General features: G+C 50.0%; 32 protein-coding genes across 32 annotated transcripts in view; 17 read left to right on the top strand and 15 right to left on the bottom strand.

The window, feature by feature from the left end:
• KD926_008758 (putative D-arabinitol dehydrogenase ArbD) overlaps positions 1 to 987 on the top strand; it is a gene marked incomplete at both ends in the record, with an annotated part of 1330 nt that extends 343 nt beyond the window's left edge. The window contains 4 exons of the mRNA XM_053104786.1: positions 1 to 117; positions 176 to 245; positions 314 to 739; positions 807 to 987. The exon at positions 1 to 117 is cut by the window's left edge and continues 343 nt beyond it. Coding sequence (XP_052960313.1) covers positions 1 to 117; positions 176 to 245; positions 314 to 739; positions 807 to 987 — 794 coding nt within the window. The remainder of the gene's footprint in view (positions 118 to 175; positions 246 to 313; positions 740 to 806) is intronic.
• A 1515-nt stretch (positions 988 to 2502) lies between these two features.
• KD926_008757 (uncharacterized protein) lies at positions 2503 to 3532 on the top strand (the record flags this gene model as incomplete). The annotated part of the gene is made up of 3 exons (XM_053104775.1): positions 2503 to 2702; positions 2767 to 3181; positions 3236 to 3532. The coding sequence occupies 3 exons, from the start codon at positions 2503 to 2505 to the stop codon at positions 3530 to 3532; spliced, it is 912 nt and encodes a 303-aa protein (XP_052960312.1).
• A 2616-nt stretch (positions 3533 to 6148) lies between these two features.
• KD926_008756 (GATA-like domain-containing protein) lies at positions 6149 to 7698 on the top strand (the record flags this gene model as incomplete). The annotated part of the gene is made up of 4 exons (XM_053104764.1): positions 6149 to 6275; positions 6330 to 6517; positions 6570 to 6999; positions 7055 to 7698. 4 exons carry the CDS (start codon positions 6149 to 6151, stop codon positions 7696 to 7698), a joined length of 1389 nt encoding a protein of 462 aa, XP_052960311.1.
• Positions 7699 to 8036: 338 nt separating this feature from the next.
• Positions 8037 to 8696, bottom strand: KD926_008755 (uncharacterized protein; the record flags this gene model as incomplete). Its single annotated transcript, XM_053104753.1, has 1 exon — positions 8037 to 8696. The coding sequence occupies one exon, from the start codon at positions 8694 to 8696 to the stop codon at positions 8037 to 8039; it is 660 nt and encodes a 219-aa protein (XP_052960310.1).
• Positions 8697 to 10376: 1680 nt separating this feature from the next.
• On the bottom strand, positions 10377 to 12104 carry KD926_008754 (uncharacterized protein; the record flags this gene model as incomplete). Its single annotated transcript, XM_053104742.1, has 1 exon — positions 10377 to 12104. The coding sequence occupies one exon, from the start codon at positions 12102 to 12104 to the stop codon at positions 10377 to 10379; it is 1728 nt and encodes a 575-aa protein (XP_052960309.1).
• A 2688-nt stretch (positions 12105 to 14792) lies between these two features.
• On the top strand, positions 14793 to 17019 carry KD926_008753 (putative transcriptional regulator (Cti6); the record flags this gene model as incomplete). The annotated part of the gene is made up of 4 exons (XM_053104731.1): positions 14793 to 15379; positions 15641 to 15925; positions 16007 to 16260; positions 16316 to 17019. The coding sequence occupies 4 exons, from the start codon at positions 14793 to 14795 to the stop codon at positions 17017 to 17019; spliced, it is 1830 nt and encodes a 609-aa protein (XP_052960308.1).
• Positions 17020 to 19842: 2823 nt separating this feature from the next.
• Positions 19843 to 22556, bottom strand: hexA (putative Woronin body protein HexA; the record flags this gene model as incomplete). Its single annotated transcript, XM_053104720.1, has 3 exons — positions 19843 to 21085; positions 21510 to 21916; positions 22488 to 22556. The coding sequence occupies 3 exons, from the start codon at positions 22554 to 22556 to the stop codon at positions 19843 to 19845; spliced, it is 1719 nt and encodes a 572-aa protein (XP_052960307.1).
• Positions 22557 to 24458: 1902 nt separating this feature from the next.
• KD926_008751 (uncharacterized protein) lies at positions 24459 to 28411 on the bottom strand (the record flags this gene model as incomplete). The annotated part of the gene is made up of 2 exons (XM_053104708.1): positions 24459 to 28301; positions 28373 to 28411. The coding sequence occupies 2 exons, from the start codon at positions 28409 to 28411 to the stop codon at positions 24459 to 24461; spliced, it is 3882 nt and encodes a 1293-aa protein (XP_052960306.1).
• Positions 28412 to 29209: 798 nt separating this feature from the next.
• Positions 29210 to 30382, top strand: KD926_008750 (alpha/beta fold hydrolase; the record flags this gene model as incomplete). Its single annotated transcript, XM_053104697.1, has 1 exon — positions 29210 to 30382. The coding sequence occupies one exon, from the start codon at positions 29210 to 29212 to the stop codon at positions 30380 to 30382; it is 1173 nt and encodes a 390-aa protein (XP_052960305.1).
• A 356-nt stretch (positions 30383 to 30738) lies between these two features.
• Positions 30739 to 31952, bottom strand: KD926_008749 (copper acquisition factor BIM1-like domain-containing protein; the record flags this gene model as incomplete). Its single annotated transcript, XM_053104686.1, has 4 exons — positions 30739 to 30945; positions 31004 to 31317; positions 31394 to 31728; positions 31792 to 31952. 4 exons carry the CDS (start codon positions 31950 to 31952, stop codon positions 30739 to 30741), a joined length of 1017 nt encoding a protein of 338 aa, XP_052960304.1.
• Positions 31953 to 32733: 781 nt separating this feature from the next.
• KD926_008748 (SRR1 family protein) lies at positions 32734 to 33636 on the top strand (the record flags this gene model as incomplete). Its single annotated transcript, XM_053104675.1, has 3 exons — positions 32734 to 32997; positions 33075 to 33258; positions 33314 to 33636. 3 exons carry the CDS (start codon positions 32734 to 32736, stop codon positions 33634 to 33636), a joined length of 771 nt encoding a protein of 256 aa, XP_052960303.1.
• A 545-nt stretch (positions 33637 to 34181) lies between these two features.
• Positions 34182 to 36297, bottom strand: bgt3 (putative cell wall glucanase; the record flags this gene model as incomplete). Its single annotated transcript, XM_053104664.1, has 2 exons — positions 34182 to 34326; positions 34382 to 36297. The coding sequence occupies 2 exons, from the start codon at positions 36295 to 36297 to the stop codon at positions 34182 to 34184; spliced, it is 2061 nt and encodes a 686-aa protein (XP_052960302.1).
• A 1929-nt stretch (positions 36298 to 38226) lies between these two features.
• Positions 38227 to 40591, bottom strand: KD926_008746 (uncharacterized protein; the record flags this gene model as incomplete). The annotated part of the gene is made up of 3 exons (XM_053104653.1): positions 38227 to 38429; positions 38585 to 39304; positions 39682 to 40591. The coding sequence occupies 3 exons, from the start codon at positions 40589 to 40591 to the stop codon at positions 38227 to 38229; spliced, it is 1833 nt and encodes a 610-aa protein (XP_052960301.1).
• A 15411-nt stretch (positions 40592 to 56002) lies between these two features.
• On the bottom strand, positions 56003 to 58031 carry KD926_008745 (uncharacterized protein; the record flags this gene model as incomplete). Its single annotated transcript, XM_053104642.1, has 2 exons — positions 56003 to 56205; positions 56267 to 58031. 2 exons carry the CDS (start codon positions 58029 to 58031, stop codon positions 56003 to 56005), a joined length of 1968 nt encoding a protein of 655 aa, XP_052960300.1.
• Positions 58032 to 62831: 4800 nt separating this feature from the next.
• Positions 62832 to 64393, bottom strand: KD926_008744 (DHHC family palmitoyltransferase; the record flags this gene model as incomplete). Its single annotated transcript, XM_053104632.1, has 5 exons — positions 62832 to 63393; positions 63453 to 63493; positions 63544 to 63667; positions 63718 to 64219; positions 64285 to 64393. The coding sequence occupies 5 exons, from the start codon at positions 64391 to 64393 to the stop codon at positions 62832 to 62834; spliced, it is 1338 nt and encodes a 445-aa protein (XP_052960299.1).
• A 2755-nt stretch (positions 64394 to 67148) lies between these two features.
• KD926_008743 (uncharacterized protein) lies at positions 67149 to 67595 on the top strand (the record flags this gene model as incomplete). The annotated part of the gene is made up of 1 exon (XM_053104621.1): positions 67149 to 67595. The coding sequence occupies one exon, from the start codon at positions 67149 to 67151 to the stop codon at positions 67593 to 67595; it is 447 nt and encodes a 148-aa protein (XP_052960298.1).
• A 6496-nt stretch (positions 67596 to 74091) lies between these two features.
• On the bottom strand, positions 74092 to 78132 carry KD926_008742 (uncharacterized protein; the record flags this gene model as incomplete). The annotated part of the gene is made up of 5 exons (XM_053104610.1): positions 74092 to 74309; positions 74579 to 74819; positions 74874 to 75586; positions 75667 to 77460; positions 77514 to 78132. The coding sequence occupies 5 exons, from the start codon at positions 78130 to 78132 to the stop codon at positions 74092 to 74094; spliced, it is 3585 nt and encodes a 1194-aa protein (XP_052960297.1).
• Positions 78133 to 78925: 793 nt separating this feature from the next.
• KD926_008741 (type II myosin) lies at positions 78926 to 87920 on the top strand (the record flags this gene model as incomplete). The annotated part of the gene is made up of 6 exons (XM_053104598.1): positions 78926 to 79381; positions 79434 to 79574; positions 79628 to 79812; positions 79860 to 85839; positions 85887 to 86311; positions 86996 to 87920. The coding sequence occupies 6 exons, from the start codon at positions 78926 to 78928 to the stop codon at positions 87918 to 87920; spliced, it is 8112 nt and encodes a 2703-aa protein (XP_052960296.1).
• A 230-nt stretch (positions 87921 to 88150) lies between these two features.
• Positions 88151 to 89228, bottom strand: KD926_008740 (putative GTPase MTG1; the record flags this gene model as incomplete). The annotated part of the gene is made up of 2 exons (XM_053104587.1): positions 88151 to 88900; positions 88962 to 89228. The coding sequence occupies 2 exons, from the start codon at positions 89226 to 89228 to the stop codon at positions 88151 to 88153; spliced, it is 1017 nt and encodes a 338-aa protein (XP_052960295.1).
• A 376-nt stretch (positions 89229 to 89604) lies between these two features.
• On the top strand, positions 89605 to 90294 carry KD926_008739 (uncharacterized protein; the record flags this gene model as incomplete). Its single annotated transcript, XM_053104577.1, has 3 exons — positions 89605 to 89608; positions 89691 to 90075; positions 90186 to 90294. 3 exons carry the CDS (start codon positions 89605 to 89607, stop codon positions 90292 to 90294), a joined length of 498 nt encoding a protein of 165 aa, XP_052960294.1.
• A 397-nt stretch (positions 90295 to 90691) lies between these two features.
• On the top strand, positions 90692 to 92500 carry KD926_008738 (MFS transporter; the record flags this gene model as incomplete). The annotated part of the gene is made up of 1 exon (XM_053104566.1): positions 90692 to 92500. The coding sequence occupies one exon, from the start codon at positions 90692 to 90694 to the stop codon at positions 92498 to 92500; it is 1809 nt and encodes a 602-aa protein (XP_052960293.1).
• A 1279-nt stretch (positions 92501 to 93779) lies between these two features.
• KD926_008737 (uncharacterized protein) lies at positions 93780 to 95863 on the top strand (the record flags this gene model as incomplete). Its single annotated transcript, XM_053104555.1, has 3 exons — positions 93780 to 94264; positions 94343 to 94839; positions 95118 to 95863. 3 exons carry the CDS (start codon positions 93780 to 93782, stop codon positions 95861 to 95863), a joined length of 1728 nt encoding a protein of 575 aa, XP_052960292.1.
• Positions 95864 to 100221: 4358 nt separating this feature from the next.
• KD926_008736 (uncharacterized protein) lies at positions 100222 to 101490 on the top strand (the record flags this gene model as incomplete). Its single annotated transcript, XM_053104544.1, has 1 exon — positions 100222 to 101490. The coding sequence occupies one exon, from the start codon at positions 100222 to 100224 to the stop codon at positions 101488 to 101490; it is 1269 nt and encodes a 422-aa protein (XP_052960291.1).
• Positions 101491 to 102156: 666 nt separating this feature from the next.
• Positions 102157 to 109322, bottom strand: KD926_008735 (glycoside hydrolase family 35 protein; the record flags this gene model as incomplete). Its single annotated transcript, XM_053104533.1, has 9 exons — positions 102157 to 103478; positions 103541 to 104359; positions 104419 to 104878; positions 104928 to 105411; positions 105538 to 105625; positions 106297 to 108088; positions 108135 to 108243; positions 108310 to 108439; positions 108509 to 109322. 9 exons carry the CDS (start codon positions 109320 to 109322, stop codon positions 102157 to 102159), a joined length of 6018 nt encoding a protein of 2005 aa, XP_052960290.1.
• Positions 109323 to 110302: 980 nt separating this feature from the next.
• KD926_008734 (beta-glucosidase) lies at positions 110303 to 112818 on the top strand (the record flags this gene model as incomplete). Its single annotated transcript, XM_053104523.1, has 2 exons — positions 110303 to 110459; positions 110513 to 112818. 2 exons carry the CDS (start codon positions 110303 to 110305, stop codon positions 112816 to 112818), a joined length of 2463 nt encoding a protein of 820 aa, XP_052960289.1.
• A 1692-nt stretch (positions 112819 to 114510) lies between these two features.
• On the bottom strand, positions 114511 to 115599 carry KD926_008733 (RTA1 like protein-domain-containing protein; the record flags this gene model as incomplete). The annotated part of the gene is made up of 2 exons (XM_053104512.1): positions 114511 to 114953; positions 115482 to 115599. 2 exons carry the CDS (start codon positions 115597 to 115599, stop codon positions 114511 to 114513), a joined length of 561 nt encoding a protein of 186 aa, XP_052960288.1.
• Positions 115600 to 118995: 3396 nt separating this feature from the next.
• On the top strand, positions 118996 to 120105 carry KD926_008732 (Zn(II)2Cys6 transcription factor domain-containing protein; the record flags this gene model as incomplete). Its single annotated transcript, XM_053104501.1, has 1 exon — positions 118996 to 120105. One exon carries the CDS (start codon positions 118996 to 118998, stop codon positions 120103 to 120105), a length of 1110 nt encoding a protein of 369 aa, XP_052960287.1.
• A 6942-nt stretch (positions 120106 to 127047) lies between these two features.
• Positions 127048 to 129335, top strand: KD926_008730 (uncharacterized protein; the record flags this gene model as incomplete). The annotated part of the gene is made up of 4 exons (XM_053104479.1): positions 127048 to 127481; positions 127539 to 127632; positions 127684 to 128615; positions 128705 to 129335. The coding sequence occupies 4 exons, from the start codon at positions 127048 to 127050 to the stop codon at positions 129333 to 129335; spliced, it is 2091 nt and encodes a 696-aa protein (XP_052960286.1).
• A 396-nt stretch (positions 129336 to 129731) lies between these two features.
• KD926_008729 (phosphatidylinositol 3-kinase VPS34) lies at positions 129732 to 132392 on the bottom strand (the record flags this gene model as incomplete). The annotated part of the gene is made up of 1 exon (XM_053104468.1): positions 129732 to 132392. The coding sequence occupies one exon, from the start codon at positions 132390 to 132392 to the stop codon at positions 129732 to 129734; it is 2661 nt and encodes an 886-aa protein (XP_052960285.1).
• Positions 132393 to 132933: 541 nt separating this feature from the next.
• On the top strand, positions 132934 to 134405 carry KD926_008728 (non-structural maintenance of chromosomes element 4 family protein; the record flags this gene model as incomplete). The annotated part of the gene is made up of 3 exons (XM_053104457.1): positions 132934 to 133252; positions 133308 to 134159; positions 134221 to 134405. 3 exons carry the CDS (start codon positions 132934 to 132936, stop codon positions 134403 to 134405), a joined length of 1356 nt encoding a protein of 451 aa, XP_052960284.1.
• Positions 134406 to 135008: 603 nt separating this feature from the next.
• Positions 135009 to 135910, top strand: KD926_008727 (uncharacterized protein; the record flags this gene model as incomplete). The annotated part of the gene is made up of 2 exons (XM_053104446.1): positions 135009 to 135141; positions 135195 to 135910. The coding sequence occupies 2 exons, from the start codon at positions 135009 to 135011 to the stop codon at positions 135908 to 135910; spliced, it is 849 nt and encodes a 282-aa protein (XP_052960283.1).
• Positions 135911 to 136194: 284 nt separating this feature from the next.
• On the bottom strand, positions 136195 to 137093 carry KD926_008726 (glutathione S-transferase family protein; the record flags this gene model as incomplete). Its single annotated transcript, XM_053104435.1, has 3 exons — positions 136195 to 136568; positions 136696 to 136901; positions 136957 to 137093. 3 exons carry the CDS (start codon positions 137091 to 137093, stop codon positions 136195 to 136197), a joined length of 717 nt encoding a protein of 238 aa, XP_052960282.1.
• Between the last annotated feature and the right edge of the window lie 912 nt (positions 137094 to 138005).

Here is a 138005-nt window from a genome sequence, read left to right as displayed (position 1 = left end):
AGTTCTCCCTGGAGAACAAGGTCACCCTCGTCACTGGCGGAGCTCGCGGTCTGGGATTGGTCATGTCTCAGGCTCTCGTTGCTTCGGGGTCGGATCTTGCAATTGTGGATTTGAACAGTGTGTATACCCATATGTATAGTTTTGGGGAGCGATTCATACTAATTGTTTCCTATAGAGAAGGAAGCCGAGGAACAGGCACTTAAACTGGTGGAGCAATTCCGCAAGGAAAACCCTGGGTTGGAGCAGTAAATCAATCTCAATTGATTCCGTCACATCACCCGCACGATGCTAACTGCAATCTTTCTTTGCCTAGAATGCCAAACGTGACCGCTCACTACACCGACGTGGCCAACCCCGACTCCGTAAACGCCGCCATCGCTGAGGTCATTTCCAAGCACGGCCGAATCGACAGCCTAGTGACCTCAGCCGGTTTCACCGAGAACTTCGATGCCATTTCCTACCCCCATGACCGAATGCGGAAGCTCTGGGGAGTTAACGTGGATGGCACATACCTGTTTGCGACGGGCGTTGCGAAGCACCTCATGGAACGTAAGGTCCCGGGCAGCATCGTGATGATCGGTAGCATGTCTGGTGCCATTGTCAACGTTCCCCAACCCCAAGCGCCCTACAATGCTGCGAAAGCCGCCGTTCGCCATCTGGCAGCTTCTCTGGCCGTCGAGTGGGCTGGTCATGACATCCGAGTCAACTGTATCAGCCCGGGTTACATGCTGACTGCTTTGTAAGTTTCTCAATTCGTTGCAATTATACTCGAGGAATTTTGCTAACATGGTCGGTTTCTCCTCCAGGACCCGCAAGATTCTAGACGAGAACCCCGAGTTGCGAGATAAGTGGATCTCGCTCATTCCCGCCGGGAAGATGGGCACCCCCGAGGATCTGATGGGTGCCGTTACGTTCCTCCTCAGCGATGCTGCGAAATACATCACCGGTGCGGATCTCCGTGTTGATGGTGGCTACACTCTTACCTAAGTGTATTGTTGTGTTGTGTTATACCCATTCGAACTGGTCACCGTCGGTGATCGGTATCCTACTTTACTTTCCTAATTATATAGTATGATGTACGAGATTACCCCAATAGAAAAGATCTGAATTGTTCTAAAAGTATCCTTGTTTCATGGTTTATTTCTCAAGAGATGTATATTAATTTTCTGTGGAAGGCCGGAGATATACAACGAGTAGCTAGCTCACTCGACAGTCAACGAATTCACATACTACCCCATTTTGATACCACAGCCTTTCATATTTGAAAGACACATTAAGGCAGGACATAAAAGGCCTTCTAAAGAACAGCCAGACTCAGAATCATGTGCAAGGACAAAAAGGCCCCTCATGATTGAAAGACATTCAGCAAAGACATAAGTAGCCTTCAATATGCAAGGTCGTTCTCGAACGGCAAATAAACGTACTCATCTGTCTCGTTGATCCTAAGACAGTGGTTAGATCCCTGCTATATTACCGTAGATGCGACTGCGGAAAGATCTACCTTGTATGTATGGACCTGAGACCAAAAGAGCTCTCTGTGTCTAGTGGTTCATTTGACACTTGTACCTAGCGCATTATCGAGCAAGGTAAAATGCACTCGGTATACATCACGACGGAGCTAGCTTTCGTTGAGGTGCATCAATTCTCAGCAATGGGTACTCGACATTCTGTACCGTCTCGAGGATTTTCTCCCTGTAGAAGAATGCCATGCCGGCGGTCAGTAGAAGCGACTGGATATAGAGGAGCCAGGGGATCTGGGATTAAGAAACCCTCACTTATTGGTCCATTATGAATCACGATGCGTTTCAAGCCGAACAAGAAGAGTCTCTCTTTCTTTCTCTCTTCCCCCCTTCATGGACGAAGAGTAAATTTGACTTCAAGAATGGCAGAGAACGTAGAAAGGACTAGGTCCGGACGGAGAGACAGAAAAGAGTGGTAAAGATCAAGAGCGTCGAGGATAGAGGAGTGAGGGGGAAAACAAGTAAAGAGATTGATTGCCACGGAGGGAAGGAAAATCTATCGTACTTTACAAAATGCCACTGGCCCTTCCACAGTAACAGAAGAGTCATATAGTGAATAATTCGTTTCATCATCCGGTGTCTGCCCGAGTTGCTTTGGCCACACGCCCAGGCTAGTGCCATCAAGTGAAGGTAGGTGAAAACATTTCATCCACTTTCCTCACTCCGTGGCAGGCACTTCTTTTACTTCCTTTCTTCTGCCCCTCACCAACGTTCTTTACCTTTACCTTTCTCTTTTGTCTGACTGCTGGAACGGACCCTCTCCGCATTCTTTATTATTTATCTATATGGAGGAAATGGACATTATCGAGTGGGTGCAGGATGCTGAGGATTCTTTGCTGGGAATCAACACGCATGAAAGAAAACGGAAACGCGAAGAGGATGCTTCATCAGATCAATCAAGCAAAAAGGTACCAGACCACTGCGTGACCAGCCCTTGGGCTCCAAATTTCCAATCAAAACAACAAAAACAGTGACCACCAGCATGGTCCAACTGAGAGACTTGCTAGTCAAGGCTGCCGATATCACAGGAGTCAATTCTACCGTATTTGAAAAATACCGATCGGGAGCTATATCTATCGGGTGGAATATTAAATACCTTCCATTTTCCTCGTTCAAACGTCAGCTACAGGCTTTGAGGGACCGACTGGATTTCTCTCTTGATCTCATGTTTGTACCTATAAGGTAATAAATAATTTCCGCAGTCGCAGCTGCGGGGATATAGAGCAGAGACCTGACCATTTTCTAGGACCAACAAGATGGATAAGGAGCATTGTTTACATTTCGAGGACGGGAAGCCTTTTAATAAGGGCCCTGATGTCACACCGTGGATATTCGCCGATTGCCGTCGCTTGGATGTCTGGTACCGCATCACTCGCTATAGATATGCCCTGAGCCCGTTTGAAGACATTATGATGAATCAAGTGTTCCTTCATGCTATAGCAGAAGTCAGGCCGGAAGCCAATACTCTTGACGATGAGCTCGTTAGATGCCTGAGCCTGATCGGCTCCGTCGTGGCCAATTTCATTGAGCTGGCCAGAATTGCAAAGATTGACTTACAGGCTCATTCAATCCCTGCGTCCATCGCTATGGTCTTTCAAGCTACTGAGTGGCATTTCTTTGTAGTCGACTTGTACTATGATGATCAGGAAGATACTTGCTTTGTTAGTACCCTCGGATCTTTCTCTGAGAGAGAGTCAGAGCTAACGACGACCTAGGCAATCAATGAGATCGAAGAGTTGCGTCTCATCTCAACGACAGCAGACGGATTATATCGACTCAAGAATATTGTCCGCGCTATTGCCGACTTCACTCTCGATACCTGGTGGTCCTGGATTAAAGATTTACTTCTACCTGGATTGGAAGCACTCGCTAGAGAAGCTAGTGATGAGCCGCATTATTCTCTCCAAGGTCCGGTGTACGATGCAGAATCATTTGATAGCGAGTCCGATAACCTGAGTCAGGATGGTTTTTCAATATCTGCGGTGCTTGGAGATGATGGGATTATCATCTGATTAACACGACTTGGATTCGAGCTACACTGGAAGACAAAGGTCTTAATGTAAAGAGAGAGAAAAGTTTATGATTTCGAGTGGCAGCTCGAAGTTTTGCCTTGCAAATATTAGTCCATTATCTGAATACCAAGCCCAATCTGGCTCTATACACCAATTTCCAGTAAAGCCAACTTATTGACTGTGTATGATTGGTAAGCTTTCTACTTCTGGGGCGGCACATCTGTTAAACCACAACGCGGGTATCTAAGGTGAAATCTGGTTTGAATTATGACAAATGAGAGCACACCAGTAACTCTGGTTGCAAAGTACTCAAAGACCAATGTTGGGTTTTGTTTGCGATAGATCTCTTGTTGCATCACCTTCAGCAAGATGTCATTGTTTTTCTTTGATCACTCTAGATCCGTGATGTGGGTCAGTTTAATTGCAAAGTGTGAGTTGGAGTCCCCAGTCCCACAGTAGTCTAATCCGTACCAAATACCAAGAACTACCAATAGTTATGCGAGACGACTGCTGACTGATTGTTGCTCTGTCCACCGACTCCGATAGGTAGTAAGAGCGCCGACCGCTCTACTAAGGTAGAGGGTTCGTAATAATCCCGGCGTCCGAAAGCAATGGCCGAAATAACTTAATTAAGCGCATACATACAGTACTGTAGAAGCATGTTTGTCCCCCCTGAAGTCATGTTTACCGTAACTTATTAATTGTCCACAGCCGACCCTGCCGCCAGGAGCTTCTGTACCGAAGGCAGGAAAAAGCAATGGTTGCTGTGACGTCGAATTTGGTTTGCTCTTTGGTGTTTTATGTACCGAGTCCAATCATATCTGGATTATTTGATTTGATAATTTAACACATTAATTGAAAACCCGTGACTGGATCTCGTTGGACTGAGGTTATTAAGTCATTCGTATATAGTTCTGGGAATATAGGGGATGGGTGAGGCTAAGGAGATTACGCTTCGGTTCGCGCGCCTGCATTGCTTATAGCGTGAGTATTATAGAGCTGCTCCTATATCGACTGATTATAACCCCAGGAAGTAAATAGTCCATATGGAGCGTGCCTATATTCAATCACCTACTGAGACATTGAGTTGATTCATAATTAGAAATATTATCTGCCCATGGGAAATATCTTGATAGAATGTGCCAATATCTGACGGAGTGCCTTTATAGGATCGGTTCATTGGCAGCTTCATTGGGTCCCTGGCCTGGTGTTAACCTAGGCCATTGCAGACTAGAGTTTTGACTCTCCGTGAAGGTTTGCTTCCCCGTGGGGTTGTTCTGTGTCATATGCTTCCGCGTAGTTGGGGGGTGGAAAGCCACTCTATCAGTCGGACGTGACCTGTAGGGGCATCCTCTAGGGTGATAGATTGGTTGTGATGTGTGTACGAAGTATCTCATAAATGAATCCATCGTACGTGAGAAATAATGAATAAAGAATAAATACTAACTACACCGTAGTAACCAACTTAACTAATGAATCCCCTCCCCCCCCCCCAAAGATTGGCTAAGCGAGCTAGACCCGAAGGAGGCAGGGACGGCCGAGTGATGGCATCAGGTGATACGGACGCGTGAGCAAGGGTCCCGCGGTTGGATTCGACCTGGCAAGTTTCCCTCGATTATCATCATCCAGGACCGATTGAAGTATGTATTCACTCAGACTACACCGTACGGAACAATTGTCTACTCGGTCCCACCGTCCCACGACCGGTGCCTGGCCAAGTTTGAAGTGACCGATGACTTGAGGGGATCTCGTCATCGACCAAGAAAGGTTGTGGGCCAATGGACCCGATCCCGACTGGATCGACGCAGTTAGTCTTGATTTAGGTCTGACAAAGACCGTGGGAACGCGCGATGGATTTCTGGAACTGGCACCGCGGCTGTCGACGGCGGTTCTTTGTCCCCCGTTTGTTTCGTATACGAGAGGAGGAAAGGAGAAGCAACAGAAGATTAGGCTGGCATGACTGACGTGGACTTTCCTTTTGATCATCACAATCTCCACGTAAATAAGACGATCTGTCTTTCCCCGGCCTTTTAGTCATTCGGAAAGCTCCGGCAGGTTAGATTAAGGCAGCTGGTGCCTAAAAAAAGGTCGATCGACTGATCCGGAGGTCAAACGGAGAGACGATATTATTTTCAGTCGGCATCTTTCGCTTCGGTCTGCGGCTGAAACACATTTATAAAGCAAGTATATAGTGCCGACATGTCTGCATCGATTTATTGGTGCTAATCTTGCTGGGTGCTTGTTTTCCTTTCCTCTTTCCGTTGACCACTGACAGCCAGCGGCCCTTGCAGCTGTTTACCCCAGACTGGCCTGCTTCATCCCTCACCCAGTCGCTGCAGCCTGCTTCATCCCCAGTCTTCACGCGTCATTCATTGGTCGTATATTGCCTGCCTCCCTGCTTTGCTTGTTAAGTATTCGTTGCCTCGCGAATTCACCGCCAGATATTTGCTGGCCGTGGCTCTCTCCCCGCCCTCCTTTCTCTTCCTCTCTACTTCTTTCTTCACTCTTTTGGTTACCCGTCCTCCTATGTTCTGATCGTCTTGACTGTCCGCTCTCCCGCCCGTCTGATCATGTAGTTGCTGGAACTGTACCCCTCCCCATTTATTATTCCGCGCAATGTCACCTTACTCCTCTACAATGGACGAGCTTCCCAAAGGGTTGGTGTCGACAACGGAACAGGTTCCAGCGACGCTTGGGGATGTGACTGCGGTGGATATCGGCGACATTGTGCAATTGTGGAAGGGTGAGCGCCGGCCGTTATGACTGTGGAGTGCCCAAGCCTGACTCACATCACCAGCCTATAGTGCAAATGCCTCGGTCCACGAGGGTGACATTGGTCACAGACTGGAGAATTTCTTCTGGCGAATCTGGAGCAGCGATGACCTCTGCCGGTCTATGCATGGGTCTAGGCTCGCCAAGCTGTTTCTTCGCATATCAGAGGCCAGTCCATTATCTCTCGCCACTCCGAAGCCGACAACTACCAAGGTCGGGAGAATCATATCGCAACGCCGAAGTGAGTTCCTACTAACAAAACCAGGCACCCAAGGAACGACTTCACACCAATCTGACCCCGACTGAGGATAAATCGCCATCGAGTAATGGGTCCAATCGCACGCCTATGCCCCCACCCATCTTGAAGAAGTCCAGTACATCGCACGGAGAGACGCAGAAAACCACGCGACTGCTCCTCACTGGAATCGGAGGGCAGAGTATCACTCGCAAACCGTCCACCCCTCCCGCTCCGGTCCCTCCCCCCAATAGGAAGGCTTATTTTGTAGCGAGCAAAGGCAAGACTACCAAGCGACGACCGGTGCTTATGCGACGCAAGTCCTCCCAGACATCCTCCGGTACAACTACTCGTGCGCATAGCCCGCAACGGATCCCAACTCCGCTGACCTCCACGTCCCCGGTTCAAATGTCTGAATCAAGCAGTGACAGTACAGGGGAGGAAGAGCCAGCAGTGGAAGGTAAGTGTTCTTTCTTGCCCTTAGCAATAGCCGATTCCTAATCATTTACTATCAGAACCTCCCGATCCTCGCGAGGACACCAAAACAATTACCAAACTGAATGAATTACCCGTATCATTTGTCGCCAATCTGCAGGAAATCCTGACCCCATCACAAGGTACCAAATCGACGCCTCCCAAATGGGGCTTTGTGACCAGCGACGACTTCACCCACTACAATATTAACTTCCTCTCAGCAGAGAACTACGCACCCCAACCCTCGTCCTCGTCGCTCGTCGACAAGGATTTTCGCATGCGCTTCGCGGAGAGACGACGTCAGGAATACGAGGGATTGGCCTCGTCGCTCGGAGAAGCTGCACATGCAGACGCCACTGATGGCGCACCTCCAGCCGCTACTAATGACATCTCGAAAGCCGTGCTCCCCAGCGACCCCATCTGCACACCATTTCCGAAGCCCGGATCCTCGCCTGACGAGTGGGCGTCTTCCGCTGACTCTGGGATTCCTATCATGACACCCATCGGGTCCACGTTTAGTGCAGGGCGCGTGACTACCGACGCGGTCTCGTCACCGCAGACGTCGATGTCTGCATCGAAGGGACGGAGCCAACTCAGCGTATTGATCGAGGGGAGTCGCAATAAACAAGCTGACGCCCAGGTGATGAGCATTCCTGAGACCGAGCTAGATTCGTCAGGAAGATAAGATATGATAGGATAGTCAGGTCACGACCATACAATACTCCTAGATTGAATCAGAATTAGGGTTAGGCCTAGGATACTCATGGCGATCTTGGAATGAAGGATTGTAGTACTCCGTTGACACAAATGCAATCATATTATTAGTAATGACATTAATGCTCTTTCAGTGACATCATCCCTTATTTTCTAAGCATGTAAACGAAACCTGACTCCAATAAGACAATCAAAAAAACAAACCATAAAACATGAGTGCATGCAATGCAATGCAATACCTTCCAACCTCCATCCCATGACCATCCTGCACAGGATACAACCACCCAACCTCACCCACCACCTCATAAACTAAACAACCTCCTTCTCCTCCACCTCCCTATCCTTCCCAACCACATCCTCCTCCGCCGCCCTTCCCCTTCCATTCCTCCACCATCTCAACCAAGCCCATGCGGTGCCTCCAACAGCAAGGACCAAACAAACCAAATCAACCCAAACCGCCCTCCTCATCTTCTTCTTCTCCGTCCCCAAGAACTTTCCCGCAAAGATCCCAAACACCACCAACCACAATATCACCCCGAGCGCCTGCCACGCAAACAGCCCCAGCAAAATACCCGCCTTGCCACCAACGCTCCTCTGCTTCAGAAACGCCACATAAACCAACAGCGTCATCGCGGTGACACAGCCCAGAAACGCCGTGACGACAGCAAACACCCATTCCGGGGACGCAGAGTCTCCGCGTTCGTGCGCATTGTGAATATCAGAACTGTAGAGGGCCAGGACGGCGATGCCGAAGATGAGTTGTACTGCGTGGAGGGCCAGGCCGAGGTAGTATTTCAGGGGTTTTGGGGGAGGCGGGGGCGTAGGTTGGAGGAAGGAGCGCGCGGCCATGGGGATCGAGGATGGGTTGGTTGTGTCGTCGGGGTTGCCGTTAGGGTTGTTCTTTTTGGCGTGTTGTTTTTTGGCTTGCGAGAAGCCGAATTTGAAGATTTTGAGGAGGATAAACCACATTTTTTCGGTTCTTTTTTTGTGTTCTGTTCTTGTGGTTTGGTTTTGTATGGGTTTTCTTGGTAGGTGGGAGGTTGGTATGGTAGTGTGGTGTTGTATAGAGAGTTGGATCGATTGGTAGATATGGCGAGAGGTTTCGAGGTAGGCAGATAGGTAGAACGGTAGGTGGTATATCGTATGTATGTATGTGTAGTGTAGGTATGGATGTATAATCCTCGTCCAAGAAAATAAAGATCTGAGAATCAAGGGACAGTTCGATGCGCCAGCGCAGTCAATTAAAGTAAGGCGATATAAAAAGATCTCAAGTAAGGAAGAACCGGAAGTATAGGGTGATCAAACAAGGAGAACAATAGCCCTGACAGAGGGATTGACAGACCAAACGAGAAGATAAACAAGGATAATAAAGGAAAAGAATAAAGCCAACACAACTCAATGAATGAATGGCTGAATGAATGGATGCTGAATAAAACCAGTCCCCATTGTCTGCAGCACACCTCCCCTTTATATATACGATTTTTGTCTCAATCCCAGACCTGACTTCCTCCCCAGTCTCCCTTCCCTGCCCTCTCTCTCAACTAGGTACATACTAGTTACTCTACACCCCCAGTTCCAGAACTAAATATAACTCACTCGTCCTAGACAGTCCAGTCCTGGCGACAAACCGGCAAACGCCTCTCGTCCATTGATCCCAGTATCGACTGCTGCGTCTGAAACCCGTTGTCGACGATACGCGCGCGCCAAGGGGCCCCAAGCAAACGGCACGTCGGGGTTCAAACTTCAAACTTCATACTTCAGCCAGACAATGGGTAAGCGCCTAGCGGGTCATGCAGAAAATAGATACTAGATACTAAACGATATCCTAGCTCCTATGGACTGTCGATCCGACGGAAGCGCCCGCGGAGTGGGAATGTCTGACCCAGTCGGGCTGTCTGACTGGTTGCTGGATAGGCGCCGGGAGGGACGATGGAAACACCTACCTACCCCTAGGGCAGCTACCTATATTTAACCTCATGCACCAAATAGACATGCGATTGGATACCCTGGTTGTCATGGGCCCAGGGACTAATGAGATTCACATCTACACTGTAGATGGATACGATACCCTTCAGGCAGATGCCAAGTGACAGTCTTCCAATTAAACTATGTAACTGTCCTATTCAAGCCCGAACTGGATCGTTTCATCTTCGAAACTCCTTCCTCTCCTTCCTCTCCTCCTCCCTCTCCTCTCCTCTCTCCTCTCTCCTCTCTCCTCTCTCCCTCATTTCGCGCGCTCCTCCTCGAATTCAGTCCTGCTAAAATTACCTATGCTCATTGGTAGACTCTCCCGCAGAAAGGCCCCAAGAAAAAAAAGACAAACAAATAATGCTCCACAAATACCATGTTCCTGACCTAAAACAAAAAGCCAAGGAAGAAACGTTTCAATGCACATTCATTATGCTGCTGGGCGTGATGCTCGTCAAACCGGAGTGGGGATTCATTGATGCAAAAAATAATCGTCCGAAAAGACAATCAGAAAGGGTAGGATGTAATAAAGAAAAGAAAGGCTAATGAGTAATTCATGCAAAGAAGAACAAAGGCAGAATAAATGAACAATGAGAGGAAGTGGGCACACAAAGAAGCACAGAAATACACGAAGAAAAGCTGACTGCCGTGATGAAGGTCGCTCACGACAAAGCACCGCTGTCAGGGCGGTCGATTGGTCCCTCCGTCGGCTGCGCCTTTGACGCTGGAGGCCATCTTCGGCGGCGGCCCTGGCGGCAACGGCGACTTGAGCGTGGCGGGAGGCGGTGCGGGAGGCGGTTCGGCGACGGTTTCGTCCTCGTAGTCGTGGGCGGGATAATCATCGTCTTCGTGCGCTTCCGGTGGTCCTGTAGATGAATGGTCTACGGCGCTCCGGTCGTACTCCGGCTCATATGCCGCTGGTTGGCTGGGTGCATTCTTGGCAGCGTTCTTCGTCGCTTTCTTGTTCTTGCGTCCTTTCATCTTTGCCTTCTCCAACAGTCGCTTCTTCTCCGCCAAGCGCTTGCGTTCCTTGCGGTCCTTGATCTCGTACTGTCGGATCAGCGCCTCGGGAGGGCGGCCAAATATACTCTCATACTCGCAAAATTCGCAGATCCAGATGTCTTCCAGGCCGGGCGGATGCTGAAGGTTGGTGTACTGCTGCTGAACCTTCCGCTGTCGCGCGGCCAAGGCGTAAATGCTACCCGGGGAACGCTTCTTCTTCCGACCGGCCGGTGGCGGTTCGGCGCCCGCGACTGGTGGTTTCATTTGCGAGGCGGCCGGCGGGCTGGTCTGTGTTCCTTGCGTGGAAAAGGCGCGCGGGTTCGGTGCCGTGGGGGTGACAGAGTTAGGAGACCGGGGAGAGCGATGCTGAACTGGATGGGTGTTCTGCGGCTGCATGGCCATCCCCTTGGACGAGTCCGATTCGCACGTAAAGGTGAACTGGGTTTTGGTGGGCGTGGTGGGCCGCCTTTGTTCGAGCATACTGACGTTGCCCGCGCGAGGAGGCGACGAAAACGCCGCAGCGGCAGCATTGGCGATGGCGGCGGAGATGATTCCCGGCTCAGATTTCGGGGCCGGATCGCCCTCCCCCAAAGCACCTTTATCCAACATACCTGCTGGCCCCGAAGAGGGCAGCAGACCGTCCCGACGACCAGAGACTCGACTTTGATTCATGCCAGCCTGCGCGTGAACGATCGCTTGAGGAGCCCTCGACGGAGCGTTGCGAGGCGGACGCGCCAGACGGCCACGTCCCGGCCCCGAATTTCCATTGGCGACTGCATTGGCGACTGGCGATGCCGGGCTCCCCGTTCCATAAAAGGTACTCACGTGGCTTCCATCCATCTGCGGGGGAGGTGTTTGGACAGAGGTGGCCAGGCCCATGTTGGAGAATTCAGGTGAGAGGGTGGAGTGATGACTACTCCCTAGGCTGCCCGGGGTGGGGATCTTGCGTTTCTTCTTGTTGTTAGTGTTCTCGAAGGCATCGTACCCGTCGGGACCTGCCGAAGGTGTCTTGGTCGGTGGCCCTTCCCCGTTGCTGGGGAGCGGATGGGGTGGTGCAGTCGGCGACAAGGACGACCCGCGGAAGCCGGCACTGCGACGAACCACCACTGGAACATCCTCGTCCCCGCTCTCCAAGTCGACCCCGTTCTCATACAGCAGCTGAGGTTCCCGCTCGAGTGTCGGTGCCGGGCCGTCACTCTGTTGCACGTATATCTTGGATTCATTCACGGCTTCCCTGCTGTCCGCACCGCCTCCATAGAAGAGCTGCGCTGCCGGGGGGGTCGGAGGATAGAGGATTGTATCGGCCGCATCGGAGGACAAGCGCGAGCGCAGGGTACGTTTGGGAAGGGGACGAATCAGCCTGTCCGGATAGACTGGGGACGGGGTATCTGGGGCCGTATTATACATCCCATCTGCGGAGAGGGGGACAATATCAGCACCTGAACCAGCAGATCCTCTTCAACCTCTCTCACTCTCTCTCTTGCGGGAGCTGGCCATCCGATTTCAAGCAGATTGTACACGGTCAGGCCAGATGATGACTTCCCGAGAGGAGCAAACATCCCGGGTGAAGAAGCACATACTCAACGTAGCTGTCATTATGCCAGAATCTAGGCCCTCTCGACCTCCACGACCACAGCCGAACGGCTTCTGCTGTCTCCTTATGATCCAGTCCAATGCCGGGTGGAAGGGAAAGGAAGGTGTGAGCTTCTCGCTTTCCGGCTCTCTTGTTTTGTGTCCTTATGATTTGTTTGATTTCCTTTAATTTTTTTTTTCTGTTCCAGATGCACCACCCTCCAGGTCTGAATAATATCTATGACCACCAATACTTTTTTTTGGATCTTGTTTTGACTTTTTTGCCCGAATTCCTTCTCGTTCTCGAATATGGTCGGGGATGGATTATGGAGAGTGGGAGGGATGGACGAAATATGGAGACGTTCCTAGACCGCACTACCCACCGTCAGTTGTCAGGTTCGAACAGCAACGCTGGCAATTCGGAGCCCACACATTCGGTGCCTAATGTGACGGAGAGATTCTGCCAGTCTTGCACACACCGGCGGCAAGACCCAAATCCAGCGACAGGAAAGTAGAGAGGTCTTACCCGGTGCCCAAAAGAAAGTAGCGGTGGTTGTCCTGCACCAAATGGCTGCAGACTTTTGTTGTTCGGTAAAAAGAATCCCCAGGAACCAAGAAAACGAGAACCGGCCGACCGATCACTCCGACAGTTACTCCATAAAAGGGGGGAAGGAGAACAAAACCACGCAAGAAGCAGCCAGATGCACGAAGAGCCAAAAAGCAAGAGCAAGGACCGCAGTCCGACGACAGACGGGCCAGACCAAGCTCAGAGACGGGGGTGGAACGGAGGGGAGGGGAAGTATAGGCAGACTGGACAAAGTACAGGCAGTCCGAGCCAAGTATAGGAGAGGGAAAAAGGCGGAGGGGAACGACTGAGCGAACCTCCGGTATTACGTTAATAATGCCTGGGTGCCTTAGCTTTTCCTCTGCGATTCCCCGCCGCTGATTGGCCGCCTGTCCGGGTCTAGAGTGCCTGAGGCCTGCATCTACCGCTAGTCCCGGTTCGGACGGGTCCCTCTGTCTCTTCGATTCCATTCTCTCCATATTTAAGTATTAGCTGGTGGTTGTTGATATCATGTTTTGCATCTCAGAACTAACTCTCGAAGTGACTAGGTATCTTCTTCTCTCACTGTCCTGCCCGGAAAAGACGAGTCCCCTCTACATCCCTTCCGTCTCCTCTCCGAACTAAATCCAGGTACCCTGCAAGCACCAGGACTCAGCAGCGCACCTTGCGTGGATCACCTTCACTGCCGTTCGGTAGCCAGCAATTCCCGTGTTACGCCATGTTCTACAATGAGCAAGGTTCGGAGCAGTTCCTTTCCCCCCTCGAGGACGTGACCTACCTTCCTCTCCATATCTTGTGTCCGCTTAGTCCCGCTTAGTCGAGAGGTTACAGACAGGCGCGATTCCTCATCCATTGGACTTGTCCCATTCCCCAAGTATCATTCTTGCGCGCGACATAATTTCGGGATTAGGTGAGCCTTCTCGTGCGATGGGTTGCCGGTCCCGGTGTTTCGAGGCACCTAGCTTATCCTCTCGGCCCCAGTCTGTATGACGTTGTCCACCAAACCTGGGATCGGAATATGTATACCATATTCATTGGGACCTGTTTGTTTCTCCGACACTCTCTGAAGAAAAGTTGGAACTCTCGTAGAGGAATATGGGCTAGAGGGTACGGATCGGGTTTCGTTGCGACGCTGTGCGGACATCTTCCGTGCTCAAGATTATAACCGTTCTGAAGATGGGGAAATAGGAATCTTGTAAGCAGGACTTGATCAAAACCTTCCAGCGAGAAACGGAAGGGGAGGAATGCAGGTTGAAAGGGGCTTCGGCGAAGGTGGGAAGCGGGGTCTTTTTTCTCTTTGGTTGGAATGGGCGAGGGATTCTCTATCGTCATCAGTTCAAGCGACACTGGCACCTGGTCGGTGGTACAGACCACGAGGGAAACGCACTCTCAAAAAATAAAATTAAAAAAAGAAGGAGAAAGGCAGAAAAGCACAAGGAGGGGAGGAAGCGAGCGAGATGATCGCGTCGAGAGAGAAGCGGGGAAAAGCCGCCGTCGGTTGACCGCAAACCGCGTCCCGTTCCCGGCGTTCCTTTCGCTGCTCTCGCCGTCTCTCTGTCTCTCTCGCTCTCCTCTCCTCTCCTCTCTTTTCTGCTCCCCACCCTCTCTTCTCCCTCCCTCTCTCGCTCAATCTCCAGACTATGTAGCCCTCGCTTTCGCTGTGGGCTTCCCGACGCAGTTTTTGGATCGTACATGTCTTTGGTCTCAATTGCCTCGGAATCCTACACTACCTTTTCCCTCTCTTTTCTCGCTCCCCTCTTGCGTCCCTTGTGCCAGTCGCTGTCGAATCCCAGCTCTCCACCCGCGTGCGACAGCTTGCCCACGGCTAGCTCTTGTTCGCCTGCGTTGTGAGCTGGATCGGTTCTCTATCTTCATTTTTATAAACTTTTCTCTCCTCTCTATCTTTTCTCTTTTGTTTTTGTCAGAGTTCTTTTTATCCTTAGCTACCCGCATCGACCATGACTCCTCGTCGTTCTTCTCGTGCTCGCACCTCCCAACCCTCGCCCGCCGTTTTTCAACACACTAATTCGTCTAGCTCCTCCAACTCCCTCACTCGAGAAAGGAGCACTAGATCGAACCACAAAATCCCTTCTCCTAACCGGTCCCAGTCCATCGACGATGCGGACGAGGGCTCCAAGAATGACTTCCCACAAACGCGCCAGCGCCAGCGCACCAGGGGCGAGGAGGACAATGTGATAAACGGTGATGGGGAGGAAGAGGAGCCGGAAGAAGATGACGAGGAAGAGGTGACCCGTTGTCTTTGCGGCCAGCAGGAATATCCAGGTCTCCCCCCTTCTCGTCGAGAAGCTCTTGGTCGCAACGGGGTTCATGGTAAACTCAAGGAGGAGTCTGCTCTGAACTTGCCCGCAGACTCGTCGGATTTAATGTCCGATGAGATCGGCAGCATGTTCATCCAGTGTGATTCCTGCAAAGTATGGCAGCACGGTGGCTGCGTGGGAATCATGGATGAAGCGATGAGTCCCGACGAATATTTCTGTGAGGAGTGTCGGAAAGACCTCCACAGAATAAAAAACGAATCCAATGGGTCAGTTAGAACTTCTCACCTTCCCCGAATTCCCTAAATTCCTGCAGGAGACATCGTCCGTTGCACATGAAGGAGAAAAATTTTCAATTATTCGAGTTTTCCTCATGAGGTCTCTCGATTCTGTGTTCTCCAGCCTGGAAGACGAGCGCGATACTCTGCTGCCATTTCTTTCCTTGCTATCTCTTCTCCCCCGATTTCCTCGCTCCTTCGGTCGATGCCATTGATTTGCCCGTTGTTACACTCTTGCTTACAGCCATGCAGGCAACATTCGTCCACGTACCTCCCCGTTGCTCCCCCCTCGACCGCAGCATCCTCTCGTGAATCCTCCCGAGATAATTCGAAGCGTTCCAAGGACCCAAAATCTCGCGGGGGTGACTCGGCTGCCAATCCCAAACGTCGCTCGACCATGAACAGTCGTGACGCAGCATACGACGAAGAGGAGCTAATCCGTCGTGCAATCGAGGAGAGCAAGGAAGACACTTCCAGTCCAGCTGCGGAAGATGCGACCGTTCGAAGGCCCAAAAGGAGTCGCAGCGACAGCGAAGCGTAAGAAACCCGCCCCCTCGAAGAAGATAGCGGGGGAGTATTTGAGATGGCCGATAATTGTAACTAACCCTGCCGATGCAGTCAGAAGCAGGCCCCCAAACGACAGCGTACAAGCTCTCCTTCCCCCGGTGCCGCCTCGAAACAGAGCGTTCCCCCTTCCCAGCCCGCTTCGGACGACGAGAAAACAAAGGCAGCCACAAATGGGATCCGGAGACAGAGAGCTGTATCTCGCAGCCAGCGTGACAAGGAGACGAAGGAGGTCGAAGAACCTGAGGCGGAAAGTTCGGAGGCGACAACTCGACGGAAAGGGAAGACCGACAAGAGGAAAAGCGATGGTGTGTATATGAAGACTCCCGCCATTTGTGAAGTCAACACTAACGACGACAAAAGGCACTGATTCCGACCACGAAACGGGATCACCAGCCAAACCGGTTGCCAACGACCCTGTACCTCCGCAGCCCAGTCCAGACCCTCCTGCCCCCGTTCAAGAACCTGCGCCACCCCGCCCTTCCACCCGCAAGTCTGGTCGACCTCCCGCTCGCCGAACTCGGGTGGGACGGAACCAATATACTAGAGATCGCGACGCTTTTACCAGTGGGGCCGATTCGAGCATTATGACAAACTCCCCGCGACGGGGCCAGTCGCATGATACTGGGGGAGATTCGCCGAGAGTGGGCGGCGCCAACGGGGCGCATATAAACGGTGGAGAGACAGGGAAACCCAGTCGGCCTCGCTACGTGAATCAGCGAACGACTTTGAATGAGATGAAGAGACGGGTCGCAGCAATACTGGAATTCATATCTCGAATGCAGGTGGAAATGGCTGTCGCCGGAGAGAGTTTCACCACACCCCCCGGTAACGGCGATCGACCCAATGGCATTATCCTCAAGGCCGTGGGCGATCAACTCGAGAACGTATTGCTATCGACGGCAAGCGAGGGTGAGTCCGCCACCGGCACCGCTGATAGTGACGTCGGCACCGGGCATTCTTTGGAGAAAGATTTCAAGGAGCTTACTAGTGTTGAGATGATGGATGTTCTCACACGACATTTGTTAAAGTGGCAGCAAGAGTATGGTAAATTTGGAGAACGGTGACCCCGTTGTCCTTTGACTCCTTTCTCTTCCCCTTTCTCGAGATCTATCTATACCTTCTTCCTGGGCAGCCTCATCCCATCTTGGGAGGGGCTTTTGACACGCACGATACCCTATTTGTCTCTTCTCTCCACAATGTGGATATGTATTATATGGCTACTGGAGCAGCATCTTGAACCGGATCCGGTCGTGGCGTTTTTACATGAATTCTTATGGCAAAGAGCCTTCTGATTCTTCTTCCGATGACATTTTCTTTTATCACTCGGCATGCCGGCGTTGTGTCCCTCTCTCTGGTCTACTTTCTTTTGCTTGGACGTTGCTTTTTTTTATCGCTTGGTATGATATAGGGTATATTGATCAAGGACTTGCATGGCTCCAGCTCTGTTTGATTACTGCTTCTTTCCATTCTTTGTTTCTATATTTACAGGTAGCTTATGGCCTTTATGCAGATTATATGCCCTGACAGATCTTGTTTTCTTTTCAATATATCGGGTGTTTTGGGGTTTTTCGATTCAAGGAACAATTCTCCCCTGATCTACCCTGGCGGACGATGATATCATCGGCCGTGTTTGACAGTTTTGTCTCCGCTGCCGAAAGGAAAGGTGCGGGGGTCAGCCCTCCCCTCAACGTCCGAGTCAGCCAGGCACCTTGAGAAGGATGCAATCCCTGGCTGTCAAGTCTGCTTTGTCTCTGCCCTTCCAATCACACCCTGTCAATTGCTCTAATGTGGTTGACGTCTTGGCCTGCGGGGTATTCCTCCGATTTACTTTCAGTTCCAAGGCCCTTGGCACCAGGGCAAACCATGGTACTTCCAACCTTTTGTCTACGTGAATGATATATCGACATGGAAGATTTTGTGGCCACCAGCCGTCAGCATTGAACACACCTATAGATGAAGCAGCCTCAGTCGCGAATCTACCGGCTATCAGGATGCCTCCACACCAGCACGTCGTTTACAGCGATGTGTTCAGGGCGTCCTCATAGTGGGAGATAAAGCCCAGCACGATCAAGCTGGACCTTAGAAGGATCGAATAGAATGTTGCAAATAACACAGCTACAGGCATTGCCCTTGGTCCTTAGAAGAACCGAGAGCGGTACCTTGTATCTGGTTTACATTTTCTCTTTCGAAGTGGAGACTCCACATTTATATCATCCTGCGGAGCCAGAAGCGCTATTCTGAGCGCAGGCTAGGTCCCTATCAATTGTGACGACTCTGCTCCATTTTTCTACAGCGACAACGAGGGTTTGAACTACATTACACCGCTCTGAAGCCCGTGAGATTGTATATTCATTATTTTATTTGGTTCAAATGCGGTTCTTAGACTGACATCAAGAAATATATGTATAGTCTACAGATAGATATTCAGTGTCAACTGACCATCAAGGATGCCCTCTACAATAACAGCACCATGACAGCGCCTCTCTCGATATAACCATTCAATGCGGATTTCTTCGGCTACGGAATCGGATTTGAATGTCATTGGAAATACTTATCCCGCGGGTTGGACATTCAAAAGAAGCACAGTTTTGGTTTGGACTTTAAAGGCCACTCCTGTGTTCAACTTCCAGATGGTATGCGTTCGTTGAAGATTCACAAATACGTGGGGGAAAAGCTTTGGGAAAACAGGCTCAATAACAGACTTTCAACTCTGGGACGACAACAGAAAAGATAGGTAAGTATCTGAGTCTATGCAATTCAACTGTATCTCGACAAGCAGTGTATGCTTCAGTCTAATGCCCGATGTGTTTTTAGGTTTATGATGGCAAATTCTGCGCCAGATATACAAGCAAGGCCGGCTGGCCCAATGGCAAGGCGCTTGACTACGAATCAAGAGATTGCAGGTTCGACCCCTGCGTCGGTCAATATTTTTGAATCCCCACCACTTCGAGTGGGGAAGCTTGGTCATTGAGATATCGTTGAAAAAATGTGGTGCCGTTCCAAATTTCGACGGTGGGACGGACGGAAAAGATTTTTGGGTCTCGGCTGTCGGCCGCCGTCGTTGCGGCCAAAATGATAAAATCAATAACACCGACCGACGACCAGTTGGGAATTCTTTCAGGTTATTTTTCTTCTTCTCGGTTAGATAATTCGCTCGCATTGGATATTTCTATGGATGCAATGCTGGACGTGTTGAAAATCTAATGCAGAGTTTCTACTTCCGATATCTTAAATTGCGTGTCTATCGCAGTTTAAACTTATGACATGTCCTAGGTCAAAGGCGTACAGAACATACATACATACTTGAACACATGGTGCGACTAATGCAACTTATCTAAAAGGATAAGATAGACAGGAACATGGACAATTGAATAATAGTCATGCCTTGTTGCCTTCTTGGACAGGTGGACTGTTCGAGATGAACGATGTTCAATGCTAAAGGCACAACAGAACAGAAGGTCGAACAACTCTAAAACTTTACAGCTTCAAACAATAAATACAATAGCTGAGAATGGGGATGGCACAGAAGATAAGACACGTCAGTCTACATAATCAGATTCCAACATTACGGTTGCTAGTTACAAGGAGAAGGCCCATGATACAGATTGAAGCAAATTGAACATTTTCCAAGGCCATTTCCCATCATCCATAATCCAAGGTTCAGATACAAAACTCGCAGGTCGTCAAGGATCGTTTGCTGCACAATAGAAGATTCGTCGCGCGGGTGGAAATAAGACTGCGGGTGTGACGTCAGTTGGAATGCTACGTTCCCTTTGTCACTCGCGTGGAGCCATTGTGCGAGAAAGACTGGGTCGGGGAGGAAAAAGAAAGAAAATGGGAGGAAACACTAACCGATTCCCGAGGCTAAACCGTTCCCGGTAGCGGATCTACAGGCGGGAAGCGTGGATCACCTTGTAGTCCACCACCAGCTCACGACCGCCGTCGTTGATGACCAGGGCGCGGACGCTGCCACGGCCATCCTCGAACGCCTCACGAATGCGACGGAAGAGGTGACCCTGGGGCACGACGGGCAGACCCTGCTTGACGTCACCGGACTCCGTCATGGCGACGAGCTTGCCGTCGTCACGCAGGTCCAGGATGCGGTAGGTCTTGTAGACGGGACCAAGCATGGTCTGGACCACGACGGAGGGCGAAGGGTTGGAGATGAAGCTGGACTCCTCGTGCAGTTGACGGGTGAAGAGGTCGACACCCAGGTAGCGGTGCTGGCCGGTCTGAGGGGAGACGGAGATACGGATCACCTGGCAGGGACGGCCCTGGAGGATCAGGATGTCGCCGATGCGCACAAAGTGGCAGGGAATGGGCACGGATTCGGTGGTGGCGCCACCGCCGGCACGAGGCTCGACGATGCGCACATCCTCACGAACACCCTCCCGGAATCGAACTGGTCCGCGATCGTCAGCAGCGACGACAACATCCTGGCGTTCGTGATGATGGTCATGATCATGGTGGCCATGATGATGATGATCATGGTGATGGAAGGGGTGCATGATGCGGTCGGCAGCGCGTTCCACACCACGACGGAAGGAGTGGTAGTTACCGTCGTCGTCGTAGTAGCCCATCTTGCGAGCAGGGGGGTGATCAATCACAGTCTTGGTCTTGTAAACCTTAAGGTTGGTGGTCTCTGGGGCCGGAGCGGGAGCAACGGACTCTACGTTGAGGTCGCGACGGCTGAAGGAGTCTCCGCGGTAAGCTTCAACGGGCGGGGGCTGGAAGGCCTGGTCGTAGGAGACGTTGGTCTGCTGGGGGCGACGGGGAGATCGGTCGTAGACCTGGGACTCGGCGGTGCGGTCGTAGGAGACGTTGGCCTGGGGGCGGCGGGAAGATTGGTCGTAGACCTGGGACTCGGCGGTACGGTCGTAGGCGGTACGGTCGAAGGTGTGATCAACCTGGGACCGGGCAGAACGGTCGTAGACGTCGGCGGTCGGGTAACGGTGACTTTCGAAAGACTCTACAACGGCGGGACCCTGAGAGCGGCGGTCCGATGGGGAGACGTCGTAGGTGGGGTCGGTACGACGACGATACTCACGCTCAGTGATGTCGAGCTGGGACTCGAGAGCCTTATCGTAGGTTTGAGGACGGTCTTGGAAGCGGACCGAAGGTTCACGGTACCTAAAGGGGGGGGAAGGTGGGTGAGCGGGTGAGCGGCCGGGTAAGGGAAGTAAGAAGATAGATAAAACAAAACAAACAAGGAGCAGAAGTGGGTTGGGGGGCCGATGATTGGTGTGATATATGGGGAGTGGTTGGGGACGGATTGTTTTGATTTGATTTGTTTTGGTGCCACGTAATTAGTTCGGGGGACTAGATCATGCTAGTCCCGGAGGCAAGCTGAAAAAAGCCACTGGCGGCAGGCGGTTTGGGGTGACACCGCTTGTTGTGCTGCTCTCCACTGTGGGTATTTTTGGGTGCGAAAGCAGCGCCCGGTTGCTCTTCTCCTCTTTCCACCGCAGCAAGGGCAGAAAAATAGAAAATAAACAAGAAAATGACAATGAAACTGAAACTGAATGATCTGAACACACACAACAAAAGTACTTACTGTTCACGAGCTAGATCAACTTCGGGATACCGGTTCGTCTGATGACGCTCCTCGTAGACGAAGTTGTTGTTGTTGGTGTTGTTGCCGGCGTGAAAGTGGGCGTGCTGGTGTTGCTGGTCGTTACCACCGTGAGTGGTACGAGTCTCGCGCTGGAAACGAAAGTCGACTTCTTCCTGACCGTGGGCACGGGGATCTGGAAGAGGAGCAGAGGTTCGAGTATCTTCCCGTTCGACGTGCGAAGTACGATCGAGATTGACTTCTCCCTCTACTCTTTCGGTCTCAAGAGTAGTCTCAGGAACAGCGTCACTCCGGTACGACGACGGGAAGACACTGAAGGGGATGGGGACGCGGGCGTCAAAGTCCAGATTGGCTGTCCTTTGAGCGTCTTTTCTCGAATGCCTTTCGAACTGTTTGAAAACAACTCGAAAGGCTAGACAAGAAAAGACTTTTTACTCGGGGGAAGTCTTTCTCGTGAAGAGGTGGGGTTTGGTGGGTTGAGAATGATAGATCGATCAGATCTATGATTCGGGGAATGTAAGATATATGAATTGGAATGGGGGGGGAAAGGTGAAAGGGGGTGGGTGGGGATAAATGATAAGCTTATTGAAAACAAGCTGTATCAGGGGGGAATGTGGGAATGGAGGGGGATGGAAAATGGAAAGAAGAGGATGAAGAGGAAGGGAGAAGAGGAGAGAAGAGAAGAGAGGAAGTAAAGGAAAGAGAGAGAGGAGGGAAGAGGACGAGATGATACGGCGGAGTATTAAAACCGAACGACCGCGCGGTGTTTTGTTTTGTTTACCGCGCGTTGCCTCTTTCGGCCCTCCAGCCTCTTCTCTGCCTGATTTCTGAGGATCTCTCGTTCTCTCTTTCTTTTTGTTCGTCCCGAGGTTCTTCCTTCCCTCCTCGTGTCTACCGAGTACTACACAGTATCATTCTACGAAAAGACGCCATCTCCCCATCCCCAGTCCAGAAGCTCACCCTGCAAAACACCGGAATCCCCATCCATAGATATACATCCGGATGGAGAACCCCTCCATTCGACACCATTTGTTCACCGCAATCAATGCGTCGTGCTAGGTTGCTAGACTCAGGGCTGGCTCCATTTTCCTGACCGAAGCGCCTGCAGATGAGGCTTCTTCACATGCAGATGGATGATTTGCTAGCCTCAATCCTTTTTTGCTCGACCGGTGCTCCGGATGGGTCTCTTTCCCCCTCCTTTCTCCTCCCGAAACCCCCGATCGAAAACGAGGTTGGCCAGCAACCTGTCCCGGTGTCCCCAAATCGCCATGGCAACCCGTCTAGTCTCTCCCCGGGTCGAATCGGAAATCTGGATCCCTTGGCGTGACGAGACCAGGAGCTGAGAGCTCCAGATGATCAGCGCTTTTGGGGATTGAGTTTTTTTTTTGGTCGATTTGGTTAGTATTTTTTACGAAGATGCCTGATTATGGATCTATCCTTCCTTGCCTTGCCTTGCCTTGCCGGATACTTCAAGTCGTGGGAAAGAAAGAATCAATTCTCCTCCAGCTCAATCGGAAATAATCATGCCCTGCAAAATGCACATAGGAATCTAAAAAAAGACAAAAGGGCAAACGAGCACAAAGATTAAAAAAGAGGGAAGCGAGACGATCAGACGAGCTCCCACTTCCCTTCCATGATTCCTTGCAGCTCCGTCGGCGCTCGCCCACCGACCAAACGCAAAACCAAGCCCGCCCAGCCATCGTGGTTCCTCGTAATTGGGGAGAGACATGCCCCACCGGCGGTACTTTCCTTTCCTTGGCTTGCGAAAGGTGCTGCTCGATTCCGGATTCTGACTTCTGAGGTGATTGCTGATCCGTTCGCCTTAACGGAGTACTAACTACCAGCCACTCACCTGCTCCAACGTGCCCGTGCCAGACTAAATCTGCTCATGCTAAGGCCAAGGGAAGGAAGTCAATTTGACAATTTGCCACATGAAGTTTGGCTCGTTTGCGATGTTCGTAAGCACTGCAGTGCAGACTTACGACTTGTCACTTGTCAGAGTCAGAGTCCAGGCCAGGCCAGGTCTGCCTCTTCCCCCCTGTTCCCTTTTTTTCGTTCCCCGTTTCGACTGGGAAGGATTCAGGGCTGGGTGGTTTGGTTGGTTCGGTGGCTGGCTGGTTTATTTTTCTTTTATTGATTCATTTTACTTTGGTTAGTAGGTTAGTGTTTGGCATTGCCCGCGTGGAGAGTCAGTCCCAGGGATCGGGAGTGGAGAGCTGCTTGCTCCATCCGAGGCTGTTGTGCCGTAAACATGGAAATTATCTGGTCCGTCCGTGGTTTCCTCCCGTGTCATCCAAATTATTCATTCAGGATTTATGTCATATTCATACTCCGTGTTCATATCATTAGTGCGGGCAATTGGGTGGAAAAAAACGTCATATGGTTTTTCTCATCTTACCCAATTTATAATGCATTGGGGTTTTATATCAGATCCATGCTCATATCGTTATTGCGGACAATTGAGTGCGTAATACGGACTGGACAACGTCATATATGGTTCTTCAATTGCTTCGTCCTCCATCTCCGAGACTTGTATCACCACAAATAAAAAAAAAGTTAAGTTCTGAATCAAATACACGAAGATGAAGTGAATTAAAACAAGCTTCATATCCATGGGCTCGATCACAGCCCCTATATCCCCGAATTATCCCAAGTATTGAATTAATGATGAGCCTGCCTGCGGTTGTCAAAATCAAACATACTTGAATCAAATGCATCCATATCTCGTGAATATCCCGGGTTCCGTCACGATGGGCCTGCTATCCCGGATAGCAGCTAGATATTGCTATATTAAGAATAAAAATTAAACAAAAGGTCATGAATCGGGTAAGAATTACAACAAATAGATCAAATAGATCGGAGGAAAAAAGGAGACAAGATCCGAAGGGTGTGGAAGAGTGAAAGAATGGACGAAGATGGAGAAAGCTGCGTCTAGCTTCGGAGACCAAATGCTTTTCTGATCTTAGGGAATCGCTTCTTGCGAGGGGTGGAATGATTGTCGGCCACAGGTTGTTGGCCGTCACTTTTCAGGCCTGAAAGGCCCAGGGGATTCTCGTTCTCTTTAGACACAGGGGCTACCCTGTCGCTCACGCCGTTTGGGCCGGCTCCGTCGGCCGTCTGGGGTCGTTCAGACCCGTAGTTGCCATTGATCAGTTCCTTCGGAGGGCCTCGAAGCGGCCAGCTTTCTCCGCCGGAGGATCGGTAGGCACCTCTCTTGAGGAGCTTGGGCGAGGCAGGAGGATCAGGGCTCGCCGTACAGGTGGTGACGGTATGGCCTTGATTTGGATCCAACGGTGGCTCCTCCCGCACATGGCAAGAATCCAGCTTGCCTAGTTTGCCGGTGCTTCCTCGCTCGGCCGAGGGCTTGGGTTTTCTAATGCTCAGGCGGTGGAATAGACTCGGTCGCCGTTCAATAGTAGGCCGACGGAGGAAGTCTTCCGCCTCTTTCTCGGTCATTCCGCGAGACTTGGCAACCGCGGCGAGCGCCGGGTTCTTGGGAGAGGCGGGCTCACTCGGTTTGCGGACAGCTGTAGGGGCTGCCGGCCGGTGTCGTTCGCCGTCCGAGCTGTCTTCCAGCTCGGTCGAGTCCCCGTCATCTTTGCCCGCCCGACGGGGGATGCCGCGGACCGGGCGGAGATTATTCATTTCCGGCTCGTCGTCGCTCGAATTCTCATAGCGGCTTTGCCACGGACGTACATTCTTGCCGGCACCCTGTTCCTCGTCGGAATCGGGATACCGAGACGCGAATAATGGCCCGGGCGCTTTGGCAACCTTGGCCTTTTGCATCTTCCCCGTAGAGAAGAATGACGGTTTCTCGCGCCGTCCCTCGTTTCCTCGTAGAGTCGTGCGGAGAGCACTGGAGGTGCCAGAACCCGACGACTGGGGCCTCATATCCGGAGGGGGCGACTTTTGCTGCATAGAGGACGCTGATTGCATGTGAGGGGGAGGGATCCCCCGCATGGTCCGTCGCATGCTATACTGCGGACTCGCGCGAGCTGGGCGGCTGGATCGTACGAAGCTGCTGGACGAGTCGCTCCCGTTTGACAGTCGTCGCTGAGAAAGATGAGCACCATTGCCATTGGCTTGCTGTCTTTCCTCGGCGACGGCCTCTTTGCTTTTAAGGAGACCTTTACCCCACGAAGTAGGCCTGGCTTTCGCCGGTTTCTGCCCAGCCGCAGACGACGAACGAGTTCCGCCATTCTGGCTGGCAACTATATCTTGAGGTGCAGGACCCTCGTTGGCGTCGGCTGACATGGATCGTGGGGCGGAGTTTGCTACCATCGATGGTCGCGGGACTTGTTCTTCCGTATTGCTCTTTTTGGCACTGGGCCGCGTGGGGGAAGGAGGGTAGGGAGAAGAGAATGGCAAAGGTTCTTGTGGCGAGTCAGGGGACCTTGCACGTGGTGGAGGCGAGGCATCTCGGACGGGCGTCTCAACGCGAGCGATCTGGCAGGCCTCAGGTATCTCAAGCGTGGAGTCAGAAGCTCGGTCACCAGCCCAATCATTTTTCGTTGACTCCTGGTTGGTGTCAACAAGGTCATCCTTGATCGGCCCTGCACTGCTGTCCACAATAGCATTGATAGAGCCAAACCCATCGCCGTCAAACCCCTCCTCGGCGTCACTGTAGATACTTTCGCCCGACTCGTCATCGGTGTCCTGATCTTGGACAGCATTGCCAACTGCCTTCTTGCCCTTGCGTCGACTTGAACTCTTAGATTCCAGTGAAGCCCGGGGAAAGCCCCCTGGCACCGTGCACCAATCGAGGCTAGACCTTTCCTTCTCGAGTTCCGGTGTCGCCGGCTGGACCGCGATCCCAGGCACATCAAGAGCAGGACTGGAGGTTGGATGATTCAATGTGTCTTCATGTACCGGATCCTTCGCTTCGTCCACAGATGAAATCTGGCTCGACTGATTTGGGTACGTGCTCTTTGTAGTAGCTTCGGCGGGCATAGTTGGTTCATTATGATCAGTAGTATCATTATGTTCGTTATGGGAAATGATTGCTCCGACGGCATGATCATTAGAGAACGACCAGTCCGGCGCTGCCAAATTAGGCTCCGACGAGGTCGTCGATTCGTTATCACTGAATTCGTGCCGCGCCGGCTCCGGTTGTTCACCATCTCTAGCGCCTCGTATACTTCCGAAGGAAGGCAGGGCGCGCCGCGGTTTGAGCACTTCATCGAATTCGTCCGGCACGGTCGCATCGCGCGCATGGGACTTCTTCTTGCCCAGTGCAAACCAATGCGATTTAGACTTAGCTTTCGAGCTTCCCGGGGGCGAGTCAGGGACAACCGATTCAGGTGACGTCGGCGGGCTGGCCGCCACTCCAACAACCTCTGCCTCGTCGTCGAAGCTGACTTTGGCCGTCTTCTTACGGAAGCCTTGCTTGGAGCCGTCATCGGACCCGACGGACGTACCGTCCGATATTTCACTGAGTGGCGGACCAGGTCGTAGTACTGCAGCCCGCCCGTCCGGCGATAATGATGAACTCATTCTCGAGCTCTTCATTGCCGACTTCACAGGAGATACCGATCTAGGCGGCGGCTTATGCAGATGTTCTCCGGGGAGCCCAGTCACGGACAACTGCGTGGAGAAACGGGTCGATCTGCCAGGACTGTTGCCGGCCTGTCGCATCGGCGACGGCTGGAGTCCACGGCCAACATCGGCCGAGCTTGTCGATTCCGGAGAGCTGACGACCGAGCTTGGCAGGGGTTCTCTTCTCGTTTCCGGTGTCTGGGGTGCCCTGGTTGTCGAAGGGCCCTCTGGCGTCACCCTTCCGGTTCGCGCGGTCGAATTGATCGTCAATGGAGCACTGGCCTCGGCTTGTTCTTCGCCCTGATAATCCTCGCGCACAACAGACGGTCGTTTCATCAGGGCGGGACGAGACGGAGACCCTGGAATCGATTCCCGAGTGTCCCGCGGCTCTGGTTCGCGGTGTTCCGTCGTGGCTGGTGGCGAAGGAGGAACGATGGCGGCCTGTGCCGCAGCAACAGCGGTGGTCACGGGCGGCGTACCCTTCCCGGGGCTTCCAGGACTAGAACTCCTAGTCCGTCTTCTAGCGGAGGTGTTTGCCGTCTGCGACGGGATACTCGGACCCTTGGAGGCATCCAGTCCGGCCAACCGGTCGGCCAGCAATGCGCCTGTCGACACATCGCGCCCATCGGGTGCCTCGGGAGAATGAGACGGAGAGGTGGGGCGCGAATTAATGGGGTAGGAGAAATTGACGGAACTCCTGCTCCCCGTTCTCTGGGCTTCGGGGACCGTATATAAGCTAGGACTCCCCGTTCGCATATTCTCACGGTCGACGCTCCCTCCGCGTCCCGACGGATGCTTCGCGGGGGGCGACGACCGCATTGGCACTCCGACGCTGACCGACCGCCGGACGGGGGCATCTCGCCCCTTATACTCTTTCGGAATCGACGGAATAGGCGGCGCGTTGTTCACCGGACCAGGCCCGGAGCTGGAGAGCGGACGACGAGGGGATTGTTCCCGAAAGGTCCGCGTGCTCATGGAATTCGAGCTATTGCTTCGACGAAGACTCGTACGGCTGGGGGAGCGCAGGGGTGCGGAGGCACTCGGTTGGGAGGAGACAGACGACTGCCGTTGGAGCATGCGCTTCGTCTGGACATGCTCGACGTCGGTGGGAGGGGGCGTCAGGTTCCGGAGGGCTGTCGCGGCGGCCGCGGAGGAGAGACTCGACGAGGAGGGTCGGGATTTAAGGAAAGCATGGCTGGCGGCGGACTGGGCGGATTGAGCGGACGAGGAAGATAGCGGCTGTTGAATGGGACGTTAGTATGGTCTGCTTCGATAGGAGTCCACGGGGGAGCGCCAAGCTCACGACGCACCTGATGATGATGCGACGAGCTCCTTCGTCGGCGGAACATGATTGATTCGAGAGGGAAAACCGCCGGTGTGTCGCCGTCAGGCAGACACGGAGAATTTGTGACCTCCCAACAATTGATTGGATTTTAAGAATGGCGGCGATGAAAAGAAACAGATGCAAAGTTCATCGACCGGGTAAAAGAAATCTGTTGAGTTGATAGAATAGCGAGAGAGAAGAAAAGTTTAAAACCGAGAGAGCGAGAGAGGTGAGAGATCGACGGGGCGGAAAACAAGGAGGTTCTCGGGGTCAAGGGGAGGGAGAGAGCGAGAGAGAGGAATCCAAGGAAAGGAAAGGGGAAAATGGGAGGTAATCGAAGGACGAGGACGAGGAACAATAAAAAGGAACGAAGCCAAAGTTCAACGGTGCAAAGTGAAACACGAGACAAGAAGAGAAGAAAGAGAAGTCCAGACCTTTTGCGTCATGTCCGGAGTTCCTCAGGAATCGCAGCCCACTGGATCAGGCATCCATTCCACTCCAAACTATAGTTATAACACGGACGGAGAACACCAGTTTTCACGGATAATTCATGCACACATGAATGCATAAACACAGGAATGTTTTCTCCCCCTTCTGCAAGGAGGGAATTATTCTCCGACCGTTGCCTCGGATGATCGATCTGCCTGATCGTTGTACTGCTATACATCATCCTATAAACACTCCATCTCCCCCTTCCCAGACTTTCCTGTCTCTGATCACTACGTACAGAGTAGTGTACTTCCCCTTGGCTTGATATTCAACCCTACATCTTATAAAATTAGATCAAATCAAACACCCCCCTCCCCTCCGATCTACACCCAACATGCCCCTCCCCCCGTCCATCTCCACCCGCTCCATCGCCACCTCCACTCTCAACTTCCACATTCTCGAAGCCGGTTTCACCCCATCGCGCGATCGCCCTCTGATACTGCTCCTGCACGGATTCCCCGAACTAGCCTACTCCTGGCGCAAGGTGATCCCCCAACTCGCCGATGCGGGCTACTACGTCGTGGCCCCGGACCAGCGCGGCTTCGGCCGCACCACGGGCTGGGACACGCGGGACTTCGACGCCGTCGACCTGAGCACGTTCTCGTTGACGACCTTCGTGCGGGACATGGTGGTGCTCGTGCACGCGCTGGGATATCGATCCGTGCGGTGCGTCGTCGGCCATGATTGCGGCGCCGTGACGGCCGCCATGTGTGCCCTGGTACGGCCCGATTTCTTCCACAGTCTGGTCTTGCTCAGTCATCCGTTCAACGGATCGCCTGGGCTGCCGTTCAATACGGCCAATGATGAGACAGCGAAGAATGCCAGCGGAGGAGGAGGTGCCGAGTCCGCGGCGGGCGACCACGTCCATGCCGAGCTGGCCACCTTGGGCAGGAAACACTACAAGTGGTATTATTCGACGGCGCCGGCCAACGGGGACATGACGGCGCCTGCGGAGGGTCTGCACACTTTCCTGCGAGGCTACTTCCATCTGAAGAGCGGGTCGTGGGCCGGTAACCAGACCTATCCATTGAACGGGTGGACGGCCGCCAACCTGTCCCGGCTACCGTATTACTATGTCATGCCGTTGGAGGACACGATGCCGCAGGCCGTGGCACGGCATATGGCGGAGGAATCTGAGGCCGGGGAGCGCGCCTCGCATGCCTGGCTGCCCGACGAGGACCTCGCCGTGTATGTGACCGAGTACGGCCGGACGGGCTTCCAGGGCGGATTGAACTGGTATCGGGTGCGCACGGCGGCCGGAGGGAAATACACCAAGGATTTCGAGGTGTTTGCCGGGAAGAAGATCGAGGTGCCGTGTACGTTTGTGTCCGGCAAGTCGGACTGGGGCATCTATCAGGAACCCGGGGCGCTGGAGAAGATGGCCAATGGCACCGTGTGCAGTGATTTCCGGACGATGAAGTTGATCGACGGCGTTGGGCATTGGGCACCGCAGGAGAGCCCGGATGAGGTTGCTCGAGTGATCCTGGACTTGGTGCGAAGTCTGTAGATGCTGTCGTGTCGAGGCTGTCAGCCAATCCCCGTGTTATATGTATGTGCGATATGAGATGTACGTAATAAGTTATGATTGGAATCAGAACAATTCCGTTTACCCTAGAAGAATCTCCGTGCAAAACAAATGACCTGGATGACTTAAAAACCAGTGATGTGAATTATGTACGTTAAGCATATATGCTCCATCGACGCCAGAAGCCCACACAGTGCCAACCAGCCGGGGCGGGTTGGCTTGATTCATCGTCGCATGCAGTCCGTGGAAAGGAGGGTAACTATATTGGGTATGTGATGTTGAAGTGGAAACTAAAGCACAAACATGACCAGAGAGGAGGGAAAGAGATGTGTATGTATCTACACCAACATCCACCCGATCACCGCGGCCATCAAGAACGGAATTAGGTTTCGAATAGCCTGTCTCGTCGGGTCCAAAGAGACAGCAGCGGATTTCAGCGATTCCGTAGTGAACAACGACTGGAAGGTGATGGCGCTGGAGTTGAAGCAGTTCTCGCGAGTGACCTCGGCGACATCTTCCGGTTCGGCGAATTCGATATCCACGCACTAAACAAAACAAAGTCAGCGTCGACCCGGGGAACTTTTGGAAATCATCCACACATACGTTGTATAAAGCCGCGCCGTGCTTGGCCAGTTCGATAACCTGAATCGTCGCTTTGTCACCAGGACTCACGCTGATGTTGGCCGGCAATGGAACCTGGGGGAGACAGATCGTGCCCGGGTAGGGATCGTTGGTCGGCCCTGAGATCTGGAATGGCGAGATCATCGGGTGGCTCATGTTGGGGGGCGTCTCTCCGAGACCCAGATTCATATAGATGAACGCCGTGGCGTGACCCTGGAACCAGCCAGGTTGGAGAGCAACGGCGCCACCACCGACAGGCCATTTGGTTCGGTTTGTAGACGTAGACATTCCACCGCCTATGTGAGGGATGAACTGTCAGCATCAAGTCTGCGTTGATTGAGGTGGGGTTTTAGGGGGATTTCGTCGTCATACAAGGATAGATCCATTGCATTCCATATGGGTAAGAGTAGGACCCATTGCTAAATGCCGCTCCGAGACCGTCGGTGGACTCGACAGTGCCGTTGGTATGCAGATTATTCCCTCGGTATCCAGGATAGGTGATGACCGTATGGGCATGCGATAAGCCCACGCACAGAAGTGCGACAAGGGCCGTCCATTTCGATAACGACTCGTGGAAGGATCTCATATTGGCCAGAAGGATGTGTCGAACACGATCTGAGACAGAGCGAGAGAAGGTTATTGTGAACAGAAGACCAGGAGAAAATGGGATTAGGAACACGAGAGATACAAGCGCCTCGTTTGTCCTTCTGTGTCTTAGCAGCTCATCCAGAGAGTCGTTTCAGGTCTCACAACTTGTGAATCTCACAAACGCTGCACCGTCCGCATGAATGATCACCATCGAAACAAGCTTCCCAGGACGGGAGGGTTGACAAGACTTTTTGAGGGGAGCAAGCCATGTCCCAGGTGCTGCAGCGGCGCTCACATACAGACTGTAGCGGGGAATGACCGACAGCCACGGACGAGTGAGCATGCAGGAAAGCGATGTGACCACACCTGCAGGTGGGAGAGCGGTTGACAAGGGGGAGGGGGACTGTCAATATCGACGAACGACCAAGACGAGCCATTCAGCATGGCACAGTGGCCAGCAGAATTCCAGACCGAGAGAGAGGATTGGCTCGAGGCAAAGGTCTGCTGCAAGAGATATCACCTTGTCTGGAGTGACAGGCGATTTCATTCGTGGAGACGGCGGTCTTGGAAGCGCTCCGATCGGACGCTAAGAGAGGGGATTCACGTCCGCCATCCCAGGGCCCGGCGCTTAGAGATCGACTGAGAAGGGTTACCGAGTGCTGATCCGAGTGTGATGATGGGTCATGTCACCGGTTAATGAAGGCGAAGTCTGCTATACCGTGGGCTTTCAGAGACCTGGGATGTTCGGAGAATCTCATCATTGTAACCCTAGATTTGGAGCACGTTGGGAGTGGACAGTAGCTCCATCGAGAGCGCCGAGTCATGCAGGGCTCCCATCACGCTCAAATATGCCCCATCAGTATCTGGGTCAGAAAGCAGCAGATACGATAGATGCGATTGCATTTCTGGATAGCAATGGCAGATGTCAGTAGAAGGAAAGGAAACACAGGAGGATAAACGGTGGACGGGGCTGCAAACCAGCCAAACACCACCCCCTCCTCTCCTTATCTTATCGCCGTAATCAATCGCATTTCCATTTCTCTTCCCTCAATCCCCGAATCCCCAAAAAATAAAAACCCCCCGAACGGTTTCAATTCGCCCTCCCTCCCCTGCCAACCTCCAGAATGCCCCACACCAGTCGCAAAAAGCCCCCTCATCACCAACACAAGCGCCTCCAAGTGACCGACACCAGCGGCTGGACACACGTTAGCACGAGCGGGAAAACCGCGCGACAAGTTCTGCGCACCACCACCCACCAACAAGACGATCCGACGCAACCGGGATCATTCGTGCCCGCGGAGGCCCCCTCCAAATTGACCGCGGAGGACCTGCGACGGCAATTCGAGGGCTATCGACAGCGGTGGGAGAGCTCGGATGCCTGTAAGGTGGTGAGCGAGACGTTACGCGCGCGCAGGACGCCCGACGCTCATGCTCATGACGGGATCGTGTGTATTGGATTGGGAAGTCCGAGTGGGTTTCTGAGAGGCGGGTGGGTGGATCGGAGAAGTGTGTCGATGTATCAGCTTGCTGGGTTGATGAGCGCGGTGGATTGGATGAGTGTGTTCTCCCTCCTCTTCCTACTCCTCCCCTGGCCACAATTTCAAAGGGCTGGGTGATTCTACCTAACGTTCACATGAGAGCTAACATGGGTATGTCCGCCCAAACTAGAAGAAACCAATCCCAATGTCACCGTCTACGCACAAGATCCCGTGTTCAATGAACTGGATAAATCCCTCCTCGCGTCCCTGGACATAACCGTTCTCGAGCATCCTCACGCCTTCGAAAAGGTCACACCCGCTACCTTCCTCTACTGTCCTGGCGCGGAACAAGCGCACCTGTCACAACTGCTCGCTTTGAACCCGAAGTCCTTGTTCGGTGGTCCGCTGGAAGAATTCGATTCCGAAGCGGTCAGACAGTATGTAGAGACGAGGGGGTCGGTGCGACTACCGCGGTTCCAGGAACAAGAGCATGCGTTTTGGAATATGCAGATCTATTATCCCGAGGATACGGGGGAGGATGACGACTAGGAGTTGTCATTACCGTAGGGGCTGAAACCATGCTACAGCCTGTCGGTATGATTCAGGTAGTATGAAACCCGATGCCCGGACCATGGTACGCAGGATACTAGTTGAAAGGAGGATATGTCTACGCGCTACGGTACCGGACTGGCAACATGAAAGAATGAGATATCATGGATTTGAAATGCTAACACGATATATACAACCATCAAAGAACCTGGGCTCAGCAATGAGTGCGCAATATAGAACCATCTTCAACAATCATGTGAAAAGAAAGAGGACATCTGGAACAGTCTGCAGCCGAGCACATTGCCCTAATATTAGATTACAATCCAAGGGGAAAAGAAAGATCAAACATCCGGAGCACCTTTCTGAAAGAAAAACATTAAGATGCGCAAGGGCATCGAAGATCCTGTGGTGACGGGAATCAATCATGAATAAAACCGCACATAGAGTAAAAATGGCCCGATCATGCATCATCGTTAGATGGAGAAAAAATGAGAAAGGAGAGTCGTGGGAATCATAGGAAAGCAAAGGCATGGGGTGATGTGAGATTAATCAACCTCCTTGCCGTCGCAGTCGGGAATCTTGATGCCGGGCTTGAGATTCCGAGCAGCATCCATGAGACCCCATTTGTCTTCCCATTTCTCGTCCTTGGTGTTGTACTGCTCTTTCCATGGTTCATCGAACGCCTCAAACCTAGATTGACTGTTAGAATCAATGTAGCAACCCAACGAAGATAACGAAAACATACCAGAAGTATTCCGTGCCATTGGACATAGCCTGGCAGACCCATTCAGACATGAACTTGTTCATCTCGTCTATACCCGCAACAGATCCGTCTGTGTCGCTCTTGCAATTGTCGTGCCCTTGGCCACAGTCGTTTCCTCCACCGCTGGGCCATCCCACCTCGGAAATGACTTGTTTCTTATCCTTGTCGTCCTTGGTGAGTACCACGTCGTTGTTCTGCCAGAAACTCCAGGTCCAGCTAGCCGCGTCATCGACATCGACACCAGCGAAGAACGGGTGGACGTTGGACATCACAACGTCCGTGTACTTCACAAGGTCCGAGTCCCAGTTGTCACCCAAGTCTGAGGTCGCGATCGGCAGGTCAATGTTATGTTTTTTGAAGTGATTTCTCACATCATCCATGTAGCCGGTCAACTTCTTTTTCGCGCTCGTCTTGTCCTTGCCTGCCCGGAACAGAGCTTCGTTGCCGACAATGGCGCCCTTGAAGATCGACGTATCCTTCGCGTTGTCAAGAATATTGTACAGGTGGTTGATCTGTCGGTCGGCGGTGGTGTCGTTGGTGTCGATCCATACGCCTAGCCAGAGTTTCATGTTCTTGAGCTCCAGTCGATCGATGGCATGCAAGACCATTTCCGTCTGGTTGCAATCGGTGCCATACAGCCGAACGGTGTTGGTCAGTTGCGAGATAACAGCCATGTCGCGAGTGACGTTGTTCTGCGACGGAGGGTACTTGAGACAGAGCGGAAACTGGACACCCCATGGGGTATAGTCAACACCGGGGAACACTTTGTGGAGATCTTTATTGCCTAGCAAGGCCTTGATCTCGTCCGAGTCCTTGTCGAGGTCGCCGTTCTTTTTCGAATCGCCCGACGCCGACTTCGTGGATTCTGTTGGGTCTTCTTTTTTGTTCTCCCGGTGGCCTATCGTTCCACCAACAGCGCCTCCCACAATGGCTCCGACAACGATGAACGCCAGTACGAGCCCGACTATCCACCCACGTTTCCGACTGCCCCCGTCAGGTTTAAGCCTTGACTTGTCCCCGGCCTCCAGCCCTGTTCCCGGAACGGGGTCATAGGACGGACCGTCGGCTTTCTTGCTTTTGAATAACCCTCCCAGGAATCCTCCCGCGGCCGCTCCACCTGCTGCCGCAGGCACCGCCCTGGACGTTCCGCCGGCAGATTTACTGTTAGGAGGCACAAAGCCATCGTCACCATCATCCAAGATATCATCCGGGTTGATCACGAGAGGGTAGTTGTTGGTGCTGTAGGTAGACTGTCGCTGGTACGGACCCTCATTGAGCGGACCGACGCCTTGATAAGGGCTGTCGAACAGGCTGCGTTGGGACGGGTTCGAGGCACCGGGGGTCAGCTGGCCGGCGGAAGCGGCAGCGGCGCCTAGGGCGACATTGGAGCCGTAGGATTGAGGCCGTAGATTGTCCGAACTTGCGTGGACGCCTTCAGGCGGGGCGGGGATGTAAGGGTTATCCGAACCGGTCGTGTGGTAGCCTCGTTCGGCGGGGATATTGTGCACCGGTCCGTCTGTGTCCCTGAAAGCGTCAACTCCACTCTGACGATCATGGGTATTGGCGACGCCAAGGGCGATACCGCTTATGCCGCCGCCCACAGCAGCAGGGCCTAGATTGTCCATCCCCGGGGTCGCCGTCGAATGCGTCCGCAGCGAGTTCGTATGGCCGAGGTTCTGGCCGTTTTCCGGCACTGACGCAAGACCTCGGTCATGGTCGTGGCCGAAGGTTTGACCCGGAGCTGACACAGGCGAGATGTCACCGTACTGCGCGGAGTTGCGCACATGCTGCTGACCGTCGTCCGGCGAAAGGACTGGCGAAATGTCTCCTCGATGCTCGGCTCCTACCGCATTATCATCGCCTCGATTAAAACTGAATGCCCGGTGGTCACCGGACATGCTTGTCAATTAGACAGAGTACTCTGGCGTATTTTCTTTTCTAGGGAGTCGTTCTATGGTCAATGATGGGGCGATGCGATGATGGAAGTCGATGAAGGCACCGAGGGGCCGAAGAAGGTTGTGGAAGGGAGGAAAGAAAAGAGATCGGAGAGGGCGGCGGGTGAATTAATTAATTCGAGAAAGATGGGCGACGGCTCTGAAACGCCAGGGACGCAGCCGACTATCGACCCACGGTTCCCAAAAATTTGACCCGGAAAGAGTTTGTATCACTCAGGTACGCCGTTGGACAGGCGGAACGGTTTCTTTTTTAGCGGACCAGATAGTACTAAGACGGTGGTCAGCGAGACAGCGCAATAGAGCATTCGAGAGGAGGTCGAAGTCTTTAGCGGGGAAGAGATGCAAGATGCGAGGGAGAAAGAATCTTAAGACGAGAGGGATGGGTGGACGTACTGTACAAATGTAATTGGCCGCAGTAATGATGCAAGTAGATCTTTTCTAGAGCGGGAAGAGATGGCAGGAAGAAGAAGAAGCAGAAGGGATGCGATGGGAAGACAAGGAAGAAGGGGAGGGAAGAGGGGAATTCGAATAAGCGCAGAGAGAAGAAGAGGGAGAGGGGAAGCGTGTCAAAGAATATAGGCCGACGAGAACAAGGCCCTGACTGCATCCGGAGACAGCTAGAGTTGATGGATGGTGGCGGCTGTGTCCCCGACAACCGACGCACGTACGGTAAAGCGTCCAGCGTCCAGCGTCAGCAGTGGCCAGCCCAGGGTCCCGTTATTACGGGGCGGGTGGGCATCCCCACTCAGCCCGGAGTAATGGGTTGTTCCGGCAGACCCTGAAAGCGTCGGTTGCTGGTCTGCTGCGTGCGGAACTTTCGGGCCTTTCTTTGTCTCGACTCTCGCGCCATTCTTCCCCATTGTTGCTGTGTGCTTCGTACGTAAGCTTTCTGTCTCGCCTTGGCAAGCTTCGATCCCCCTTTCTCGCTCCCACCGTCTATATAAGGGACTGTACGCGCGCGCCCTCCCTTCTCCACTCCTTCCTTCGCCATGGAATGACCGCCTAATTATCCGTGCCGTCGTAGCGCTGAACAGTGGATAAAACTGTACTAGTAACTACCAACTCCTCCGTACACCCTACAAAATACAGATCATTTCTGATTTGACCACCCTTCTGGTAGCCTCGTCTCTGCTTACAATGGTCGTACTCGCTACCGTCCGGTCTAACTGGAAGGGTCAACTGGCTCACAACGGTCTGAAACAGCCGACCACAACGAATCAATCCCGTGAGCCGTGGTGATTGACCTCCAGAGACGGGATCTATAAATATCCCGCCCTCCTCGCAAAGGGCTTCATCCCTCAAACTCTATTCAACCAAAGGCTGACCGACCTGCTGATCGAATCTTCCGTGATTGTACAGAGATCTAAAGTACGAACAGATCATAACAATATTAATTCATAGTAAATCAGGTCCCATCGTAATTTCATTCCCTCGTTTCCCTCGACTAGCGTTATCATCGTAATAATCATAAACAATCGAAACAACAAGACAAAATAAAGAGCAGAAGACCAGCCCTCCAACACCAAATCCGTCAAAGCCCCAAACCGCCATGCTGCCTACCAGTGATCCGTCTCTTGTAATTTCTATATACTTTACATAGCGGCCGTACTCGTAAGTGAGGATTAACATCGGTTCCGATCATGGTGCCTTGCCAATTAGGATGGAAAGAAAAGATGATAAAAAAAAAAAAAGAAAGAGAAAAAAGAGGGGGACAAATGAAAAGAAATGAAAAGAAATGAAAAGGGGGGAACTGTAAGAGAGAAAAAGGAATGAGACAGAGTAAAAAAGAGAATAAGAAAAGAAAAAAAGATGGGCGGGATCAGACATCGAATCGCGACCAGGGTCTGTTGCGAACTTGCGATCCATCGACCATCAAGCTTCAACTTCTTCGGCGCTACGCTGCGATGCAGAGAGCCGATGCGCCCCGCTGCCCCGCCCCGAAACAGTTGCCGCCCGTCTTGGCCGCTCCAGGAATCGTCGTTTCCCGGCTCGTGTCTCGAAGTGTCGCGGGATGGATGATTGTTCCTGGCCCGTCGCCAGCATCGTGCTGCGCATTTTATTGCGATACGCGTCAACTATCAACCAAGGGATAGGGGTTAGCATGTGTTACTGCATTCTTCCGATCCCTGGCGGGAAGGATGGCCATGGTGGCTGCCACGGGGGTTGTCCCGCCATGTCCACGTTCAAAGCAAGGGGCTGTCGATGAGAGGGAGGGGTTCTTATCACGTACGAGATCGCTGGAGGAACAACATCCTCCCTGCAAAAACCCGACTTTGGCTCCAGCTCATCCGATAACCCAAGTCATTCAACAACACTTCCTTCTGGTGGCGACTCCGCGAAAGCTTGGGCACGGCAATGTCACTCTCTCCGTCAATCTGGGGTGTTGGCACGAGGACCCGTCCCACTGTCGCGCTCTCCTCATCGTCCTCTACCTCGGGGTCGTCCTTGATGTATCTTCTTCCCGGCACCACGCGGCCGGGAGGATTCTTCATCTGCACGGGGAAGTAGGTTCGGGGGTAGACTGCGTTGGAGTTCCGATATGAATCAGGGATCTCATCCATATCGACTTGATCAAGCATGACCTTAACCCGAACACGACATCCTCGCTGATTATCGTCCACCAGTATGAATTTGCGGCGCTTGCCCTCGGGGAACGTCCCGAATAGGGCGTCGTTGCTGGGATCATGTTCCTCGTCGTCGTCATTCTCGTCCAGCTGACCAAGCTTGCTTGATGATGTGGCGATCGTTGGATGCCGTCCGAGGGCTGCTATGCCGCTGTCTCGGATAAGGGGTGGGATCGAAGGGCCTCTCGAGACATCCACGGGGGTAGGGAATGCAGGGTAGCCGTGGAACACCTGTGCGCTGCGTATGTCGGTTGGTGTATGTCCCACTGAGGGATGGACTTCCGGTCCACCTGGGCGATTGCCGCCGTTCGTGAAGTCAGTGGTGCCTATTGTATGGAAAAAGTGCAATATCTTGAATTAGCCTACACTGAACAAGAAAAAAGATCACGATCCAGATGTGGAAAGGGTACGAAACCGATGGTAACATAACAAAAAGAACATGATAGGGTATGGTAAACTAGGAGGGAATAATAGAAATAAAGCACAAGGACCTCCCCAAACAAGATAAAATACATGGAGAACAGTGTCCACCAAGCTAAGAAAAGAAAAGAAAAGAAAAAGATGCACTCCCGGCCTTGTTGTGCTATCCTCCGAGCAAAATAGCAACGAGCCGAGCAGTACGGGCAATATGATACTGAGAAGAGCCGCCATAACGAAGAGAAAGTGCGGCAGGATTGGGCACATCAGATATGGTGGAACATACCGCTAACTTCCTCATTGCCTGTAGTTCCTTCGGGCTGCGCGTGATGATGGTGTAGTTGTGGGGGACCCATGGGCAGAGGCCCCAGCGGAGGAGGGCGAGGGGCGGGCGCTGCCATGCTAGGCGGCCCGGGCATTGCGGGACCAACGGGCGGTCCAGTGGCCATATGACTCGGCGGAGGGGGTGGAATGTTTTGCCTTCTGTTAATCTTGGCCATTCTCCTCACGCGTCGGCTTCGGAGTCTAGGGTCTTGGTTGCTGTTTCGCCAGCTATCAACGGCGCGTTGAATCAGCCCGCGTTTGCCTCTCAGCGCGGGATTGAGCTCCGCCAGGGCCCAGCCGACAGCATTGCACTCGGTCTCGTAGACCAAGCGGTTACCTCTATACTGATCCTTGCTGCAGCAGGCTCGAGGGTAGACGCAATTTTCTGTCTTGAACTCTTGGCTGAGGTTATCCACGTTAACAGACTCAACATCACAACGGATGGTATACTCCATTTTTACGCGATCACGAGAGTACTCGAAGGCAATCCACTGGACTCCGTTGCTATCCTGCCGTACCACAAGTGGAGTTGTCGCTGGAATCGGGCCCGGTGCGGCACTGGAACTTGCTCCAACGGTCGAGTTCTGATGATGGATACTGTTCGCAGAAAGGGGGCCACCGGTTGACGCAGGGAGTGGTGGGTTCAGAACTGCCCTTTGTGGAGGGGTGTGCTGCTGTGTTGTGGCGGTACTTGGGCTGGTCATGGCGCTTGCTGGTGCCTGAGCAGGCTGGTGCGGGATTTGCGCACTGCTGGTCTGGTGAGCCAGCATCAACGGCTGGGAGGTAATCGGATGTTGCTGAGGAGAGGTGTGCGTGGTGTAGGGTGAAGGCTGAACCGGGTTGATCGGCTGATATGACTGATATGGATACATCTGGTGCGATACTTGGGGGGACTGGGCGTAAAGGCCTCGGCTGTGCTCGTGAGATTGAGAAGCTACCGATGCAGGAGAACTAGATTGTGGTGTATGATAGATTGGAGGATAAGGCCTCTGCATCTGTGTGGTTGTCGCCATCATTTCGGGGGGAGCTAGGCTTGGGGTCAGTGACTGCACGGTGACCAGAAAAAACCGGCCAGTTTTAGCGGTTTTGCTTCGTGGAGTTTTGCGTACCACTGGATGGGTATTGGCCTGATGCGCTCGTCGTACTATAGGAAGAATGAGACGAGTAGTAAGATGGCTCCTGCGAAGGTGGTCCGTATTGATGCGGCTGATGAAGAATGCCGTTTCCCAGGGCGTGGGGTGTGTATGACACTGGCGGAATACTGGTACTCGGCTGATGCGGAGAACCAGGCTGTTTGTGATGCTGAACAAGGTTGGCTGTTCTCGGGAGTTGAATTTGAGGGTGTTGTGGACCGTGATGCGCAGCTGAGTGTCGAAGCTAAAAGAAAGAGTCGATTAGTGTCGCCAGCCTTTTTCATTTCCTATTCTTGGCCCCAAAAGAAATCATAACAGGAAGATGCTAAGCCAACAAAGGAGGTGCGTATTCTGTGCTGAGGAAATCTTTGTAAAAAAGAATGAATGGGCATTTCTCGAGGGAAGTCGCCTGTCTTAGAACTCTGGCCCAGAGGTCACAGTTCAATGTCTGTGACCAGCGCTGTCTGGCTTCAATGCAGCTCTTGCGCAAAGGGTCTCCGTGTATGCAACACGTGGTGCAATTGCAGCAAACAGAGTGATTGAAAGACATCCGACATGTTCAATGAGATCCCTTTTTGTCCAGCATTGGCCTTCGGAGCTGCTGGTGTATGTAGTGCAACTCAAGTAAGTTGGTCCCAAAGAAATTACAGAGCAGTGAGTCTGCCTCTTGCCTGCTTTCACCACGGAACCTCCATCAACTCTCATACATCCATTCCAAAATTGGTGGGCATGCAAGCGGCCAAGAATGGCAATGGATTGGGTGGACACACGGGTCTCAAGTGAACAGCCATGATCAGGGTTTCTTTGAAGATTCGCAGTGGCTGCTGCGCAACGATGCCAGGTGTTTTCCGGTGGAGTTTAAAATTACTGAAATGGGGGATGAAAAGCAAAGGCTGAAACCTGGTGCTTGGGCAACGAAAAAAAGGGCATTCCTGTTCCAATAGCGGAGGACACCCATGGGAGTAAACAAGGATGGTCGTTCCCTGTGTTTTGGAATGGAAGGCAAGTTCTTTTCATCTGGGAATAACCATGCCAAAACAACTGGGTATCCCTGGGACAACCCCAGCACAAGATGATGGGGAGCGAAACAGAGAAGGGGGAAGCAAGAGAGAAAAAAAAAAAAAGGAAACGCTGAAAGAAGTTTGCAAGAACAACTATGGTCTGAATGAACTCACGGGATCGTCAACAGGGTCGTCTTTGTATTTTGACGCAGTTGGATGAGCTAGGTCAGTCTGAACCATGCCGGTCATGACTGACCTCGAATGTTCGGGTTCGAGCTTCTGTCCCTCCTTCCAGTGATCTAACCCATCCACTGCGAGGATATCAATTAAAACCGGTTCAGATAGAGCTATATCGATAAAAGAGAAGATCTGGAGTGAAGGTATGACACGGGAAGGGCAGTGGCTTTTTGAAAAGGAATATCAAAGTTGACAAGGTGAGAGGGTCAAAGCGGAAGAGAGGCTGAACAACAATGGTCGTGGTTCGTTGGTCTGTAGTTCAAGGCTGGGGAGGATAGTTTCATGAAGATGGACCTTGTTAACGGTGCGATGCGAGTGCCAGTGTAATGTGGAGGGTCCAGGGTCGTTATTTAGCTGCAATGGAGACCCATCCTTCAGGCAGACAGACATCCAAAGATTATGGGAACCATGCCGAATGGGGAATGGAGGGGTTGAGGAAATCAAATGGGGAATAAAAAAGAATAAAATTGAGGGAGAGAAAAAAAAAATGAGAACAAAAAAAAAAGAAAAGCAAGAAAACAATGGGGAGGGGGAAGGACAGGATAGCGTCAGAGGGATTCACTGAGTGGTGGGGGATATCAGAATGAGCTTGTAACTAGCGGGAAGGTGGTGTAATATTGGCTAGGATGGATGCAGGACGCAGGAGAAACGACGCGAATGTGACAGCAGCAGAGTAGCATGTAGGCTAGACTACTCGAAGAAGATCAAGCCCAGAGCTTTGACTGCGCCGTTCCCGATTAGATGTTAGGGAAGGATGATTTGCAGCGTGCATCGACGGTGGAAAAGAGAGACGGGGGCACGATAAAAAAAAATAAAAAAAAAAAGGGACCCAGAACTGATCCAAACCGAACGAACCTACCTAGTACAGGGCACTTGCTTCAAATCTAGTAATCAAATCCCTCGATCTTGAAAATGGCGGTTTCACACAATTGGACTGCGGGTAAATCAATCGGTTCTCGTCGCTCCTTTCTTGCTTTCCCCTCGGCGATACCAAAAGAAAAAAGGTAACGCGATGATTGGCAAAAGAGAAAGAGTGTGCTTCCTTGGAATTTTTGAAGATTGGCCCAACCTTTCTTATTGGAATGGGGGGAGGTTTTAAAAAATAAAATAGTTCCGAATATATAAATAAGATTTAAAATCGGACGAGAAAAAAAAAAGAAAACAATAATAATGAATTATTAAATCCACGGCCAGCAGAGAAAAAATTAAATAAAATGGGATAAAATAAGATGACGAGAAATTAATTCGCAGACAAAGACAAAAGACAGGAATCGGAGTAAGCCGCCAGTGAGCTGACAACAATTTATGACCATAAGGGAAACCAAGCCAGCGTTAGTCTAGTTATGCTGGTTTGCTTTGGTTTTTTAATTATTTTTTTGATTTCAATTTATTTTATTCTTTTTTCCTGCCCCAGGACTTGTCGGACATCGAGGTCACTCTGGAGAAAAGATACCAAGGATAAATAAAAAACAAGAGTCGCCCAGGAGCACCTTACTACTACAGGGCTAGATTATCATAAGTACCTACAGTACGGAGTACATTAAACGACTTGATAATCAACAGACCCAAATGGATCGATGCGCGGAGGACTGTTGATGGACGCTAGTCTAGCCCACTCGAGAATGCTGCTACTGGTAACACTTTCGCAATTAAGTATGTATGATGATAATCGTGATAAAACGAGGCCCATTGTAGCATGCACCATGCAGCTAGAGAACTGCAAACATTTGCCATGTATTGTTATCATTTATAAATATCCCATGGAGTGGCTACAAAAGTGTGTGGGTGTCTGTGTGTATATGACTAGGGGGAGTGGCCATAGTTGATGAAAGCTAGGGCCAATTCATGTTAAATCGAGACCTAAAATGCCTCTCTTTGACACTAGAGCACTCCGTTTTCTCCGTAATACCGAAGTAGTCGGCGATCAACTATGATTTGATTTAGAGTGCGAGAGGCATTTTTGATCGAAATTTAAAAATAAAATTAAATCCCCATTGATATTTGGTAGACCAACGCCCAAGTTTCTTTTAGGTTTGAGAGGAGGGTAGATGAGACCGTCTGGAAGAATGAAGATTGGCGCCAGGAGGAATAGGCACATTACGGGAGAAACCAGCTAGTGTTTTAGCGTAGAAAGGCCCTCAATTCTTCTAGCAGTGCCGCCTATCTTCATAACAGGAAATGGTCGAAGTTTAGAGGGTCAACGTTGGATTCTAGGTTAGATCTCGCAGAGCCCGAACTCAGGTACCACACAGTCAGCATGTTTCACTCACACGAGCAATTTTCGAGGCCTCCCAGCCCCTCTTCTGCCAGCGACCACAAATCGAAGAATATGTCGGCATAGCCATGATCAGTCTTTGACAGGGACCAGCATGAACAATGGCGCATCAACGTTGAGGATAAAAATAAAAGATATCAAGACAACCCCTCTTTGATCTTCCAAAACACCGCCGTGCCCTGACAGCCTGCTTACTGTGTACATGTATGCCTCCACTTAGTGTGCATGGGCCTGTGATTCTGTATCCGTGGATCGTCCAGGTTACTACCTGAACCATCCATATGACGATGGTGGTGGGTGGCCTCGATGGGCTTGACTAGCAGGAGAACGGAGAGTCGTACGGAGTATACATGTTTCTTCCGTCGAATTTGCCACGACTTTGGCATGAAATCACTGCTATCGAAATTTTAGAATGTGATGCGATCCCAATTTTCGACCCTCTCTATCTGCGGCGGGCGGCCAGTATAGCCGTATGTACACCCTCCGTAGGTTGTCATTATTTTTATTTTTATTTTTATTTTTTTTGTTCGCCCTGGCAAACTCAAAAATACCGACTCGATCTTGTTACATTCCGGTATGGAAACAGCCGATCTGACTTGCTGCTGGTCAGCCTTGTTCCCACTGGATCCCACAGGCGCCACACGCCAAACCCACCCCTCCCGAGGCCGCCTTCCACTAATCATAGGCCGTCATCGGGTGAGGGCGAAGAATGAAAGACACACACACACACACACACACACACACACACACACACACAGTACGGAGTACGCAGTACACGCACATACTGGCAGTCTGGCACACCCCCCATGATGAGATTGTTGACAAAAGAGTAATGCAGTCCAAAGACACACCCCCCTCCCCCGGACATGTCCAAATAAACTCGAAACAGCCTAACGGTGTCCGGCCGGATGATTCACCCACCCCTTCTGCCTTCTGACTCCTCTCCCTCCTCCCATTACTGGAAAGATAATACCTGTGTAACCCAAGGCCGTGGGCGCAGGACTGCTGATCAATCACAGCCATCCTGGTGGGCTTTTTACTCCTGTTGCTTCCCGGCGACTAGTCTCCTGCATCGTGCGTTCACCACATTGAGAATGATGAACCTACTATTCCCTACCTACCCATGGACCATCCCCCCTCCTTGAACAATGGCCAAGCCGACGTTGCCCTAGAATAAGCCAGCATTATCGAGACTTCAAGCACCATCCTGCCCGCAACCTCGACTGAACTCCGGATTCGACGGGGCAAGTCATTCAGCCCGTCAGGACTCATGGGGCGGCTCCACCCACCCTTCCGAGCAATCAGCCCTTCGCTCCAGCACTTAGTGAGTCTTGGCCCTTTAGGACTCAATAAAAGCGGTGCCTCGACTCTTCGAGCCCTTCTCCGGCCTGATGAAGGGCAATGTGATAAGATGAATCCAGCCACGCTGCAACAGAGGCATTTTCCTCCCCTCTCGATGTACCTTTTCGGCTGCATTTGATTGTGTTTGAGATTATTCCAAATTCTCAAGCTACCCTGGCCTCTTTTCCCTGCCTCCATCGTTCCCGACCCGTTCAAGATAAGCATGGGAAATTGGCCCTCGTGCATCCCTCCCATGTGAAAACTATATCTGGCGGCGTAAGATCTTCATTCATACCAGCACCGCTGATAGGTTGACACCGTCCATTGCATGCATGAGGTGGTGAGAAAAAAGGGCGATGGGAGACAAGGGCAACAAGGCACACAGGGCCCCCGGCAGAAACAGGCAGGCAATAATTTCTCCGTAACTCAGGCACCCGGAGTTTACGATGTCACCATGCATCTGAGTATGTACTGTAATGTACGCTTTGCAGTCTGCAGCTTTGGGGCTTTCCCATCAACCCGCTGTCTATCAAAGAATGATAATAATAATAATCAATAGCGGCCGGGAAGGGGCCATTTTTAAATTTGAGGTAGGCTGTGGGGAGCTCCAGACCTTCGTCGAGCTCAGACATTTCCGGATAGTTCAACGTCTCGAGCCTGAGTTTAATCTAATCATCGCACAAGTTCGGGGCTCCGAGTAATGACCATCTACCATCATAATGCCATCTCCGGAGGAGTATATACCCTGCTCTATCAGCGCAGGGAATAAGGGATGCCAAAAGAGGAACCATCAAGAGTGATTCCCAAACAGGTATAGCGGGGCGTCGTCGTAATCCGAGCACCCTTTTTCAGCAAGTTCGCAACCAACGCCGCTTAAGCTACTCCGTCGGTACATAGCAGCAGTGAGTCTCGCCCATATCAACCGCTGCCTCTCTCTGTGTGTGGTGGCATGCCTCATTACCTACCACCTTAGCTGTCTTTAGCGTCGGCTCGGTGGAGTCTTTACCTTCTTGGGCTGGACGGCAAGTCAACGGTGTTAACTAGACTTAGACCTCCCTCTCGGACTTACCATTGGCATTGGCAAAGACTAAAAAAAAACTCTTTGTGATCGATGCAGGGTGTTCAAGACTTTGCTCATCTTCCGCCTCCATAATAGTTTCCGTTACGGCCCCCCCTCTCTTTTCCCTCCCCGGTCGGTCGCTTGCCGCTCACCGGCCAGATCCATTCATTTCTATCTCTGGCGTTTTGTTTACTTAGTTAAGACCTCTCCTACCTTAGGTTGTGTTGGACCCAGTTCTACGGGGTCACTATACAGTACGTTTTAATTATCCTTCTTTGTCATCCGAAACCGGTCTTCCTTAGATAGTTAGCTAGTTCCAAAATAATCTGGACCCATTGGGGAGGGGGGAGAACATAACACCAAGAGAAAAAAGAAAGAAAAAACGAACGAACGAACGAGAAAAAGCAAATCCCAAAACCTCAATTCAGAGAAAGCTCGTACGAGGCTAACTGAACGCAAAGAGAAAGAAAGCCGCGCTCTTGGAAACTCTCAAAAGAGGGGCAATTGTCAAGCGAAGCTTCGGCGCGCGAGTTGAATCGCGGAGCCGAGCTACTACTGATTTTTTTTATTTATTTATTTGCTTTTGGATTAGTTAACTCGGCGCCTTTGAATTATGTGATGGCCAGGGTTACATATTCTTAACCATCTAAGCAAGCAAAAACACAAGGAAGGTACAAGGAGAAATAGAAGGGAGACCGAGGATCTAGTTTCATGAAAATGTCCACTAGTGAACGATAATCATCGCATCCGACCATGGATAACCACTCCCTAACCAAAACCAACAAAGATATTGAAAAGGAAATAGATAATATAACGAAATCGTTTGAGGCTTATTGCTCCTCGACCCTGATGTCCATTGTTTCGGGAGGCCGTGCTCGGAAACGATCAGGCGTGTCGATTAACTTCTGATAGATTAGGTAGTGAAGGAAGGCGTAGTAAGGGGGCACCGTCGAGCTATCCATACAGATTTGAGCATTGAGTGGATAATTAGTTAGTGCTCTGGGACTCCGTACATAGTTACGGAGTAGTCACTTAGTGGTTATTGCGGAACGCTTGTTGCGGGCTATGGAATAGCTGTTAGGAGGCATGTCAGTGTCGACAGCAGAAACACATTGCTGCGCCCATCATCAATGCTACCTGTTGATGGCTATGCCAATGGCATTTAATTGGCAACGAATAACAATGCTATATTCATTCGGCTAACGGATGTTCTTGTGCCAATAACAAAGAAGCATAGAGGTTTCCAAAAACCACGAAAAATAGAAAATAGAAAATAATAATAATAATAATAAATAAAAAAGGCGCTCGTTATGACAGGGAATAGTGGAACGGTATGGCTTAAAAACGAACCACGGGGGGGCTAAGGTCCCGGGGCCGACGGGGGTGTTGAATCAAACCCCTGGGCGGATCAGCCCAATCTCGACGAGTCCTTCGATATCGCCGGATCGAGTCTTTGAGGGTCTGGTTTGGTCCGGAGACTTTCCCATGGTTATGACGGAGATGGCCTCCGTAGATGATTCGTTCTAACTTTCAAACAGGAACCTGACCGTCTCCCTACCCGCGTTCCAGGGTGGACTAGCCTCAAATCTAACCGGGCGATGCAAATTGCATCGCTTCTCCGTACTCCGGACGGGTACAGCCTTGCGGTTCTGATCCTCTTGGTTTGCTTCTCGGCTCTGTGACTCGGTTCGAGGTCCTGACCATCGTGCATGAGAAATTGAAATGAGATGGACAATTGGGTTTCGGGCATTCATGGCAAAAAGCAAAAACACTGCATAGGAGCTGCTCATCTCATGCAACCCGGTCGGAACATACACCGTAGAGACTTAGGTTTTCTTTTTGTTGCCCTGCTTATCCAATCTTATCGCATCTGGCGGCCGTTTAATTTGTAACTGTAACTGTAACTTTTTTGCTCTTTCTTTCTTGATCCTTTTCCGTTTCGGTTTTTACCTTTGTGCTCTTCCCGTTTCAATTCTAATTTTATTTGACTTTTACTTTCCCAGAACCTTGACGCTAGCATGCTTTAGGAGGTGATCAGCAGCTGGGGATTTCATGCACATCAGGCTGTACCCGATCTTTAGCGATGATATTAATGGCAACAATCCTTGTCACGAGAGCTGATTGTATTAGGACAATCCAGAGCACGCCCTGGCATGTCATTCGCAGGCGATTGCAACATCTTATTTCGGTGAATGTACTCCGTATAGACAGCTTCATCGAGCAAGTATACTCCGTACCTGTAGGATAGTGGAAGGGCAGGCAGGTCGGAAAAAAACAAAACCTGTCACAATGTCACAACATGCATTATGCTGCCCACTTGTCCAGCCCCCGTTCTCCTCCCCACCCACCCAGGTACTTTTTTTTCTTTGTCTCAGCTTCTCTCTAGCGTAGATCTTCCCTCTCGATGACCGATGTAATGTCGATGTAATGCGGTCATCGTAATGACCAAAGAATCAACAATAATAATAATCAGCAGGCCTGGACGCCGAATTCCCGACCTCCTAAGATCTCCAGCCAAGCCCTCCTCGAGATAATCGGGGCCAGCGTTGTACTATGGAGGTTGACTGCCCCGCAGTTGACTCCACCCTCATTATACTCCAGTTGCGCCACAGTAATAACAGCCATCCATGATCATCATCATCATCATCATCATCATCATCATCATCAGCTACTCTACTTCCGTTAACTGTTGACTAAAGTAACTAACTTACTAGCTAACTACTGCATATCTAAACACAGCCCAAGAAAGAACTTAACGCTAGACCTACCGAGTCGGCGAGTCTGGCCGATAGGTCGTGAGCTATCTCTACTAGCGGTAGTGATTGTCGGTTATTCAACTGTTGTGTAAATGTAGTAATGGGCAGGTGGGTCTAGTCCATCACCGAGACCAACTCAACTCGAGTCACCTCGAAGACATAATCAATCAATCAATCAGTCAATCAAGAGTAAGCAAGGCCTTCAACGCAGCGTCGTATCGATTGCGGGTTGGGATAGAAGGAAGGAAGGGGAGAAGGAGGGGGGGAGAGAGGGGTGTGTGGACGGCGGGAAAAAAAAAATGAGAGAGAATGGGCGCAACACCAACCACAGCCGTACAACTAAAATAACCCGTTAAGCGATTTCGTCCAACATGCCATCGCTGAGCAGTCAGGGAGAAATCTTGATCATCTTGGCAGTCTTGGCAGGAGAGCGGCGCTAGGTGGAAAATGACTTAGCCCTATTGATTTGATGGCAGTGGCTTTTCCTTTTCGCTTTTCGCTTTTTTATTTTGGGGGTTTTTGCCTTTTCGGTCATGGTCACCCCGAACTTTTCGGCGGAAAACGCCTTGAGTTTCCCAACGGTTCGAGGACAAAGAAAATGAATGAGCGTTTTTTTTTTATGTTTTCTTTTTTTTTTTTTTTTTCTAGTTCCTGTTTTCTGTCATCTCCTAACCATGGAACGTGATTTGGAATCTCTGAACCCATGGTCCTAAGACCGGTCGTTATACAGTAAGTTAGAACCTCAAGATGATGATAGTCTGGTCCGATACCATCTGCGTCGGTCGGTCGGAGATTATTAGATATGATCGCTCGCAAGGGGGGAAGGTTTTCCTGCGTACTCCGTACTTTGTCACTGCTGGAAGGTCGAGGCTCGGGTCGATTAAGGTGGACTCCTGTCGTTGAAGCACACGACTAATGATCTAATAGATGTTCTTGGGTCTTGATCATCTCCACTATTACTAACTACTAGTATGGAGTACCAGAGTGCACAAGGGCCACACAGCCCACAGGCACAGGCTCACAGGGAGGGACTCCGTAGGTTGGTAGCTGTTGCTCTCCACAAGCCAGAACCGGGACTACTCACGTTCCCGCGGCTAGTTTCACTGTTTACCTGTCCTCTATTCCCTCTAGGAATAGTTAATGAAATGAGCATTTGCTACAGAGTACTTTTACTGCTCGCCAATTACCACATCCTACTTAGTTTAGGAGCGATGCTATGCTACGACTCAGGTCGACGGTTCTATCGCATGATCATCCACACTCGAAACATTCAGGTCAATACCGGGCTATGGGCTCATGACCAACCAATATTATGATTACGTTCCATAGTCCATATAGACTAACTACCATTCGGAGCGCACACACCAAGACAGATATCTTCGGGACGGAACCTAATCGGCAACCGCGCCCAGCAGGATGCGAAGTGAAAGAACGAAAATAAAAAACAAGAAATAAAAAATAAAACACAAAGCCAGAGGAGGGGCATTTCTCCGCACTGGAGCCGATCCAGTCCCAGGTAAGGAATGGGAACACGGGCCAAAGAGCCGCTTACCGCGTTAGCTCTAGCGGGCAGCGAAACTTGGGTGGACACCGGGTAATCCGGCCAAACCCCCATTATTATCCAGCTGTTTACTGTTAGCACCACAGGTAGCGACGACTAAAGGTCCGTTAGACCGCCTTAGCTTCGGTCGAGTACGACTCAGATACGCGACGAGCAATTTGCTCGATGATTAATTCGTGCTATTATCATTCCCCGTCACGGAATTCGCCGAATCAGGATTGGATAATGGAAGTTTGCTTGCTTTGCCACCAATCACCTCATGTCCTTGGGCTTTATCCCATCGCTCTTAAGGCCTGCTAAGACATTTGTGAAGGTACTAGATTGCCTTGGAAGGGGTAGGTGTACGTAGGCCAGCTCCTACGGAGTATACTACTTACCTACTTGGGTATCCCGAGTCCCGACTCTCCGCCGGCGGACAAGATTTCATCGTGTTGGAATGGTTGGTCCTAACTAAGCTCACTAAAACTGAATACCACCCTACACGGTGCACTTCGCCCACACAGCTTTTTATTTGGCAAGACCATACGGAGTCCTACTGGGCCTAGTAATACTCAGCCCTTCCTTTCAATCACCAGTCAGATTTTAGCATTCGGAGAACATGTGATCTGAGCCCTAGGGCAAGCACTAAAAAGCCAACCGGCACTCCGGCCCCACCATCCGACGCCGAAGAAATATGGAGGGGACTTTTTTACTGTAGAGGAAATGATGGATGTGGGTGACAGTGTGGATGCGGATGTGGATTGGGGTTAAGAATGGGGATTTTCTTTTTTTCCCTCTGACTAAGAGTAGCACTAGATTCAAGGTCGCCAGCTGATGAATGCCAAGCTACCAACGTCCTCGAATCCGCACACACGACGAATGAATAGAGGGAGGGAGGGGAAAACATACACCTACTCCAATTTGGGGGAAGGGCCAAAAAAGCTCTGAGGATGGGAAACTACTGACTAGGTCGTGCGACTGCAGATATCACGCACCAGCTGGCTGCACCCAGGTAGTACACATGTACTTCGGTGTGGTGGAGGGGGCGGCTGTCAGTCCTAATATAACTGACTCGCTGCACTGCACCTGTCAGGTCGAGACCGAGAGTTATCAATACGAAGAAAATACCTCCGTATGTAGGGAGAACCTTCCATCTTTCCTAGGTACTTGTTGAGAGAAAGAGGAGGGTACGGACAACGTCTGATCATTTTGTCTCTGCATAAGGAGAGGTCGGTCGTAACCTTCTTTTCCCTCTTTTTTAATCCTTAGAGCGATGCTTATGCAAGGTCAAGGTGGCAGAAAACCTAAAGGAGGGCACGAAACCTGTCTTCCTCCGTTAACTGCTTACCTATCAATCGACCGTCTATCGTTCTATCGCGCCAAAGAATGACGTATGGAAAGAGTAAGTGGAAACGAAGGTTCAGGAGGATGGATTGGACTAGTTACCTGGCGTTGGCAGTTTCGGACATTCGGACAAAAAAGAAATAATTAAAAACCAAAAAAAAAAAAAGTCTATTACATTAAGTGTGAATTAAAGCCATGTCTACGTTCGTTTCTTGCCCATGCACTGGCACACCGAATCTGAACTAACAGCGGGTGATTATCGGTCCTCCCCCAGTAGTGGATGTGGATTGCGGGCAATCCGAGGCCCTGCTTAAATTACCGTGCGCTTTTTCCCTGTCTTCCCCGTCTCTCGTCCGTTCATCCTGCATGTCCACTTAGTATCGCAATCAATTGATTGACTTATTCGGTAAATTGCAATGACTCTCTGTGTCTAGAAGTCTAGAAGATGGTCTGGACTCGCAACCTCCAGTATGAGACCAAAGCAAGCAAGCAAGCAATTCCTCCCGGAGCAAAGAAACCTCGGCAATTTTGCTTATACTACTCTGCCGCGCGCATAGGTACCGACCTTAGGCGTATATTATGCTCTGTTTTTTCTGGGAACTGGATTCCGATGCCGAACTCCGTATATACGTACTTCTCTATGGAGTACTATAGCAAGGAATGAAAAGCCACAAGGAAGGGAATGGAGGCATAATGAACTCATCAGAAAGTCTAATGCCGTGCATATTTGCCACGGGGTGTAGGGTTTCCTTTCGACTGTGTTCGGAGTACCTACAATCCACTGTGGACTTAGCCGGAGAGGCGTTGGCCACAGCATATCGGCATACGATGTAGTATCGATGTACGGAGTAGATACATGTGCTACCTCGGAGTACACCTATTACCTATTGTTGTAGGTAGGTGATAATGCGCTTGTCTTCGAACACATACATAGTGCCGTGTAATCATATTGGGCTTGGATATCATAGATCCATTGACAGAATCGATATATCACGGAGTATGCTATGGGATATATATGTGCATTTCTGCAAACTTATATATAAATCCCTATCACCCACTCAGTAAACCTATATCCTGTGGCTAGCAGGTCAGACATGCAGACATTGACCGATAGTATTCATCCTCAGCGCATCCAACACCCACACACCCATTCACATACATCAATCAACAAACTCCATCATGGTTATGTACTCAGTTTGCCCGGAGCTAGTTACTTCGTATCTAGCAGCTTATCTAGGTATTTCATAGGTAGGTAACTAAGGTAGATATGTAACCCGCGACGCGTCCTCGTAAATAATCTTACCTAACCCGCTCCAACCACCATGATAAATACCAAATCAATAAATCCCCAATTAAAACATAATAAGAAGTGAAAAAACTGGGTAACGACTTAATATGTATTCCTTCCGAGAACCCGAAAGGAATGAAATCCAACACCCAGCGCCCCAAACCACCGTCTATGATTGGGGGATAATAGCGGCCGCTTTTCGTCATACCGGGAGACTAGCGGTCTTAGGAGGGGGGGAGGAGAAGGAGGAGGACCATTTCTGTTTTACGACGATTAGTTATTTAGGGTCGGAGGTTAAAGGTCCCATTGTCTTTGATGAAGTAAGTGAGGTTGATTGGGTTTTCTGGCTTCTGTCTGCTGCTGCTTATTACAGCTGCACTTGTGGGCAGTGTTTCCGTACACTACATAATTACTTAGGTATGCACCTGCTGGTAGGTCGGAGGTCGGTAGCAGGAGTGACGATGAAGTAAGTGGATGTTCAGGACCTCCGCGGATACTTTTTTTTTTAAAAAAAATTATGGGTTTCGGCCGGATTTGCGTCCTCACTCTGGGATTAGTGGGAAAGTTAATTGGGGGTGGATGGTTATTTTTATTTTATTCTATTTTTCCTTCTTTCTAATTATTTATTTTATTTCGATTTTGTTTTGATTTTATCTTATAGGAATAATAACATACGACCACGCGCGAAAGAGAATACGACGAACTGATCTAGGGAGGAGAGAAGAAAATGCATGAGGTCAAATTCCATCATCCATCCATCATGGACAGACAGACAGACATGTTTGTCCGGAAAGCAAAAAAAAAAAAAAAAAAAAAAAAAAAAAAAGTAAAACACAACAAAGCTCTTGTCCTACCCTGGCTGCGAGGCGGGATTATACCTCATCTTATTATTGCTGTAGTCATTAATACCCATGAATGCTGTGAATCAAACACTCCATTCACAATGATGATCTCGAGCCAAAACATCACCACAGTAAAAAATAATAAAACGAAAAAACGGTTGACAGATGAAAAGGATCAAGGGACCCATGCCTTCCCGTCGATTCCCTGTTGCTTTTACCGTAGACGTGCGTTGGATAAAACATGTTCATCCGCCTCCGCTGCGGGAGAGTTGCGTCAAGATGTGCCTATGGGAATCCCTGTTCTTGCTTGGGCCAGGGAAGGACGGCCGCTCCAGATATTCCTCGATACGACTCTCCGGACTCCAAGTGGCCAGGCAGATGGGGGGAAAACAGCCCGTCATGATTATCAATCGAGTCGGTAGAATCCGAGGAGTCGAGACTCCCCAAACTGTAGACTGCGTAAAACGACGATTCAGAAAAATAATAATATTTTTTGGGACTAACTTCTGGTCCTATCGGGCCAGATTCGAAGACCCCCAAATTTGGGGGACCGGTGGTAGGTAGCACGGGAGAGAGATGGGTTGTTCCTATTTTATTTTATTGACTTGGTTTGTTTTATCTTGGGTTATTTGTCTTTTTCGGGATTTGAATGCAGCCTCGAGAAGTGACGAGTTTTCATCACAACACGGTTCGGCTCAACTGGATAGTTACTCGATGGAAAGAATCAAGCAGAGGTGAATGAAATTAAACACGCGCAAGAGGAATGAGACCAGATCACTTGGCTCTCTGTAGGAATACCCAATTTGGTCCCATGTTGCACAGAAAGCCTCTGACAACAGCGTCAACAAAAGCATGCTCGAAACTGCTTTGCCTACCTGCTTCCTGATTTTGTTTTATTTTTCTTTTATATTTTTCTCCCTTCTTCTTTTTTCTTTTTGCCTCGCTTCCTCTCGGAGATCAGCCAGTCAAGTGACCGGCGGGGGGTCTCTATGGTGTAACTATCCTCTGTCAGGAGACCAACCTCCTCGTTTCCATTTGCCTTTTTCCTTTCTTTTTCTTCCCTTTGCTTTTTCTTTTTTTTTGCCTCTGCGATTCCGGTTCATTGGATTCCGTTACTTTCTTGGGGGATTTGTTTGCTACTTTGCCTTAACTTCAAGGCATGCGATGATGTAGCCTGCACCCAGCCAATCCTGCACTCAAGAGGTCCGGCCATTGTTTGCTTAATTGGTGTTTTGTTCAATTGGATATCAATATCAACAACGCATCTGGGTATTCCCGCCCCAAAGTCATTTGCGTCCCCATGATGGTACATACACACATTCAATGTGCGCCTTCCTGACAAATGACCTCATTGTTTGTATGAAGTGTCACATGTACAGGAAGGTACTGAGTCACTGACACAGTGGAAGAAAAGAAAAAGAAAAAGCAGATAATAATAACAATGACAATAATTCACACATCATGGCTCATGCCGCTGCTTTCGCAGGCTCTACTCCTGTGTTTGATGCTCGAGAGGTAGGTTTCGGCTCAGCCGGACCCTCGATAGCCAACGGAGAATCGTCATCGTCCTCTTCGTCGTCACTGGAGAAGTCATCTACCTTCAGTCCGCGTCGGCGATCTTCCTCGCGACGTCGGCGGCGCTCACGGATATACTCATGGTACCGGGCGTCTGTACCAATTAGCATGTCTTTAGATATGTTTGCTACTTGAAAAAAAAGGAAACAACGTACCTCGGATTTCCTGGGTCTTGACTGCGTACGCCTGAATCTCTTCTTTGCTCAAGACCCGTAAGACAATGACATAATCCGGTCGTTCCTCAAACCGTTCTTGCCCTGCCTCCAAAGCTGCAGGGTTGACCAGCCGACGGTCAACCTTGGTCCATCGGGCCCCAGGGGGGATTCCCTTCTTGTGGGCGTCCTTCAAGGGCGCTACACCTTCCCTGACCGGATTAGGCTCCTCGGGGAATTTCTCCTTAGGAGCTTTCAGGATTCCCTTGGGCGGAGCGTCTGGCTCCTTCGAGGATGTAGATTCAGGCCTCTTGGGATCATCCTGGCGGCCGGGAAGCTCTTTGGGGCTGGATTCATGAGCCGGAGAAGCTTCCAGTGTGCGGTGACGCGAATGCGATCGTCGTCGCCGTTGATGGTCGGCCGTCAGATACGGTGAATGTCGGTCACTGTTACTGCCCGAGGTTTCTGAGCTTGGTTTCCGACGCGCCGACGGTTCTCGTCGGTATTTCTTTAGGTCTTCATCTGATGAGTACGCGTCCGAGTCGGTTTCCACGCGACGTCGAGACGGCCTGCGCGATCGACTGCGACGCCTGTGCTCGCGTTCTTCGATCTCACGAGGATGCCGGTCCGTTCGCGGAGAGAGGCCATAATCAAATTCGTCCGCATAGCCGCTGGCTAGGCCTGCCGTTCCCAGGCCAGTCCCAGCCCCCAAAACCGCCAGCTCTTTGCTAGAAGGAGCTCGGGACGAGTGATCGTCATAAGACTGGCGGCTGCTTCGATCGTCGTCTGGCCTTCTATGACGGCGGTGACGGCGGTGGCCCTCCTCGTAATCATCTCTGTAAGAAGAGTACCCCTCGTCATGATCCTGGTGCACCGAGACCGGGGCTCGGTGGCGCGACCGCCGGCGCGGTCTCGACAGCTCAACATCACTGCCCACGGAGCTCTGGGCGGAGTGTCGACTGCGCCTATCGCGATCGAGTTTGTCAAACCCTCTCTGGGACGGGGGAGGACCAAGGGCCCGGGGTTCTTTCCTGGGAAGCAATTGAGGATCGTCGATCCCGGTCAAACTTAGAGGGCGGTCCCTGCGGTATGCAGTCCGGTCATTACGCAACCTCGCAGCGGAGTCCTTCTCAAATTGTTCACGAGGGTTGGTATAGGAGTAGGCGTCGTAATCATCGATATCTTCGCCCTTTCGAAGACCTCCAGTGGGCGGGTATCGCGATCTGTCATTCGGTTCATAGCCACGATAGGCATTATGAGCCATTCGAGCTCTGATCGCCCGTTCGTTCGGATCCAACCGCCCCGTGTCGCTCGCATAATCCGTATGTGAGAGAGGATGGCGGCGATGGTGTCGGGGGGAGGACGCAGGAACCAGATAGCGGTCCTGGGTATGGAGGGGACTGGGCGAACGGCGATAATCGGATACCATCACGGGAGAGGTTCTCGAGACGGGCGCATCCAACCTTGCCGGAGTGTAGTGGATGTCTGCAACGGAGGTGGTGCTGCTGCGTTGTCTCGGACGGATAGCATACTCAGTTCTGAGTTTGGTAGAATGACCGGAGTCTCGATAAGTCTTGGACGACACCGGCTGAGCTTCCAATCTCGGTTCTCTTGCTAGTCGAGGCTCGTAGGAGTTCGTATAAGGGACATTGGAAGGGTGGCTTGGATAGCCATGGCGACTGGCAGGCACATCGTACGGAGAGCTGAGCTGCACCGTGCCAGTGGACGCTCGCATAGGGTCAATCATACGGGAGCCACTTGGAGACATGGGTCGGTAACGTGCAGCCGAGCCCATCTCGAACCCTTACTTGCTGACAGCGAGAGTATGAAGTACAGGGTCTGGTCGAATTGATGCGCAATGCTTTGATTGGCAGTATTGCGTAAGATGCGGTGAGGGGGTGGTTGCGGGCAGTGCAGGCGGGCTCAAAGGATGTGAAAGGATGATATGCCTGGAAAAATGGAGTGGGAAACAAAGATGAAGGGTACTAATAAAAAATGGCACCTAAAGAAAAAGGAGAGGGAAAAATAAACTAGACAGAAAATTGCAATCTGGGGATGTTCGTCGGGCACCAGGCCAGAATGACGAAGGCAAAAAATAAGACCAAATAAAAATAGCCTTGAGGGGCAAGAAAAAAGAGGAACAGAAAAAAAAGGAAAGAAATTGTAAACGCCGCGAGAAAGGATGCCTGATCCTACAGGCCGACCGACGGAGCGATGATGGGAAAGATAGCGGCTTAAGAAGCTCCAGACCAGAAGAATAAGAGACGAGACGGTGGATCTCAGGGGGACCGAAAGGATAAGAGGGGTCGAGAGGAACCGAGTCAGAGAGCAGATGATAGGAACGAAGCTTTCGAGGTCAGGGACTCTGATTGAACATTGAATCTTGAGCAATCTTGATGGATGAAACTTCCAACTCCAACAACGGCTTTTCTCAGTGACGAAAGATGGCTGACAAAGAGCGGAGGAGAAGAGAGTGGAAAGAGGCAATAATCAGCCCGTCCTGTCCAATGAGCAGTGTTGACTGGATACACGTCCGCCCCAGTAGGTCTCCGTCCATTTTAATTGCCCGAGCTGGTCGGCCGAAGGTTGGCAAGATGAGGTGGAAGAGTGGATTGGTATAATGGTCGGGGGTAACCGTGGATGGCCTCCGTCTGGACAACAACCGTCTGGAGCCGTTCTTCGTTCCATGAAACCTACCCAGTATCCATTGAAGGTATCCACGCCCGAGATGAAAGAGAGAGAGGGCGAGGGAGGAACGGAGGGACAAGATGCCGGAGCGCCCATCAGGTGATTCTCCGGTCACGCCCCCCTTCTCTTTTCTCTCCTTCGGCCTCGTCTTTCTTCATCGCCGCAACTCAATCGCTTCCTCTCATCTCAACCCTTCGGATGAATGCCACCCACTCGAGCTTCTTTTTTGACTCGCAGTCCCAGCATCACGAGGCTCTCGAATTGTCCTCTCCTTCGGGTCTAGCGTCTGTCTTCTGCCCAACGCTAACCAGGCAGTCCGTCTGCCACGGCTGACGGGCTTCCTGCAAACCGCGTCTTGTCTCCACCGCTGCTCTCCTCCACTTGCTGCTAGTGGCCGCTTTGTAATGTTTGGTTCAATGATGTAGCTGTCGGCTTCATTCGCTTCACTCGCTTGCCTTCTCGTTCTTTCTTACTGGCCCGGACGAAGGCTGAGTTCCGGTTATCCAAGGCCCAAGGGGCAAAGCACCCGGTCTTTCGGCTCCACTTTCGGCGTCTGGGTGCGATTTTTGGCATAATGTCGGTGGGGGGGGATGTGGAATCTGAGACCATGACATCATCCAATCCCGTTGAATGAACATCTTACTCCGTTACACTCGGCATTCTCCCGGTGGGTTGGACTGGAACCATCATCCATCACGAGTGAAATTAAGGAACCCGCATGCCACCAGTGGGGTTGGGGATCTTCTAGAAGCGCCCCCTAGGAACTGTAAAGGCATGGTCGTATGCAGACACCCGTCAACAGCCGTCGATCTATCTAGCTACGAGACTGACACTCTACCTAGATTCAATGTTGAAAGGGCGATGGGTTGATTCTCTGTGGTTCTTTCTAAATGAACCCGGACATGCGGTTCTGGCCTCGAGATCAACTGGGATTTGGTAGGAATTATCTGCCTCGCCCGATACATACACCGAGGGCAGTCGGGCACACTTCGCCCCATTGCCAGGCGTCTGATTGGTAGCGGAGAACAGTTGCCCCATTTCATTCTCCTTCCAGAATGATAGACAAAACATTCTCGGGCCCTAGAGGTTGCCTTGAAACAGAGATCGACGATGTTGGATCTGGAAGGCTCCTTGCGTCCCCCTTGTCACCCCACCTTGTCTGCATCACTCATGCGACTCTGGCCGTCGTACATTGGACCTGGCGTGGAGAGGGGGTTGCGGGATTTTTTCTCTTAACTTGACCCCCTTCGCCATGGGCAAAAGATCTCATCTCCTAGCCGAGATGCTGATGTCTGTATATTGCTCATCTCGGAGACGCTAAGTACAATCAAGGGACATTGCTCAGCAGGACTCCTGTGTCATCTTGAGCGATTTTGAATTAACATGGACTCTGTGAAACGCCCTAGAGGGCACATTGAAGTTACAATCGCCAGTAGTATATGTGCGATGCGACGGTAAGGACTAATGAGAACCGTGCTAATGATACAGACTTTGTTGGAAGGGAGAGAATCGAGTTTGGTGCCTGCAGCATAATGAGCATACGATTTTCTGTGACCACTCAGCAAGTTTGATTTCATTTCCAAATTTCGGAGATTTTGAAATGGTTAATCGATAATGGAAACGAGATTTATCCCCTTGACCCTTCAAGTTGCATTTATCGCGCCACGGCTTCTTTCCCGGAAATACTCCCGCTATAATCTACGAGTCTGGCAAACGATTCGATCCGTGACAAAGGCACAGCCCGGTTGGCCTTAGGGCTCGCTCACGCCGGGCAATGGGCATTTTGCTGCATATGCATAGTACTCCAGTACACGTGCAAGGAATGATTCTTGCTTGAGCCTACAATTTCCAACACTGGCGATAAGTCGGTCACTGCCACGAGTGCAAAGAAACCCTTTACCCCTGGCTTAGCTTATACTTTATCTCGGGACAGGCCAATATTATGTGTCACCCTCAAGCCATTGCTTCTCGAAGCAAAACTCTTTCGTGACTCGATGCTATCATATATTATTGGCCAGGCAAGTTCTGGCTTAGCCACAGTAACAATGAAACTGCTACACATCTAGGGCTTCCCATCCTCTGATACGAACTTGGGCAACTCGCATCACCGGTGTGCCATGGTGAGGGCAAAATGGGTAGCAGGTCCCATTATTTGTGCCCTTCCTCGCCCATGGTGAAATCGATCCGGGGCACACAGGGGGAACATTCTCTTCATCTCACGACACTAATATAAAACGTTTCCAATTGAACTGATTCTCTCCAGGTTTACAACTCATCAATCAAGTTGGTTCTTCTCTAGTCTGAGCTCGTCAACGAGTGTATCTACCATTGGATAAATCTGATTCCTATTTCAAACATTAAACCATATCTTTCATTTGAAACTCTCCACTCTTAGACCTACCGGACCGTACTCCGTACTGAAAGCCCCGAGCATTTGACACTCCACGAAATTCCGTCTTTCATCTGTTGTCAGAGCGTCTTATCCAAATCCGCACTATGTCTCAGATCTCGCAAATATCCACCCAAGTCTCGCAGGACTCGGCTCGGCCCTCAATGGCCGGCTGGTGGGTTTGCTGCTCATGCAAGAATGAAAGCAATCCCGCTTTGACTTCTGGAATGTGCACGGTTTGCGGTCATGGAAAATGCTCGTCCTGTAAGATGTTGAGATGAACAGTGTCAACAACATCTATGATCTGTCCGAGCAGTAGATATTTGACTCGACAGTTGTTTCAGATACAACCATTATCTACCCCTCATGTTCTTCGATCTTCCTTCCGTCGTCACAAGTGTGGGGACATTCTATTGCTACATTCACCCTTTTCCTATGCTCATTATATTCTTTGATATTTCTTCCGTCTGTCCGATTTCCCGAATACCCCCTTGACTGTCTTTGCTAGAATTTTTCGTTGTCTTCTTCTGTGTCTTCATATCATGGTTCATCAACTTCTGGCTAGAAAGTATACTTCGACATGACTTGGATTTCTTTTCTCCTATTGGTTTATATACTCATGATCTATTTCTTTTTTCTTTTTGTTTTCTTTTTGTCTCTTTATCTTCTTTCTTCTTCCTCTGTATAACTATCATCTCATTTTGTTTTGTTCCTGACTTCTGTCTTCCTTCCGTGATGTTACTTTTGATTAGAATTGGATATCAATCTATATTTCTCCACCGACCCAAACCCATCTCACATCCATCTGGCTTCAACAGGAAACCCAGCAATTTCTCTAAACAACAAAACCGGAGCACTGCAGCCAGCTTGAGCATGATCCCTAAATGTAGACGGCTGAGATCAAGTTCCTGGCTCGAAGGCTCTTTGTCACATGCTCTAGTTAGACACGCATATAGTGTTGATAGAGGTAGGGAAATGGACTGGTTATCTACCCTATAGAGTATTGTAAGTCGGTTACTGTACCTTGAAAAAAATAGAGGATATATATAACCTTTGAATAGACGGCGATGCTGCACAAGGTTTGTACTAATACTAGATGCTACGGAATTGATTAAGCTGCAATAGATTACTACAACTAATCGCATCCCCAGTAAGTTCAGTAGAGGAATAATAACGTAAAAGACGAATTATTTATTTATTAACTTCCAACCAGGGGTAATGTAACCTAACTATGTTATGAGTAGGATTCTCAAGGGTGAATAACAGATCAATCAAACTCCTGAAAGAAGTATCCAAGAATGAGAGAAAGAAGATGGAATAAGGTGTAAGTCGAAGAAATCCAAAATACAATGATTCTTGCATGAATAATAGACTAGGTAGGTGAGATGGTGGGATGATGTATCGATGGGATGAAGAGGCTTTTCCAATGGGTATTTCCTAAACAAGGAATGAAAGAGACCAAATAATAATAATAATAATAGATAATAATGATCACTCTCGACGTCTATGTTTTCGTCGTTTTCGTTTATGTTTCGGTCTTTGCTCTGCTAGCTCGTCCTCGGTCTCGATCGAGGAATCGAGTCCCGCGTCCTGTTTGAGCCTTGAGACCACAGGACCAAATGCAAAGGTGCTTTCTTGGTTCGTGTGGTCCGCACAGGGACTGTGTTTAAGAGGAAGCATCCAGTCGAACAGCGAGTAGCCCATGATCTGTTGAAGGTTCTTGATGGGACTGCCTAGGTCGAAGGGATTGGCGCCGGGTTGGGTCTGGAGAATGGCGAACACGTGCTGCTCTGTAGGCGGCGGATAGTGCTGGTATTCTGTGCCGGGTTCAGCATGAGGAGGCATGGATGGGAGAGGGTATGTGATGGTGCGAAATGTCGGAGCCCATTGCGTCTCCGGATGAAGTTTTGCCAGGACGTGATTGGGCACGCGGATGGCTAGGGTCCAGACAGCCGAATGGCGATTGATGTTCTCGATTGTGGAGAGGTTAAACATGCCCAGTTGTAAGGAGCTTAAGGTCATGCCAAAAGTGAATAATCCAAAAAGACCGCTCCTATGGTCCGTTAGCAACAATGTATAGATCTAGTGCACGACCGTCCTGAAATAACTTACAGTCCAATACCAACAGCCCAATGGGGATTAACAGAGCCACTCTATAGTCCATATTAGAACAGGTCCAGGAAGCAAGAAAGGCCAAACTCACGTCTCGTTTTATCTCGGCGACAAAGTACGCGCACACGATTAAACAAAATAGGCAAAAAACCATAGTATAGAAGACGAATTGAATGAAGAATTTGAACGATGTTTCAGAGACAACACCTCCGACCCTGGAAATTGTAAGCCTTGGTTCACCTCTTGACGATCCGATACTGCTCACCATGGACAAAAGTGGTCCATCTTCCGGACACACCGGTCCACCTCGCGACAATGATGCGCGCGATCTGGTTTATAATGGCAACACGTAGAGCAATAGAGAGGCCGTCCATCCGGCTGGCAAACGAAAACATCTTTCTTGTAAAAGTTTTCCAGCCCCGCCAGGTCTATCTGGAAGGCCGGACTTCCGGCATTATACTCTAGTCCCTGTTCGACGTCGGTGCCGGCACCTTCGAACTTCTCGGTTGACCTCGCTGGTTCATGACTCCGTCTCCGTCCTTGGCTATCTCGTCGACGGCTATGCGGTCGTTCGGCGCCTTGCGAAGTCGGGGCAGGTGGGGACTTTCGAGGCAGTAACCCGGGGTTCCAAATGACATTATATAGAAGTCGAATGTATGTCGCGACGACCGGAAAGAGAAGTACGTAGTATATCACAATGATGGCGATACCAGCACCAGTTCGAGGACGACGATCATACTTCGGAAGAGGATGGAGGAGGTAGTCGACTGGATATGACGCGCTTGACTTAGAAAGGGGACGAAAAAAAGGAGGGCGGGTCAGGAAGACTCACTGCATAGTGGTTTGGTGATAGCATAGGAAGCATAGATCACTGCGCCTAGCAAGACCACAGGAATAACTCTAGCTACAGCTAAATTCACGCGCCGGTCTGGGCGCGCCATGAGATAGAGGTCGGAGGAGACTTTGCGCCTATCTCCGCATTGAGGGGGTCGGTGGGAAACGATCAGCTGACGGAGGTCCCAACCGCGTCCATATTAGTTGAAGCGAGTAATTATGCTGAGATACCGGGACGAAAGACTATAGCATCGGGTCCAGATCTAGATGATGATGTCTGCCTGGAACGAGGTGACGACGATGAGGCAACGACGTTGCAGTCAAACTAGGAACGTGACGGGACAAACCAGACAAACCAGACAAACCCCGGCGGATGACGTACAGCACGTGATGGCTCTCCGAGGATCCCCAGGTTGTTTCTTTTTGTGTCTGTCTCAGATCCTCGATGCTCTCTCCGAACATCTGCGAGATGCATCGTGTCGAGATGGAAGCCAACGTGGCCTTCGTACACCCCCAGGCAGCCATGTCCGTCCCGAGACCTTGGCGAGGATATTTTTGGTGTCATCTCCATTGGGAATTACTCAATCAGTCACTACTAGGTACTAACTATGTGCCGATGATGCCGGAATTATGTACAATGTACACTTTTGTTTTTATCGTCTCTAATTATCTGGTGGTTGTAATCAACCCCTCCCGGATGGTGCAGGATGCCATGCCCTGCCCCTTAGCTTAGGATGCGCTCCCCTGTCGAATTCCACGACATCAGCACGAGGATGACGGGTTTAGCTTCAGCGATCCGTATTTTCCCCTTTCCGGAGCTCTGGCGAAATTACCTAGTCGCAATTGACAACGAGTCGGCACGGAATTTGGTTCGTACTGGGGTCATCAAGCGAGCCGGACGCAGCTGAAGACTCAAGCGGCCCCCAACCGTGAATGTTGTCTTTAATTAGAATGAAACAACTTTATACCATCAAGCTACTGAGTGTAATGTTCCCGCCCCGGAGGACCAGGACACACGAGGGGGCCCTGGGTCCAACGGCCTGTCAGGTCCACGGAATGTTTACCGGAATGGAATGCTGAAACTGTTCTGGAAATAAAATCGCGATCGAGTCATAAGGACGAAAGAGGAATGTCGGGGAGGAAACTGACATGAGATCGGGTCAGAGACCGGGCGATAAAAATATCGGGATAAAAATAAAGTCGGTCGCACAATCCCGTGTTTTGAAGCCCTTCAGGGACAGAAAGAACGAGAAGAAAAGTTTGGTAATAGGGAACGTGGACTGTTGGTGATACATCCATCATAGGCGCCGTTGGTGATGGTGACAAGCATGTCGGCGCTTACCGGGGCTGAATAATCTCTCAGCAGGCTTTTTTATTCTGACGATCTAGGATTATGTATGATGATGATGACAGTGATGTGTGTTGTGTGTTTTGCTTAGTACATTGTATTATCTTTGCCTGCGATCAGTCTAGTTAGTGGGGAGAAAGGATAGAGCGGCAGAGCAGAAAGTAGAAACAGAGCAAACTACGTCAACCTCAGGCCGTCGAAGGAATCGGTAGTCCGAAATGATCGAACAGTCATTGAAGAGCCGCAAGGGCAGGTGACCACACCAGGGTGCAGGCAGCAACAGGGATGCCTGCTTAGTCGTATTCTCCAGACCGACAGAACGTCTAAGAAAATGACGACTGCACTGCCAAATCGAGGCCGAAGTAACGGTCAGAAGCCGAAGGTTCTCGAGCTGTATCTGTCAGAGATGCAAAAGTTCCAACAGGGTTAAGGGGGCCTAGTAATCAGGTATCAGCTGCCATCGTTGCCTGGAAGCCTGGAAGCCTTGAAAAAATGGAATGATTTTTTTTTTGACTTGAGTGGAGACTGGAGACTTGACTGTTACTGTTAGTAGTGAGAAGGACTAGAAGTCGTACGGACTCCGTGGTTGTCACTTGTCGCTCCAATCAGGTAGGCGTTCTTACCAGGCAGGGTCGGTAATCTTTTGGAAAAAATGGAAATTAAAAAAAATAATCAACAATGGGGCAGATCTGACAACAGGGGATTTTTTTTAATTTTGTTTTCGTTTTTATTCTATTTGACCAAAAGAGTTTAATTTTTTAATTTTAATTTATTATTCTGTTTAATTTAGACAAAGAGAAAAAGAAATTCAATAGTAGGTGGTCAAGGGTAAAATGGTGGGACCAGAGGGCATCCTGGGCCCGAAACGAGCGTCCAAGCCTTGCCCAAACCCGCCAGTCCAGAGACCCATACAATGGTCTTGAGTCAACCTGAGTGCATGATCTGGCGGTGATACCACTAAGATGCGGCAGCAATATGATTCAGAGGGCCGTACTATGGGGAGCGAGGCACGATCTAGACGACCATTTTCGGACCCCCAGGGCCAGGGCCACATCCGCCAAGCCACGGACTCTGAGGTATGATCTACTTCTCAAACCGCCCCGTCGCTCGCTGAAGAGAGATCACCTTAAAGGATGACTATGATTTAGATGGTTTAGCCCGATTGGGGCAACAGGGCTTTTTGCCTGATTCTCAAGCCACACTGCCCTTGTGAGGGTGCCTTGGCCTGGCTTTCTCTGATTCATGCTTGCTACAATGCTCTCTCAATCTTTATAAAAAGCAGGATGACACCTCTTTGACATTCATCCAGACAACAACAACAATCTTGACTATCTTGACTTCCTTGACTTCCTTGACTCTACAACACTATACTCAGCAGTATACCTACCATTATACACCCTCTCTGACTCTCTTTGACCTTGCAATACAACTTCTACAACTTCGTTCAACTTGTCAGCCTTTCCAACGTGGACCTTGATCTATCTCGCGCTTTTCAAACCTCTTCAATCGCAAATATGTCTTCCCACTGGAACTGCGAATCTTGCAACTTTGGCCCTCACAGCGTCGAGCTTCACAAATCTTGCATGCGCTGCGGATCTCCTCGCACCTCGACTACGTCCGAAGAAACCCACTCGCACCACGGTCTACACATGTGCAGCGCCATGTCTCCGTATCCCATCCCGGTACAGAGCAACGAGCTCTCCTCCAGCCCATTGAAAGGGTCACCACCAGTCATCATGCACGACTCTTCCCTCCGACAGCCTTCGTTATTCGGCGGAGAGGTGATTGATCGCCCCTCCAACAACCTCGCCAACTACGGCATCGAGGGTGCCAAAACCTACAGCCAAACCTACATGTACATCTGCTGTCAATGCAATGACGGCCCGAAGATCTACAACGTTCAACCACGCTGTGTGATGTGCAATCACGTTGTTTGCTCCGGCTGCCAGCACGTGAAATGATTTGAGGTGAGAACCTTCGGACGGGTTCCTTGGTACGAGCCAAAGCTAATCTTATCTCCAGTCACTTTTTCCATCCATTTCTGTTTGCGCCAATGTCTGAATACTTTCTTTTCTTTTTTCTTTTCTCTCTCTTCAGCGGAATCATTATGAGCATGACTGGATACATGTAACGGACGGATACGGATAAGGGGAGTCTTGGTTCCATTCTTTTTCTTCTTCTCTCTTCTCTTTATTGTGGTTTCAGTTTTTTGCATGGCAAGGGAACACTATAGACATTCGGGATCATTGGGTTGCTTTGTTCTGTTTTTTCTTTTTTCTTTTTTCTTTTTTTTTTTTCTTCCTTGTGGTTTAGATGGGGCGGCTGCAGGACCATCAGTCGAGCTGGATTCCTGCCTAGTTTTGCAGCCGCGCAGAGTGCCTTGGAGTTTAGATTATGGGCCGTGGGGCCGGGCATCTTTGCTGTGTTACTAGTTTTTCCTTTTTTCTTTAATGCTCTGATTGTTCTATTATTATTATGGTTTGCGCATAACACGTGATTGATTTTTTCTTTGATCTCGCTCTTCTTTGTGCCTTCTACTAGACTGAGAGACATGGGAGTGAAACTCCAATTGAATGACATTCTTACTCTGATACCAAGGTAGAGCTGGTAGCTACAGCCTTGCTGCCTGGGCGCGTAATGGGCGGTAATGAACGATATCGGGGCCGACCCACGCCAGGCCACATGGTAGGCACGCTAGACCCGATTAGTCGGTGTAGTTGTGTACCTAGGGACCACTCCATAGTATGGAGTAGGTAGCACTCATTTATCTCTCATCTTCTCCATTACCAATGATTATTGATTCCGCCGAACACGAAGTCCGAATACCTCAGCGTCTACTCCGGAGTACCTGTCTAGAGACGTCTAGAAAATCCATCTCGATTAATAATGGTCGTGCGACATTAATAATGGCCTGGGTCGCACGGGAGGGATCACCCGCTCACTAGGGAGGATTATTTTTATCATCGTCACTTCATCCTCTGCCGGTGCCAGCTCCAATTCCAGCGGTGGATTGCATCAGACCCGGCACCTGGTCACCCTCCCCCCTAAATCAAAGTCCCCAAGATGACGATGACCAGGACCAGGACCAGGACCAGGAGTAGGAGTATGGGATCCGATTATCCCACTGACCAGTAGGATAATTCCAAGCGCATCAACCTGTCGAGACTAGACCGACTCGAGGCCTAGTGCCGCTACTAGCAGATTACAACACGTGCGTCGATCACCAACGAAGACGAACAATTGACTGAACCCCCCGAACGGACGGACTTGGGATCGTTTGCCCTGCCCCATTCTCCCCTCCTCCTTCTCCCCCCGAGCGGACGCTGGACCTGTAAGAGTGCACGGCGCCCGCGAGCCGCAAAGTCTTGGTCCTGCCCCTGCTCGAATCGCGACTCGAAGTCCCGGGCGTGTCAGACTGAGAACTGCAGATCATGCAAGCCACGCTTCTGTCTCATCACCGCTGTTTCCCCCGGCGACTTAGGGTTGATTGCATACTGCGACCGGGGAGAAAGAGCGGTCGGTGTCACTCGGTCGCTTCCATGTCATTATTATTATCCCCCCTTCCTCCCTCCCCTTTCCATCCATGTCTCCTCTTACTACTTCTTCCTTATCGCCGGCTTCTCCGCATCTCAGCTCCGACTGACAAGACCTGCACGTCGGAGACGGGATGAATACGATCGGTGGGCTTGATATGCAGGAGAGGCTGTGTTTGAGAACAGGGAGGGGTCATGGATTTGGTTAATTTTGCGAATCGAGAGGGGGTAGGACAATGTTCTAGAATTACGAGCACTCTTCCATCTCCTTCGTACAGTAGTTAGGTAGGAAAGTGGGATCGTGTATCCGTAGCAGCGACTCGAAGTGCAGGGCAGACCGCGACGCAATAATTACCGGAACGGGGAAGGCGGGACTATGGCCCCCCCCGGGACGATAGCACAGCCCTTGACTAAGCCGCCCAGCTGGAGATGGGAAATTTAGAAACTTGGGGGCAGAAAGTATCGGCATCAGACCGTCTTTTTGTTTTGTTTTACATTTCACTCAGTTAGCTACTAAGGAGTCGCTAGTCCTGCGGAGTATCCTGGTCGACCACTCCGGTGGTGGTGGGATTTCCGAGAGGCCGGCGTCAAATCCGAGCCTGCAAGAACCTTGCATACTATGTATGTATGTATGTACCTCGCAAGGTACACCCGACTCCGTACTCCGTCCTTTGTTTTTGACTTTCCAGCTGGCTATAATTAAACAATGACGATCGGATGGATGAATTGGATTGAACGGACTGCACTCTGAATGGCCTGAAAATCCAACGAAATTACTCCGTACTATGCGCGGGTCCACTCTTGCACCTTGCACCTTTCATCTTTCAACGGGCAACGGCTGAGCTGACGGTCCACCTGCTCGAGCGCATCGTTTACCTCGATTCTCCATAGTCCCGTCTAGCACGGAGCGGTAACCGTGGTCCGGTCGATTGATGCCGTTCAAATCGAAGGAACTAATTGCGGGCTCGCCCCGACGGACCCTATTCTTCCTGATTCTTCCCGTTCGAGAATGGAGCCGGTTCACATTGCGATGGAGTCGAAGATGCAAATAGTGTTTCGCAAGGCGGACTCCTGTCTCTGTCCCTTGATCACTTGACTCGAGGGCACTAAAACGTCCAAATTAATTTAGATAAAATTAGATAAAATAAAATAAAATTAATTGCTCAGTCAATCCGATCAATGGGTCTCCTGCATGAACGAACGAGAATATTTTGTCCTTGTTCTTTCATGTCATTCGCCAGGCAGTGTCACCCTTTCTACTACACACATACATGCACTAAAATTTTCGGACCCTCGATCCGAACACATGGGTTGCTGATGTCCGAGGGACTAGGGACCCCTGAACAAATCATTCAATTCGAGGAGGTAAAAAACGGACATGGACTTTCGGACGGAGTTGTCGCGGAGTTACGATTCCTATTGCTCGACTGGCAAAGACTCAGCACTCAGCAACTCAGCAGCCAGGGCAGGGCAGGTAGGCTGTGAGCCAGTGATGTCATGCGCATAGTCTGAGACCCCCTTTACTGATCCTTCTGACCATACTGATATTATCCTAACGGCCTCGATAGAAAATGGAGCGTCATCTATCTGGAAACCCTGGTCCATTGTCCGTAACTACTCCGTGCCAGACCTGACGGACGGACAGACGCAGGGGGTTTCTGACGCTGATGCAGGTGGTAGAAATTTTCTGGATGATTATTCTCACCCCCCTCCCTCCCCTGAAATGTGAATCCCAAGCAGCGTACCTACCCCAGAGGCCACGCGGTCGATATGCATGCATGGTCAGACAGTCGAGGGGTTGAAATCGAGGTTTGTGAAGGAACCGAATGGTCCTGGTCAATGCCACGTGCCGGGTTTCAGATTGTGGCTTGTTCTTTTTTTCTTCTAGACTCCCCCTTTCTTATCGTGGATCTTACTCTGATGTCCCGGCGTATGACAGTTTTTTTTTTATTATCTCCTGCATGATGTACGGTGTACCACAGCCATGGGTGTAACAAGAAGAAACTCGAGTATCCATACAACGGATACATGCTAGGGCAACGTTGCACGGATAACCGACTCAACCGTTGTAAACGGTCCAAACGGACACCCCGTACGCAGAAATCTAAAATCTAAATATATCAATGTCTGTACTCCGTACTCTATCAGTCAAAATCTAAAGTCTAAAGGGGGAAACAAAGTTCAGAGTTCTGACCAACAAAAATCAGCCCTAGGTTTTAAATTTTTTTTTTTTTTTTTTTTTTTTTTTTTAAATTTTCATTCTAATCATTTCAGACAGCAGTTCCTTTCCGTCCGGACTGCTCCATAAGACTGCCGTTGTTTAGGGGCTTGAGGCCTTAAGGCCCCCCTCGCCTTTCAGCTGTTAATGTCGTTTATGGTTGTTTAGCGTTGCTCGATGAATCCATCCCGACCGTCCCGCGCTGTCCGTGATCGCCGATATTTTCCCCGGCTGTTTCAGCTTGATGCTGAGACGACCTATCTTGATCTGATTTTACACCGTACGGTGTACACTTACTGAGTATTATTCATTCCACGCTACCGTAACCCGGACACTGCGCTCCGTATTTGGCAACTCGACGCCATCACTAGACTTGGACCTCTATGTATACTAACTAAACTAGACGCTCCCCACAATTCAGCTGCTGATCATGTTTCATTTCCTGCCTCCTTTTTTTCCCTCCTTTTTTCTGTTTCTCTTCCACTGTCATTCCATGATCGATCGGCACTGTAGTTTATTGTGGTCTGTTTCATTTTTCGACAATGGACTCCGTACTCCGTACTCCGTCCGTTTCTCTGCTTACCTACTGTACTCCGTCCAAGTGTACATAGTTGACCACCTTCCCGATCCATGCAAGCGGGTTTTTCGTTTTTGCTTCTTTTTGTCTAGGTTTTTTTTGTCTTAGATACTCATTCTCCTGTCCTTTCTCATTAATTGATTGGTCGAGGAGTTTGATGAGACCGTTGGCATCACGGGCCAATAATCGGGACGTTTGCCTAGTTACTTGAACTACTAAGGTACCCGATGTGTCTACCCGCTACATACTGGTTGCTTACTATCTACGTAACTCCTGTATCTACGGACTTGACGTAACTGACTCCTCCCTTGCACTAACTTACCTTTTTGAAACACTGACATCAACACCAGCCTTAACCATTACTCAAAATGACTGAACAACGCACATCGAAACGGCAAGGCCGATGCCTGAGTCAGATGGTCATGCGACCTCGATGACTCAATCCAAGTCAACCTCACGAGTATGCAGTAGGTACGTACATACCTCCCAACATGCATAAGTAGTGAATATTACGATAGGTAGGAGAGGTAGCCTGGCACCTTGGTGGACAAGTTCAAAGTCAAATCACCAGACCTCAACTAACCACCTTTACCTATCTAGTAACTAATCAAGTAACTAACTAACTAGTCAATTAACTTCCAGGTCCGGATGAGTCAAACAAAGACAGCCTACACCTACGCCTAACCTACATGCCTTGTCTTGGCTTGACCTGTCTGTCTACTTACTTCTCTTTTGATTGTCCACTCCCTGCACTGCCTCTTTTACTTACCTGCATTCGAAGGCTCATTCCAATGCAGGGAGGAAGGAGAGACAGAAACAGAGCGATAGGAAAGGCGCTTTTGTTCTTGGAAATGGGACTAATCCACATAGAACTGCCTTATTTGTGGGGTATTTATTTTATTTCATTTTTCTTTAAAAAATAATTTGTTGGGTTGGTTGGTTGGTTGTTTTATGCGCAGCGCAGCAGTGCCTACCTACCTACAGCTACTTCACCTTCTAGTTATCCGGTTGTCGGGCAAACTGCTAACTAACTACTGGAACTAACAGAGGAGTTGGCGGGCGGACTGGGGCTCAGTCTGCCCTTTCGATTCCTCCCCCAGGGTTCTAGGCTCAGAGGTTCCTCTACCTATGGAGGTGAGGTTCATCCCATCCTCTCCGCGCCCGGGCGTTGGGCGAATTGGAAAGGCCGGGCCCGCTAAACGCCCGTCTGCGCCTTGGTGCTAGGCGCCTGGCGCCCCGTAGATCCCGTGCTGTGGTCGCTAAGCATTTAGCGGGTCTTTTCGGAGTTGGTCGATGGAATAATAGCTACTAGTGTACGGAGTACGGAGTACATGCATGTGCAAATGTCAAATGAAGGATGCGGAGATTAAGAGAAGTGTATAGTATGAGAATGAAATAAAAATGTTGAGAAAAGAGCTATCGCTATGTATTGCTAGAAATTCAAACGCCCAGCTGTACAGTTGTTTTTGCCCTATAGTTCTTTCTTTCTTTCTTGTTCTTTTTCTTTCTTCCGGTAAATCAATGACTCATTTCATCTGGGAAAGTACTTCCGATGCATTGAGTCAAAAGTTGAACTCTGTCCTGATATTCTCAGGACCGTTCAATGGCCAAGCTCTTGTTGCCGAAGTCCGGAAGATCCACTTACGCCCACCTTCAAAGGAAGATGGGGGAGGGAAGGGAAGAGGAAACGGAACTAAAACGCTTTCTCCTGCCAACGCCGTGCGCTTTCCTTTGTCGATTTTTTTAAGCCAAGTAGCGATAAATCCACCAAGTAGAATGGCAATGCCCACTGGGTCAGACCAAAAGAAGATCATAAGATCCCGTAAGTATCAGAAAGTGGCTTCCTAATGTGAATGAAGAAAAGAAAAGCTTGGAAAAAAGAGAATGAAGCTCTCTGATGAAGCAGAGAACAGGCGAAATGCGGGTATCAAAAAAGATGTAGTGAGAAAGGAAGAATGTAAAAAGATGTTACTGCCATGGCCAGTCCCAAAAGATAGACGACCGTGCAGCCTGATAGGCCCGGCACAGTTATATGTGCTCCGTTGACTCTTGAATCGGCAGCTCACCTTGATCAATGAAGAGGCAGCCCTTTTCTGTTAGGAGAGTGAAGGATGGCGGTTCAAGGTTTGTTACAAGGGCAAGATTCGCGAAGGATCCTGCAAGAAGCGTCTACGGTATGCGGCAATCTCGGTGGCCACAGTATTGAAGTCTTTCACCTTATCGCGCCGCATGTCGTTGATGATTTGTTTCAGTCCAGCGATGTACTGGTCTTTTTCTTCGGGAGTTTTGCCTTCGCGGAGGGAGCCCATCTGGACCAAGATCTTGTCATCTGTCCGGGTTAATAGTTCTGTGCGTCAGCATCCGAACAGAGCAAATAAAGTCGAGTGAAAAACGATGGTGATGCATAGGAAGGTAGGGACGATAGGAAAGCAGTCAAGAGATGAAAGACAACAGGAAAGGAATGGAGAGGTGAAGGCGAGGGTGGGAAGAAAGAGCCAGGAATGCTTGAACAAAATCCGCAACGCAATGAGAAGGGATCAGATATTGTAGATGTCTGGAAAGCTAGATGGCAGATGGAAAGGTGTTGAATGTAGCTTGCTCAAATCGTCGACGCACCGCTAAGAGTCATGTCCCGAAAATGCTGGAATTCACAAGATCGGTCGTTGCAGACACCCCCTGCGGCCTCGAAGGGACAAAGATATTTCATAGGGTCAATATTGTGGCTGTAGGTTAAAGAGCGGAAGCCTTGTGTAGTATCACCGGAGTAGTTGGGGTGATAACGATAGGCGTTGAAATTCTTCAACGGACTGTCATACGGTGAAAATTTACGTTGTGGAACCTCGGCCCCTCGCGTATTCTAGTGTGGTTGTCAGCATCAAACTCTCATCAGTTGATACAAGGGCTATCGCACATCCAAAAGCCCAACTTGAACATTCTCCTTGGGCGGCTCAACATCCACTTTCTGGACCTTTGCAGTTAGCGGCTCACCAGCTTGGTTCGTCTGATCCACTGTGGGCATGGAAGCCTCACTAGGTTCTATCGGAACGGGAGGAGGTGGGCTGAAAGGGGGCGAATAGACGGAGTTAGCAGGGCTTGCGGTCGTTTCGGGCTCTGGAGGTTCGTATCCATCTGAACTCGAAGAATCGCTGGAATCATCTTCGTTCATTTCTTCGTCCGATTCAGAACCCACGCTGCTTCGATCGTCCGTGTTTGCGACTGGAGAGTCTTCGGCCGGCGAATGGTGAGGGTTGGCGCTCGGTAAATTTGCCTCTTGGTCATGGGGCTCGCTAACCGCATTTACAACAGGTTCCGAGGCACGTTCTGGGCCCTCGGATTCATCTTCGTCGATAGACATCGAATCTTCGCTGTCACTATCCGAAGACTCATCCATAGCGGATCCTTCTGACTCAGATGAAGACATAGCAGACGATTCGTGGTTGGAATCGACTCTATTTTGCGTTTTAACTGGTGCTTCTGACACTTCATTGGACGCTGAACGAGTCGACAGAGCTTGGTCAGGCTTATCAGATAATTGATCGACGCTGCTCTCTCCGTGGTTGGAATCTCCAACAGTGGTGGTTTCGACAGCTGGCAGGTCATTTGCATCGGATGTGGTTGGCGGAACTAAAAGGAATAAAATGAGCACAGATCAGATGCACTTCCGGATGCGTCACCAGGAAGTGTTGCGTATAAGAAAAGCCTACCCTCAACGGTGATTTTGTTCTCTTGATTGGCTTTCAGTCTGACCAAGGCCGCATCGACCTCGTCCATCGTGAGACCATTCAATTCCAGGTTGATGTTGTCCAATTCTTCCTGGAGCTGCTTGCGCCCTTCTTTACCCCTCGAAATCTCGAGCAAAACTTTTCCTTCCTCAGTTTTCATATCTGCTAGTCTATTTTCGGATTTCTGGATTTCAGCATCCAGTGCGGGGACGCCGGACTCGATCTCCCTTTTTCGTAAAATTCTGCATCTCATGGTTTCAAAGTATGCGATATCCGCGGGAGGTGAAGAAATTTGTCTGGGAGAATGTCCGTTCTGGGCGGTAGGGGGACCGACAAGCCCCGCCTCCAGGTTTGCAGAATCAATATTGCAGGTCTCGGTGTCGAATGCAACAGAGGGCTCGGGAGGCGTTGATACCGCTAGCTCTACTGAACGAGGAGATTGGGTACGGCTAACGGTAAGTTTTGCCTTCTTCCGTTGCTCAAGCTCGGCAATACGTCGATGCATCGCCTGTATCTCCAGGTTTTTTCTTCGCAGATGATCCTGGTCGCTGCCCCTTGAATTCGGTTGAGGGGTGGAAAACGCTTGGCTGGATAATGGCCTAGATGGGAGGGATTCTAAAACTCGCAATGACGTTTCCGGGATTGTTGAGCCATTATCCCGGGAAACGTATCCGGTGGAAGTTTCAATATCCATGCTGTCCTCGTCGTCCTCGTTGTCATCATAAAACTCATCGTCGCTAATATCGATGATGAGCCTTTCTTCTGGAGCAGCTTGATGCACTCCATTGGCGATGTAGATAGGTTCATCAAAGTCAGATGCACGGGGGCGTTTACGCTGATTTGCGCGAAGCTGTGGTGTGGAATCGATCACAAGACCTTGAACAGGAGTCACATACGCATCTTGCGATTGATCTTCTTTTGAATCAGTCATGAACAGTCCAGGGATACGAGCGGAGCTATCAGTTTCAGGATCTGGAGGTCGCTCGGGGAGAGAGTGCTGAAGTGCAGCGGCCTCATCGACGGTATCTGAACTTTGACTTTCACCATTTGAACGTCCGTTGTCTTGCGATTTTGGATCCGATTGGGACTTTTGTTGATTTCTCATTAGGCCCTGTTTCTTGAGCTGCTCAATCCGCTGCCTAGCGAGCTCCGTCTGCGCCTTGTTCTTCTCTTTCGCCCGTACCTCTTTTTCTTTCGGCGCTTCTGGCGATGCTGCATCTGTATATGGTTCGCGTCCTTGGTTGGGGGTTTCCTTCGGTTCGTCGGCTTGAGGGGACTCAGAAGCCCCGGAAGCTTTGGCGGCCTTTGCAGCAAGCATACGCGCAATTACTTCTTTTCTTTCCATGGGCTTGGCTGAGTCCTTCAATGGCGCTGGAGTGAAGGAGGCGGGTGGCGTGACGTTCTGTCCAGACGTAAGAATATGCGCAGAAGCTTTCTCAGATTCTTCCCCCTGCGCCTCTCGACCAGTGTTTTCCGGCATGATAGATCTCATAGTCGGAACAGCGTCTGGTTGGGGTGAAGATATTTTGATCCCAACGTCTTCGTAAAGCCGTTTGAGAATATTTGGGTTGATTCCTTCTCCAATGAGCTCATTGTAGCGGATATTATGAGGAGCTAATCCCAGCAGGGCACCTTGCGCCTGGATTCGGAGTTGTGCTGGCGACTTGGAAGGGTGTTTCTCGTTTGAAGCTTCGGTAGTCGATTTAGGCGCGATTGCGGGCTCGACGTCCATTCCGTCCAATGCTTCGATATTCATGGAAACTGGAGGGTTATAAGCTGCATAGTGTGAGTAAAAAATGTCGATTTGACAGTCAAAAGGGGGACCTTACGCGATCCACTGTCTCGGCTTGACGTGGAAGACTGTGAAGAGGACGTCTCGCCCTCCTCCAGATCCATAGAGTCGCGAGAAGTTGGTTTGTGCGATGATTTAGAAGCAATGTCTTTGGGATGATTGGATCCAGGGAGCGCCACTCCGTTGGTCGCTGGTATTTCGGACGCGTGAGTGGGTCGACCGCCTTGAGATGTTGTCGGAGCGCTCGGGCCACTGTTTGACACGGGTTTCCGCACTGCTGGCAAGCCACCCTCCTTATCGGTGAGTTCACCTTCCTCCCGATCAACATCTTGTATAGAGCTGGATGCGGTTGCGTGCTGAGAGTTGAAATGATTTGTTTGGAAGTCACTGGTTGAGGGACGGCTTGGCGGCGCGTTGAACGCGGTTGGTAGAGGCATGGGCGGGTATCCCAACGGGGGCATCTGACCGGGAGGAAAGGCAGTATGTGGAAACTGCGGAGGTGTGAAGGTCCCCATGAAAGGAAATGGAGGCGTTGGCAAGGGTCCAGCCGCTGCGCCGAGTCCTGGGAGACGCCCATTCGCATTGAAATTCATCTCATTGTTGTAGTCGTATGAACGGCCCATGGCGCCCTGAGGGTGCTGATGTAGGGGCAGCATATTCTGATGAAACGAGGGATTAGGCGATAATAAAGACGGAAAGGCGGATGACTGAGGATTTGATGAAGGCCATTGCGGATAGTTGGAGGGTAGCCCCGATGGCGGAGCTGAGGGATAGTCGGACATGATCGGAGGAAGAATCACACTAATCTGAAGATTTCGGACTAGTTCTAATTAACGTAAGTAAAGGACAGCTCGCGAAAGGTGTTCTCAGTGTAGGTGCCGCACATCAATCAAGCTAGAATAGTGATGGAACTGCTGGAACTGAAGCTGAAGCTGAACCGGCGCTTTGAAAAATAAAATCAAAAGATCCACATAAGCAGACTATACAGATTGATTAGGGATGGCGTTCCATGAAACAAAGGGAAGGAAGGGGGTGACGAAAAGCTGAGGATGGGACGAGACAAAGGGCGGAGGATAAAAATATCAGGAGTGATGGAAGTGCATAATTCGAAAACTGGACGGAGACCCGTGCGGTCAGGCCACGTGATGTGGGTGCTCCCAGATCGGGACTAGGGTCTGATCGGCATCCGCAGCCTAAGGAACGCAGGATGTAAACAAACAGTGGATGCGGGTATGTCACCGAGCAGGTGGTCGGTTCTGTCGCAAGCTTCCCCAGTTACGTCTGCATCCCACCCCATCCATCTCTAGGATTGTTCTTTTGTGTATGACCAGTCCAATTCACCATCCCACCCTCTACAACCACTCCCCCCCCCACTGATATGATTTGTCTTATCCAGTTCTAATGACTTGACTCCCATTTGAATAATGTTTCGCCTGTATTAACGAAGATATGCTGCCCTCACAACTAAATGGCTCGCCAAAGCGTGCCAACCCATTTGGCCGTGCCTCTCCCTCCTCATCTCCATCGTCTGGGTCGCCAACGAAAGGCCCGCGACCGAAATCAGCCATCGTGACGTCGCCGAGTAAATTCGAAGAAGCCAAAGGTCATTTTCGGAATTCAGCCTCGGTCTCTCAAGCACCGCAAACTGCTTTAGCACGAAACTCCAACCACCAAAGATCAAATTCGTTAAGGGTCGACGCCGGTACTGGAACCTTTGCACCGGAGTTCATCAAATCCGAGGAGCTTCGGCGAGGTGCAGATCAAATTCGAGGATTGGAAGGCGACAATGACTTCTCGGGTAATAAATATGTCTGGCTACGCGATCCTGAAAAGGCCTTTGTCCGGGGACTGGTGTTGGAGGAGGGCGAAGATGGAAAGCTGTTGGTACAAAGTGATGATGGCGAGGTATGAACCGACAGTCTTGGGATTGTAGACGTCTCTAACAACCAAAAAGCAGAGGGAGGTCGATGCAGACCAAGTTGACAAAGTCAACCCGGCAAAGTTCGACAAGGCCGATGATATGGCTGAGCTTACGCACCTGAATGAAGCCTCCGTGGTGCACAATCTGCATTCCCGCTACCAAGCGGACTTGATCTATGTAAGCCTAGGAATTAAACAAGCTGTGAGTTTGACTAACAATCATGCGTCTAGACATACTCTGGGCTGTTCTTAGTGACTGTCAATCCCTACTGTCCGTTACCAATCTACTCGAACGAGTATGTGAAGATGTACAAAGGCCGAAGCAGAGAGGAAACACGACCCCATATTTTCGCAATGGCCGATAAAGCATTTCGGAATTTGGTCGAAGAGGGCCAGAATCAGAGTATCCTAGTGACGTAAGTTGCGCTCCAACCACCAGGAAAATAGATCTAACGTATCACAGAGGAGAATCTGGTGCAGGGAAAACGGAGAACACGAAGAAGGTCATCCAATACCTCGCTGCTGTTGCGACGTCCGACACTCCATACGTTCGATCTGCGACCAAAAATATGTCCACTCTCTCACAGCAAATCCTACGAGCAAACCCCATCCTGGAGGCATTCGGAAATGCTCAGACGGTTAGAAACAACAATTCGTCTCGATTTGGAAAGTTCATACGGATTGAGTTCTCCCGGTCTGGTCAAATTTCGGGGGCATATATCGACTGGTACCTCCTTGAAAAGTCGCGAGTAGTGAAACCGAATCAGCAAGAGCGGAATTACCATGTCTTTTACCAATTGCTGCGAGGTGCGGATTCCAAATTGAGGGACAAGCTACAGTTGTCCAATCTTGGAATTGAAGATTTCGCCTACACGAGGGACGGGAATGACAGCATTGCCGGAGTGTCCGACGAAGATGAGTGGAACTCATTGATTGAGGCATTCCACGTCATGAAATTTTCCGCAGAAGACCAAATGTGTATTCTCCGTACCATCGCCGCCGTTCTGCATCTTGGAAATATAACAGTCATCAAGGAGAGCTTGCGGGCGGATCAAGCTGCCTTGAGTCGTGACTCCTTCAAGAGTATAGAAAAGGCCTGTCAACTATTGGGGATACAGTCAGAACCATTCGTGAAGGGCTTGTTGCATCCCAGGGTGAAGGCAGGTCGCGAGTGGGTGGAGAAAGTCCAAACACCGGAGCAGGTTAGGCTGGCGCTCGATGCGCTCGCCAAAGGAATCTACGAGCGTGGCTTCGGTGATCTCGTAAACCGAATCAACGATCAGTTAGATCGCAGCACTGTCTCGGGAGAAGACAGCCATTTCATTGGTGTTCTCGATATTGCAGGTTTTGAAATCTTCGAGAAAAACAGTTTCGAACAATTGTGCATCAACTACACCAACGAAAAGCTACAACAATTCTTCAACCACCACATGTTTGTGCTCGAGCAGGAGGAATACGCCAGAGAACAAATTGAATGGCAATTTATTGACTTTGGAAAGGACTTGCAACCGACCATTGACCTGATTGAGTTGACAAATCCCATTGGTATCTTTTCTTGCTTGGATGAAGACTGTGTGATGCCCAAAGCGACGGACAAGTCATTTACAGAGAAGCTTCACTCGCTCTGGGATCGAAAGTCTCCGAAATATCGTGCAGCTCGCCTAAGCCAAGGTTTCGTTCTTACTCACTATGCTTCCGAAGTGGAATATGATACTGAAGGATGGCTTGAGAAGAATAAAGACCCCCTCAACGATAACATAACTCGCCTTCTGGCCGCGTCACGAGAGAAGCATATCACAAAGCTATTTGCGGATTGCAAAATTTCTGATGGCCATACGGATTATCCCAAAAGTCGAGTGAAGAAGGGCTTGTTCCGTACAGTCGCCCAGGGACACAAGGAGCGCCTGTCAAGCCTGATGACTCAGTTGAATTCAACGCATCCTCACTTTGTGCGCTGCATTATACCAAACCATAAAAAACGCCCGAAGATGCTCAATGCTCCCTTGGTTCTTGATCAACTGCGATGTAACGGTGTTCTAGAAGGAATTCGAATTGCGCGCACTGGTTTCCCTAATAGGTTGTCATTTGCTGAGTTTCGTCAACGGTATGAGGTTCTCTGCCGCAACATGCCAAAGGGCTACCTGGACGGCCAGAACGCTGCTCATATAATGCTACAAAAGCTCGGGCTAGACGCTGCGTGGTACCGAGTCGGTCGAACAAAGGTCTTCTTCAGAGCTGGCGTTCTTGCTGAGCTGGAGGAGAAGCGAGACGACCTCATTCGCTCCATAATGACCCGTTTTCAGTCGCTGTCCAGGGGCTTTGTTCAGCGCCGAATCTCAAACAAGCGTCTTTACCGTGCGGAGGCAACCAGACTTATCCAACACAACTTTAGGGCTTACCTTGATCTGAAAGCTAGCCCCTGGTGGCGTTTGTTCTCGAGAATGAAGCCGCTCCTTGGAGAGACACGGTCCGCCAACGAAGTCAAACGGCGCGATGAAAAAATCCAGCTATTGGAGTCCAAGATGAAGACGGACTTGGCCGACCGCCAGAAACTAGACGAGGAGAGACGACGCACGGAGATCGAGATGCAAAAAATCCAACAAACCCTGGAAAGCGAAAGAGCTCTCGCGCTGGATAAAGAGGAAATTTTCGAGAGGCTTCAACTTCGAGAAGTAGAGCTCAGTGATAAATTGGCCGGGGCGATTGCAGACCAAGAAAGTCTCGAGGATCAATTGGACGAACTCATCGCAGCGAAGAAGAAAATCGAAGAGGAGCTTCAATTCCGCATGACTCAACTGGAGCAGGCCGGCGAAATTATACAACGTTTCGAGAATGAGAAGCGAGAGACGCAGGCACGTCTCGAGGAACTTGATCGCAGGATGATGGAAGCCGAGACGTCCTCCTCTGAAAAGGAAAACCAGATCAAAGAACTTGGACAGGAAACCAAAATGCTTCAAAGTCACCTCACCATGAAAGATCGCAAGCTGCAAGATCTGGAGGCCAAACTACTGAAGACTGACCAGGATCTCGATATTAAACTCGCCAAGACAGCCAAGGAACTCGATCAGTCAAAGCACCAAGTCAAGGATTTGGTGGAAGAGAATCGCTCGATTAGGCAGCAGATCTCAGATCTTTCGTCAACATCTACCGGATATGAAGAGATGCTGAGGAAGAAGGAAAGCGAGATAGCAATTCTGCGTAACGATGCCAAAAGGGCTGACGAAGAGAAAAGACAGCTGGAAACAGAAAAAGCATCCCTCTCCACGCGTCATAGCAACATGCAAAAACGCTTGCGGGAACTTCAGGCTGAATCTGATGCCATGATGGTTGAAAAGGCCCAGTTGGACCGAGAAGTAGCCGACGTGAAAAAGTTGCTCGAAGACAAGATCTCCGAGGACGCTGAAGCGGGAGAAAGCCGAAAGCTTCTTGAGCAGCAAATTCAGGACCTTAAAAGCCAACTTTTCCAGGCACAAGCGGACTTGAGCAGAGAGCGACAATCAAGAGACGATGTCCAAATGCTTGCAGAGCACAACCTTGCGGAATTACGCGACAAGTACACCTCCTTGAACGACTCTAAAATTGAAATCGAGAAGGAGATGTATATACAGCAGGACACTCTTCGCCGTGCTACTGAGGCCCGAGTTGCTGCCGAAAGTTCACGCAAGGACCTGCAGACAGAGCTCATTAAGCTTCGCGATCGCTTCACTAATGTTGAAAATGCCCGTCTGAATGCAGAGGCTGAAATTGAACGCAACATCAACAACCAGGCGAACCAGAGGCTGGAAAGCGTTCGAAAAGACTTGGAAGCGAAGTCTCAGCAATTGGAGGAGATCGAAGCCGAAAGAACACGGCTTTCCACCAGAATTCAGGAGCTAGAAAATGCAATCGCAGACTCTGACAACTTCCGAATCCGCCATGACCAACAGAAGCAGCGCATGGAAAGAGAACTGGTGACCCTCAAAGGCAGACTCACGGCCTCCGAAAATGACAATCGAGCTCTATTGACAAAGATTCAACAAAAGAATCTCGACATTGCCAGATCCAACTCCAAAGCGAGCGACAACCAACGCCACCGCGTAACCACGTTACAGAGGGAAAAGGCCAAGCTAGAGGATGACAACAAGAACCTAGCCCGTCAGTTAGGAGACCTCCAACTATCTATTACTTCTCTCGAAAAACAAAAGGAGAAGCTCTCGTTGAGTCTCGAGGACTTGAACCATGAAGTTAATAGAGAGCACAAAGCCAGTCGTAATGCTGAAAAGACGGCATCCACAGCTGGTATACAACTGGCAGAAGCGAACAGAAACCTGGAGACTGAACGTCAGCTGCGTACTCAAGCTCAGGCAAATACTCGCAAGATGCAGGGCTCTCTGGACACTGCTAACAAAGAAATCGAGGACCTGCATCGCCAACTGATGCTGCTGCATAAGGTTGTCGAGCCTACATCAGAGGAATCTGAGTCATGGGAGACCATTCGTCCTGATTTATCGAAGAAGGTGGATCTTGCACAGCGACTGGACACTGTGCAAAGCCAATTGCAGGTATCAGAGGAGAGGAATAACAGAGCGGAAGCCCAGCTTGCCGAAATGCGCCGGCGTCATGGTGATGAAATGAAAGAACTTGATGCCCGTTATTCCTCCTCCAAGCGTGCGCTTCTGGAGGAAATTGACCAAAACCAAGTTGCTGGAAACCGCACGCCCACTCACCTACGCAAGAACTCTGACATCGCAAAGAGATTCGGTACCCCGACAACACCAAACCGAAGACTCAATTTTGAGGCAGCGAATGACTCCGCCCGGTCCGATAAGACAGTGGATTCTGTCGGCTACCAGAAACGAATGGACCTGGCAGCCGAGATTGAAGAGTTGCAGAATAAGCTTCAGATGACTGAGATGCAAAACAAGCACCTTCAAAGTCAGTTGCAGGGAGGTTCGCGTCAAGACCAATGGCAAGATGAAAGCCCCTCGGTTCGTCGGATGCAACTCTTGGAACGAGAGAATGGTCGACTGCACGACCAACTCGATGACTCTGCGAAGAAGGTTTCGGCGCTCGAGCGAAGCATTAGATCTGGGGACCTGTCACTTCGGGATGTGCAAGCTAAGTCGCATGAGGAGCTTTATGACCTGATCAATTCTCAAGAACAATCCAGAAGGTCTCTGCTCAAGGTCCACAACGAAGCGGTTGCCGAGTTCAGCGATGCTAAAGCTCAGTTCGAAAAGCTCAAACGCGCCAAGGCTGCTACCGAAGTCGAGCTCCGTGATTCTCGCTCCGAAGCCCAGGAACTTCAGTTAGCCAGAGATCAAGATGCTGTCAGCAGAAACCAGCTGCTCCAGGAGTTCTCCGACCTACAGATTCGCCTGGATGCAGAGTCCTCAAAATGCGCTGACCTCGCCTCAAGTCAAAGCCTCTACAAAACCCGCGCGGATGACTATTTCAGCAAGCTGGAGCAAGCAGAAATTTCGGTACTTAAGGCCAGCCGTGCCGAGCAGTTTGCAAAGTCACGGGCCCAAGAGGCAGAGGATACATGCGCACAAATCATGGCTGAGCGTAAGCAAATGGATTCTCTTGTGGAAGACCTTCAGCGCCAAGCGCAGTCTCTGGAGGCCCGAATGGAAGACCAGGCCGCCGAGCTTCAGGCTGCGCTGCAGTCCAAACAGCGTCTCCAGAATGAGCTCGAGGACTACAGGAACCAACGTGCCATCGATATCGAAGACAAGGAGACCTCCATGGAGCAGACGAGACAAAAATACCAGCGCGAGTTCTTGACATTGAATAACGAGCTCGAGGTGGAACGGGAGCGTGTCCTGAACGTCCGTGGGGAGAACTCGCGTCTTCGCGAAGAACTCGAGGATCTCCGCAGTAAATGGGATAACGAAGTGATGAACAGCTCTACGTGGGCCAAGGAGAAGGCGCGGATGGATGTCATGCTTCAGGATGTGACCTCAATCCGTGATGAAGCGGTGAACGCGCATAATGAAGCCCAGGGAAGAGTTGTAACTCTTCTGTCGCAGGTCAGAAGCCTACGAACTTCAGTTGATGACGTGACGGCCGAAAGAGACATGCTTGTCAAGGAGAAGAAGATGCTTGAAACTCGTTTGACTGAGGCAGGCGACAGACTAGAGGACCTTGCCAAGGGAGAGAGTCCATCCATGCGCAATGCAGCAAGCATGGATCGCGAACTTTTGGAGCTCAAATCCAATCTTGCTCAGCAACAGGACGTCTCTGCTGCCGCTGTCGGTAAGATGAGACGAGCCGAAGCCTTGGCCACGGAGATGCAGAAGGAAGTCACCGCTGAGCGGGAAACCAACGCTCAGCTTTTCAAGGATAAGGCTGCTCTGGAGAAACAACTCAAGGAAGCTCAGCTGCGGTGCGTTGATCTGGAAACTAAGAGCTACTCATCCGGAAGCCAGGACGTCAAGTTCCTACATAAAAGAATCAAGGAGGTAAGTTAGAGTCCCTGTATCTTGAGGCAATAGACTGACATCTGCAGCTGGAAACGCATCTCGAGGAGCAAGAGACCAAGCATGGCTCCGAGCAACGATCCCTGCGTAACGTCGACCGCACTGTGAAGGACCTCCAGTCGCAAATAGATCGACGGGAGAAGATGAATGCTCAGCTCAACGAGGACATGAACAAGTCTCGCGACAAGATCGACCGTCTTCTTCGAAACATCCAAGAACTTCAGGAAACCGACTCACAAACCCAATTACAGGCGCGCCGAGCGGAGCGGGAGCTTCGTGAAGAAAAGGAAAAATCGCTGCGCCTGGCGCGTGAGTTGGAAGGATGGAAAGGGCTTCGCGTTGAGCGCGGCAGCAATCTCGGACGACTGAGCGATGCAGGGAGCAGAAGAGGAAGCGGCGTATATGGCTCAGGCGATGTGCCACAGCGGATGCCTAGCAACACGAAAGGCTTCTTGTAAGGAACACGATAATCTAGCAGGACGGTCCTGCTCAACACAACCGCATTCAATAATTCAGGCGCTAAACATTTATCCAGGGCCTGAGCGACGGATTACGAGCATGACTTTGATGGCGACTCTGCATATTCAAGGACTTATGCAGCAACTAACGTGATGTTGACTGTTTTTCCCATTTTCTACGTGTATATGCCCGCATTGGTTATGACGATCTATATGCATTCAATTTCCTTTCTTACTGGTATAATGTTTGGGTGGGATGAGACAGACATTTGTTTTGGGCTGTACTATGGAATGACATTCAGCAGTTCGAAATACGGACTTGCTTCTAATGTTAATTTTCATGATTGTTTTGTTTTAGTTAGTTCATTCTGTTTCTAGATATATAGTTTGTTGAGAGCTTTAATCGATACCAGAAGTTACAGCCAGAAGTCACAAGACTATTCCTGATATTTCAGCCACAGTCGTCACAGTTACATCCGTTAACTAAATGTGACCGCTAATGCTCTCAATTGCAATAACAACCAAATCCCAGGGCTCAGACGAAAGGAAAACCTGCAGTGCAAAAGCCGCCTCCGTCGGGCATCGGATAAACTAGCCGCGCGCTTAAGATTAGCGCCCGCCACGAACGTTTCTTGAACCCACCCGAGCTTGGATCAAGTTCACTGCCGGCCATGAGGTAGCGTTCTTCACCCATCTTTCTCTCACATATTGCCCTTACGGATTCAAGGCTCTCGCGCCGCCCCTCATCATGGTAAGTTCACTTCCATATCGGCGCAGAAACCGACCTTTGCCGCCCAATGTCTCGAAAATTCCGACCGAGTTCATGAACTGATCCCGAATGTCCATCAGGCACGAAACAGCGAAAAGGCGCAGTCGATGCTGTTTCGATTTCGCGCGCAGCAAGCGGCGGACCTCGGAATCATCGACATCGGACGCACCCGTCGCCCCAAGGCCATCACGTCGGTGGATTCGATCCCCATGTGCGAGAAATGGCGCGGCCAGGTCCTCAAGGAAATCTCGCGCAAAGTCTCGCGCATCCAGGAGCTCAGCCTGAGCGATTACCAGATCCGCGACCTGAACGATGAGATCAACAAGTTGATGCGCGAGAAATGGACCTGGGAGATGCAGATACGGAACCTCGGCGGACCTAATTACATGCGTGGCTCGGGCCGTGTGTACGACGACGAGGGCAAGGAGATTCCTGGCGGTGGAAAAGGATATCGATACTTCGGGCGTGCGAGAGAGCTGCCGGGTGTCAAGGAGATGTTTGAGGCCGCAGCTCGTCGCGGTCGGAAGCCGGCGGAGGAGGACGACGAGGGCACTCGGGGACGGGGCGGGGATATCGCTACGAAAAAGGTCGATGCCAATTATTTCGGCTACGGGCTGGATGAGGAGGACGGGACGCTGCTAGCGTACGAGCGACAGAAGGAGAAGGAGGCTTTTGAGAGTCTACGCAATAAGAAGGAAGACGATGTTGAAGATGGCTGGGAGCCTCTACCGGGTGACGCTGGTGACGGCGTCGAATGGCGATTGCCGACCCTGGATGAAGTACAAGAAGAACTGGTGGACAGGAGAAGGAGAAGACTCTTGGACAAGATCACCTGAGCCTGCCCCCTATGCGCTTGCTTTTCTTTTTATCTGATTTTTCTTTCTTCAAAATTCTTTCCATAAGGCGTTCGGGGTGTACGTTTTTTGCACTGCTATTTCCCGGTTCTATGTTATATTTTTAACTTGTCGTTGAAACCATGCATTTGGAGCAAAACAGCTCACTGACGATACCAACACGATTCGTTCTTTTGTACTGTACATTGGATGATATTATCTAAAGTTATTATTTACAGCTTCGAACTATCCCGTTTCTTCGCCGTCCTTTCGGCCCTTAAGATCGAGGAGATACTGCGACCCACTTCTTCTTTGTTTCCCTCCAAACGACTTCTCTCTTCAGCTTGTAAATCGTCGAGAAGGAAGCGCCCCAAATTGCCCGCGCGCCATTTCTGGATAAAGTGCTGCGCCGCAAGGTCAATGTTGGGAATGCCACCTTTGGCAAGAAGACCCGTGTGTTGAGCAAAGCTCTCCAGCAGGGGCATGATCTCATTCGTTGGCGCGGACCAACGTTGATATACGTCGGGATCGTGCAGATTTATATGATATAATAGATAGTCGGTGAGAGTGACGGGTGAAATGACAGAATCCTTGACGCAGCCACAGAGCGCTAGTTTCAGCATGTTGTCTGCATCCGGCACGTAGGGCATGAACACACCCGGCGTGTCCAGCACGTAGACGTGGGAGCCATTTTCTCTCTCTATAACCTTCACTGGCGTTCCAATCTTCCGTGTTATACCCGGCTGACCGCCCGTTTGTACAGCTTTGGCTTTGCCGACGCCTTGGTTTCGCAAGTTGTTGATCAAAGTCGATTTTCCGACATTGGGCATACCAACAACCATTACACGACAGCCGACAAGTCGGTCTGGCCCCTCTGCATCTTCTCGCAAATGTTTTAGGATGGAACTCACATCTGGACGAGATGACGAGCTAACGAAAAATGTGGCGCTGTTTTTATCGAAGCCTCGAACGGTTTTCTCCGCCTAATGTAGAGAATACAAGTGAGCAATAGTTCTCGAAAGAATTGAAGCTAGGAAGACTCACAGATCGCTGCGCACTTGACCCGGGCTTCGCGCCCAAGTCCCTCTTGGTATAGACAATCAATCGTCTAGTTTTCCCCAACGCCTCTTCAAACATGGGATTGATAGACGTGACGGGGACTCTGTAATCGCGGCATTCAACCACATAGTCAATAGATGACAACATATTTTGCATCTTCTTCAAGCCGGCCCTGTGATGGCCCAAGTAGTACGACCTGGGAATGGACGCATAACTGGGGAAGACCTGGCGGGGAATGAAATTGGCCGCCATCACGAGGAGTCCACAGATAGGTCTATGGGTAGAAGTGGATGGAGAGATCGATTGATGACCGCCCCTCGACACATGGTCCAATGCCGACGGTAAGCTTAGGTTGAGAGGGAAAGCATGGTCTTTGTTTCGCTGATGAAGCTGCTGCTTCCACTTCTTCGCGTGGGCCCGATTTGCCGTTAATTAAAAGCGGTGAGAAAGGCGGTATTTCGGGCCGATGTTCTCCGCCTTGGGGGGGTTGTCGACAGGGTCCCTACATCCTACAAGAGCCATCTCGATGACTTGACACCGCTTGCTACTACAATATGCACAGGGTTTCTGAACCTTATCGAGATATACAAATGGCATATCAGTTCTTAAATTTTCCACATCTGCCCAGATGGGTAAGTAACTTACGAGAACACGTCTGCGAGTCCCGATCTATATATAGCCTGCTTTCATCACTCTGAATAGCGTATTCAGCAGTGCTCAACACACATGGTGTCATCAATCTGTACGGGGTACCTGCGTTGCGAGTGCTTCAAAATTGTGAGGATGATGATGATGATGATGATGATGATGATGATGATGATGATGATGATGATGATGATGCAATACCAATGCCCATCTTTTGTTTCGAACACTTCAGCTACTTCGTAGTTACCACACCTCACTACCAATTAACAATGCTTCCTCCTGCTTGGTCCCTGTTGCCCCCACCCTCTGTGATAAAACTGTGTGGCTGCATATTTACTCAAGACGCCCTGCAAGGAGCGCCCAATCTCTTGGCCCCTGATTCAATAGAACAGGCTCGGGGAACTTGTGTTCCTCTGTTTATGATGGATCGGGATTGGCTCGAATCGGCACACGGGTGGGTATTTCCAAAGATCTTCGTCGCTGCTAAGCTGATTTGGAATTGTTCTTGGGCACTCCGTATGATCTCCTACATTGCCCATCATTTTCATGGTTCGCATAATGCAGATATATCATCCCAAGAGCAGGCGTGAAGGGCGGAACCGAGTATAATGCTTTAGAGATTCCTTCAGGGGCTACAGATGCTAATGGCAAGAGAAGGGTCACCAAGATCTGATGTCGCGATGCACCAACTCGAGTGGAGAAAGCTAAAGTTCAGCTGCTGTGCTGTACCCCTGGCCCTCGCACCTGCTGGAATATCCCTTACCTCATCAGATCTTCACCTTAGGATTTTACCGCCGATTGCAGATGGTTGCCAACTTGAGAAAAGTTTAAAAGGGCCATGGATCACTACTTGAAAAATGTCCTATGATGCATTCTGGAAGAACATTCTGAATTGACAGCTCTTCAGCCAGGGTGCAAGGCTTGTTATTTTTCCGAGCTTCTGGGCGATCCTGTTTGTTCGAATAAGCCTTGGTTGACTAGTTAGTACCTTTTAAATGTGAGTCTTTTGCTGTCCAAAAGATTTTTGAAGGCGTAGCTAAACGGAGATTAAATCGCAGGCCAGCACGAAAATGAGGGATTTGAAGGTTGAAATGCCGACGACTTCTAAGATTCCCGCTTGGCGAATGATATTTGACAAGGGTGCCGTCACCCAAGAAGTCATAAACCACCAATATCCTGGTTCTGGTACTGAAGAGCACCCGTTTGAAGTTTCATGGATACCAGATGATCCCCGGAACCCTATGGGCTTCCGTGACTCTTCAAAATGGGCACTTGCGTCGCTGGTTTCACTTTCCACCTTCACAGTTGCCTTGGTCTCTTCCGGCTATTCAGGAGGCTTGGCCGAAGTCGTGGAGTACTTCCAAGTCGATGAAGAGATTGCTGTCTTGGGAATCTCGTTCTATGTTCTGGGCTTCGCACTTGGTCCTCTGGTACTGGCGCCGATGAGTGAACTTTATGGACGTCGCCCGGTATTCATCTTCAGCGCAGCAACACTGACAGCTTTTACGGCTGGAACGGCAGGCGCACAAAACATTGAGACTTTGATCATTCTTCGCTTTTTTGCAGGTAGCCTTGGATCCGCCCCTATGGCTGTTGCAGGAGGTACCCTCGCCGACACTTTTCCTGCTATCACTCGAGGGCTGGCAAGCGGACTTTATGCCACCGCGCCTTTTATGGGCCCAACGATTGGACCTATCGTGGGAGGATTTCTGGCCGCTGCCGGAGGCTGGCGGTGGGTGCAAGGCTTTTTGGCCGCCTTTTCCGGGATGCTGCTTATATTGACGACATTGTTCCTGCCTGAAACATACAGCCCGGTGCTCCTGCGAAGACGAGCAGAAAGGCTATCGAAGATCACCAGTCATGTGTACCGCAGCAAGCTTGATGTTGAGGGCAAAAGTTCCCACGCGGGCCAATTATTCAAAACAGCCCTTTCTCGACCTTTTGTCCTACTCTTTCGTGAGCCTATTGTGTTCTTGATGTCATTATACCTTGCCATTATTTATGGCACACTATATATGTTCTTCACTGCATACCCGATTGTTTTTCAGCAGACTCGCGGCTGGAGCGAGAGTAAAGGTGGACTGGCTTTCCTGGGCATCTTGGTTGGGATCTTGTTTGCATTGGTCCACACATTCGTTGCATATTTTCAGTATAAGAAAAAGACCTTGGAGGCACGTGGGCGGCGACTTCCTCCAGAGGAGCGCCTGCCTGCCAGCTTCATAGGAAGCATTGCTCTGCCAGTTGGTCTATTCTGGTTTGCCTGGACGAATTCACCTTCAACACATTGGATGGCGTCCATTGCGCCTGGAGCCCCATTCGGCTATGGGATGATTATGGTGTTCATGCCCGTTTTGAACTATCTGATTGACTCTTACACCATCTACGCCGCGTCGGTGACAGCAGCAAACTCCCTCGTACGCTCTATCTTTGGCGCTGTCTTTCCACTCTTTACCGGCTACATGTATCAACGACTGGGTATACACTGGGCCTCCTCGATCCCGGCCTTTCTCGCTTTGGCATGCGTTCCGATGCCGTTCCTGTTCTATAAGTATGGCGCTAAGATTCGAGAGCGATGCCACTATGCCGCCGAGGCCGACGCTTTCATGAACCGGCTGCTCGCTGGTACTGGCAACAACACACCGCCGAAACCCGAAACCAAAAATGAAAGCATCGAGCTGCAGGCTAGATCGTCGGTGGCTCATGGAGATAATGGTGATCGTGATGAGTCAATAGACAACCAGCCAACTGAAGCGAGTCGGGCTTCAACAGCGTATCGAACATCCTGTTACTCGAAACGACCAGGAGAATCGTCGCTGTCCAATCGCACACTAGTCCGAGATGATCCTCCTCAGATTGGCGACATTTTTAATTCGCGGTGAACATGGGGAAGGTTGTTCACTTTGTATTTCGCATTGGTTACTTTTTGGATATAATTCCTTTCATGTCTATAGATCCCTTAGATTTAGTCTTACTTTACATACGTACTTGATTTTCTAGTCCGGTTGAAAGCTTTCCCTTTCCGTTTTAGTGCTCACCCCTCGCCGCTTTTTGCTCACTGAGTAGACCTGAGCACGCCCTGAGCGGCCTGAGGCGACGACTGAGCACGGGGTGAGCAGAAGACTGAGTGCCCTGAGCGAGCAACCTCAATAAACTGCACCCTAACTAGCGGTCTTCCCCTTGCCTATTTCTCTACTTCTATGTGACAACCATCGCTAGAAGCCTGAGCGAGCTACAGCGTTATTGCCTGAACTCTCAGGCAGAAACTGGCGCAACGGCTGACTAAGCTATGTAAACAAAACTTCTTCGTCTACTGTAATTAGTGTTGTTTCTTCCTCACGCTTAGAATTCAACATAATTCTCGCCTACGAGCTTGCTACGTAGTTGGAGAAGGGTTGTAACATTCTAGTCCACTTTCGCCCGCTACATTCCCCCAAAACCAAGCACTGCCATCACGAAAATGACGAATAAGTGAAGCTATTATTCCTTCTGATACCCACAGCCTTTTTTTCAGTAGGGAAATGTTGTAGTTACCGCGCTGCACTAACATGACAAACATTTTTGTAGGTTTTCTCCATCAAAAGACAGCACAAGCCTAGATGTTCATGGGAGCAGCCCAGGATATCCCTAGAGTCAAGAAATCCTCGGAATACCAAATAGTGCTAGTCTAGTATAGACATTTTCTGAATTTCGATCCTAAATGCCTACTAGGTAGAATGACATTTTTACCTCCTGAAGCCAGGGAGTTTCCCTGTACGGAGGAACTTTCCGGGGGAACGTTCCGGTTAGTTAGTATAGGATCAAGCGATTCTCCGCGGTAGGCATCCAGGAACATTCCTAGGTATCCTGCAGGCATTCCTGCCTGAGGCAAAGCCCCAGGCAGTATATAGTGTCCCTGGATTCTCCCTCCTAGATAGCCTTTCCTCCCTATGGGAAAACTCTTTGACTACGAGTCATAAACAAATTTGTCTTTTACTAAGCTCCTTTGTAGACCGTCACATAATTTTCCTATCGCCTTTTTTTCTTTTCACTCCAAGCAGATACACTAAAGGCATATCACTGAACAGTCAGTAGGTATAAAGCCCTATGATCCGTTTGAAGTCTTTTCCCGTGAGGCAATTACACGACAACCAAGTTGCACCAAGACCAGAACGAACCAGAATGAACCCGAGAACCCGCTCTTCGCACCGTGCCTTTGTGCGCCAGGGCGAGCCCCAGAACGACCCCCAGGACCTTCAGGACGACCAGTCCTCCGATGTTCAGCCAGAGCAGGAACATGATGAAGGTTTCCTTGATAAAGAGGAGCTGTTCTATGATTCGGAGCAGGTGACCGACAATACCGATATCAATCGAATCCCTATGACCAAAGAATGGTTCCTAGAGGAGATCAAGAAGAACCCGGAAGTAGTCTACGAGGTCATAAGAGATATGCATGAGCTCGAGATCAAAGAAACGAATCGCGCCCAGAAAACTATCCGCATACTTCAGAACGATATCGCCGAATTGACTGCTGAGCGTAACGCTATCGCGGTAAAATGGGCCCTCTCTAGGGACCGAACTGATACCTCTGATAGCTACCGATCTACCAAAATCCCTGACCCGCCAATGTTTAACAACGGCGAAGACCCGATCTTCGAGAACTGGCAGTTAGCGATCAACTAGAAGCTGACTGCTAACGCTGACCACTATCCTACCGCTACACTTCGTATCGCTTATGTGACTAGCCGCTGCGAAGGGGATGCGCGTCGGCATATATCCCCGCGTCTCAAGATTCAGGACTATCGTGACTTTGGTGAGATCCTGAGTCATTTGAAAAGCATCTTCGTGGACCCGAATAAGGCCCGCAATGCTCGCCGGAAGTTTAACTCCATCAAGATGGCTGTCTTTAAGGACTACCATACCTTCGCCTCAGAGTTCCAGTACCTTGCAGTCGAAGGCCGGATTGATCGTGATACCTGGAAAGAGAGCTTCTTCTTCTTCGCCCTTCCTAATGAAGTGCAGCGAATGGTGGCTTACGTTTTCAATAATGACAACCGAACCTTTAAGGACTTTACTCACGAATGTGCCAAGGTGGCTGACCTCTGGGCCGACTTAAAGAAGCGCCGAAACAACCAGAATGCGGCTAGAGGCGGCTCTAAATCCTCGATCCCGAATAAGGGAGCCAGCTCGCGTCCTGCTCACTATGCCAAGGGTGAAGAGAAAGAACAGTTAATGAAGGAGGGTAAGTGCTTTATCTGCAAGCAGCTCGGCCACCTTGCTAGCGACTGTAGGATGTCCAGTAGGTTCAAGGAAGGAAATAAGAATATCGTGTAGGTAGTAGACCATTTCCGCTACCGGAAGTCAACCAAAATCCACGGCTTCTGAAAGACACGTGAGGCCATCCATGCATTTGGAGAAGATCATCACTCGAAGGATGCATATCCTGATTCGATAACCCCATGATCCCTACCAGTTATCTGACACGAGCCTTGTCCCGCTCGAGCTGATGTGCCAGTTCAGCCCCACCTCCAGTTGTCTCTCTCGATCTCACGACTAACTCAGGCATCCAAGACAGTACACATTTCCAAATAAACTACACCTCCCATCAGAAAAGAATGTCCCGCGAACAGTACGTCTCCACCGACAGTCCCGTCCTAGAATCCTACAAGTTTATCGGCTACGAAACAATCATGAACTCCAAAGTCGACCTGATCACCAACAAGATGGACGGCTACACAGCCGGCCTCTACGTCACCGGTATCCGCGGGACGTGTGACTGGTACCATGATAAAATCTTCTGCAGCTACGAGGAGTGCGATCCATCCGGGAAGTGGGACTTCAATCGTGCAGTCTGGTCGATCCGGTACGACAATAACGTCGATCGGAAAAAGCAGCCCGAGTTCGGGTTTCATGTGAACACAATGAAAGAAGTGAAACGCATGTACGGCGACGACAGTGGACAGACGACGGAGTACCAGGTGAAAGCGTTCTATAATCCGGAGCTGGAGGTGTCGACGTCGGAGTCGACGGCGCGCTACCTCTCTGCGCGAAACGATTTGACCAACTATACGGGATGGGATCAGAACCAGGACATGGATCTGGAGATAAAACGGGTTTATTGTGCAGAAATGGTGCGGAATCTGTGGACGGATTCATACAGGCAACAGCGGGGAGTTCCCGCTACCTTCAGTGCGAATACCGGAGATTTCCTGCTCCCATCCCAAGATGACATCCTTTATCGCGAAACAACTGAAGGATTCCACTAGCGAGTGAGTGTATCGAGTTCGCCGCCTTTTCAGCATCAACATGGCCTTCCTGCATGTATTCTAGAATATCATCTTGACCAGAATGAATTGAACCGCGGGAACCAGAATACTGAATCTTACCCGAGAGTTTCTACAGAATCACTTCTGTACCAGAGTCCAGACCCGATATCCCTGATCAACATGGTCTGGATCTCCGTAGAGATCACAGATTCTCCATTCAGACGATACATTCTACATCGCGGACCCCTACACAACCACATCCAAATACTCAACAACATATCCTTGGATCCGGCGCTGAAACCAGTCTCCTGGTGATATGTGCACTATCGAAGTATGCCCAATAAATCCTACCACTCCCATCCTTCCGCAACGTATACCCCTCTCGGACAATGCAGTACACGCCCACGGCAACACAGAAAACCAGGTTACATCGCGTCTTCGACTGCCAGAAAACAGCAACGATCGCCCACTCCACAGTTCTTGGCTGTTTGTGAAGAACCCCCCGTCCTGTGGGGCAATCCGGGGATTGATTGGCACGTCGATCCGGGGTTAGATGGCGATATATTAAATCGCCTCTTTTGCATCGGGCGACCCCTCAATATGTCTGGGGTAAGGTACATGTGAGTTAATCTCATGCCACCTGTCCATAGGAGAGGGATCGGAGAATTACTTGTTTGTACGAGCGGATAGACGCAAACTGACGTCGTCGTGAGACCTAGGGTAGGTCTGTTCTATAGATCCGTGTGTCGTCGGTATCAAAGCCCAAACATACCTGGCAAGAATGGCCGACACATACATATAAATTCAATGTGGAAGGACAGTTAGATAGGTGTAAGGCACGCCTTTGCGTGCGTGGAGACCTTCAAATCATGACTAGAGATAACAAGAGTGCGGTCACGCTTGCTGCAAAAACATTTCGAACCTTAATGGCCCTGACGGGTGTATACGACCTCGAAATGAGAGAGTTTGACGCCTTGAATGCCTTCGTGAATTCAGAGATAGACGAAATCGTCTATACCGATGCCCTGACGGCTTCAAAGTGCCCGGTAAAGCCCTTCAACTTCTTAAGGCGCTATACGGATTGCGCCGTGCACCTCGTCTTTGGCAGCTTCACCTAGCCGCGACGCTGAAAGCAGTAGAACTCAACCCTGTGGAACAGGAACCCTGCTTATTTACTGACGGAATTGTCATTATAATGTTCTACGTTGATGACTTTATCGTCTTGTCAAGCGCTGCAAATAAAAGGCGCGCAGATGAAGTCATTGAGTTCCTCTCATCGAAATACTTCTACGTGAGATAGAGAATGTTGACACATTTCTCCGAATCAAAATACGCAGAAATAGAGGAAAGCGAACGATTCACCTCTCGCAGTCAGTCTATTTAGACAAGATCACTACGGAATTCAACCTGAAGACGTCTCAACCGCCTAAATCGCCGCTTCCACTCTATACAGCGGGAAGGCGTCCCCTAGGCAGATACAGGAGTTCCAGGAGAAAGTGGGCTCAATCCTCTGGTCAGCGGTGATCATGAGGCCGGATGTTGCAAAATCGGCCTCTGAATTATCGAGATTTCTAGTCAATCCTGGCCCTGACCACCTCGCTGCAGCAAACCGCGTGATTCAATACTTTTTGCGTCCATTGGTGCATGATATTTGACGTTGGGTCACGATCGCAGTAATAGCCTTTTGTATTTGTACTTGCCCAATTTGTAGTCCGGTCTCATCGAATTCATACGCATTGCTTGGTCCGATATTTTCGAGCCTATGGCCAAGTAGGTTGAACCCGTGCATGGTATCGCCTAAATCTTTTGCTTCCAGATGATGCTCATCTATCGGATTTTGTTTTGTGTATGATAAACTACCAAAAAGTCGGCCGATAAAGTCAAAAACCTTGTTTTTACCTTCTCGCGTGGGTTCTGCGTCGGTCGCTGCTGTAGCAAAACGTACTGCTCTAGCTGTAACTGGAGGAGAATCTGCTAGTTCTTGTTGAGGGGGAGTAACTGGGCGAGATAGAGAAACTGTAGGGTAGCTGTCGATAGTCATATCCTCATCTTGCGAGGCCCCAGGGGTTGCAGGGGCTGCGGGAGGCCGGGAGCAACATTTACTCTCAATCCGTGCCTTAGAGAGGGTTAAGGAGCAGGTCTTACGGGTCTCAGCCTGCTGGGCCTTTGTAAAACGAGAACCTGGCTTGCTGGGCCGGAGAAGGCATTAGTCATAGTCTGCTGGGTGCGGGCCATGGCAGTGTAGGCATCTTGGGGAGCAGGTATAAGGAGCTGCAACAGCGCAGTAATTGGTATGGCCTTCCTCAGTGTATTATGTAGAGCCGCAGAAGCAGCAGCGGAGTTACGTGCGCAAAATCTGGAGTTATATTACTTCCAGCAGCGGTTGCATTGCGAGATCTTAACCTTTTTAGATAAGGGTTGGGCATTGATAATTATACTAAACAAAGGTAGTCGACTGTACAGGTAATTTGGCCTTGCTTTCTTTAGAGAAATTGATAAACCAACTTGAAGAGATTGTGTTTGCATCAGAAGCACTAGCAACAGTTTCAGTTACATTAACTGGAGTAAGGCCAGTAGCTTTAATGGCAATGACTTCTGTGGAACTAGTCATTGCTACTCGGGGAAATGTAATGACGATAATGGTGGACCAAGTATAAACGGAGAATGTGGTCCTTCATTCGCAGGAAACAAGACTTTCACTGGAACTCAGTTTGGTAAATGTTGTTCAACCTCGGGATATTGTGGAAGCACTGATAAATACTGCAGCGAGGGCAATTGCTATTCTGGTGCATGTCTGTAACTTTCCCACTGGAGTACACGAAACTTTGTCCATAATATAGAGTCACTCATATGTAACCATACGTACTTGTTTTTCTCGCCAGCTCGAAGTCTTTCCCTTTCCGTTTTAGTGCTCACCCCTCGCCGCTTTTTGCTCACTGAGTAGACCTGAGCACGCCCTGAGCGGCCTGAGGCGATCACTGAGCATGGAGTGACCGGAAGGCTGAGTGTCCTGAGTGAGTGACCTTAATAAACTGTACCCCAACTAGCGACCTCTCCCTTGCCCGTTCTCCACTCCTAGTTCACTTTTGCCCGTCACACTCCCCAAAAAACCCAGCACTGCCATCACGAGAATGGCAAATCAGGGAAGTCATTTTTCCTTCTGATACCCACGACCTTTTCCCCAGGAGGAAATGCTGTACTACTGCGCTGCACCAACATGGCAAACATTTTTCTGGGCTTTCTCCGTCGAAAGACAGTACAAGTCCAGATATTCATGAGAGCGGCCCTGGATATCCCAAGTGTCAAGAAATTATAGCTATAAGACTATTAAATGCTAAGCAAGAGAAAACACGTCAAAATTACAATCTGAAATTTTGCTAAGTAAGCTGAATTATGTATGCCAAGTGTCAGATTTGTGCAGAATATGGGGTTTTTTATTGGACCCATGGGTACCCATCGGGATGGGTCGACCATTTTAAAAAAACCCATAACCCATATGGGTTTTGCCGAAGTCTACTGGTAATTGTTGCTAAAGAGAAGAAACTTAAGCTTAGCCGCCGACCGAAAGTAATGTATATCGAAGATGTGGCGGAGTTTGCTCGCGTGCTGTTATTAATAATTGAGATAATATTCCTATGCGGGTGGCTCTGGATCTAGCTACTTCTCTTCTATTAACTAGCTATAATTACTAATAGTCGTCCTAGGACGCTCTTAAATCTGCGCTATTAGGATCTTATCTTAACTTTAGTGTATAATCCCGAAGGAGGACGGTCTCGACTTTTTATTTATCTGATTCCGGAATTTACCAAGACCTTTCTTAGGGAAAAGGAATAGTAAGTCTCAGAGGCTTGCCTTATAGATCGATCGCTATATGAACGGTAAATAATAGCTAATACGTGGAATAAGAACACGTTCTCTATCCTAGAGTAGACTGCGGCACTATCGGATATCGGCAGTCCGATCGATAGCAAAAAGAATTATCAGCAACTACGATATCGTACGATATCTGTCCGATAATAAACATGACAAACATGCCAAGATCTGGCACCTAATTTGGAAGGCCTGAGTTATGCATGTTTGATGGTATTCTTGGTGTTTCCGCCTTGTAATATCCAGGAATAAAGAACAAGCTCGTTTTGGTGTTTAGGTTACTTTGATGATAGCTTCTTTTATTTCAATATTATAAATATTATATACAGGCTACTCTTACATCTAATCCATATAATCATGTTCCTTTAAGATTGTATTCCTACTGAAATATAACAAAGAGTCAAGATTAACTACAATTTATCAAGCTAAAAACCTGCTCACGATTATCATCTTCCTTCTGCATGTTCTCATAATTGATGTTTATCAACATGTTTCTCCCCATCAATGCTGGAGTGTCCAACCCTTTTGGGTCTACAACCCCTCAACCCCTAGACGAGTCAACCCGCACCCTCTGGAACCGCGCCATACGCGATCCCTCCTCCCTAACAGATCAAGAAATCCGACTCATCCTCCACCGCCCCCCACCAGGTCAAGAAAACACCCTCTGTCAAAATGCCTGCGGCCTGTCCATGGACGAACTAGTCACCAAAGCCCTCAACAGCAACATCAACAACAACAACAACAACAATAACAACGATGTCATCCCCCTTAGCACCCTCGGCCTGAGCCGCAAAGAAGCCAGTCTCCTAACGGCCGGTGTAGTCGAGGGAGAATCAGGCCGAATCCTGTCCGAGGTGGCATGCCTTAGCCCTGAAGATCGGGACCTGAGGGAACGAGCTATGCGTGCGGCGAGGTCGGTCGATGTCCGGGCTGCTGCTGCTAGGGAAGTGGCGCAGAGTGTTCAGCAGCGATGGGCAGCAGTGACGCTGGCGGCGGCTGAAGCGCTGAACGATGATGATATTAGGAATATTCGGGTTGCGATGAAGGTTCCTTGGCAGGAGCACGTACTGCAAACTAGTTCTACTTCAGCGAGTGATTCTGCTTCTGGGTCTGGCCTTGGTGAATCTGAATCGGGAGCTCGCTTTGGTCTCGTGGTATTCTACCCGAAAGAAGAAGATGAGCAAAAAGGAGGAGGTCGTCTTGCGGAGTATAAATTCCAGATCGGAACGGCTCTTCACCATGCACTACACTTTTCAGCGACGCTAATCAAGGACGAGACGAGAGACCGATTCACATTGCGCTGGGTGTCTGTTCCAGGTAACAGTAATAACAACTTGGACTCAAGTGCACTACGGAGCAGGTTCAGCACCATGCTTTCAAATAATGAGATCCCTGTTGGCTTTCGACGCGACGCCTTTCTCTACGTGGATGAGGAGGCGCTCCACTCGCGTGAATCGACAAGGCCGTATGTCTGGCTAGCTGAGCCTGAAGCTCCGTCAGAGTCAAAGACAGAGCCAGAGCCACAGCCGGGAACCGGGACTGGAGCTCAACCCAAGTCTTCGCAGCCCCTAAAAGTCGATATCAAGCATATCGCCCCGACATTGTTTGCGCGGCTAGTCCAGCGCGATCTCCACGGCGAGGCAAGACGGAAGCCCTATCGGCATACCTCGGAGCTGAGCAGGTTGCATGCGGCCACTGATGCAAGACTTGCAGATGAAAGAGATGGGATCTGGCCGCCACCTGCTCGATACCAGTGATTGTATTGCATTCATGATCCGTAATTATCATCTATCCTATCTGATAGGTTCGGGAACTGTGGAAGAGCTGGGTATTTTGCCGCTAAAGGCAAGGTGGACACAGGATTCACTCTTGGCGAGGTGTTTAATAGGACCTCCTAACTAAGGCAGATAGGGTCTCCTTAGACATTGTAGATATTTTTTATTACACCCCAAGTGACTACCAGTATGAATATGACCCACTCTACAAGTTTCACCTTAGCCCCATCTAGACTGAAAATCTATCTAGACTTAGAAAAAGAAGAAAGTCAATGCCTTGCCTATTCATGCTTTGCATTATTCAGCAACCTCCGAGAAAATGTCACAATGCGGAGGCGGACCTCCGGATACAGCGTCGCGAGCTACGTGGACGGGGTGCACAATCCAGAATCCCCTTAAATTTCTATAACGTCTCATTTGAGCAGTTGTTAATCTAGGCAATTTAGACAAAGTAAAGTAGTTTGGCTCCATAGCAGCAACTGCTTAACCCCTCGTATTCGACAAAAAATCCACCTTAAGTATCTAAACCTATATACATCAACAACTATTTCGCCCGCCTCTTGCCTGGTTGGTTGCACAAAGAAACGGTGAGGTTCCAGCCGCGGGACTAGTATTGTATGTGCATGTTCAACTAGATTCTCTCTCAGTTCAGAGCTTGGCTTGCCATTTCACGTATGGTACCACATGCACGGTGCCACTTAGTCCGCTATCAACGGGCCCCGGTAAATGCCCGGGGTCTGTGAGGCTGATCAGCGGTGGATAGCCTGCCATCACGATCCTGTCAAATATACTTCGGATGTAATTCCACATTACGGTGGGAGCCACGATTATGACCTCGTTCTGGCCCGTTCGCAGGTAAGGGCTTATGTCCACCCTGGGCGCATTGTAGTCGAATGGCGGTGTTTGGTGACCGTTGACCTTCACACGAAGGGTATGAAGGACCTGAGGAATCAAAATATATGCGCCGTCCGCCGAACCCGTGCGAGGTGGCCATTCGAAGCTGGTGCTGTAATACCCTAGTCCAGATGCATTCGTGAGCCCTGGGATTTGGGTCCATGGGATGAGCGCGTCCAACTGGTAGGTGGTGTTGAACTTGGAGGCGATCTGGGAGGCATCGGACAAGTTGTCAGGGGCAGCCCAGTGTTCTGCCGTGAGGGACCAGTTGTCAAGTGTGAAACTGCTCGCCGCCGTCCGATCGGGTCGGACTGTGTAGTTTCGGCCATCGGAGAGGACGAGGGGCTGGTCGATTGGCCCGGCTGCGATATGAAGCTCAACCGAGTCGGAGGTATTCGTGCTGTATAGGTACTCTTGGACCGTGGAAGGGGTTTCAACGGCATGGACCACTGATCCACGCCATCCATGGACGGAGGGTCCAACGAAGGCGATCAGTGCAGTTTGGTTTGCCTCTAGCGCTAGTGGAATGATGGTCTTGGACCGGGTTTGCTGGTATTCAAGGATCTGCTTGGAAAGCCCGGTCCACATATCAAGCCGATATGGGATTTTGTTGCTGGACACCACAAGGTAGCCAGTGCTGGCCTCGCCATCGTTATATACGAACGTGTATTGGACATCTTCACTGACTGATTCCCGCCAGGTTGTGTACCACGTGCTGTTGGCCCGTACTTGGATTCGAGGCTCCAGGTGGAGAGAGGCTAACTTATGCATCAGCTCGCTCTCGGAGACCGCGAAGACGTTTTCGGTGCGCTTTAACTCAGATATGGCTTCTGCGAAGGTTTGGTGGCTGGGAGCGCCCGCACTGGCATATAGAGGAGGATCCCCACCGACTAAAATGACCGGTAATCCCGCCCCTGCGAACTGTTGCATCTTGCCGATCGCATCATATGTTACGTTTGACGCGCTGTATACAATCAGGGCCTTATAAGCTGGTCCATCAGGCCCAAGGGTCTGGTTGCCAACATATGCTTGCGGAAGGCCAAAGTTTTCGGGTGAGAGGTAACTATAACTATAGCCTACAAAAAAGTCAGCGGCGAGATTGTCCGAAAGTGATGGAAGAGAAAAATGCCATGCTAACCCGCATCAATGAGCTGAGTCATATTTCCTGGATGCCAGCGGAGGGTATAGTCCGTGGCGGACTGCTTGTCGTAGATAGCGATATCCGTCTTCAGAGGACCTGCTTGTTGACTAAATTGTAGCCTTCCGACGTATTGCAGGAAATCAGCGAACCCATGATCCCAGGCTGGCTGTTTATTCGACCACAGTTCACCGTAGAAATATGAGAATGCGGTATAGCCTGGCCAGGTTGTTGCCCAGTAGTTGCCAGTATAAGATAGGCCGTGAATCACAAACTGATTGACACCTCCCGCAACCGCGCGGTTGATAGACCACAGTAGGTTGGAGACCTGGTACTGGAATGCCGCTAGAGACACGGCGCCGATCTCATTGGAGACGATCCTCTTGCCTGCCAGGACAGCCGGTCCAGAGAATTGCCTATAGCCGTCGATGTTGTCAAGGAAACCAAGGCTCTCACATTCGGGTGCGTTTACAATGGGGACAGTCGCCTCCATGTCCATGGGAAGGTTGTAGGCGGGCTGAACCGACATCTGTACATTGAGATCTGTCGTCGCCCATTCTGTCAGTCTTTCCAGGTACTGACTGTATCCCTCTACCAGCGCATCACGAAAGTCATTGACGTAGCCAACCCCTTCGTCGGGCGTATCCAGAATGCATTCGACGGGCCCTGGCTCGGTTGATTGAATCGCAATGTTGTTGTTGCCAAACATGATCAATGGTAAGTATTGGATGAGACTGTATCCGTGCTTCTGCTCGAACAGCCTGGGGAGCGACTTAGACCAAGAAATATTCGATTTGATCTCAACACTGTCCTCCCAGGCTACAAACCATGTCAGCCGCGATCCAGCGGAACATAAAAGGTATTCGCCATCTTCTCACCATAGTTTCCCACCTCAGAGAGAAGCGATCTCACATTCTCAGTCAGGACGTATTTCTCCCAGAAATCGATCACCACCTCGGCGCCTCGGGAACTGAAGTGATCAACCATGTATGCTCCGTTTTCCACAACCGCTTCCGTCTGATTCGAGAAGAATATCAAATTTTGAGCCTTTGTTAAGCGTTGATAGAATGCGAACAACCAGAAGATGGGGTTTTCGGGACTCCTAGGATACGTGAATGATAGATGGCCGGTGGCAGACACCTCAGCAGTTCGATCAGCGAGTGAAGATTCTTTGAGAACGAGGCGAGTGTGGGGCACTCGGACAGAGGATAACGTCGTGTAGTTATCGGTTCTGTTCACCACTTCAGCTGAAATGAGTGCCAGTAGGTCTCCAGTTCCCCAACCTGGGATGATTCCAGCAAAGGATCCATTGGCAGGAACTGGCACTGAGAAGGGTACCTAACAGGGGTGTCAACTTTGCAATCAGGTTCACAACTTTAGGGCGTACCAAATCCCACTGAAGGCCTTCCTCATTGGAAGCAGCCGGCACGCCCTGCCCTTGATTGGGTCCAATGGCAAAGTCCATCACCATACCAGCGTCCCGATGAGTTTCCAAAGCAGCCTGGAACAATTTGTTAAATGCAGCTGTGCCGACTCCGTACTTGCCCCAGTCATCCCCTGGAGGTGCAGGGCCTAGGAAACCGCCGGCGTTGTACCACGGCAGGTATTCTATTCCACCCGCTCCCACATCTCCGGCGGACTTGATGTCATCTCTCATCACCTGCTCATCGACACTGGGATCGGGAAGCCAGTAACGAAATCGAGGTCTTGTGACCGCTGATGGGTTTTGAAAAGTTCCGGGATCAATGTCCCTGGAAAATTGGTCATTGGTGCCGATGCTGGAGCAGCATACGGCGAAGGTCAGGGTAAGAGCTACCCAGGGGCCGAATCGGAAGATAAACATCACGCCGACGGATGATGTATTGGACGGTCTAGTCGTTTTTCCACGTAACTCAAGGAGGCGTCTCCGGGGCTCTTAAATAGACAATCCGACTTGGCTATTAGCGGATCGCCATGATCCACACGGTAATCTGCAGGCTGCCGTAAATCGAAGGCACCTGTTGACATCATCTTCGTATTCGTGTTCGTAAGAATGGGACAGGTTGAGCAATTTGGACCGGTAAGGACCGTAGATGACCTTGCCTCCTCTTAGGACACGTCATTAAGTTAGCTATATGGCTCTTTTGATGTTTACAGCTCTCGTGTGGTCCAGAAACGATAAATCTACCTCAGCATATGACCATTCTGCTCACTACAACCATGACGTACTTAAGGGTCTCTAGAGAGCTACACACGGCATAAGAGCCGTTGGAATGCGTGAAGAGATGGCAGTGCCAACAGAAATGGTTGACTACTTTTTCAAACGGTGCTGGAACCGAAGACCCGTGTGAAGCCCTAACAGCTATGCGTCTTCGCTGCCATGCGGTTTCTTTTATCCCCCCTTACACTTTAATACCCCCAATTCGAAACCAGTGAAATATCACCTTGCTCCGCAATCCTTGTGCTACCCCTCTCAATGACTATCGCGCCTGATGGCATATTCCGAAGCGGAAACCAACTTGGGCAACGAGTATCCAGTTTGGACAATTGCACTATTGCCTATTTGAAGATCGCTGAGCCTTGCACCGTTGTGATCCAGTGCCCAGAATACGAGGGCGAGGTAGTTCTCCCCATGATGGTTGAGAATACCTTCAGGGATTGGATACGATGTCTGTGGACCGATATTATTGACTATGTAAAAGGAAAGAACTTGTTAACCTTCCTGTCCTGAAGATCTTGCGACCGGTGTGGCAGCGCATTATAGGGGAAAAACGTACCATACTTTCCAAACTGCCACCCATTCACATACAGAGATATCCGAAATCGTCCTGCGGCGGTGGGATCCCCGACAGCCGAGCTGTTTGTGAAGATGATGTTTGTTGGGATATCGTATCCATGCGGGAAACTCAAATTGAACGTTGTAGCAAAAAATCCTACACCTGGTCCCGACATGCCGTCCATAGGAGACCTCTGCTGCCAACCTTGAGAGGGCGCTCCCGGGAGGTGGAAACCTTGCCGCTCAGCAAAAGTTGCTCCTTCGTTGAGAGGGCCTCGACTGAGGTCACGGGTGCGCTCGCCTTCATAGTTGCCTGTCATCCTCCATGTAATGTCAGCCTTGTCCTCGTGGCTGGAGAGGCTGTAGTCCAGAAGCCCTCGTGGGGCCTTCATGGTCTGTAGGTTCGCGTAGAAATTCGCATCGAGTCCCATATGGTCGATCAGAACCGTCAAGACATAGGAAGACCCGGACTCGAGGCGATTGGGGAAATGCAGCGTCTGATTGTACGTTTGTACAGCAGGACTTCCGGGCCAAGCACCGAGAAACGTCGAGTTCAACCATACCGAGTGTGCGAATGCGTAACCGCCCTGGCTGGACAGGGAGAATGAGGACTCGGCCCCGTTCGCAACGAAATGGCCTCGATAGAGGATGGAACCCGCGTGATAGCCATAGTCACTCGCATATAGTGATGTAGGTGTGGTCAATCTCCGAGGATTTTTAGTTGAGTGGTGATTACACAGGGTCCAACTGCTATCATCATAGCGCGAGCTAAGCTCTGGGAGGGAATCGAGGTACTGCCACTTCGCTGCGGCAAGGTTGGGCAATGCAACGCCCGGGGCTTCATACTTCAGCAGGCCCTTCAATCGCCCATTCTCCACGCTGGTCTCTACGCTCTTTCTGTTGAACGTAAGACCGGAACAACACGCTGGAGGGGCTGCAATCACCTCGATTTCTGTTGTTGCATTAAGATCCCCAGTGAGGGACAGCACTCTATTGGAGATAGTCGCGTTCCGTATAAGATATCCACCTTTGAGGATGACCGAGGAGTTTTCCCTTGATGGCGACACATGTAGGCCAATTGGCGGAGGAAGTGGTAAGTCGACCACCCAGTAATTGTAAGCATGCTCTCGCAACAGCAAATACACCTCAAGCTTATCACCAAAGCTGATGACCTGGCGGTCTGCACTGACCGTCCACTGGACAATGGTTCCATTGTGGATACCGCGATATGTGGTTCCGTTCCCTTCCTCGATTTTCACTTGATTGTAGGGCAGTGAGACCGCAAATTCATGCTGTTCAGCCTCCCCGCCGTACATCAACAGGATCATTTTGGATCCTGACCTCTTCCACGTATATATCTCGGCTGACGAGTAGACCAGACTGACATCCCCCATTCGGTAGTCCGTGACATGGATCTTGGAATCCCGTCCATTTAGAACCAGGGAGCCACCTAGTACAGGCACGGTGAAATGTCCCAAACTAGTGTCTAGGTTGATGTGATACAATGTGGACTTGAGTTCGCCATAATCGGCATGTCGAACGGTATAGAACTTGGTGGTGTCACCAAGTAGTACCGTAATAACCAAGTTGGAAGCGTTGGAGTACCTGCGCGAAGCAGGTAAGGGCTGGGAGACCATATATGCCGGCGAGGACTGCATGAATTGACCCTGGAGTTTGATTTCGTGATATTTCTGGCGCGTCAATAAACGATCTTCGCTAATGGGTGCTCCAACATCGTATGACGTATAGCCAGATGGGTACCCCAGATTGCCCCAGTTGGTCCCTCCGAACATCTGAGGTGTCAGCCAAAGGACTTGAGCCACCGTTAGATGGACGTACCATGTAGAGGTTCACAACCGTGGCGCGAAGGCTGAAGTTTACTTTATAGAACACCCGTGCAAATTCAGCACTGATCATGGCTGCACAAGTGCTGACACCTTCTCCACCCCTAGAATTGACTTAGCTTGTCTTTCCTCCGGTGCAATCTGCGTCACAGGCCAAGCGATTGGCTTACCACGGATCAGGAGCGCCCCCTTGGTATTCTATGATGGCATATGGCGTCTTTGGGCTCATAGCTAGGTGTGTGGAGAAATTGGACAGGATCAAAGGATCCAATATCCGGGTCCAATTGTAAGGGTTTTGACCTATGGCATGGTGTCAGTTTGCACACATTATATCTTCTTATCGGCTGGCACGGCTGAAAGTCGACTCACATCCAGTGCCCCAGCCAAACGGATAATCATCATACCCGTAAATATCCACGGCACCTCTCCCTGTCCCTGGCGCCCAGTTACCAAGAGGCACCGCATCGTTGCTGATAAATGGCACAACAATTCCGGCCTCCCGGTATTGTTTTTCCACCGCGAACATATAGTTCTTATCCAGGCACGCACTGATTTCCTCAATTGACGTGAAACCCGAACACATGGTGTACTCATTCTCCGGCTGGAAAAGTATAACCGGACCACCATTTGTGACTTGGGCCCGGCTGATAATCTTGCCGGTATTCGCGATGTAATTGCTCGTGGCATTCAGGTAGTCTGGAGCCACTGACCTGACGCCTGCGCGCAGGCGTTGGAGCCATCCGGGAAGTCCGCCTCCTGAGACTTCCGCATTAATATATGGCCCTGGTCGAGCGATCAGGTATATTCCTGCCTGACTGGCAGCATCAAAGAAGACTTGGAGATCAAAGACGCCATCACTGCGAAAACGCCCTGGGGCCCCTTCCAACAATCCCCACATCAAGTAGAACGAAACACCGGAGTAGCCCAGTGCTCTTATCTTCTGAAAAACATCGAGCCATAGGCCAGGGGAAGGAAGTCGGAAGGGATGAAACTCGCCTGACAAAAGCAGTATCCGTTCGCCGCGGACGAATATCGAATATTCATCCCAGGTGACGAGTCCCGATTGCTGTTCGGCTAATGCATCCGGTGCGCGAAAAATGTCCAACCGGGCTTGGTCGGTTGGAATAGCAAACAGAAGAGCATAATATACGAAGGCGAACAGAATGTGATACACCCACTTCATGATGGAATGGTCCGAGTTACCTCAGGTCGTTGCTCCAATTTGCGTACTCGCGTTTGTTGAGGGGGGCCACGGTTTGTGCGTAGCCGCTTGGTATTATATATGTCTATATTACTCCCGTGACTACGCTGTACGTGGGTCACACTATATCCATGGCATGAAACCAAGTTCAACATCCCTCCCCATGGGACATATCAAGGGGTCTGAGACTTGTGGGAAGGGGGACGCAGCCGCTATTCCGAATCGTTTTGAATGGTCATGTCTATCTATCGGATCATCCTCTCTCATGAGACCACTACCTCCTCAGAAACTCAACTGTTACTGTGGTCCTTCGAATTTGAGGCTTTGACCCCCATTGCCCCAGGCGCGGGCGGAGATTGCCTGTGGCGGATATTTTAGCTCGTATAGCATCGTCAATATGGGACGCCCTATGTGTAGATGATACGATGGCTGACAGATCCAAGTTCCCTTCCACAGGTTCTGATGGCACATAGGGAACCCAAGGTATCGGACATGCATCACAGTTTCACCAAATGGAGTAAAAAAGAGCCACCTATTAGCCAGCTAGGGATAACTAAACATAACTGGTGCCGGCCTGCCGCTCATACTTTGGGGCTAACCCAGAAACGCATTAGAGAACGAATACGGGGTACGCTTGGCCCCTGGTCCCCTGGCTTGTGGAGTGGCCGATTGTGTGGGGTCGGGCATGCCAGGATTTTACTGTCCATCTACAAGCCTCCGCCGGATCCTCGGATATTCAAAGACTGGGGCAACGGCCTTTGCGAGATGGTATTGTAGCTACGAGTGTATTTTGATGATGCAATTGCACAGTCCGTACTATACATACCGCATATCTGGGAGCCCCCTGGTAGCTTAAAAAGAAGATCAGGATTTACTAGTTAACCGTGAGTCGCTCTATAGAGTCCTTGCCTCGCGTCTCTTCTATTTCCTCACGAACTTGGATTGCGACATATTCACGCCCTATGGCTCTCTTTCTCCGTTTGATGAGTGCCTGCACACTGGCACTTAGCGTGTACGGTCAGGTTTTCAATAACGAAACCACTGGCGAGCTCAGCGCTGTACTCTCGAACCTCGAACATTACTGGTCATACGGCAGATCACCGCCAGTTTATCCAAGCCGTATGTTCTGTCATCTCCAAAGAGACAAAGTGGTCTACTTATACATTCCACAGCTGCAGGAAATGGGACCGGTGATTGGGCCATCGCATATGAGCAGGCCAGAGCTCTGGTTTCTCAGATGACCAACGATGAGAAGACCAACCTCACATACGGCTTTCAGGGAATCGGCAACGGCTGCGCAGGTAACACGGGGACTGTGCCCCGGCTCAAATTTCCTGGCCTCTGTTTTCAGGATGCCGGCAATGGAGTTCGAGGCCTGGATATGGTGAACTCATATGCCTCCGGCCTCCACGTCGGAGCATCGTGGAATCCAGATCTGGCGTACAAGCGTGGCCATTATTTGGGAGCAGAGTTTAAAAAGAAAAGCATCAATGTCGCCCTGGGGCCTGTTGTAGGACCCTTAGGTCGCATCGCCCGCGGAGGTCGGAATTGGGAGGGGTTCTCCAATGATCCCTATCTATCCGGCAAGCTAGTGTACGAGACCATCACAGGTATGCAGGAATCTGTCATTGCGAGTGTCAAGCATATGATCGGGAACGAACAGGAGACAGACCGCAATCCGTCTGTCTATTTGGCAAATGCATCCATTTCGTCGAATATAGACGATAAGACAATCCACGAGCTATACTTGTGGCCATTCCAAGACGCAGTGAAAGCCGGCGTGGGTTCTGTTATGTGCAGTTACAATCGTGTGAATAACAGCTACGCCTGTCAGAACAGCAAGGTCTTGAATGGCCTCCTGAAAACTGAACTGGGGTTTCAAGGCTTCACAGTCACCGATTGGTATGCCCGACATAATGGCATCGCGAGTGCGGATGCAGGCTTGGACGTTGCCATGCCAAGTTCACCTACTTGGAAAAACCATACATTGAGCCTTGCAGTTTCCAACGGATCTCTGGCTCAAGCTCGGTTGGATGATATGGCGACTCGGGTCCTTGCTACCTGGTTCAGGTTCTCGCCACTCGATGATCCTGGGGCCTTTGTTCCGGCGAACCTCACTGAACCGCATGAAATCGTCGACGCTCGGGATCCTGCTGCTGCGCCTACTCTTCTTCAGGGTGCCATCGAAGGCCACGTTCTCGTGAAAAACACGAATGGCAGTCTTCCTTTGCAGAAGCCGCAGATGCTCTCGCTTTTTGGGTATGATGCTCCTGCACCGGAAATCAACTCGCCGACACCAGCCTATAGTTTCCTGCAAAGCCTCGGTCTTGGCAATACCCTGTCGTATGTCGGTGGACAGAGCTTCGCTTACGAGATTGCGGCTGCTCTTATGGGAAGCTTTCTCGCTAACACCACGGGCCCTAATGTTGCACTCAATGGAACGTTGATAGTTGGTGGGGGATCCGGCAGCAACACTCCAGCATACATAGATGCTCCATTCAACGCTTTCCAACGTCAAGCAAAGCAAGATGGCACATACTTGTCCTGGGACTTTGCCTCCCTGGATCCGGGGGTCAATGCAGCTAGCGAAGCATGCATTGTCTTGGTGAATGCGCAGGCTTCTGAAGGATGGGACCGACAGAGTCTCGCTGATACTTATTCCGATACCCTGATTACCAATGTGGCAACAAAATGCAATAACACGATGGTCGTGATGCACAATGCGGGAGTGCGGGTGGTGGATGCATGGATCGACCATCCAAATATCACAGCCGTGATCTTCGCCCACGTCCCCGGGCAGGATTCCGGTACTGCCCTGGTGGAGGTCATGTATGGAAGACAGTCACCTTCGGGACGCCTGCCTTACACTGTCGCGAAGGACCCAAATGACTATGGCGCATTGCTCGATCCCGTGTACCCGGATAACTCTAGCATGTACTACACTCAGTCAAATTTCACCGAAGGAGTCTACATCGATTACCGCCAGTTCATTGCCAACCGCATCACCCCGCGGTTTGAGTTTGGGTATGGTTTGACCTACACAACGTTCAGTTACCATGGTTTGGACATGCACATCTCGCAAGGAACACCCAAGTCTTACCAGCCACCAGGCTCAGAGTTATACACCGCCAGCGAGCCTAAGCCTCCGGGGGGGTTGGACTCTCTGTGGGACGTGATGGTGACTATTAGCTGCACCGTAACCAACACTGGCAGCAATGAAGCGGCAGAAGTCGCCCAGTTATACATCCGCATTCCTGAAGCTGGACCGGATAGAGTCTTACGAGGATTCCGCAAGCAGCTAATCGGTCCGGGGAGGAGTGAAAATTTGCAGTTTCACCTCACTCGCCGTGATCTGAGTCAATGGGACGTCGTTACACAGCAGTGGGTGCTTGTAGAGGGTGAATATGAAGTCATGGTCGGCAAGAGTGTGTTGGACATACAATTGACGGGGAAGCTGACCATAAGCCATGATGCGTAGGCGAGCGTCAACTGGAGAGCCGCACCCTTTTACTGAAATTCGCACCTCTGTTTGGCGTCCATAGCATTTCTATCGACCTGCTTTCGCCATCTTAAAGGCGGGAATCGAAGATTGTCGTCGTTTCAGGTTTTGAGTTATATGGAAGCTCGTCGGAGTCATTTGTTACATAGATCCATACGAAATCATAGTTTAAACTCACTCCTCCCTCGAAGTAGGCTTTGAGTGATGGACGTAAAAGCTGAATACAAAAATAGCTGCGCCAGTACATTGCTCAGATCCTGTAATGGAACCTCACGTCCTCGGCATCTTTCGTTACATGCTAACAGCGCAGGAACGATTTTCGTTTTCTTTTTTGACTATGAATTGAAAGGTCAGGAAAGCGGTCGAATTTCATCGGATCTTCACTACTACGATAAGATACAGCGAGAGTATTCATATTCACGTGAAAAACAGCACCACCGTTGCTACTAAAAACAGTATATTTGGGGGGAAGAGTGTTATGGCGGGCCGCGTCCCAGGATAAGGTTCTTCTAAGAGAGACGTGTGAGACTGATGCCGTACTACCCATAGTTGCCCCAGTAGTACGTACTACGTTGGTGACTGTTTAACGATCTAAAACTGTATCCCTACTCCACCTGATCGTACGCAGGAATCCGCTAAGCTGGTGGAGAAATGACGATCTGCTTTTTTACTTCATTTTCCTTTTCTGCTAAAGGTCTATTGCTCTTTTGGTTTAGTGTACGAATACGATATTTACCATATGTGGGCTTGGATCTAGACCGTGTCTACGGTACGGTTACGCTATAATTACAGGCTCGTACTACCATCCAGGGCAACGGATGAGAAGTTAAGCATTAACTATGAAGTGGAGGTAGCGGGTGGGGACCTTGGGAGAAAGAGTTCCGATTTGTCTGGTCAATTTCTGCCGTTTCATCCTTTCTAGGCAAGTTACCCAGCTTCTCAGGTAAACGAGTCAGGTTAGGTTTGGGTTCTTTTTTGTACTTTCTCATATTTTTGTCCCATTCTACTGCCAAAGTGTCCGAACCTAGAAAATACATGCTCAGCAACGAGTATGATTTATCCCTTATCGCAAAGTAATTGAAATAAAGTTGGCACTTTCGTTCGGATAATCTACCCCGTGACCAAAGATTTTGCCTATGAAGTTTTCTAAGGGTTCAATGACTCATAATCGATCGAGCAGACCAGTTGGGAGAGTATACTTATGATAACTTCAAAAATTTTGGTCGAAGCAGAGCTCAAGTATATTCCACCCAGAACTAGATCTTGCCACTTTTTTCCCCTTCGTTGAAAATTTGCGGTAGATCCCCATTATGCTCTAACATTGTAAGCTCATTGTTTAGAAGAAATTATTTGTTTTTGGAACCATCGATCGACGTTGCTGTATTATAATTTCTTAGTATAATTTCATTTTACTATTAATTTTTCGTATATGGTGATGCGATGATATCGCTGTTTTAACTTGGGCTATAGCAAATCGGCCTCGTTATTATTCCTTTTGCCGATAGAAGAAAGCCTATCTTTAATATACTTAAAAGTTAAACAACTCACGCGTTCCATGATTGGTTCTTCTCCACATAGTCTTCTGAACTGTATCGTTGTCGCTGTCCTAGGTTTTTTTTTTGTCTTTATTTCTGTCTTTCTTTTCTTTCCCCCTCTCCCTTTTCTTTCTGCTCACACCGTTACTGGCCGCAAGCGGACATTGTTCGACCGACCATCCGGTAAGATGGCCACCTTTCCTGCGGACAACAGTTCGCTCGGGTGGCTTAAGAAGAGGAGTGCCGTCTGCACGAACATGAGGAGTGCGTCGAAGACGTAGAGAAAGACCTCGTGGCGCAGCAAGTAGCCGTCATTCCCCTGAATGTATTCGGCCACGCGGAAGACCGATCGCGTCATGATGAGGAGGCTGGCGGCGTACAGCACTAGCAAATGCTTCCGCCATGGAAGTCCTGGCATTGTGAGCCGAGCAGCGGACCGGTTGCGTTGCATGCGCCAGAGGAACATGGTAGCGGTGGCAATGAACAGACCGAAGAAGGCGATCTGTATGAATAGGCCTGCGGTCACGACATCTTCACCCACTGACATCCCGTTCGCTCCAGTGACCATAATTCCGGCACCTAGATTGATTATCTTGTCAGACATGGGCAATAAAACGGAAAAGGAAGTGAAGAGGGAGGGTGGTGATGAAAGTAGTCTTTCTTCCCTTCTGCTACTTCAAAAAAAGGGAAATATGAACCCACCGGCAGCTTGGACAAGAAAAGATATCACGTCTCCGGAGACGAAGAATCTGGTCAGCCATCGCGGTTTCACAACGGCGTACTCAGGGTGGTTAGTGATGAGGATAAGTCTCCCCAGTACCATGTATATAGAAGCCGCAAACAAGGCAGGAGCGACAAGAATAAGAAGGCTTTGTAGTACATAAGGTCCCAAAGTCCAATCTGGGGTCTCATAATGTCCCAAAGCACGGCCAATGTAACCAATACACTCAACTAAAGGAGGGAAAAATTGATGGTCAGCTACCTAATCCTCAAGGCAACCGCGGTCTCTTCTTTTCCACTTATATCGAGAGAACTTGCGGGGATGGGCGACGCATTGCTCACAGTAACATCCTATCACGAATGGGACAAAACACCATGTCCGCGTACGCAGCATTTGGAATGTGTGGACCAGCGAGCTCATACCAAACAGAACAGTGAAGATTAAGGCCGCAGGCAGTGAGGGATCATAGTGGTAGTATGTCCAAGTAGAGTCAACGTTCGACATCCTGAGTGTTTTTTTGGGAGAAATCCGAATTCTAAGAGTGTGTGGTGGTATCTCTGCCAGACTAACCGCTCCTCTTTTAAAGTCTTCAAACCTGCACGTGGCGATGACCAAAAGGTCTCTTACATCGCAAGGACACAGGGACCCAAGAAATCCCACAATCGTACTCGTACCATAGTAGCATTCAGGGGACTTTTCTCGAATGAATGGATTTATCTATTGCCGCACGTACATTCAACCAGCAAACTCCATGGCTCACCTTTTTTTTTTCCGTGGAACTCCCTGTATCGTGTTCGTATCTGGTATTTTTGTGGGACCGTCCATTCCCACGATTGATCAACTGTGCTGGTGGGTCCAAAATGCGTGCAAGGTTGTGCTAACTCTGTGTTGGTCGAGTGGCAACAAAGTGCTGTGTAGGCCTTCCATTTGGCGATGCATGATGATGTTTCACTGCATCCAGTAATGAAACCAACTGTAGGCATAGGGTATGGTGGTTGACTGCATATGACAGGGAACTCATGGCTGGGGTAAACTTGCTGCCAAGCATACTTGACACTATTTGAGACGCCATCACGGTTGTGATTCCCATCGTCTCACCATGAAATCTCCATCCCAACCCAGCAGGCTTCTGTAGGCCCAGGCTGCGATATAGAGTAGCTCTCTCGTGGGCATTTATTGAACATGAGTCCTCGAGCTGGCAAGTCCCAGGCCTTGGTCAATAAGGCTAAACTTTTTGAAGAGTACGCCCTGGTGTGATCAGTACTAGCGCATGATATCTGGGATGCTGTAGGTAGTTCACTGTTTGCTCCGTGCTTCCTCCCTCCTTTCCCGGCCCATTGCACACACTCGGCTGAGGGGAGTCACCTTTTCTTTCCTTCAGTTCTCATGAATGGCTCTAGGTATGATGCTTTTGCCCCCGAAGCTCGCTTCCGCGCGCGACGACTTACATCCAAATACAATTCGTCCCCAATACCCGATGAGTAACACCAGAAGCCCTAGCCACAGAGCCGGGGACATTCTGTCTGAACTGCTTGGGACTTTCATATCCGACATCTACCTGGAACCGCCTCTTTTTGTCGACTACGGTTGCAACATTAGCATTGGCGACAACTTCTACGCCAATGTTCAGTAGGATCCACAGTTCCCGCGCAAATAGATAGGAGCTAACATGTGTGACTGGGTGGAAAAGCACGACGATTCTGGATTCTGCCCTCGTCACTATAGGTGATAGGCTTCATTCGGCCCGAACGTGAGTATCCTGGCCGCTACGCATGAAACGAGTGTACAATCGGGATGGATTCGAGTTTGCGCTCGAGGTCTCGATTGGAGACGATTGCTGGATCGGGGGCGGAGTCACTATACTGGCAGGAGTGAGTGTCGGAGAAGGATGCACGGTCGGCGCTGGCGCAGTTGTTACGAAGAATATCCCCCCGCCCCCTCCCCTTTAGTGTCGATGTGGGCAGTCCCGCACGCGTCATTAAACAAGCTGATCCTGGTGTTGAGGTCTGGAGGGAGTCCGGGGGCAAATGATTTAATAGTGGTGGCAGAATTAGAACGTCATATAGATGTTTAATATCAATGTGAAGAGAGCAGAGGAACGGATCTATGACGGGTTGTATAGTATACAGGCGTACAAAACAGTCGGTATATAATACTAGGGACTGTATAAAATAGAAGCGTTTCCTGCTGTGAAAGTCAGGTGAATTCAGCTGTGGCAGTTCGGAGGGCTTGGCAGGAAATGACTAAAGTGCTGAATTACGTGATCTTCAACGATTCAATGACTGAAGGTCTTGATTGTTCTAACTACGGGATTCAGCTCGTATTTATACGATTTCTAGAGCTTCAAAATAATGATCAAAATACAATGAAAATAATCATTCATTTCATCATAAGACGCAATTATGTTGAGATATTGGCTGATCAATTGTTTCGGCTTGAGCGAGGCGATGTTAGTTATTTTTGTTGTTGTTGTTGTATTTTACGGCCGCGGTTCACCGCCTAGGCACGTGTCCCGCTGTCCCCTGTGATGAGATATAATTAGCTCGGAGGTCGGGAACAACGTTAATCCGTCCGAGACTCATATTTTGCAGAGGCTACGATCCTCTTCAACACTCAAGCACTCAAGTATCTCTGTACTCTAGGCTACGTTTTAGATAGAGTATTACTCCATTCATTTGCATTCTCCTTATGGCTTAGGCCTCGTACAGCTCGGACCGATCGAACTCCTCCATCCCCCTGAGTTTTCCCACTTCACCCTGCTGGGGCAAAGGCCGCCAGGGGGTAAGCCCTGGGCGTCGCTAACTAGTTCTAGTTCTAGTTCTATGTACAAATAAGGGACTTTAGCGCATTAAATAGCTGCTGCAGTCAAGAAGGAGAGTCTGTGGATCAGGCAGAAGTTAATGCTAGCTGCAGAGGTCCTCCTAAACTCCGTGACCTATCCTACCACCTCTGTCTCTCTCTCTCTTTTTTTTTTTTTTTTTTTTTTTTTAATCTAGCTGAGGTAATGGGTGCCGTATGCATATATCCTCAAAGAAACGAGTTTTGGATAGCCACGCAGCCAGCTCGGTTGCACCTTTTGGGGTGCCTAGCAGGTAGGGGATTATGTCAGAAGGGGACCCTGGAGGTCGGGGTAGGCGCCTCTTTGCAATGCAGCAGAAGAGGAAGTGAACTGTAGTCTTTCTTGCACCACAGCGGCAGAGAAGGTGAGCATCTTCATGGTTAAACCGTTCGTGGTAGGCTGCAAAGTCTCCGTGGCCCGTACGAGCAGCCAGGATCCGTGCTGAAAGCGGCCTTGGGAGCTTTAGTTCTGCAGGGCATCTAGGGAAGTTGGTAATCCAGAGATCTTGATAGGATTGAGGGGCCGAGGACTGCCAGTATCTTTGAAGAGTAGTTATGATATCTGCCTTAGCCTGCCGCCTTAACGAGGCGTACGAGCGTTTACTTAAAGGGGGAGGGTCCATAGCTGCTTCATTCTCAGGTATTTGTGTTGAGCGAGGCGATGCAGTGCCGGATTAGTCAACTTCCGCGGCCACATCAGCCTTATAGCACGTGACCAACTATACGGGAAGCGGTTGAGCACGAAAATGAAGATGATGTGAACGGCCGACCCAGGAATGTATTCTTCTGTCACCCAATATTCTTTTTCCTCGCTTCCTTTCTCTTCCCAGCAGCTTCCGGCCTTGCCTGGAATTGCGCTTGGTTTGATATAATGCCGTCTCGTCGGTCTCATCGCAAGTCTCGTCACGGATGTGTTGCCTGCAAACGGCGAAGGGTTAAGGTATTGTAATCCTAAGCCCCCTCCTGCTTCACTACAGTAGATCCAGTTCAACTATAGTATTCTGCTGTGCGTGCTGTGATCTGCTGTATTTTCTCCCGGGCCATCGCCAGTATTTTGCTCACATGTGCTTACAGTGCGATGAGCGTCAGCCAAAATGCACCAATTGCTTGAATCGCAACACTGAATGTGTCTACGCATCAAGGGAAGTTGACTGGGTACCGCCTTCACAATCCGAGCGTTCGTCATCTCGCCATAAATCACCCGCTGCGTCTAGTACTCCGTCCTCCTCAGGCTGGATGGGCGGCAGTGACCCTCTTCCCCAGGCCTCCGATCCAAATATTAGCGACATGGAACTGCTTCTCCAGTGGTGCTCTTCGACATACGCCACCATGGCACATGACCAGCGTTTTGAACATCTATACCAATACGTGTTGCCGAAGGAGGGCTTAGAGTACCCGTTTGTCCTGCATGGCTTACTAGCATTGTCCGCTCTCCATATCGCCCGAGCCAGCGACCCCGCGTCCAACACCCGGTACTTCTCAATCGCATTGGAGCATCAAAACCGGGCACTTGCCTTGTTTCGACCAGTCATATCTTCCATCAACCGTGACAACAGCCACACCATTTTCGCATTTGCCAGTCTACTTCTCCAACTGGCCTTCGCCATGTCACCCTGTTCTCCGCTCATCGAGACTCACGACTCTGTTGAAGATCTCATCCAGGTATTTAAGCTTTGCAGAGGGCTTCGGGAGATTGTCGCTGCATCATGGCACTGGGTCAAGGAAGGGAAGTTGGCGGATGTGTTCACACAAGTGGATGACAGCAAACAATGGCCTCTTCCCGAAACCACTGAGGCCGCCATGTCCCAACTGAAGTACTTCAATGAGTCACGGGGGCGGCAATTTGTGGATCATGACGCTGACTGCTACAATGCGGCTATCGATCATCTAAAAGATATGATGGAGATCTACCAAGGCAAGCCGCACCGTGTTGAACTGGCTATGCGGTGGCCTTTCGGCCTTGAATCCAAATATTTAAATCTTCTCAGAGAACGTGACCCAATGGCACTCGCGATACTAGCTCATTACTGTCTTGTACTACATCATTTCAGGCACCATTGGTGGCTGGAAGGTTGGAGCATCCGCGTCGCGCAAAGTATTTGGGATCAGCTGCATGAGTCCTGGAAACCATATGTGTCCTGGGTCATAAAGGAGGTGGGGCTAGATGTGTGAACGTGATTACAGGTGCCTGATCTCCTGCGTTTTCTCAATCTTGCAACTTTTCGAAACCTCAAGTTGTGAGGTCTCGGATCACAGCTCGTGCTGCTAAGTCATTACTGGCCTTCCCACGGGGATGGGGTCAGTCACTCGTGCACCTATAGGGACGTGCTAGCCCTCACGTGATGGGCTCCGGGCACTGTTTACCCATGAACGGTATGGACACCATGATTTGTTGCAGAGACAGTCACTGGCTCTAAGGGGCATTCCAAGTCCACTGGTCTCAGAAGTGAGGGCCGTTGATGCGGTGGTATCCATCTGAAAGCCGTACTAAGTGCGTTTCAAACCCTGTGACAGGGAAATCGGAAGAACTGATGCCCGATCGAGGGTCTCTTTTTTGGTAATTACAAGAGCCATTCAAGGAGCCCTGCGTTTAGCGTCTCTTGCTTCTGCTTATTAAGAGGTATATGTACCTGGAAAGGTAAAATTATGGGCATATAGTGGCGATTGTATGTACCATGTGGGTTTGTTAGTGTACGAATACGAGCCAGGCAAAAAACAGCCCACTTGAGGAATTTAGCAACGGATAGAGTTATTGCAACGTAAGCTCCGAATTGCCAAAGAGGAAAAAAGGAACGGTTGTGCAGAAAACAACGGAAAGTTAAAAATATACTAAATAAGACAGTCATGACCAATGGAAAGTAAGGTATGGATACCTCAAAGCTGACCTAACTTGGAAATATCCAAACCATGATTCTCGTGTAGTTTCCAAGGACGCCCTTTTGATTACCCACGCAGGTCCAGGAAGATGCGGTGCGCTTGTTCCATTTCGAAATCATGGAATACAACCTTGGCCGACGCTTCGTTTCCCTTGGAATGGGCCTTAGATACACGAAGACAGGAGCGGTGATCCCATTGGCAGGGTTTTCGGCCGTCCGTCATATGGGACTCGAAAATGTATAATAAGGGAAAGTCAACAAATCCTCCCATTAGCTTAGTTCCTGTAGATTAACGTAGCTTTCACCGCCGCCTAGTACGGTCTCCGTCATGAACAGCATGTTGTATGGTTGCCACTTGTGAAAGATAAGTTGCACCAGCAGCATCGGGAGCGTATCGAACAGATACATGTAGACCTCATGCGAAACGAGGTAACCGTCATGTCCCTGTACGAACTCGACGATCCGATAGACGCATCTGAATATGATGAGGGCGGCCATGAGGTAGAGGACGCGGAGGAGAGCCTTCCAAGGCCCTCCCGGCACCTTGGCTGGGTTGCTGCGGATCCGCAACGCAAATTTGACTGACACGTATAGGAAGAACCCAAAGAAGAGCAGCTGGATCACAAGGCCAAAGACAAGGATCTTCTCACCGATGCTACCCATGCCAGATATTGCCATCATCCCTCCACCGCTGCATTGTAAGAGGAAGGCGAGCACGTCCCCAACAACAAAGAGCTTGGTCACTCTCGCTGGGGAGATGATGGATAGCTCCGGCCGTTGCGTGCATTTCACAATTCGTCCGTAGCACATGTAGATGGTAGCTGCGTAGAGCGAGGGTGGAAGTAGGATCAACAGGGATTGACTGATATAGGGACCGAGACTTTTAGGGTCTTTGGCAGAGATGGCGCGGCTGATATATCCGAATGTCATCACTATTTATTTGTTGCTGGTTAGCCAAGGGTTATTTCGGATGCATAAATCTGTAATCCTTTTTCCCACTCCCTATTTATACACAAACGTACTAAAGGAGCCGACGACAAAGGCCGTGAAGAACCAGGCCTTAGCTTTCACAAAAGCTTGCCACACATAGAGGCCTGCGCTGATTCCGAACACCAATGCAAAAATAACACAGGCCCCTACATTTGGCTTGTAGTTGTAGAGGGAGCCCGCCTCACTATCATCCACCATGGTTATAGCTGTCTGTGTATCAGTTCAGAAGAATGAAGGTAAAACAATGGAGCAAAGAGCGCAAGTCTTGCGATAAGGGCACAGCTGGTATGCTTTATATAGTGGAGCTACACCCTAAGCCATAGCAATTTCAACGACAGATGTACGGAGCTGTGCTAAGAATGTGGTGGAGCTGCGCAATGGTGAACGGAGTGCGTGGTATCGGGGCATCTCTAGTGAACGAATACGAGCTAACCGGGGCCATGATTTCGGTCGGCATTGAACGCCAATGTCTGTGTTCTAGTTTCACGGTTTTCAACTTCTATTTCTGCTCTATTCTTCATGCCTGATTCGAATTAGGTATAGGTCGGCATGAATACATATTCGCAACATTTTGAGATATTCGCATTCGTATTCGAGTCTACAGACCTCCACGAATATTCGTACGAATATTGCTTCACTTTCAATATAAGCTACCACCCAATAAGAGAAGACGTATCACGTGCAGTTTGTTTATCTAGGTCGCATCTGAATATCCTTTTATTTTAAGCTCCCGTCTTCAATGACGGTTCTGGACCTTAACATGTCTAATGCTAAAATGCAGGCTTTAAAACAATGATGTTTCCGGCAGTTTATCTATCGAACCGCGATCACGACCCCAACGGTCTCAGAGAATAGATTATCACCTTGAATGGCGGAAGTGATAACGATATTGAAAACGATATTAGAAAGAAACCCAGGCTGGACCTGCCACTGGATCGCTTAGAATCAATTGGTCTAGAAGACTCCGCTAGTCAGCTGCATCTCAATCTATCTACTCCTTTAGAATCTGCTTCACCAGGCGGCTCTAGAACCCTTGCAGACATTATACAGCTATTCAAATTGCACAGCAGATCTCGTGTCAAGCCGCTGAATCAATGGATTTAGAATCAGTTTCGAGTCAATCATCTTCCGGGCAAACAGTGGCGATCTAGACGAAGTAGACAGTTATTCGAGGATCAAGAGATTCAATGCATTCATTGTGGCTGGAAAACTACAGATTCGGCAAGGGCAACATTAACAAGTAATATAAAGACTCATCTAGCCAAACACAACTTTATCGAGAAGTCCGATCTAGAGGACCCTAGTCAGGTCTCAATTGCTTCAATATTTTAGTTCCAAGCTGAGCGCGACACTAGAGCTCTATTAGAACAGAACACACTTCGATAGATTATAACAGATAATGTAGTATTTACGGCAATTGAGTCTCCTGCATTTCGAAAGATATTTAAGGACTTACCGGATGTTTCTCTTCCCAAAGGTAATTCGATCCATCAAGGATACTTTGCGATACTTTGCATGAGCAATACCCATCCAAACCGTCACTGGAGCAATCTCTGTCAAAGGTTAATCAGGACAACAAGCGGCGAAGCCTATGTGACCTCCTGAAGCCAGGGAACTTCCCGGTGCGGAGGAACGTACTGGTTAGTTAGTATAGGATCGAGGGACCCTCCGGTAGGCATCCAGGAACCTTCCTGGATGCTCTGCAGGCATTCCTGCCTGAGGCGAAGCCTCGGGCAGTATATAGAGACTCTAGATCCTCCCTCCTAGATAGCCTTTCTTCCCCATGGGAAAATTCTTTGACTACGAGTCAGAAACAAACTTGTCTTATACTAAGCTCCTTTGTAGACCGTCACAGGTATTACGGTCGTGACGAGCATCTTCGTCACTGTTCGAAGATGAGGGCGGATCATCAGGAGGGTCGGGCACCTCATTTGCTAAGGTGATACTGCCTTCTCTCGAGACCCCTGGCTCAAGAAGCCTGGGGTCGATAAGGTCAAGATCGGGAGTTGTGCGGGCCGAACTGAGCGAGAAAACTACAGTCGAAATATTACTCACGCTATTCTCACTATCTGAGCTGACCCTGGCATGAACGCTGGCGTTGTGGTCAAAGTCGGCATGCTCCCAGTTTATGACCCCAGCCTGCGCTGCGTCATGAGGTAGTAGATGAATCGCGGTAGGCGAGTGAGGCTCAGCGTCAGCAGCAATTGGTTAATCAAGAGGAAGAGGTCGATAGTGTCAAAACTTGATATTCTTCGATGCTGCTCCTTCATCTTTGACCTCAACCCTCTTTTGCTGCTCACCGGCCCCTCTTTTTCTCTTGATAGCCGGTTTGGGCTCCGGCCTCAGCCATATCGCGTTCGTCAGGCCATGCACATCGCGCAAATAACGACGAAAATCGATCTCAGACTCAAACGATCGTGAGCAGCCACAAATAGGATTTGTACTTGGCTATTCTATCTTCTGAATGTGTCTCCTTTCAATATGCCCTCTTAAGCCGGCACTGTACAACCAGTGTTTCACTCTTTCTTCAGGTGCAAGGGTCTGGTCCCACAGACAACAAGGGCAGTATCCGGGGCGGATTACCGCATTGCGGTAAATAATTGTCTCGCAGTATAAGTTATCCTACAATTGAAGGTATTGGCCACCGTGGTAATGCCAATCATTTTCCTGGAACCACGACATGCATTCGTAACAATATCTTAGCTGATAGTCAACTATTCCTAGGCGGCAGGCAGTAGCCTTAAAAATACAGTCGTAAATGTAACGACTTCTCTTTGATTTTAGCAGTCTGCATTCAGTTAGTAAAGTATCTCATACATTGTTGCAGGTGGCACTCACATCTGAATGTTATCTTGGCACGTATCGACCGGGAAGTGGCCATTGATGAGAGATTCTCTGGGGAAATAAACTATATCGTAATTACGGTGACACTGTGTGAGCAATTGATTCCTCGTCATGACTAAGTGGCTCAGCAGAGGACAAAGCCTCAGCTATGCATCCCATTTCAGGCATGATATGGGTCAGAGCGCGAGTACATGCATTACTTTCCAGTAATTCGTGAGAGTTCTTTCCCCAGCTTAGAATTCGCCAATCGCGCCTTTCCCGAACTCACTAATCCTAGTAATGATGAAGCTCCGAGAGTCAAATGCTAATCAGGACCTTCCTATATTTATTCTTTTCGAAATTGACAGCCTTAGAGTCCGTTTTCGTGTTTAACTGTTCGATACAAGCCCGTTTAGTAATCAGTTCCGGACGCTGCAGGATAGCTTCTTTCACTTCAGCAGGTAATTCGTGAGGCAGTCTAATCTCCCGGAATTGTCCGTATCTTTAAAAGTAATCGATATAATAAATCTCTTCTTTCTCGTCTAAAACATTAACGACGGTATCGATCGACGAACAATAGGCTTGATAGTATGTCGGATACGTTCCTTCATTTTTATAGCTATAGATCTGGAAGACAGGTACAGAACTATGTCTTGCTATATGAATTCAGTGACACTTTCCTTAAAACGAGCCGGAGGTACAACTTACATTCGATCTTCCTACCAAACGACTGACGAATATCGTGTATCGTAGTACACTTCGAATATTCGGCCATAGTAAGGATCTGACGGAAGAAAATACAAAATTGCTACTTATTAAGTACTGCCTCTTGAGAACCCTGCGCAATAACATTTCTGAAAATAGATCGATCTAAAGTACTATCTTTCTAACGAAGCAGAATCTCCGTGTATTGCCCGTCACGAAAGTCATATTGAGCTAAGTCTTCCATTGACTCAATACCAAACAGAGCTCTATCGTGCAGGGTAATCGTAAGAAAAAAGATACCAGTCACAAACTGCAATCGATTGTAGTCTCGAATCCTAATTCTAAATCTGACAACCGATCAGTAACTGCACGTAATCTCGAAAAAGCCGAACTGAAAATTCCGTACACTGTATAATTCGGGTCACGATAGTTCTTTAATTACTTTTGATCGATCCGCTATCCTACCTTGTAGAGCACATCTGCAGAGTGGAACAAGACCAGGTCGATATACTGTAAAATTAGCAAAAGCCCGCACGAGTCAAAAATATCACAATATAACCCTTTTACCTTGTATCGGAGTCCTCTCTCTTTCTTGTATTCTGCATCCGGTATAAGAGTCCCGATCTTTGCTCCAGTGAAGAGAAATACCTGCAGTACAAGAGAAAACCATGAAGAAAGACAGGACTGTCCCGTGCTTATATAGAGACGATATTTCAAAAATCGTCTCGGGTAAAGTTGAACTTCTGCTTTTTGATATCTTTAATACAAACAATATCTGGAGCAGGGACGCCGATTTTGAGGACGTAACCAGATGGTTCATAGTTCTCTTCTACAAGATACTTGATAAACGTGGTTAGCACGCGCCCAGTTTCCAGTTTGCCGGGAGGTCACTTACTCCGTGTATATGGTGACACATTGGCGCTGTAGGTCCTTAGTTTCATCCAGGCAGTTGTTTTTACTCCTGATAGCGTTTTCTTCCTGGTATGCTCTTGAAATATACTTACAAGTAAGACGACGCTTACGGTATCTTTTCTGGGCATCTTTACCGTACCAAAAGGATCTTTTGCCTATAGTTAGCGAAGAAATCAAAACATGAAGAGTAAGAGAGCAGGCATTGGATATGCACAAGGCAAGGTCAGAACAGGAAAGGAATAAGATATTGGTCACTTGATCAGCTTGTAAACGGGATAAAGGTATCCTTTTATACCTTTACCAGAGCTATTGTAATCAATACTGCTTTGTGCTTGGTAGATTTTGTCACTTAAGAGCCTTCCAACACCCTATCACAATTATGGTTGCATCATATACAACGAGCATTTTGGCGGAGGTAAGTACCTATTGTAGAGACAGTCAATTTGGCATTGTTATCAGGCTAACGGTATAGGTGACCGATCACTAATCCCGCCCTAAGTAGGACCTGACGCGCTCACTAAGCCTTGACCAGTAATGAGAAATACTCAGTGAGTAACCCCCTGAGCACCCTCGTTAAAGCGGCCCCATCCAAACAGGGAAAGTCACATTAATTCTAGAAAATCAAGTCTGTATAGGTACATATTGAATTTGGACTGCTAGACCAGTAAGCGGCGGTGTCGATCCCACGTGGCCGCCAATGGACGAGCTACGTCATGGGCAGCCAAGCGCTGCTAGCGAGCCCCTCCTTCGCCAGTGAACTCAATCCATTGACTTATTTACTCCTGATAGACTATTACTGCGAGAAGTCATGTCGCTGATTTCCGCCTTTCGACCTCGATCTACGCGGGCTACTTCGCTCCGTCACCGACCTCCTGCTAGACAGAGACGAGCTGCCCGAAGACCGGAGCATGAAGGCGAAGGCGACGATGATGCACATTCCATCATTACCCCCTCAAAACATACCCCCAAGGCGATCCGTGTCTTGCGAGGTTCCATCTCGGCCGGTGGTCCTTTGCGTCCTTTTCGGCTGGTGAAGCAGGACATTGTGAATCTGCGCCGCCGATATGTCTCGGATTGGACGATCTTCAACCAGTTGGTCTTCGCGAGTGCCGTTTATGTCTTCTTCACGAATCTCTTACCGGGGATCACCTTTGCGAGCGACTTGTATGTCTTGACAGGTAAGAGTTGGGGAACTATCGAAGTGGTTTTTAGCACGGGTCTTTGTGGCATCATCTTCTCACTGTGAGTGACGAAATTTGTGATTGGATCTAGAAGAAATAACAGCAATGACTCGATTAGTTTGTCCATCCAGCCCTTGACCATTCTTGGAGTGACAGGGCCCTTCTCAGTGCTAGCAGAGAATATCTATGCCTTATGTGAAGAAGATTTCAAGGTGCGTCACCGGGCCCTTCTCATATCTTTACTATGATTGACATGTTGCCAGGTACCTTTCCTACCATTCATGGCCTGGTCCCTTATCCATGCTGCATGGTTGCACTATGTGCTAGCAATCATCAACGCCCATGACTGGACTATGAGATATGTGACGACCTTCGCCACTGAGATCTTCTCACTGCTGAATAGCATCATCTACTTCCACAAGGCTATCCAAGAGCTGGAGAGAGCCCACGACAACCTCTCCTTTGCCTCTTTTCTATACGCCGTCATCGGTGCTGTAGGGACAATGCTACTTGCCATCTTCCTTTCCACCGCCGAGAGCTGGAGACCACTATTCCATCGATACATCCGGATGGGATTGACTGAGTATGCCGCGGCGATTTCCATCATCATATTCATCGGCCTGCCTTATACCGGCGAACTGGCAAACCTCGATAAGATGACACTCGCGGTCAGCCACTCCTTCAAGCCCACCTCGCCGGATCGCGACAAATTCATCGTCGAGTTCTGGACCCTCCCTGTTGGCTGGGTGTTTGCTGCCATCATCCCGGGTATCATCATCACGATTCTTTTCTTCTTCGACCACGAAGTCAGCTCTATCATCTGCACCATTGACCGCTACGGCACCAAGAAGCCCGGTGGTTTCGCGTGGGATATCATCCTTCTAGGCACCACGACCGCGCTTTGCGGCATTTTGGGAATCCCCCCGGCAAACGGTCTCCTGCCGCAAGCACCCCTACACTCAGAGTCCCTGATGCACTCAGAACCCGAACAGCGGACCGTCGTCGTAGACGGTGACGAAAAGGTCGAGACTCACGAAGTCAAGCGCGTTTACGAGCAGCGATGGTCGTCTTTTCTGCATGCCGGGGCCATCCTGCTCTTCGTTAGTCCTCCGTTCATGAAAGTTCTCGGTCTGACCCCGACCAGTGTCCTTGCGGGTCTATTCATGTTCATGGGCGAGCAGAGTCTTTCAGTTAAGTAAGTACTTCCCTAGCCCCTACACAACCAAGCCACCGCCCATCCATACTAAAGCCAATAAACAAACGAATGAACTAACCAAACGCAAGTCCAATCCTCTACCGTACCTTCTACCTCCTCACACCCCCATCTGAACTCCCACCTCTTCCTGAATCACTCGCCAAACGAGAAACCCCCTCAGAATCTAACCTCAGCCCTAACCCGAACAACACCAGCACCAATGCCAGCACCACCACGACGCATCACCAAAACCCACCCCCTTCCTACCTCCCCATCCACCTCTACACCCTTCTCCAAATCATCACCACAGTGATAATCTTCATCATAACCCTCACGCGCGGCGCGCCCGCTTTCCCAGTCCTAATCGTCGCGCTGGTCCCGTTCCGTCTCCTCGTCATGAACCGGTGGTGGCCGCGCGAGGTCCTCCGGTTCGTGGACGCCTGGGCATGTCGCGAGGGAACGCCCGAGGATGACGAGGAGGCAGCGGAGAAGAGTCGAGAGGAAAGTAGCGGGGGTTGTGGTCCCGACACGGCCGACGGAGGGATGTTTTCGGCTCGGGTGGATGAGTCGGGGATGGAGTTGCAGGATCAACGGGAGGTAGGTTCTTCGCGTGATGGGAGGGCTGTTGTGGAGAGTAGAGATGCAGGGCCGGATTGGGTGGACTTAGGGTTTCGAGCGAGGGAGGATGAAGAGTTGGGGAGGTCGGTGGATGAGTGTTAAAAGGATGGATGGATGGATTTGTCTGTTGATTGTTGGTGGAAAAGATCATCTGTGTTTTCCAGTAATCCTTGATCATAGGCGAAATAGGGAGATCATAGGGTATATAGGAGTATGAGATAATTTAGATTATATAGGGAGAATAGAATTTCCAAGAATTCAGAATTAATTCACTCCGATCATAGGGTATCATGTCATCGTTGTAGACATAACATAACATCATGGGAAGAAAGCGCCAATCCATCCATGACTCCTAAATAGAGCCAGGTAAAAGCCAACATCTATATATGACAGGCAAGACAGCGCCCAATCCGAACCGCGAAAAGACCACGCTAATATATCTGAGACAAAATATATATATATATATATATATATATATAAAGGGGACAGAAACACCGGTCATGCCCTCCACCCCTGCACAAACTCATGAAGGTAATCAATAACCACACCAAAGATGGCATTGACGCTATCACTAATGAGCTGCTCAAAGTGTCGAATGGCTTCTTCGTCCGTCATCTCGAGGTTGAACCGCTCCTTGACCTTCAAGACGGCCTTGTCTGGTTCCACGCGGATATCCGGGATATTGGCATCGACCATGAGACTGAAGAGGTTCAGGATCAGGTTGGCAGATTTGCGGAGCGTAGTGTATGCAGTGAAGCAATACTGCTTGAATTGGAGATAGTGAGGGGAGGTGGTGCCGCCCATGCCTTCGACCATCTCCTTACAGAGTTTCATCATGGGCGCGAAGGGCTTGGGATCGCGGCCCAGGATAAAGCCGAAGTCCGCGTGGAAGAAATGACCGTCCGGTGCGAGGAGGAGGTTCTCTAGATGTCGGTCGCCGACGCCGAGGAGATAGGTGATCACGCAATACCCGGCACAGGATTTGATGTACGTGTCCATTGTTTCCTTGCGGATTCCGAGAGGCTCGTTATCGTCGGGGTTGTTGGCTCTGAGGTATGCGAGGACGGACTTGTATTTCGCCGATACTGCAGAGAGAGACTGGGAAGGGATGAACTGAACGGCGCCGGCCGTAGAGTTGGTGGCAAGGATACGGTACGGGGTCAACTTGAGGTCTAAATTTTCCTTTTGCAGGAGACGATCCATGAGAATGATGATCTGGATGACAAGTTGATCTTGCCGAAGATCGTCTCCGACTTTGAACAGGAGGGGATATTTCTGCCCCTCGACGGTCTTGAAGGTGATGTTTAGAGGCGACAGGGTGGACTTGAAAACATTTGACTCGTCCGGATAACAGCCGGTGATGAGGACCTCAGGATCCAAAGGTAGCGGCAAAGGTGGGTCAATATGCACAAAGTCATTCTTAGGATCCCTCAGAACCTTTTTCAGCCTCTCGATCTTGAGAATTCGATTTTCCCGGGAAAATCGAATGTCCTTGGAAATCTTCGAGAGTACGGTGATCAGCTCACCCTGCCGTAGCAGCGTCTTTCGGTGTTCTGGGTGGATTCGCTCCAACTCGGTCATGAAATAATACTCCACACGGGCAAACACTCTACGCTGTGATTCCAGAGTGCCTGGGCCCGTATCGTCACATTCGACCATGAGGTACCAATGCAAATAGTTTCCAAGTTGGAAGTTGTTGGCAGCACGAGTGACAAGGAAATTGGCTAGAGACGAGTCATGGGCAACATCTTCCGTCGTCCCGTCGGAATGATCCTCATACTTGAGTGCCTGCACTAATTGCAATAGATAGAGCAAAAGCTCTTCGTCGTCAGCTTTTCGAAGCCGGTCCACTGCATAAGAACGAACGGCGGGATTATCGAATGTCGGCCCCAGAAGTTCCAGCGCATCGTCGACGTCAATTTCAGTCCATTTAGGAAGTATTTCCACGGCTTGATGCGCTTCACCCGCATCTCGCCAGTTCACTGACTTGACAAACTTGGTGAGCGCGCTTTTCTCACGCGTCAGGTAGTAGCGGAAGCGCCAAACAACATCCTTTTCTTCCGCGGTGAGATCTTGCGTGGGCTCGTATGATAGAATAACGTTTAGTTCATCACGGATCTTGGGGTTTGGCTTTAAGTCTCGGTCCATGATACCGGTGCGATGACTACGAATAAGCCTCCTGTGTTTGTCTTCGCACGGGTTGCCCGTCTGGCCGACTTCGGGATCGTAAATTCGAATCACGCTGTCCCCATCCGTGCCTTCTATGCCCGGACCGAACCGGACTTCGGGGACAGGTTTCAGTGCAGGGTTTGCATTTGCAGCCGCGTTCTGGGAATGCGATGAAATAGGAGGCGCGGAGTATTCGTGGTCCGACCAAATGATAGGGTGATCGAATCGTGGGAACTCGACGTATAAGGTGAAGTTTTCGTCGTCAAAATCTTCTGGATCCGAGTCCTCATCTGCATTTTCTTCACTCGGTAGCTTGTGTTTGATTGCCTTCAACCGGATAGCACGCTTCCTTGCAGCTTCCTCGGCATTCAGCTTAAGCTTCTCCAATTGTCGGAAAACCATCTGATCCATCCAGTCAATCCGCGGTATCTCTCCCATCTCGTGCTTCTTGATGAGAACCTCCACTCGCTCCAGTTCCAATTCTTCGGATGAAGGACCGAACGAATCAGCGGCGTTGGCTCGGCGTCGCTTAGGAGGTGGAGTTGAGGGAGTCGTTGTAGCGGAGAGGCCGTCCGCCGCTTTGTGGCGATAGATCTTGCATTTTTGTCGGCCCATCTTTAATTTACCATCTTGGTCGAACAAGGGTATCGTCGTGCCGCCAAAGGGGACATTATGCGCTTGCGATCCATCACTCTTCGCCGGGGACAGATCCCAGACAGTTATAGCCAGCTGGCACTTAAGGGGAGCATCCTTCATGGACAGAGGCATCTCAAGCCATTCACCCCATGACCTAGCTGATTTGAACCCCTTGTATGACGTCTGCAAAGGCACCCCCAACGGTTTCGAGTCCGACCATAGTTGCGCCGTCACATAGAGATCCGAGTTGGGGCTTTGCGTGGATCCCAAATGTCGCAGGTCGGGCCGTTGCGAAAGGACCGAGTACGGGATCTCTCGCTGTCTCCCTTCTAGGGAACCACTGAATGAGTACATTGGGTTAGCTAGTGTAGAAGCTATGTCTGGAATCGACTGGCGTTACATTTTGATGCAAATTGCAAAGTCTACCTGAGTGGAGATCGCAAAGGTGAAAGCCTCCATCTTTGAACCAAATATCTTGGAGCTGAGCTGCGTCTAGCGGTTCGTACAGCGGTTCATGACGCGATGCTCCCTCGATTTAAGAAGTAAGTGAGGGCCGTGAAGCCGGAGAGCTCCATCCGGGGTGATCGGAGACTAGCGCCAATTGGCTCCAAGGCGGTCAACAGGACGCGGGGTCAGCTGAGTCCACGTGACCGAGTCCACGCGTGACGCGCCGAGAAATCGATTAGTGAATTGTGATCAGGCAGTGTTCTGTTGGACATCATTATCACCTGCTCTTTTGCTCGCTTCATATTCCATACGCTGTACTACTCACACTCTCCCGTTCTCCGCCCTCTTCCCGACGTTACCTCATCCCGCCCTCATATCATTATATCTATCCAATAGCGCGTCCCTCCGCGTTTCCGTTTGTCGCAAAACCGCAGACAAAGAAAAGAGCATGGCGCCTAACCCCCATGCAGCCGGGCCGCCAAGTCAACATTCGTCCCCGGGGACCTATTCCGACAAGGAGAACCATCAACATCAAAACTCTTCCCGGAATCGCAAGAGAACTCAGGATCGGGCGATGGCTTCTTCCGCTGCCAGTGCAAAGCGCCAGCTATTAGCGAACAGAACCGCGAATAAACATCATGGCAGCCAGTCTCAAATACCGCCTTCGCAAGACGACCCCAACAAACAATATTATGACCCGGATCAGGATGAAAAGGAAAGACGGCGCATTCGCAAGGGCCTTCGAGACTTGACATGGGAACTACATGGTATGGATGCCTGATCAGGAATGAGTTTTTCCCCCCACGTCTGACAAGGCTCTAGACTCTAGGACCGAATACATGCAAGCGGGCAATGACGGCATCCGACAAACCATCAAAAAGGCGAATGAATTCTTCCGAGATGTCAAGCAGACTTCGGACGCGACGATCGATTCCCGTCTCCTGGTTAGTGCCGCCGATTTATCGTATAAAAAGACGGCACAGCTGGTTCTCGGCGACGCGTCCGCGGGGGTCGATGTCGACGAGTTTGTCTCCAAGTGCATTTCTTTCATGCGTCATGGCCCGGAGGATCCCCAAGCAATCCCAAGCAGCACCCAACGCCGCCGCGTACACGGGAGAAGCCAAGCAGACCCTAACGATAGCGACGAGGACCAGGGAGATGCGTTGAACTGGGACTGGCTGGGACGCTCCGCCTGCGTTCGCAGTAATGCCCGACCGGCTGTTTCTGGTTTCCTTCTAGGACCTCTATCGGTTCAGAAACGTACGCGACAGTTCACACAACGAAGAGCAAGGGAACAAATCGATCCATCGCAGGCAGTTCGCCCGCAGGAACTTGAGGATAAGGACCTTGATCGACAAGAGACGTCTAACCTTACAACGATCTGCTCGAACATTAACAAACTCCTGGCGGAAACCCAGAAAGCCGGCCAGGAATCTGTTGAGGGCGTTTTGGAGAGGCTTTTCCAGCAGTCGGGGGACGAACCTACCGATGAGACGGTCCAGAAGGTCATGGCTCTGCATAATGTCGCTGATGACGGTGGTATCCCTTTGTTTAACTTCTGCATCAACCCCAAGTCATTTGGACAAAGCGTGGAGAATCTGTTCTACGTCAGTTTCTTAGTAAGAGATGGCACGGCTGGTATCTCGGTCGACAGTCGACAGTTGCCAACTTTGCGTAAGTTTTGCGCCCTGGCTATCCTTTGTTTCGTGTACATTGAACTAACGAGGTTTTCTAGATCATTCTAAACCATATGCACCGAGCGAAGCGCAAAAGAAAGGGATTCAGAAGCACCAGGCTATCTTTAGTCTTGATTTTGAAACATGGCGAGACTTGATCGATGCCTACAGCATCAAGGAATCAATCATTCCTCATCGCCGGGAAGAAGAATCTCAGGCCACCGGACAGGGCTGGTACAGCTAAAGGTCTACCCCGGGGCCAAAGTTTGATTCTTGTTCAATAGATGTATGTACGTGATACCTATTTTGTTTTTCGAGCGTTATAATGTCGGTCTGTTGGAAGCCTTTCGTATAGTTGTGGCCATTGTATTAGAGTTGAGCACTGTCCAATGTGAATACTTGATACATAATAATGTTCTAAGGATATGAATGCACAATTCTCTCTACACATCAACATGAAGCCGGAAGATCCACTCTAATTAGTAAACCTCGTACCCCTGAGATGCTCCGTAGTTGACCTGGAACCTCAGCATATCTAGAATCTCCACTGCATACTCCGTACTAGGAACATTAACTCCAGCAGTCTCCAGTAATTCCAGGCACGCATTTCGCTCATTGGATTAGCGATCAACGATGGCCCAGAACCCCCGGATCCCGACTTTTGTCCTTCCCGTCCCCCCATTACCTAATAATGACGTTGACGTCATGGGCTTGAAACCAGAGCCATGATCGCCTCGTGACAGAGTATTTATTGTTGCACAAAGTCCTCAAGGTCCTTTGCATTTTTGTCTTTTGGCAGCTGAAGCTGGAAAATATCATCCACTGAGATCAACGATAGATCGCCACTATGGCTCCACAACTGTTCCCCAAGAACCCCAGCGAGAGCATGGTGATCCGCAATGTCACCTCCGACGTGGTCACCATGAGCTTGCCATTCGCACGATTTGGACGCTTGAAGTTTGGAGGTCGAGGAACATTAGGTTCGTGTCTACCAGCCCCGACTACCTGTGACGGGAATATTGTGAAACCAAAGGCCCCCTTGCTTACCACATCACGAGGACAGTCAAAATGGAATCGGGCTCGATCGCAGTCTTCTCGCCCGTGAGCCTGACCCCCGAGGTCCAAGCAGCCGTTACCTCCCTCGGCGGCAACGTCAAGTACATCGCGGCCCTGGATCTAGAACATCATCTGCATCTGACGTCGTGGAAGAACGCGTACCCCGACGCGGAGATCATCGCGCCCGAGGGACTGTGGGAGAAGCGCCAATCCAACCCCGAGTTCAAGGATACGCCGTTCCGCCACATCTTCCGCAAGGAGGACCAGCGGCCGCGAAAAGTCTCCGATGAGTTTGACGCCGAGTTCGAGTCCGAGTACGTGTACGGCCACCCTTCACGGGAGCTCGTATTCCTGCACAAACGATCGCGCACCCTCATCGAGGCCGACCTGTTGTTCAATCTCCCTGCCCGCGAACAGTACTCCAAGTCGAACGAGAGTGCCAAGAACTTCCTGACGAGCGTGATTTGTCCGGCCTTGTCGACTGCGGCGCCGGCGACGTGGCAGAAGAGGTTCGTCTGGTATGTCCTGTCGACGGCGGATCGGTCGGCCTTTACCGAGTCGATGCGTCGCATTAACCACTGGGATTTCAATCGTCTGATTCCATGCCATGGAGATGTGATTGAGAGTGGTGCTAAGGGAGTGTTTCGGACAGTGATGGAGTGGTTCCTGGAGAATGATAAGAAGAGGACCTAGCCTTTGTCCCTCTCGAATCAGTTTTCTTTGTCTTTCTCACCTGTCGATTTTTCTTCTCCGTTTTGACTTGATGCAGGCATCCAATGTACTAATAATTGTTGCTTTTGAGGTGTGAAGTTTGATGTCAATCTGCTAGCGGACATATGATTATCTCTACTTCTAATAATTACTGCGAAAAAAGGTATTTGTCTTTACCAATGCAAGTCTACTTCACTGCAGAAGAGGCCAATATCCTCATATTTTCATATTTCCACTCCCTCAACTCCCTCACTCAATTCCACAAATCAGTACTTATCCGCATTCCCCTTCGCTTGGATCTCCCTCCGCTTACCCGCCAAAAACTCAACCATCTCATCCTGGGGTAACCTCGACGGCGGAATCTTCAATCCCCTTTGAACAGCCTCTCTCTCAGCGATAGTCTCACTCCACTTTTTCAGCGCCGGCCACTCCCCCAACTGCAAGTCCAAAGCCAACGGACCAACAATCACCCACGCAAAGCTAGTGATATCCGCGATGGTGAGCTTGTCGCCGGCCAGGTATGGCGATTCCTGCAGACGCGATTCCAGAACGGAGTACAACCGTTTCGTCTCGTCTGTGAATCTCTTAATGCCGTAGTCGGAGCGGACCTCGGCAAAAGTTGAGAAATGATTGGCTTGTCCTGTGTATTGGGGAGTGAGGTTAGGGATTGATGCGCTCCTCTTATCTCTCGAAACCAACCAGCCCTTATAGGGAATTTCGGTCCTTCTGACCCGCTACAGGTCAATGAAGATAGAAGTCAGTCGTACCTTGCATAGGCCCTAGGCCACCCATTTGCCACATCAGCCAGCTCAACTGCTCTGCATATTCCGGAGTACCCGGGGCGTAGCTAAACTTGCGTTCTGTGTCGTATTTGTCGGCGAGGTAGAGAAGGATGGCACCGCTTTCAAATACCCGGTTCTCGCCGTCTGTGATGGCGGGAATGCGGCCGTTGGGGTTGATTTTGAGAAACCATCTAACTGGCCTGTGAGCTTGCGACGGTCATTAAGGATAGCTCAAAGTGGACAGACGCTTCTTTTTGCTCGTTTGCGCCCAGGTCCAATGTGTGGATCTCGTACGGGAGATTGAGTTCCTCGAGGAGAATGCTGACTTTGTAACCGTTGGCGGTGCCGGCCGTGTAGAGAGTGATGTTGGGTGATGATGCCATTCTGGGTTGTTATTTGGTGCTATGGATGACTTGCCAATGTAACTCCTGTGGCAATTTCTAGAATGAATGGGAACGTGATGTCCCTGCAAAAGATGCAGGGCTCATATTTATGATCTTTATCTATAATTGATTTATAAGAATGAGTGTTTGATTTCTAACCACCCGAAGGATTTGCAACGTGCTACAAGAAGAAAAGCGTGATCCTTGGTATAGTACTAAGGTAGATAGTAGGTGCTGACGCGGATGGTTGACTACTCGATCACCCAATTGTGTTTGAGAACACGGCGCCACTGTTGTATGGATATTGCCCATCTTTGCGATAGGGAAGAATCTATGGTTCTGTTGGCTTCTATCTAGTCTGACGCGATTTAGTTAAGTGTTATGAAGTCGCTATAGGTGTTCTGAGGTGCAAGTAGCCAAGCCTTTTCGGCGATGGACGATCTCTCTCTTACTAGTTAACTACATCCACTAATTTAGTCAACTCATCGGAAGACGGCTAACTTTTAACTAATTCTTTTCATTTAGTGATCATTGTTGATCACAGCGGTGGTCAACCGGCATCTAGACCATCTACAGACGCTACAACAGCAGTAGTACCACCAAGTGTTGTCACTTGTGCAACTTCGGGAGCCTGGCCCTGCTTCTTGGGCAGAGTCAGTTGAACACTGCCCTATGATTGGTTGAAATTCAATTTAGATTTATAAATATCTAAATGATCCTATATTTGTTATTGAGATTCCTTTCTGTATCGAGACTGGACAGGAATGAGCTTTGGAAACCGTTACATTACATACTCGAATGTATGAGATTAGACTCCTGTAGATCATAAGCCTGTTGTCAAACCCTAGGATCCGTCTAAGCTGCGCTGGTCTGCTACCGTAGATAAGTTCAAGCACTAGGTGATCAACTGGT

Source organism: Aspergillus affinis (genome assembly GCF_023601865.1).
Source record: "Aspergillus affinis strain CMG 70 chromosome Unknown NODE_5_length_567868_cov_86_340925, whole genome shotgun sequence".
NCBI lineage: Eukaryota > Fungi > Ascomycota > Eurotiomycetes > Eurotiales > Aspergillaceae > Aspergillus > Aspergillus affinis.
Note: the sequence above shows the minus strand (reverse complement) of the source record. Positions and strands in the feature narration are given on the sequence as shown.